Source organism: Podarcis vaucheri (assembly GCF_965113315.1).
Source record: "Podarcis vaucheri genome assembly, chromosome: 7".
NCBI classification, from domain to species: domain Eukaryota; kingdom Metazoa; phylum Chordata; class Lepidosauria; order Squamata; family Lacertidae; genus Podarcis; species Podarcis vaucheri.
Window position 1 is genome coordinate 53,007,807 of NC_138765.1, and position 144,179 is coordinate 53,151,985.

Consider the following 144,179-nt stretch of genomic DNA (forward strand, 5'->3'; position numbering starts at 1 on the left):
CCTTCTCCTAAGCCATCCCAGTATAATTGCAGACTGGGAAAGATATGTCATTGAGAGTATTGAGGGAAGAGGAAGGTCTTCAGCAGGAGTTCCCATTCCACACACCTGCACCGTGCACAGCTGGTAATAGGTCCAGACCAGATGGGAGATGTAGACCCCATTGTAGGCCCATGCCAATTACACCCACCCAGCCACCCCATTGTTTTGCCACACACTTACCAGTTTTCTGTTTGGAGGGTGGAAATGAGAGAACTGGCTTCCTCTCTGGTGGTCTTCCTGATTGTGGCATGCCTTCCCCGTCTGGCAAAAACCTCATCATCCTTCCTGCACCAGGCAAAGTTGTTTTGATTCTCTCTGGTATTTGGACAGTGCTAATGGTCTGACTTACGAATGTTTATATTTCAATGCTTGTGCAATTGTAGTTGAAACTTGTAAACCATTTAGAAGCCTATTTTGGCGTTAGGCAGTAAATAGTAATAATTTATTAAATCTCTATACTGCCCTTCATCTGAAGATCACAGGGCACTGTACAAATAATAATAATAATAATAATAATAATAATAATAATAATATAAATAAATAAATATCCATAAGAAAATCTTCTGGTTTTATGTATGTGCTGAATATGTTTTCCCAAATTTCTCTATAAGAAGGGGAAATGTTCATTCTAAATGGGCAGTGAGGGAACTCTGATGAGGAAGACGGAGAAGAGAAGTGAGTTAGAGAAGAGCTAGGGGGGTTTGCTTTGGTGCATTTCCATTTTGATTCAGGTTGTTCCTCCTCCCCCTTCTTTGGTCCCATCTCCCACATTCTTCTTCCCTTGGGTTAACTCAGAGTGACACAGTTTGGCAAGCTTGGATTTCTTCACCTGTCCTCATCCTGCCAGACGTCTGCTTTGAGATGTATTATTAATATTGATATTTTGCAAAAGCTGCCTGTACACTTTTGTTTCCTTAAGTCAATGAGGACTAGAAAGCTGCTATTTAAACTTCTGTGCGTTTTGTATCAACAGGCTAGATTTTAGCATGTGAAAGGGCAATCAGGAGTTCTGTGGAGTCCTAAGTGCCTTTGAGCTTGACAGAATATGACTCATTATGATGATTCTGGAATTTCTGGCAATTTTATGATGTCCTTGGGTGGGGTGGAATGGCAGATTTTATTTTGGAAGCAGGTGACTTCCTTCCTGAAATCTCCTGGGCAGTTCATCAAGGCCATGGGAACATTTGCCAGGAGGCATTGCTCCATCTGTCCCTGCTTGGCTCTCAGGGGGCAACATTTTTTGCTTGCAGTTTTTGTTTGCTGCTGTTGTAGCATTTGAAATCACATTTTGTGCTCTTTGAATTTGCCTGCACAAGGCAACTGGGTCACACCCAGCTCTGTTTATTTATAACTGCATCCAGGCCATCTTTAGGTCTCGTAACTGGACTTATTAAGAGTTTCATGACGTTCCTTGCAGAGATGGAGCAAATGAGGGGTGAGGTGAAGTCCCCAGATAGAAAACAGCTTAACAGGGAATATGATCCCCAGTGTCTCTAGGTAGGGCTGGGGAAAGATCCTGAGGCCCTAGGGAACCCCTGACAGTCAGTGTAGGCAATGCTGAGCTAGATGGACCAATGGACAGCATAATGCAGCTTCCTATGTTTATATCCATAGCACCAGTTTCTTCAACATACAGCTCAATGGTTTTTTTTAACAAAAGAGACCTTTGGAGATTGGGCAATGTTGTATTAATTCAAATCTATTTCTTACCCAACACTTGTTCCCATCTCCTATTTAGAGCTGCAACCTTTAATTCATCACTTTAATTGGGGATCAGGTAACACCTATCTAAGTAATGTTAATATGTATTCAAACCCATAGCTGGGTTGCCAGACCTCTAGGCTTCAGTCTGGCTGAAAATTATAGCATAAACACTCAGGCAGGGGGTTGTCCTCTCCCTCCACTCCCTCCCCTCTCCCAATTAACCTCCATCTCCAGGAACTTCCCCCATGACATCGCCAGGGGCCACCCCTAGGTCTGAATTTGGGCCCTGGAATATCAGGGTCTGAGATGCTCCTGACCTTGCAGCCCTCTGCACAGCAGGGTCCCATCTTCTTTCCTAGGATTAAGGGTATGTGTGGGGCTGTCAACTGAATTCACAGTTCATCAAGAGGTTCAGAACCTGTGGCTTGAATCAGGAGGGTAAAGTGTTTAAAATAAGCAATGCCACACTACAGGTGGTGACCAGTGGGGTGTATGAACTGGGAAGGGGTAGGAATAGAGGCCTCCTTTTGTCCTCTTCTTCCTTGAGAAGGGGTGTGCACAAAATTATGCCTTGTTCCATTTCCTTTAGGGAGAACAGAAAGGAGGAATGTGTTGTGAAGAGCTGCACTTCCACAATTTGTCTGCCCCATAAACTTGTTTTCAAGAGCAAGGCTCTTGATTTCACTTTTTTATTCTTTAAATGATTTTTATTTAAACATTTATTCCAGGTTAAATCCTACAAAAAACAAAATAACAGCAATAAAAGCACTTTGGCAGAGAATGGGGGTGGGAAATACGGAAAACAAAGGAATATGTAGAGGAAAGGAAGGAGGAAAAATAGTCTATTGAACATCACAAATAAAAAAATGATCACACTGTGAATTAAAACTACCATTCTCTAAGAGATTTTAGGGCAAATGTGGGGAACTTTTGGCCCTCGATGTTGCTGAATTATAATTCCAATCATCCCTAGTTTATTGGCCATGCTTGCTGGGGCTGATGGGAGTTGTAGTTCAGTAACATCTGGAGGACCAGAGGTTCCCCACAACTGTTCTACAGAGGACATTTTTACTGATAATTTTATGGGGGGGGGTTGGTAAACCATTTTGAGGTTTTATTACAATCAAGGGGTGTATTAATCTTCTGAAACAAATTTGGCTCTATGGAGTCTACATTGGAACGAACAGGTGCAGAGCTGCCTTGTGGGTACGCCTCACCTATAAATGGTTGTTGGAGCTCCAGGTAACTTCAGTGGCAAAGAGTGTTTGCCCAGCTATACTTGGCTCACCAGCTAAGGCCATTCCCAGATTGGGACAGACTGGTTTCTGTAATCAATCAATTTCAATGTATCTACTGTGGGTACAATTTTTAGTTGGATACAAGTGGGGATTATTTGTTTTTGTTGCTTGCTTCAAAACTATAGTGTATTGTTTTACTCATTTGCAAATGCATGGAATTTAATCAATGGACTAAAGCATGATTAATCATGTAATGCACAGGTGGGCAACCTGACACCTCCCTGAAGCTGCCCCTTACCTTCCATCCTATCAGCGTCCCTTCCTTCTAGCACATTTCCTCATTTCCCCTGGCTTTTAAAACATGCCCCTCCCTTTCTGTGCAGATCTCAGACACAAACACACAGTATTTATTTGAGAGTAACTTATCAAACCCAGAGAGGCAGTTCTGAGTTGACCTGCACAGGAAGGGGAATTCTCATCTCAGCTAACTGTGGAACAGCTGAAGTGGGACCCTCAGTTAAAATGCAGTGGCGTAGCGTGGGTTGTCAGCACCCGGGGCAAGGCAAGTAATTTGCGCCCCCTAACCCGTGGATTTGCGCCCCCTAACCCTTGGATTTGCGCCCCCTAACCCTAACCCCAGATGTTGCGCCCGGTGCGGCCGCCCCCCCTGCACCCCCCACGCTACACCACTGTAAAATGGAATTACTACTTGTTTGCTTTGACTGTGTACCCACAGTCAGCATGTGACGCCAGAAGGAGTGCAACCCTCCACAGAAAGAGGTTCCCCATTCTTGGACTAGGATATATATATATATTTTTAAGGGTTATAGACATTACCCAACAAGGCATTACTTGTTGGGGCGCCAGTGTGGTTTAGTGGTTAGACTGTCGGACTAGGATGCGGGTCATATCCCATCTGCCTACACAGCTCGGCCACCATTTCTTAGTTTAGCTAGCCTACCTCACAGGGCTGGTGTGAGGATAAAAGGCTTCGGGTGGGGAGAAAAACCTTGGAAGCCAATTCTAATCTCCGCGGAGGAAAGGCAAGATATAGAATGCGAGCAATGAATTAATCAGATGGGTTGAATCACCGCGGAGGCTATGCCATTCCCGTCCTCACCTCTCCCCAATCCCTAATTTACCGTACTCTCCGCGCGGCTGTAGCTCCGCCCACTCCCCCTTCTTGCATCCACCTTATCCGGTGGGCGTGGCTAGGATCCGAGCGGCTGCCCTATGAGCGGCTGCGCCTGGGCCCTGCTCGCCCCGAAACCACGCCCCCTTGGAACGTTCGGCGGTTTTGATACATTTTCAGGTTCCATTGAGAAAAAAACAGACACGCGCGCAGAAGCCCCGGTAGAAATCTTGCAGAACGGGAGCCGGGAGGAGAGAGGAGGAAGAAAGAGAGCGAGAGAGCGGCGCTGTGGGAAGGAAGCCGGAGCCCGCCGAGTGCCGGATCGTCAGCAGGGGACGCCGTCGCTGGCGGCGGCGGGAAGCACCAGAAGACGACGCGGAGGAGAGCGACGGAGGCGCCACCGCCGGGCGAGCAGCCCTTCTCCTCCTCCTCCCGGCCAGCTCGCCCTGCTTGCCCGCCGCCCAGCCCTGGGAGCGCCGGGTGGGCATGAGAGCCGCGAGCCGGCCGCCCCCCGCCAACCTGCCTCTGCAGCCGCCGCCAGAGGAAGACGAAGCCGCCGCCCCGCGATGTCCAGGAGGAAGCAGAGCAAGCCCCGGCAGATCAAACGTGAGCAGCGCCGCCTCCCCGACAACTTTGCTGTCTGTCCGCCCGCTCCCCTCCCCCGTACACCCCGTTCTTGGCCGCTTCCCTCCCGCCCGCTCGGAGTAACGCCCCCCCATCCCGCTAATTTCTTCGTTATTTGCTTTTCTGTGTCCTCTCTCCACCCCCACCCCCATGGCCAATGCATCTAAAGTTAGTGGTCGCGGTTCCCCCCGCGCCTTCCCAATTTCCAGATGTATTCAGAGTTGGTGCTTCGAGACTTCTTTCTCTCTCTCCCCCCCCCGCCAAACTCTGAAGGGTTCTCCTTCCCCGGAGGTTTTCTCCCTCCACCCTTCTTGTATATCTCTGACTGCGGCGCGCTTAGACCCCCCCCCTCGCCGCCGCCAATTATCCAGGAGTGACAAGGCGTGTGTCTGTGGGGCGGGGGGGGGGGCTTTCTGTCCCCGACCCTTTCGACGCGGGGCTAATTGCCCGGGACCGTCCTCTTTTCTGCACTTCCACGCTTCCACCACTTTGATCTTTGCCTTTTCCCGAAGGCTCCGGGTCAGTTTCACGTCCCACTTCCATGCAACTCCTGGATCGGGTCCTCCCCGCTCCATCCCCCTCCCAATAGTCTTCCTTGCTGGTTTAGGTTTTAGGTCAATCCTAAGAGTCTCAGGGCGGGAGGGGGGATTGCGCGATCCCGTTCTAGTCCCTCCCCCGCTGTTCAACCGCCTGCCTTTTACTTGACCCTCGTGGGAACGAACTTGGCAGTCTGCGGGGGGGGGGGATGAGGCGTCATTTTGACAGCTGCCCTGTAGATGGAGGCGGGGGGGCGGCGGCGGCGTTGTCGCTCCTTGTTTGTCCCCGGATAAGAGGAATTGCTACCACCCCACCCTCGCTAGCAATGCTTCTTATTTACACAATGACCATTCTTGGAAGCTCCCCCCAGTGTCTCCTCAGAAAGCGGCAGCCCGCAAGCCAGACGACCCGGTGAGGGTCTCTCTCGGGCTCCGTGGCGGCAGAAGTCCCCCCTTTTGGGGGTTGGCGGCGCGATGTCCTTTGCCCCCCGATCTTCCTGCTCCATCCCCGCCCCCTCCTCTCCTCCTTCCCTGGTGCGATCGCCAGGCCGATAGAGCCGCCCCTGATGAGAGCCGAGATAAAGGCTTTAAAATATTCCTTTCTGCAAGTCCCGTCCTGATAAGATCGCCCTGTCGGGATGGGCTGAAATTGCGATCTTATCTCGCGCTTGACTCACTCCCATCTCCTCTTGCATTGGAAGCCTCATCTTGAGGGACTTTTGCAAATGTTGGCGGTGCGTGTTTTTAAAGGGGAGGGGGCTTGGGAGAGGGTCTTCCTTAGGAAATTTCTTGGAGGGGGGAGAAAGTTGAGGGGCTCAGACCCTGGTTAGGTTTTCACTGTCTGTGGCTGGGACATTTGGTGCCTTTAAAACACCTGCCTCTGAGTGTCTGCAGAGTGCGTTCTGGTACTCATCATTTATATCCTGATGAGCTTGTTGTCCCTGGAGGAGGAATAACAGAAAAAGGAAGTGAGAAGATTATATCTTCTGAACTAGGTGGGTGTAGACTTGTGAGTTTCACAGCACTCTTCATCAAGGAAAATGCTTTCGCATGTGCATCATTGAGGCATTGAGATTTGTATTTGTGGCCTTTGGAGGTGTGGACAGTTGAAGTGCATGCTGTGGACGTGATGCTCATTGAAGGAGGACCCTCTGATTGTGTCCGATACAGAGAATTGTGTTGCTGGAAATCACTGGAAGCGAGGCCCCTGTGAGAATGTATCCACATGCAAGGTACAGGAGCAAGCTCACTGCTGATAACGGCTTCCCAACCAGGTGAAGAGTTATGTGAAAGTTGGAAGCTTGCATAGGCCATGCTTGGACCAATCAAGGACGTTTTCCCTATTTTACATCTCCTACTTGGTCATTTATTGGTAACTATTCCTGCATCTGGAGAAAAGGAAACAGTTTTGGTTTCACTTCACTATTTTTTTAAAAAAGTAAAGGTTTTTTTTAAGGTACATGTTACAAAATCCCAACTCTCCCCCACTTTTGTTTTCTCTTTCTTGCAGTTGTTATATATTGGAAATTAATAAAACTTTTTTAAAAGGTACATTTTAATACTCTGCTAGGTTGTGGGAAGGGTCATCAAACCATAGAAATGTAGAGAACTAGAAGGGACCCCTCAAAGGTCATCTGGTCCAAACCGTCTCAACACACACTGTCCCCCATTCAGTTTGAAACCATACCGGACCCTGCTTAGTTTTGCAAATGTGCCAGCAGTTTTTATTGCTGAACCACCAGGGGGTGCTTGCAAGGTTCCAGGTCCAATCCCTGACACCCCCTGCCTGAAACCCTGGTGAGCTGCTGCCAGTCAGAGTAGACAGTACTGAGTGAATTGGACCAATGTTCTGCTTTTGGATGAAGCGCCTTCCTATGCCCCATTCCCACAAGTTCTCTTTATGATTCTTTCTCCTCCTTGCTCTTGTACTGCTGGTTATCTTGTCCTCCCTGATGCCTCCGATCTGCATATCCATAACCCAATTAAGTTTTGGTAATCCTTGATGATTTCCATATCCGGGAACATCAATGTTAGGCACCACCCTCTCTGCAAGTTTAACTCTCCTGGGCATTCATATTGGTGTCTCTGGATCAAACAGTTCTCTTGAGGTTCTCAAACTGATCCGTCAAAGGTGGTCTGGATTCAGGTCAGCCATCTAACTAAGTGATTGTTTTTTTGGGGGGGGCACGGGGGATTTTAATATCAACTACTGGAACATTCCCACTGGCAGGTTTGACTGCTTTTTTTCTGCTCCCTTCCTTCCTGAACAGATCTTAGCCACTGATAAGGCAGAGAGAGAGAGAGATGTGTGTGTGGATAGGGAAGCAGGGCCCCATGTGATAATATTGCTTTATCTTCCCCTGGAAATAATTGCTATACTAAGCTGCATCTACCTGTTTGCCTGCCTGAGGTGATTCCTTTTACTGATAAGAACAAAGCAAACTTTTTTTTTTTTAGGGTGATAGTTACCCCTGCTCACACCCCTGCAATTTCCATTAAGTTTTCTGAATATCCAACTTCTTCCTTGCCTCACAACAACTTTTTTTTTCCTTTAGCCACTCCCATTGTTTGTGGGGGTGGGACTTCCATGCTATCAGCTGCTTCATTATTTTGGATGTCTTCTATTTGGGGAAAAGCCATAGCTCAGTGGGAGAGCATCTGCTTTGCACGCAGCAAGTCCCAGGTTTGCTCCCCTTCCCAGCATCTCCAGGTATGAGAGAGACTAGTGCCTGAAACCCTGGAGAGCTGCTGGCAGTCAGTGTAGACTGTATTGATGGGGCAACACGTTCCTATACAATAATAAGTTTGTAACAATCTGGGATCCTGCTGGCTTGAAAAGTGGGTACTAAACCTCTTATACAAGGGGAATTGGGTCGATTTGACAGATTTCCACCCATCACAGTGGAAAACCAATGTGAGGAATTTCCCATGTTCAATATGTGCTTAACTCGCCTCCCCTGCCCCCATTCTTTAATTTCCCCAGGTTTCAGTCCAGGAACATATGAAACAGTGCTTTTGGGCACATGCAGAGTGCATCTTTCCCTTGAAATATTTGGGATTAGGCATATGAGCTCCTAGTTAGAAGGAATGGGTTGCAGGTGGGATTATATCTGGAATGCTTGAAGAGAATGGGAGGGAGGCTAAGCCCCAGGGGTTTCTGCGATGATGTTTTTGGCATTCAGCTGTGCTGTGCGAAATGCTCCCAGATTCCCTCAAATGATCCCGTGACGTGCGTAATGTGTACACCAAGAGTGAAGTTCACGAGGGGGTTGAGGGGCTGGTCACGTTCGCCCATTTCTTTTTGTGTAACTGGAGGATTTGTGGGTCTGTGTGAATTATCCGGTGTTGGGTGCGAACCTTTAAAACAAGAAGAAGGGAAACTTCTTAATGACAAGCAGGCTGGGGGACTGCAAGGAAGGCCAAGTGCTGCTTCAGTTGTGGGCTTAGGAAAGGCGCAAAGTGATCTGCCTGCTTCTTTTCTTTGGCCGAGGAAAGTGGCGCCATCCAGGACTGCAGGCCTCTTAGCCGCCCCCTGGCACATGCCTAGCAGAGATCCTGTGGCTTCCATCTTCCGGAAGATGCCGATTGTTTGGGTGGTGTGTCTTCCTCTCTCCCCCCCCCCCCTTTCTCCTTTCAACTTTCCACCCTGTTTTGTCTTGCCGGGAGTTGTTAGGTCTTTCTGAGCTGCTGTTGTGCATTAATTTCCAGCTCCTTTCTTGTCACCCCCGTGCGCTGTTCTCCGTTTAATAAGGAGCCAAAGGTGATCCGAAGATGGATTGGGATGTTTGCAGGGATGGGCAGCTCTGTGAATACATTAAGCTGACTTGCACTTGAAAGCTCCAGGCTGCCGCTGCGGCTCCTCCTTCAGTTTCTTCAGAGATGCGAAGGGATGATAAAGTGGAGGATGTTGATGGGAGGCCAGATAGAGATGGCCAGAACTGATGAAGGGGTTGGAGATGGCAGATAAGCACCCTTTATTGTCCCCACCCCACCCTCCATTGGCATGAAAATGGCAGTCAGCAAGTACACAGGGCAGTGAAATACGTGGGTGTTTAGAAAAATTGTTCTTTTTGTTACTTTGCTTTCTCTCAAGGGGGAGAAAAGTATGCATGAGTTAAGGCTCTTGTAACTGAGCTGCAGACCTTTTTTTTCCTTTTTCTTTAAGTAGATGTCAGATCATCTCTGCCTTCCTGATTCATATCTGCTGACTTGAGTTTGCTTCACTGCTTCTTGGCTCCATTTCTATTCTCAATCTCCCCCCCTCCCCCCAATGCCTGATGTGAAATGCAGATAAATTTGAAAGAAGGGGGGATCTACGAGGGGGAGGAAGCCTGGGAGATTGACAGAAAGTGATTAGATGAAGATGAGACGTTGGATTATATTTAACCAGCTAGTTGGTGTAAGTTATTATTACTATGATAATGAATTGCTTCTCAGGCCACAGATATGCTGCCATTTGTTTGCATTCTTTAAATAGGAGAAATACTATACTAGTGGTTCCCAAACATTTTGGGTCCTCTACTCTACTAAAAACATTATTCAAAACAGCAATTTGCCCAGCCCACTAAGGAAAATGATAACGCACTAAAATTCATTAATTGCACATTTATTCAAAATTCAGTTATAAAACTATTTGGTTTAATTAATTCAACCAAATTGATGAACTTGGTCCAGTGATGCCAGATTTCAAATTCTGATAGTCGTTTACACCTCCAGCACCCCCTCTTAGTGCCCCCTAGGTAATTTCAATGCCACCGGGGGGCTGGTACCACTCACTTTGGGCTTTGCCACAGGCGACACTTTGCCTGCAGGTCATCTCCAGTAGGACTGGGAGCGAACCCTGCCTGAAGCCCTGGGGAGCCACTCCTAGTCAACGTGCCATGGGGAAGTCAAACATTTAAAGCACACAATTTCATTCCAAAGACACTTGGGAATTGTAGTTTACAGAGCTACAGTTCCCACATCTTAACAAACTGAAGTTCCTGGGATTCTTGGGGCGGGGGATGCATAAGTCATGTGCGGAGGATGTGCTTTCAGTGTATGGTGTGAATCTGCCCCTGTAGACGGCCCAGTGGTCCAACTCATTCTAAGGCACCTTCCTAGGAAGATGTCAGTTAATCGACCTGGTGGGCTTGTATGTGCAAAGAGTCTGTCCCGTCCTGTGGAGGATGTGCGTGCCTTCCGAAGCGCCACAGCAGTTACTAGCCGTGACTGTTCGCTACAGAGATGACTAAGAAAGTCATCCCTTACCACTGGTGGTGTGGAGGTCACTCCGATTTCAACTGGAGTTTAACCACATCTGTCATTTATGGTTTGTTTATTTTGGGGCCACCCCTCAGCTGAAGTGCTTGTGAAGGGAGGACAGTGCACAATAAAAATGATAATACAATAAGAAGTAAAAGGGCAACCTGAGAAGGGCCCAGCCTTGGAACCAGAGCATTTTCTTTCTTATAGAAGAGGAGCCTTCCTGGACCAGACCAAAGGCTTGTGTAGTGTAGCCTCCCATTTCCCAGGAGTAGCCAAGGTGATGCTCCCCAACAGGTCCCGAGAAGCCCTGTTCCTCCTCAGCAAGAGGCATTGAAAAGCGTACTGGCTCTGATCTTGGAAGTAGAGTATAGCCTTCATGACTGCAAGCCATCAGTAGCCTTACTCTTCACAAATCTGTCCCAACCCTGTCTTAAATTGTTGGCCATTGCTGCATTTCATGGTTGTGAATTACAAAGACATGCTGTCTAAAGGAACACTTCCCTTTGTCTGCTCCACATGCCCACCTCCCAGCATCTAATCCAAACAGTGGTAAAAGGTCGGCAGAGCAGTTTGAAAGCCAGCTTATGTTATGTGCTGTCCAACGAAGAACTACTTTGGAAAGAAAATTGTATCACGGCTGACACCAGGCAGACCCTCTACCCTTATACTGCTCCTCTAGCTCACTGTGGCCTAGTAAGGTTGGGGAAGATTTGACCCTCCAGTGTCAGCGGGATTCCATCTTCCTTCAGTACCAGGCAGCATGGACAGTGGTCAGGGATGATGGGAGTTGTAGTCCAGCGACATCTGGAAGGCTGCAGGTTACTCAGCCCATGCTGCACTGGCTGGCAGAAGACCCATGGCTGTCAGAGGGATTATGCCCCTGAATACCAGTTTTCTGGGAGTCACAGGTGGGCAGGGTGCTGCTCAGGTCCAACTTGCAGGCTTCCCACAGGCATGTGATTGACCCCTCTGAGAACAGGATGCTGGACGGGTCACTGGCCTGATCCAGCAAGCTCATTTTCTGTTCTTAATGAACTTCTAACTAGTATTTGCTGAATGTCAAGAGGTACTATTCCGCCCCTTATTTTTCCTCTGAAAAATATTTCATAAGCTATTGTTCCGTTATTGAAATGTTGCAGTCCGATGAGCAGAATCATTTTGGGAGAGATGTCATGGCTTTTGAGAGACAAGTCCCTCCAGCTGAGGGCTGGGAGGCTTGACTGCTGCAATAATTAGGACTTGGTAGATCCCATTTCCTGGACCCTTTTTATTTTCTAATGCCATTTTTCTGCCACAAAGGCCTTTTGAATAGTTCACTGTCTAAAGTTTAAATGTTTGTGAAGGGTTTGTTTAGAGCTCTTGCTTTGTATGCAGGAAGGCTCAGTCTCCAACGCCAGGAATCTCTGGTGAAAGAGGATTCTTGTGGCAGACTCCCTACTAAAAAGGCCCAGACTGTGGCAAAGGATAATGTCACTGTGGCAGCAGCTTCTTTTCAGACATGCTTTTGTACGTCATGTGTACATATGTGTACACACTTCCTGAATTATCCTGGGTTCATAGCATTTAGGACAGCCTCCCTCAGCTTAGTGCCCTCCAGACCTTTTGGAGAGTTTGGGCTTTCAGCTGGCATTTGGTTGGCCACTGTGAGAACAGGGTGATTGATGGATTAGGTGGGTCTTGGGTCTGATCCAGCAGGGCTCCTGCTATGTTCTTACGACCACAACTTCCATCATCCCTGACCATTGGCTATGCAGGCTGGGGTGGATTTAAGCTGTTAAAGGTGAAGATGCAGGGCCTTCCACTTGGCTCAGAAGCAAACTAGAGAAGATCAAAAGGAATTGGTGTGATGTGAGCACCTGGGGGAAGTTAACAGCCTCATTCCAGACCAGCTTCTCACCTGTTTTCAGTGACAAGCCTTGTGTGCGTGGCGCATGGCAATGCTCAGGTTGAGAGGCACCCAAAGCATGGTGCCTTTGTCAGAAAGGAAGTCCTCCATCGTACAGTGCATAATTAATTTGATAGGTTAGATACATCAAGATGGCATTAAAAGGGATTGGACAAATTCATGGAGGAGTAAAGTGGCTGTTGATGGCTACTAGTCATGGCAGTATGGAACCTCCAGGTGCAAAGGTAGTCTATCTCTAAATACCAGCTGTGACCAGACATTTGTAGCTCAGTAGCAGAGCATCTCCATTGCATCAGATGGTCCCTGGTTCATTCCCTAGCATGTTCAGGAGGGAGTGTAGTGCCCTCCAAATGACGTCCTGGAGAGCTTCCACCACTGTAGGTGATACTGTGCTTGATGGACCAATAGCCTGATTTGGTAGAAGGCAGCTCTCTTGTGGTCTTAGCTGCTGGAAGGCTGTTCCTGTCATGCCCTGCTTCTCTGATTCCTGGAGGCTTCTGGTTGGCTCCTGTAGAAGCAGGTTGCTGGATTCGATGCACTGTCAGATGGATCTAGCAGGGCTCTTCCTTATTTTCTTCTTCTTCAGAATACGGCTGAGTCTCTAAAAGCTAGAGTATGATGTGAAGGCGCATGAGGCCCCCACCTTGCTTAAACCTAGCACATCTGGATCAGTGTTAGGGTGGGTGACTGCTAAAGAACCAGATGTATGCCACCACAATGGGAGGAAGTGAAAAGCCAGGCTGCATCCTGGAGCACTCTTTTCACATGGCAACGTGGTTCTTTGAGAGTGTGCATCCCGGTTGCACATCCCTGCCCCATATCTAGGTCAACCAACCTGTATAGCATTTGCATCACTCTCCTGTCTGTCTGGATGTTGGGTTCATCTGTCCTCATCTTATGCTGACTTTGGGCGGTCCATTTCCAGAGCCAAACCTGATGATGAGAGTAAAGGAGAAAATAGAGCTAAGTGTCAGGTGTCATCAGCATAGTAGCCCCCTGAATGACCTTGTGCAGCAGCAGCATGTGGCTGTTGAAAAGCATGGGAGACAGAATGTGACTCTTCAAAACTCTGTAGGACAGTTTGCACCAGGAACAGGGAAAGTCTCCCAGTATTGCTGCCTTCCAGGGTAGGAGCAGAACCCTGGCCAAGCTTAGGCTCCCATCCTGTCCCAAACTGCAGAAGGATACTATGGCTGTTGGTTATTAAAAAGCCACCAAAAGACCCAGGACCCACAGTGTGGCACTCCTGGTTGAGGTCATCTACCAAAGCAAGAAAGACAGTTAGTGCCCCATAGTAAAGGTAAAGGTACCCCTGCCCGTACGGGCCAGTCTTGACAGACTCTAGGGTTGTGCGCTCATCTTACTCTAGAGGCCGGGAGCCAGCGCTGTCCGCAGACACTTCCGGCTCACGTGGCCAGTGTGACAAAGCTGCTCTGGCGACCCGGCACCAGAGCAGCACACGGAAACACCGTTTACCTTCCCGCTATAAAGCGGTACCTATTTATCTACTTGCACTTAAGGGTGCTTTCGAACTGCTAGGTGGGCAGGAGCTGGGACCAAATGACGGGAGCTCACCCCGCCGCGGGGATTCGAACTGCCAACCATGCGATCGGCAAGTCCTAGGCACTGAGGTTTTACCCACAGCGCCACCCGCGTCCCTTTAGTGCCCCATAGCCTGATGGAAATAGACCCAGTTCCCAAAGTGCTTGAAGAAGATGATATCCTAAGAACTGGTCTGCTGGGGGCCCATCTAGTCCAGCCAACTTGATGCTGAAATGGGAAGTCTAATTGTGATTCCCTGCAAACTGGTATTCAGAGGCATTTCGAATCCTCTTTTAAGGCTTTCTAAGTTGGTGGCCACCACTATGTCCCATGGCAGCCAATTCCATATTTTAACAAAGTGATGGGTGAAGTCCTCTTTGTCTGTCCTTTATTGGCTCTGGTATTATTATGAGAGAGGGAGGAAAACTTGTCTCTGTTGGATCCACTTCTTAAAAAACACAAAGCACGTAATTCTACAGAACTCTGTTTGCCTTCTCCCCTTTTACTTGCCCAAACAACAAAGTTGTGGTGCCTTTCCAACCGCTTTGGCCACGAATCAAGCCGGTAAAACACAAGGCAACTTTGACCCCAGCTAGCTGCTGGATGCTCTTCCCCCCTGCCCCGGTTCAGCCAGCGGTGGCAAGCGCCCTGTGGAGGTTTGGCACGTAATTGCTTTCACTATTAAGGGTTTTCAGAGAGCAGCCTTAAGCGCAGCGTCTCTCTCTCTCTTTCATTCCTCTTCCTTTTTGGCTGGAGCGTAGATGCTGCGTTGAGTTAAGGCAGTAAAAGCTTGATTGTAACTGGGAGCTGATGGTGACTCCGATAAGGGGATCAGAACATCCAGCTATCAGGCCATGCCGGGGCTTTAATTTTTAAACCCACTTTTCTGTGTTCTCCTGGGCTTTTGCCCTGGCAATCGGCTAGCTAGCTGTTGTTTTTTTAGTCGCCCCCCCCCCGCCAAGGTTGCTGCAAGTCAATCAGATAACTGCAACCGTAACTATAAAGACTATTTTAATACCTTCGTCCACCCTTCATCCTTCATTTTTGTTTTCTGCTCCTCCCATCAGGTTTTTCTTTTCTTTTATGACAAACCTACATAGCAACCTCAAGGTGCACCCTGGCACCAGTTGTTTTGTTTCTCTCTCTCTCCTTCTCTTTTGTTCTGCTGTTTGATAGTTGTGGACAGCTGATAATAAAATAAAAAAGAGAGAAGAAGTCAGGGAGCTGATCCCTAGCCGAGATAGCTGGTTACATTTATTAACTTCAAACACGGGAGTGTGGGCACACACAGAAAATGATCAAACCTCTTGGCAGCTGTTTATATGCGTTTCTGCAAGCAGTTACAGTCCTGGGCTCTTTAGATTGAGGGGAATGATAAAAGCCTGCAGATTGATCTGGTTGCGATTGGGTGGTTGTGCACATTTAATGTTTTTTAAACAAAAACAAAAACACGCGCGCGCGCACACACACACCTCTCCAAACAAAGCAAAACTCTCTTCTGAGAGCACGGAGGCAGAAATTGTCTGTAAAGTTTTGTAGGAGCATTTCTCGCCTCCCCACCCCGTTCCCCGAAACCCTCCCCCCTTTCCGTTTTTTGCTTTCTGCTGAAGCAGATCTGAGCTGCTGATAAGCAAGGGACTCGATCTCTCCCCTGATAAAGATTGCCAAGTAAGATAAAGGTTTCCTTATCTCTACCAAACAGACGGCAGCAGGATTCGCCTACTACAATAACAGACCCTGGAAAGGGGAGGCAGGAGGGCTCCAACGATTTGTTCCATTGCAAATGTGATTAATGCAGGCATTTTAATTATCTGATTGAGATGGGGAGGGGGGAGAGGTTGGGCCCTTCCCCACACTCTTGCTGTAGCGCGCGCGCGCATATATATATATATATATATGCAGGTTTTGGTGTCTTCGGGTGTCTTCCCGTGTAAGAAGACACCCGAAGACACCAAAACCTGCATTCCTGTACCCGTGAAAATCTACAAAAGCATATATATATATATATATATATATGTAATATAATGTGTCCTTTTTCTTTTCTTTTTAGACTTGATTTCTCTTCTGGGTCTGTTTATCAGCCCCAGATGTTGCTTCGTTCCAAGTAAGCTTTTAGATCCTTATCTTCCATTCTGCTAAGTGTAGCAAATATGTCTTTTTAATAAACTCGAAAGGCGAGTCTTAAATGCTTGTGGATAGTCCCTGAGCTGTGGTACGGTGGTGTCGCTTAGCTGGCAGTTAGGTGACTCCTGTCCTGGGTCTGACCTCTCTGCTGCAATGCTTTAGACTGAGTGGCTCTTGCACCCTTACTTGGCTGCCTTGCTGGTAAAGGGAAGTTGGGCAAGTCAGCTTCAAGGAACCTTGGGCAGTTTAGGAGATGGAATATCCCAGATTCTACTACCTCCCAAACATAAACACACCACATGGTATAGGAAGCTATTTGCATAGTTCCCCCCCCCCCAATTAACAGACTCTTAAAGCAAACATACTTTTTGGAGGGTACTGCTCTTGCTGAGCGCGGAGCATTTAAGGACATGGGAAGCTGCGACATTTTATTTATTTATATGTTATTTATTAAATTTCTGCTTCAAGGATCACGGGGTGCTTTACAACACAAAAATACATAACATAGTAACAAACAAAAACAATACCCCCACCCCCCGCAGTGTAAAAGGCCACAGATAGTTTAATTAGCCATAGGCCTAGGAAAAGAGGAATGTTTTTGCCTGCTGCCTAAAGATATGCAATGAAGGCACCTAGCAAGCTTCCCTGGGGAGAGCATTCCACAAGCTGGGAGCCACAGCAGAAAAGGCCCGTTCTTGTGTTGCTGCCCTGCACCTCTTGCCAAATTCTGCACCTGCTGAAGTTTCCAAAACTGTCTTCAGAGGCAGCCCCACATATAACACATTGCAGTCATCTAACCTTGAGGCTGATGGAGCATAGACAACAGAAGTTAGGCTGACCCTGTCCAGATAGGGGCACAGCTGGGCGACTGGCACTGCACTATGGAGCCCTTCCCACATGCATCTTACATGTACCCCTATGCAGCTGCCTTTTACTGGATCCGCCCCTTGGTCTTCCTAGTGGCTGGCAGAGGCTCTCCAGTCTTTCCTGATCCTTTTTACTTGGAGATATCCGAGACTGAAATTGGGACTACCTGCCTGCAGAGCATGTACACAGTCCCTGAGCTGAGCCTCATATGGGCCCTGCCAGCTCCTGAATGTCTTGTTGCTATGAATGTAACTACTTATTTATTTGATTCCTATTTGATTTATTCTGTCCTGTATATATATGTCTACTCCAACATTAAGCCCTATTTGACTTCAGTGGAGCTATTGGGCAGCAGTCTTATTGATTAGAACACTGTTCATTGATTGAAAAAAATCCTGCCAAGGAGTGTGTGTTTGAGCACATGTGTAATTTTTAATGAAAATAGTTTTTTTCACTCTGCAGGCAGGAAGCACCTTCATTCCAATAGGCATTCCAAATTTCCCTTCTGCTTTCAAGATGGCGCTTGCTATGAAGCATTAGTGCATGGTATAAAAACAAAGGGTGGTTTGTGTGTTAGAAGAATTGTTTTATGCTGGTGCACATTTGATGAACCATTTGACTAAATACCAGCTAACATTCCTTTATTAAGGTGACAGCACTAATTAAGAGGGAGGTCCTGAGATTTTGGGGTAGGGGAGTGAGCCTTGCTGTAGTTGAGGAAACATCCCACTTCTGGCAAATATTGGGGGAGGAATTTGGTTCAGTTTGTATTTAAAGGCGAACCAACATAATTCACACTTTCCGAAACAACCTGTGAATAGAGATGCGACCCTCCCTTGAAATTCATACTCCTACAAATTTTGTAACAGATCTCCAGCCAAGAAATACATACGGAAATGCATACACTGTGATAAAGTGTGCATTAAAAATGCACATATCACACACAAAAATGCAATCCGTTTGGAGAAATTAGGAACATTTGCATATAAAAAGTGCATGTTAGGAGAAATTCACACCAAAATGCAAATGAAATACCATGAGGGCTTACTGGTAAACAAATCTAAAATTGATGTAGAATTATGGAGAAGACTGAAAAAATGAGAAACCGAAAGAAGCCAAAATTGAAATTCTGGCCCAACTCTACCAGTGGGGCCATCCAGAAGTTGTTGGACTGTGATTCCCAGCTTCCCTGATCACAGAACATGCTGGTTCTGGGGGCTGCTGGGAGGTGCAGTTCAACAGCACCCAAGGGGCAACGGATTCTCAAAGTGTCAGGTGGCACAGTGGGTCAGTGTTTCTGGCTGCCCACCCAGGGAGATTCCTGCATTGCACTAGCAGCCCCTCAGGGTCCCTTCCAGCTGTATAATTCTATCTATGACTTCTATGACAGATTTCAGCCAAAGAAAACGGGAAAAGGGCTGGTTACTGCAGCAATTTTTGCTTAGCTTTGTGGTGCACCGGGGGGGGGGGCGGCAATATGTTGTGTTTTCAGTTCTTACAGTTTCTAGAGCTTTCCTTCTCTCCCCATCCAGCCTCACTGCCATGTGCTCACCAGTTCCAGATTGGCATTTGTTGTGTTGATGCAAATCTGATGTGAGTCTTTGCTTTTGGTATAAGTGTCAGCTCCTGCCACAGACAGACCTCACGGTCCTGTTTGCTCAGAGGGAGTTTGTGCATTTGTTTGAGGCTGGAGTGACCAGGAATGGGAAGTTTGGAGGAATAAATTAGGAATCAGTTTGTGAGCATGCTGGTTTCCCCAGACGCTTCGTCCTTCAAGGCCTGACCCTTAATTTTAGAAGTATGAGAGTGGCTTTAGCTGGCCTCATGGTCAAGATGGGACACTTGGTTAGCCCACATGCCCCTGAAGTTTAGCCGACTCTGACCAGGGATCAAGAATTTAGTGTGGCCGGCCCTGTCCTGTGGAACTCCTTGCTAGTAGAAGTTCAGCAGGAGTCATCCCTGTTGTCTGTCCGATGTCTTCTAAGCACCGTATCATTCAGACGGGCCATTCAAACCTGAGATTATCTGCCAACTAGCTTTACGGATGTCTTTGACCCTTTAAATGGTTTTAACTGTAGGGTGGTTGTTGTTGTTTCAGATTGTATACATCCTTGAAATATTTTATGTGAAAGTGTGGCTTATAAATCTGTAAATAAATAAATGCACACTGTGCATGCATGGAACACCCTTCTTTAATACTACTGCATGATTTCTGAATTCACCTCTCCTGTTACTCTCACACTCAGTTTGGGGCTACCTTTTGAATCCTCCATGTGGTCCTAAAGACCAGTTTACCTTCAAAATGGCTTTGCCTGTGATTTACCGTATTTTTCGCTCTATAGGACGCACCTTGTTTTAGAGGGGAAAACAAGAAAAAAAATTCTCCCCCTCTCTGTGCAGCACCCCTTCAGCGAAGCGGCAGGAGAAACGGAGCCCCTTCCATATCTCCTCCCACTTAGCTGAAGGGGCGCTGCGCCTTAGCTGAAGGGGCACCTACCCTTCAGCAAAAGGAACCCGAAGCCTCCGGAGCGAAGCGGGAGCTCCAGCTGCACTCCGGAGGCTTCAGGTGGCTATCTTTGAAGCCTGGAGAGTGAGAGGGGTCGGTGCGCACCAACCCCTCTTGCTCTCCGGGCTTGAGCGAAAGCAACGCGAAGCTTCCGGAGCACGGCAGGAGCGCTTCCTCTGCGCTTCGGAGGCTTCGTGTTGCTATCGCTGAAGCCAAGGAGCCTGCCTTCACTCCATAAGACGCACACACATTTCCCCTTAATTTTTGGAGGGGGAAATGTGCGTCTTATAGAGCGAAAAATACGGTATCCTGGCAATGTTTCTGAGTTCCTTGGTCATGAATGCCATAGCTCTAGAGGAAGTAAGCAGGGTGGTGTTTTTCTTCACTTACTCTTTAAAGGCTGCAGTAGTCAGTCTGGCATCTATTTTTAGCTTTAAATTCCCCCTTTGCTCCTTGCTTGCTGCCTGTCACAGGCAGTTTGAGCATTTTCATAGTGTGCTCATGCATGTCCCCCCAGTGGCCTATGGCTTGGAACCTTTTATTTGCTTAGGTTAGTTATCTTTCACAACAATGTGAACTTTTAGACTTTCAAGTCGCTGCATGATACTAGTCCTCAAAAAAGAAAAAAAGGAAGGAGGGAGGGAGGGAAGAAAGGAAGCTACTTTTTCTCAACTAGGGGAGAGAAGGGCCGTAACTCAGAGGTTAGAGTTCTGTGCTCAGATGGACCCAACGGCCTGAGTTGGTACAAGGCAGCTTCTGATGCTTCCATCTCTTCTTTTTATTTGTGAGCATGGAGTCAAAGGGAGGCTGTGGGCATCCTCTGTTGCTGCATAACTTGGCTTTGGCAATGCCTGCCTGGTAGCAGAACCCGTTCTGCAGAATTCCAAGCACATGCCCACTGGCAGCTTCTCGGCGCATAAGAGCATTGCAGGAATGGCTCCAAAGTTAATGCTGCTGGTTCCTGATTTGGCTACAACAATACAGATAGGTACAGTTTCCTGGATATCTTTCCTGGGGGCCAGAAAGATGCACGCTTGAGCTTCCATTTTTAAACATGTGGGAGGGTCTATTTTATATTTTTAAAAGTGACTTTAAAAATTGGCTGTGCCCTCAATTTTTTTGCATTGTCAGCAGGAGGAGACCCCTGCCTGGCATCTTTTTTTTTGCCCATTCCTAATTTTCCTACACTGCCATCCCTCAAGATCTTGGCAGGATTATTTCTCTTCCATCTCCTGTTAGCACACATTGCACACATTTCCAAGCAGTAGGGATAGGAGAATGGCTTGGGGATGGGTGGAGGGTAACCTGCTGTTTTAAGTAGGAAAAAAGATTCTCTTTCCTAAACTTGGGGATGGTGGTTTAGTGTAATCTGCCTTGGATAATTTGGTATGAGCCCTCCCCTCCCTTCTCAAAATGTATGAATTCTGTAGGTCATTAAGCAGCTACTCTTCCATTCATTTGCTCCTAATAAGCAAGGATGCTATTATGGTGTGGCCCAGGAGGACCCTCCCTCTTTTCTTTTTCTTTTTTTTTTAATCTCATTTTACTTTTCTTAGCGGGCAACTTTCCTTCTGCCAGTCAGCCGAAACTTGAATCAGCACATATAAATTAACGTGCTAATTTTGTGGCTACGTACAAGGTCTTCCAAGGCTCTAGCAAGGCCCTTGCTAATAAATCAAGTGTGAGTGATTTACTAGCCACAGCTGTCCAGCTGTTCACTCAGAAACAGTCATTGGTCCTTTTAAAAACACATTTTTATTTTTATTTTTTAAAAGCAAGCCAGATTCTACACCCTGCCTATTGGGAATCCTGCTCAAATCTGCCTCCCTCTTTCCTCCACCTTCTAAATTTTTGCTTGATAGCATCAAAATGCTTTCAAGTTTACATACTGCTATAGGGCCCAGTAAATTGCTTTTAAATATGAAATTGGGGGTATTGGGGCAGTGTAGCCTCTGCCAGGTGATAATTTATGCCCTTACTAGTGTGTCCAGAGACTACAATCCACAGTACAAAATCTTTTTGCCCCAGAAACTGTACAAAGAAGCGTTGACTCTCTCGTTTGGTAAGAGAGCAGCCTTCCTTTCTCTGAGTCAGCGGCCACCTAGGGAGTAATAGATTCCTCCAAGGCATATTGCAAGCTGTCCAGGTGAGATGCAAAGGACTTGGGAAACAGCAAGGAGGGAGAAGTTCTGATGGTGCAGAGATGGCAATTAGATTCTTAACTTGCCTTTTCCAGAGGGGAGGTTTAGGGTGTTGATAGTTTGATCCTCCTCAGTGCATTGGTGATAAAGAGGGCCAGTTATTTATACTGGTGGGGTTTCTGGGGAAGTCACCCTGGTTTTTGGGAGCCCCCAAAAGCTGTGTGGTACTGTGTTTGTCTGCTTGGCACTGTAACTTGACCAGATTCTAAGAATTGCATGGATGGGTCCAGCAGGCCAATGTTGCAACAAGAGCCTTGCGTAATGTACCGCGACCTCCAACTTGGTTTGTTGATATTTGGGTTCATGAATGGACCTTTTGTATCAGTTTCCTTTTCCAGAGCATGAGCATGAGCTTCTGTTGGAAGCTATGCGCTCAGAAGGTTCCAGTTAATCATGCTCGACAGCCGTTTTGCAATTTTAAAACCAGACATTGTATCCACAAGTGTTTCTTAATTGGGGCTGATTTTGACAATCAGAAGTAGCAGGTAAAATCCTGTTGTGTTCTACTCATGATAGACCCCAACAGCATGAATGGGCTGGGCTAAGTGGGCCTAAGTTAGTCCTGCCTATTAATGCCAGTGGGTCTACACTGAGTAAAACTTAGCTGGATGCCACCCAATTACATGTGCATCAAAGCAGACGTCAGCATTCCAAGGGAACCCTGCCAGGGAAATTTCACATTGTAGATTAACCTGCAGATTTTGTAATGGAGATTGATCACATCTCTGATCTGTGGGAGTCAATTTTAGGATTACAGCATTATGCTACAAGCAAAGTGTTCCAGGTAGTTCACACGGCGTGCTGCAAAGTTCAGGACAGCACCACATTTAACTTAATCCCAGACTGTTGCAGGGTTGCATGCTAGTTTCTCAAAACTGGCATCTGATCACTCAAGCCAAAAACTATATTCCAGTAACATTATCAGGGCAGGTATTAAGCTACATCTTAGCAGCATCTGATCATCCTACTGTATATGTGTGATTTTTGACATTAATTCTGTATAATCTTAAGTCCTGTCTTTAAGGATAACATTAACTTTTTCCTTCCTGGGTGGAAATGAGAAACTGAAGCTAAGGTGTGGGGGAGAATAAATCTCTGTATTGGAATGAAGTGGAGAACTTGTGAAGGGTGAAACTGGATATAAAATAGGAGGGATTTCTCTCTCTCTCTCTCTCTCTCTCTCTCTCTCTCTCTGTGTGTGTGTGTGTGTGTGTGTACAGTTCCAAAGCTCCCAGTCTTTTATTATGTGATCCGTTGCTTTTAAAAATGCATCCATTTGTTTTTAACAACTGGTTTTCTTGGCTAGTTCACCTAGGCCAGGGGTCACCAACTCTTTTGGAGAAGTGGACAGATTTTGAAATTTGAGAGAGTGCTGGAGGTGCCGGTCATGGAAAAGCTGCTGGGAGGGGCGGGGGCATAACAGCACCAGAAGGGCCAGCCCAAAGCATTTAGGCACAGAAGGCAAACCACAAAATGGCACACACACCCCAGACACACCTGCCTGCCTGCCAGGGAAGAAGGGGTGAGTGACAATCTACATCAGGAATAGGAGGGAATAAAGACCTGCATTGGAAATGGGTGGGTGGGTAATCAAATCAACCTTAACCGATGGTTGAAGTGGGAATCAAAGGCTGTCGAAGGGTGGGGGAAAGGGCCCCCCCTCTGAATCACAGTTGGGGGGTGTGCAGAGCCCAGGAGACCCCAGAGGGCAGCCCCTGCCATTTCCTCTCTGGAGGTGGCAGCAGTGTTCAGAATTAGCCAAGCACATTTTGCACCAAGTGACGATGCCTGGGCACCTGGATGGCGCCTGACATCTCCACCCTCTGTAGGTGCATGCCTGCAGTTCATTGGATCTGGACTGTTTTCACACACTAATACCGCCCCATCCTGTAGAATTCCATCAGTTATATTTTATCTGCACAATTGAAATGAATTTCCAGAACCCAAGTGCTTTTTTCTGTGCAGGAGTGGTGAATTAACATTATAGTTAATTGTTGTAGCTTGTCTTCACTTACCCCCACTGCTGCCCACTACTGCTCACAGTTGTGAAGAACATTCGTGCGTTATGAATGGTCCGTGTCACCATGGGCAATAGGGCAATATATACATAGACTGTCCCTGAATCAAGTGATTTTTCTTCTTCAAGTTCTCAAGGTTGTCATCTGAAATAGCCAGTTATTTAACCGATAGTCAATCACAGTCATTTGAAAAACAATATTTTAGAGCCGTCTTGCCCACAAATGGCTACTAGACATTTTGGCAACTGTAACCTTGGTTTAAGGAGCCATTTGGTGCCTGGCTTCTACACCTGAGTTTCTAATACTGGGTGGGGGGAGACCAGCAGCACCTTCTATTCACCAAGAGGCTGCCGTAGAACTGGCATGAGGGGCTGCCAAGGAGGTGGCAGATCTGGCCCCCAAGGAGCCCACCACAGTTGTCGCTGCCAAAGCTTCAATGGAAGATGGCCATCCAACCTCTGCTTAAAAACCACCAAGGAAGGAGAGCCCACCACCTCTAGTGGGAGTCTGTTCCACTGCTGAACAGCTCCTACCGTCAGGAAGTTTTCCCGACTGTTTGTCGGAATCTCCTTTCTTGCAACTTGAAGCCCTTGGCTTGAGTCCTACCCTCCAGAGCAGGAGAAAACAAGCATGCCCCCTCCTCCATGTAACAGCCCTGAAGATATTTGAAGATGGCTATCATATCTCCTCCTCTCAGTCTCCTCTTCTCCAGACTAAACATCCCCAGCTCCTTCAAGTGCTCCTCATAAGGTTTAGTTTCCAGACCCATGATCATCTTGGTTGCCCTCCTCTGCACACATTCCAGCTTGTCAATATCCTTCTTAAATTGTGGTGCCCAGAACTGGACACAATATTCCAGGTGCAGTCTGACCAAGGCAGAATAGAGTGATGCTATTGCTTCCCTTGATCTGGACACTATACTTCTGTTGATGCAGCCTAGAATAGCATTAGCTTTTTTTGCTGCTGCATCACACTGTTGACTCATGTTAAGCTTGTGGTCCACCAAGACCCCTAGATCCTTTTCACAGGTACTGCTAGTAAACCCGGTGTCCCCTATCCAATATTTGTGCGTGTGGTTCTTCCTGCCTAAGTGCAGAACCTTACATTTGTCCCTATTGAAATTCATTTTGTTAGCTTGCGCTCAGTTCTTCAGTTTGTCATTTTGAATTCTGATTCTGTCTTCTGTGGCATTAGCTTCCCCTCCCAGTTTGGTGTCCTCTGCAAATTTGATGAGCATCCCTTCAATTCCTTCATCCAAGTAATTTATAAAGACATTAAACAACAACAGGCCCAGGACAGATCCCTGTGGCACCCCACTTAACACTTTTTTCCAGGATAACGAGGAACCATTAATGAGTACTCTTTGGATTTGGTCAGTCAGTCAAGTGCAAATCCACCTAACAGTTGCCTCTTTCAACCCACATTTTACCAGCTTCCTTGCAAGAATATCCCTGATCCACCAAGTTTGTAATTCCATCAAAAAAAGAGAAAAGAAATCAGATTGGTCTGGCATGACTTATTTTTGAGAAACCTATGCTGGGTCTTAGTAATCACAGCATCCTTTTCTAAATGCTCACAGACCGACTGTTGAATGATCTGTTCTGGGACCTTCCCTGGTATCGATGTCAAGCTCACCTGTCAGTAGTTACCTGGGTCTTCCCCGTCTGCTTCTTCTTTACTAAAGCCCTTCAGCCTTGGAAAGCCTTCCAGGTTTCCTTGGAAAACATCCTTGGAAAGCCTTCCCTCTGCACACTTGAGGGTGTGGGAGATGTGGGAATGCCAACTTTTGCCTTTTATCAGGGGATAGTTTTTCTGGGCAGAACAGAACGAATTCTGCTTGAGTACCGCTATCCTCAACTCTGGCTGTGCTGCCTTTCTAAGGAAGGAGTAACTGCCTTTGGCTTGCTTCGGCCAAAGAAGATTCCTCATTGTTCTATAGCAATGTTTTGTTGTTGTTTTTTGAAAGGATGAAACACTGACAGGAATGTAACTGTTGACCTTGGGCTGGAATAGGGTTAAGGAATGAGTGCTTCTGAGTCATTTCAGATAAGGGCCTTCCACTGCCTCCCCCCCCCCCTCTCCTCCAAAATATCTGTTATCTCTTCTCTTCTCACATCAACATGCTTTGGTGACATCTCTCATTTGCCAGCAGAGAAAGGAAATGCTTTTTTCTCTAATTCGTTAATCTCCTGTTTTTATAATCTCTCTGAATATTGCCCTGTCTCTCGGTTGTTATGAATGCAAACACATTTACTCTCCCCACACAACTCGCCAAGTCTGAAAATTAGCTCTTAATTCACACAAGCATCTACAGCTGTCACTTGATGACTGGCGGCTAAATGTGTGAACAGGCTCTGCTGAGAAGCCCTGTGGTTTGTGAAAGTTCTGTCTGTCCAGAGCAGGAGTTGTTATTCTGTGGCCCTCCGGAAGCTTCCGGACTCCTCTGACCATTGGCCTTGCTGGCTGAGGTTGATTGCTGGAGTCCAACAATGTCTGTAGTGCCACAGGTTAGTTAACCCTGGAGTAGAGCCTAGAATGGCAATAGCCTTGAGCTAAAGTGGAAGTATACAACATTCCAACTGGGCAACCGATTTTGTGTTCTGTCAGTGGTAGCCCATTTGTATGGTGCAGTCGTCTGTTGATGTTGTAGTCAACACACGGTTGGCATATGTGTAATCACAAAAGTGATTCCAAGCTTCATGAGAAACGGTTTCAAGTACTTAGGAACTAGCCCTTCAGGAACTGAGCTAAGTATTTAAATTTGTGCATGTTGATGTCAGACTTTTATGAAATGCCCACCACCAGCAAAACACACACAAAAGAACTGCAGCTTTTAACTCCTTAGATGGACTGCTTAAAAAAAACACACAACTTCTTTATTGCTGAAAAATACATCCCTGGTTAACACTTTTTAAAGAACTATTTTTAACCTTGGACTTGCTGCCCAGTGACTTTTTTCTTGGTATCTTGGAAGAGGCATTCTACTCTCTCTCACCAGGTGGGAAGCCTCTCCTGAAATGGCACCTGTTGAAACATTTACCATCTGCATGTAGGAAGAAATGAAGTGTGTTTTTCTCTCTTGGTTTAGTTACATGCAGACTTCTGCAGAATCAATTGATTAATTAACCAATTAAACTAATTTGATAATGAAACAGATCTTTAATCCGGAGATTACAAACGAAGAAGAGGAGGAGGAAGAGTAAATCTTGTGGTGCCTCAAAGGCTTATAACGTGTTGTGGCATAAGCTTTTGTGGACTGGAGCCCAGATCGCTCTGCATGATGGCAGCCATTGGACTTGTATGGAAATAGAATATACTAACTTGGCTAAAGGGTGCCGTTGTGTTTCTTAGCCTGGCATTGCTGCAAACTGGCAAATACCGAAAGAGCAATTTGAAGGGTGACAGATGTACATCCAGTTGGCATCCCAGTTGTTGCTGGGGTCCAGTTTCATTCAGCCCAGGAGCATGTCAGGGATGATCTAAGTGCACCTGTCGTGTGAGAGCCAGGGTGGTGAGAATGTTGGACTGGGTCCTGGGAGACTAGGATTCAAATCCCTGCTTGGCCATGGAGCTCACTGGGTGACCTTGGGCCAGTCACTGCCTCTCAACCTAACCTACCACACAGGGCTGTTGTGGGGATTCATTGAGGAGCAGAACCATGTATGCTGCCTTCAGCTCCTTGGATGAAAGGGTGGGATATAAATGCAATAAATAATAGTCTCTCCCTGCACTAGACCCCACTCCTGTGTGTCATGCAATAGCCAATGAACTCCAAGTCACAGTAATAGCTCAGTGGTACAACTCCCATTTTATGAGTGGAAGGTCCTAGATTCAACCTCTGACATCTCTTGGGTCATAGGGCTGAGGAAAAACGGGAGACACGGAAAGCCATTTGCGTAAATCAAGCATAGGGAACCTGTGGCCCTCCGGTTGTCGTTGGACTACAGCTCCCATCATCCCTGGCCTTGGTGTCTGGGGCTGACTGGAGTTTGAGTCCCATGATATCTAGAAGGCCACTGGTGGACCAATGGTGTAGTCCATTATAATGTAGCTTCCTGTAGAAGCTGCAGCTCACATGTAGACTAGCCAGAGGAAGGTCTGCTTAGCCAGACTAGCCAAGGGGGAAATGGCTGGTTCTCTTCTTCCTCCCCCAGCCCCTCAATATTTCCCTGATTTGGCCAACAAGGAGACCGGTTACAGCCTGACTTCCCAACAAGAGCCTGGTGTTCCAAATCACAGTTCTCAGCTTAGGGGCTGGAGTGAGTTTGGGGGGAAATGCAGTCTTCGCAGGTAGTTCCAGTTGTACATCCCTTGTGATCGGGGGATAGTATTTGTCTGTCTTTCCCTCCAATTTCATTGGCTTCTTTTCCGCTCACCCCAAGTTCATGTCCTTTCCCGTGGTGCCAAAAGGAACACTTTCTTAGTGGCCAAAAGGGCGTGTTGAGTCTGCATGTGTGTGTTAAATTGGCAGCAACCCTTCCAACTGACAATCTTTGGTAACAGGCAAGGTAAATAAGTTTCTTAAAACTGATATCGCTGGCTGTTGTGCCACGTATTAGCTTTTCCTGTGATCGTTAAATTTATCCGCTGATTTGCATGATGTTTGCTGCCTTTTTCCCTTCCCCCCATGTTCTTCATTATGGGCAAAACGGCTTCTCTGACTTCAGTGGCAATAATTTTATTCCATGTCCTCATCTGATCACATTTTTAGTGACTTGACTGGTGGCTTTTTTGACACACACATTTCTTTGCAAGAGTGGAAGATTCAAATGGGATTGTCCAGATGCCCTGGTCACTATATAGGAGGGGTACAGAATCTCAGGTCTGGCTTGGGTGGGGAGCAAATGCGGCCCTCCAGGCCTTTCTATCTGGCCCTAGAACTTAATTCATAGTAGCAATGAATGGATGCCAGTTGAATGCACTGAAACTGCCATGCCTGCCCAAATTCAATTTTTTAAGCTTTTTTAGTGGAATCATAGAATTGTAGGTTTGGGACAGACCAATGCAGGAATCACAGCTAAATGCAATACTAAATACAAGTATAATAAGGATGCTAAATTAGATAACTTTCTAGAGCATCAAAAAAGTTTCTGATGGAAATTACTCTAATTTTCCAATTCAAGGAAAATCTTCCGATTCAAAATATCCCTGAAATCCCACATCACTGATCGTAACAACTGTGTTAGTTTTCAAGGAGACACAAGACTCTGTAATTGTGTGCGGGTGTTTGTATGTTTTGCTATTTGCTTGTCTTTTTATTTGAACTCTCTGATGTTATTTTTAGAAACTGTTTAAATTGTCATTGCAATCCGCCTTGAGAACTCACCTGGTTAAAAGGCACCCGGGTGGTGTCAGGCGCTGTACATCACGATGACTTGATAACAGCACCAGTTTGAAGAACTTTGCAGCTGATGCTCTGTTGGGATTGTGGGAACACACAGAGAGAAGGGCTGCAGCTCAGGGGCAGAGCATATGCTTTGCATGCAGAATGTCCCAGGTTCAATCCCTGCCATCTTCAGGTAGGACTGGGAATGTCCCTTGTTTGAAATCCCAGAGTGCTGCTGCCAGTCAGTGTAGACAGTATTGAGATAGATGGACTCAGTGGTTTGACTTGATACAAAGTAGCTTCCCAGCTTGGTATAAAGTTGCTCCACCCACTTTTGCATCTGGCCACGCCCATTTTTGCATCTGGAAGGTTGTCCACAAGAGAATGTGGCCCTTGGATTGCAAGGTTCCCCAACTTTCACCTTTCAGGAACGTGGGACATATAAGCAGACATGCATACGTTTTCTCTGCCAACAAGTGGGGTGTTTGAACAGAAGAGACCAAAGGTGCTGGGGTCTTCAGCATCGGGTGTGTGTGTGTGTGTGTGTGTGTGTAGTGACTGACAATCCCCAGATGGCTCTCTGCTTCCACAGGAGTCAGTGTGGGTTGCTGTTTCCCCCCCCTGTTGAGGGGCTCCTGTCGCAACTCTGCCATGGATGATGGCTCCTTTTGTCAATGCTGTCAACAGAGGACAAAATGAGTGGGCCCCAGAGACAGTATATTCCCCCCACCCCCCATCTCTTATCCTGGAAGTCTGCAAAGGCTGAGATGTGTCATTTTGGCCTGGAGGGGAAGGGAGGGTCTTTTGCAGGGAGCAAAAAAGAATAATTCTCCAGGTGTCTCTGCAGAGTTGCTGCAAGAAATTCTTACAGTCTTCAAATTTGCATTTGTTGCACTGTTTGGTAAGATTCTTCTCCTCCTCCTCATGGTGATGATAAAGTTCATTAATGACCTTTTGTGGTTCGTTGCTTTCACATCCAATATTTTTTTAAAGAACTATAACTGTGTTGCACAGCTGCTCCTGTGTTTGGCACAGCCACCAAATGTGTTGAGCAGGATCTATTCAAGGTTGGAGATGGGTTTTTTTAAAATTATTTTTATGGAAGTTGTAGTCCAAAATAGCAGGAGGGCACTAGGTTGGTCAAGACTAATCTAGATAGAGATATCTGGGTTTGGGGCAAGCTCTTGCAAAACAGTGACTTGCCACATGCACACAACTAAGCAAGTGATTGTTTGACAACTCTGCTGTACTCCAGCTCCTTCTGTAAGTTTTGGGTTAATATGCTAGGAAATCTGCTTCTTACTGGAGCATTTCCTTTTTTCTTTCTTTTCTTTCTTCTTAAATTAAATTTGCACCTTGCCCATCCTCTCACAATGGCACCTGCAATTAATGGGGAAAATCCAACCTAGGAAGAATGATGGACTTAATGGAGAGTTTCCTACAATCCAGGTTTCTTAGCTCAACCACCTGGGATGCATAGGCCAGGGACTCCCCACATGATGCTAGACTCTAGCTCCCATCATCCCCAGCTATGGTTGCCAGAGAATCCCAGACCCTGAGTTTTCAGAGTCTGGACCTGAGACCTGGGAGAGGCTCCTGATGGTGTCATGGAGCGGCCCCCAGTGACATCACAGGGACAGGCCTCGGAGACAGGTTAATTAGGAGAGGGTAGCAGAGGAAGGCAGACCTCCCCACACCCGAGTGTCTGTGCTATAATTTGCAGCCAGCTCCTGCCTAGCTGAAGCTTGTAAGCTTGTAAGCTACATGTACAGTCTTAATATTATTATTTTAAGCAACAGTTGCATGCCCTCCACCTGCTACTTGGAGGGGACTAGGCAAACCTGGAAACTTAAAGTCAGATCTGACTGGGGGGGGGACGGGGGCTGATGGGAGTTGGTGTCCAGGAGCAACTGGAAAGCCCCACTTTGGCTATCCCTAGGGGTAGGACCTTTCTGGAAATTAAGCTTCAAACAGGCCTCTTGAGATCTGGGATGCTGTGCTGGCTGTGTGAGATGTTTGAAAGTATGGCTTTGGGTGGGTAATGGAAGCAGCCATGTGTGCTCTGGGGTTCCTTAGATTTCGGTTCCTTTTAGGAGCCCACAGTGTCAGTTTTGCTAGCGCTGGGTAGCATCATCCTTACTGTTCTCTAGGAACCCCTGAATTGGCAAAACCAGCAGACTTTAGGGCAGCACAGGTCTCTGGTGCGCACCACTCTCCAGAGAAAGGCTCTGGGTTTTGCACCATTCAGGAAAGGGCAACAAAACAGCCAGCCGCTCTGCAGGCATCACCGCCTCCTCTGGCTTCCGCGAATCTGGATTGATTCATCTGGCATTTTTCTTATACCACCTCCCCCAAATAGCCCCCATTCCAGTCCTCTCCTCCCTCCCTCCGTCTTTCTTCCTTCCTTTCTTTTTCTTTTTTTTCAAACGTGGAGTTCAGTCGCTCGCTCACTCCTCTGTCTCCCAGCTGAGGCCTCTCATGCAGGTTTCAGGCGGATATGATAATGCGGGAAGTTGAACTGGCCCCATTACTGCGCCACTGATGGTTGGATTGATAAGGGCTTGATAATGGTGGAGATAGCCAAAGCTCAGTAGCCAATCGCTCAGCCTCTTCTCCCATTAACATTCCCCACCACGGGCTGGCTCTGGAGCTGCCTATCTCCTCTCCATTTCCACTCCTCCACTAGATAAGAATGGAAATACTGACTTCATAGCTCACTGATTAAAGTGTCTGGATTTCTTGATAATACACAGATAAATTATGTTTTTCAAAAAAGAAGGTAGGGATGGGAGTGTGAGGGCAGAGGAGGGGGGGAAGGAAAGAGCGGTGGGGGGGGGAAGAGAGCCTGAGTTGTCGTGCCCCCTCCCCACAATATTTCTTGTGTTCTGCCCCATGTTTCAACTACATAAAGGCCTGGCTCTTCCGGAGCGCTCTAAAAAATTCATTGTGGCCGAGACAATTAAAAAAATGCAAGCATGCGTTGAGTGAGCCTGATGCCTTTTTAAGCGACGGTGCTGCAAATGAGACGATTGGAATTTGCTCCCCCCCCCCCCTTAGCTGTTGGAGGATTTTGTCCTTTTTTCTTTTTCTTTTTGCTGGGGATGGAGCAACCTTGAAGCACCAATTTTGTGTCTGTGTGTGTGTCTCAGAGGAAAGGGAGGGCCAGTGGGGGTTTGGGGATCATGCCAAGGAAGACATTTCTCCCCCACAGTGCCCAGTGAAAGAGTTTTATTATGGGTTTGTGTGGCTTTTGTGGCCCCTGGGCAAAGGAAGTACCGGTAATTTAAACGGCAGACAATTTTCTCTGGGCTTTTGATCCCAACTGCTCTGGCAAGGAAATGGGTGCACTTCATAAAGGGACACCCTATATTGTTGTTTTCCTTTGTAAAGAAAAGATCTGGGTAGCCCAGTGGCTAAGGGAGTGGGCAGAAAGCCTCAGGTTCAAATCTTTCTTCTTCCGCACTGGCCTTGCCAGGTGAACTTAGAGGGACTCACCAGTCTCGGCTTTCACCTCCTGGCTGTCAGCTGCGGATAATAAATAGCCCTGGCCTTACAGGCTTCTTTAGTGATTACAAGTGAGCACAAAGTTCTTTGACCACTCTAAGGCATTCATAAAGGCCACATCTGCACCAGCAGATAACAGCACTGCTATACCCTTTCTAACAGCCATGCCTTCATTCAGGAAAGAACCCCAAAGACATTCCCAAAGAATCCTGGGAAGTGTAGTTTGTTGAGAGTGCTGAGAGTTGTTAGACCTTCAGTCCCCTCACAAAGCTACAATTCCCAGAGTTCCTTGGGAAGAGGGATTTGAGGGTTAAGCCACTTTGGGAATTGTAGTTCTGTTAGAGGAATAGATGTCTTCTAATAACTCTCAGCACCCTTAACAAACTACACTTCCCAGAATTCTTTGGGGAAAGCAATGACTGTCTAAAGTGGCCATAGACTACTGCTACTATTACAGAGTTAGTGATCTCGAGCTCTTTTTGCATGTGCAACAGAAATTCCTCGAACCAAGATTCCTTGGTTACAGTACCCAAGTTCGGTCTCATCACAAAATCTCCACCCACATCCCAGGGGAACTCTGCGTGCCATTGCTAACACTTTCTACACTGGTCTATGGGAGGCTGTAACCATTTTACATCTCCATCTACACATGATGTTAGTTGTATGTTTAAACGAGCATCCTTGTTTAACCTAGCTGCTTTTAGTGTATGTTGGGGGGGGGGTGCCACTTGGATTGTAGCTTTGTGAACTCTTGGGTACTTGGAGTTTAGGGACTGCCACAGACAGAGCCAGGGGGTCTGATTGTGATGTGGGCTTTGTGCCAGGAGATATTTTACTCTCCTTTTCAGCTCGGGAGATGCGTTTTGTCCTTGTGCCAAGAAGGGTGATGCTAAGGGGTTTGCCCCTAAATCAGGTTGACACAAAGGTCACTTTCCCCACTCCTACAATGGGTGGTTTAAAGCAGGGCATGGGTAGATGTCTGTTTCCCCCTTTTTGAATGCCCTGGCATGGGAGTATTCAGGATTTGATTTGAAGACAAGTTCTTCTGGATAAAACTGCAGAGCATCGATATGAACACTTGTGGCACACGTAGTCCTTGTAAAAATGAGGATGTGTCTGAACATGTGCAGAGAGTCATTTTTAGCTGTGAGTATCCACAACCAAGTCTGGGATTAGGGGCAAGACTTTCATTTACAACTCTATGTTAATGCATAATTAAAACAAACTTCCCAAAATACTTTGTGGAATTGCCCTTTTAATTGCTGTTTGGCAGAATGGGAATAATTTTGCCCTTTTCACTACTCTTTTAAAAGCATCCTGGTTTTTTACATGAATGACTGCAAAGCAGGATTGCAAGTTAGCCTCTTGCCCATTCTGCTGGGATAACTTTTATTTATTTGCTTGTTTTTACACGTCTATCCTATCTTTCCTTCAAAGGGCTCAAGGCTGCATACCCAGTTCTTCTCCCTCCCCATTTTATCCTCAAAACAACCCTGTGAAGTTGGTTAGGCTGAGAGACAGGGACTGGTCCAATTTAACCAACTGAGCTTCCTGAGTCAGGATTTGAATCCTGGTCTCCAAGGTCCGAGTCCGACACTCTAACCACTACACCACACTGGCTCTCCAGTTCCTTCTAGAGGAATAAGTTTCCAGATCCCCTGGGGAACATCTACCCTAGCAAGACGATACATGTACAGTGGTACCTCAGTTTAAGAACAGCCCTGTTTACAAACGACTCGGTTTACGAACTCCGCAGAACCGGAAGTAGTGTCCTGGTTTGAGAACTTTACTTCTGTCTAAGAACGGAATCCGAACGGTGGAAGGGCACCGGCGGCGGGAGGCCTCATTAGAAAAAGCACGCCTCGGTTTAAAAACGGTTTCGGTTTAAGGAGTGACTTCCGGAATGGATTAAGTTCGTAAACTGAAGTACCACTGTATATGGATTGCTGTTAGGATCTGGCAAATGTTCAATTCTTATTTGCACCGCAGGACTTTAGCAGCAACTCTCTTCATTTCCAGTTCAACACCTAAACATTTTTTGCAGGTGTTCGTTCAGTACATTGAAAATAACCCATCAAGGAAGGGGGTAAATTCCAAAATCCATAAATAATCACCTTTTAAGGGGCTATATATATATATATATATATATATATATATATGCAGGTTTTGGTGTCTTCGGGTGTCTTCCCGTGTCCCGAAGACACCAAAACCTGCATTCCTGTACCCGTGAAAATCTACGAAAGCATATATATATATATATATATATATATATATATATACACATATATACACACACACACACACACATACACACCCTGTGCAAAATAAATGTCAGTCCTTAATTGTTCAGGGTTTACTGACCTTTGAAGTTATCTCTCTTTCAAATCTCAAGTTTTCTTCCCTCTAAATTTTCTAACTAAAGACCAAGCAGTATAAAGTTCATTTTCAATGAGCTTGCCCCATTCCAGTTGGGCTGTTCTCTTCTCTTTATTTTATTTTTTTAAAGGAACTGTGATAAAAAGCAGAGATAAGTCCAGGGCTGTTTTGTGTAGGAGTTGATATCTGCGTTATCTATCTCCCTTTTTCACTCTCTGAGCAACTCTGTTGTTTTTTACTCTTATCTCGCTCTACCAAAATGCCAAGAACAGAAAACACACAAACCCTGGTGCCTTGATAATTCATGGAACTGGTGATAAAATGTTACCATTAAATTAAAATTGCACATTATTTTTTTATTTTTTATTTTTGCAAATGAAGTCAAAACACAACCCCAGGAACAAAAAGAAAAAAGAAAACCCACAAAAAACGCAGAAGCAGGAGAGAAAGAATCCTGCTCATGAGAATAGAATGGCTGACTCTTTCTCTCCCCTCCCCCCACTTTTTTTACTCTTTGGTCACGTAATAAGATCTGGAATAGGACTTACTCACATGTCTACATGTTTCAGGGTGGGGTTGGCGGGATGGGAGACTCCTTTCATTCCAGGCCCACTGTGCAAGATAGCAAGGAATCATTATTTTGAGCAAATTGGCGTAGGGCCTAATAGATTGGGAATAAGGGTCTGATCCACCACAACTTTCTCCAGTGCAAGCCATGCTGAAAATGAAAACCTGAAATGTGTTTGAGTTGAAAAGGAGGCAGAAGGTTCCTGCAAGATCCTTTTATTGAGCAAGATTTGCGCTTATGATGGTACATGGAACAGTTTTACGTGACCCTACTTTCTCTCCTGTTTGTGCCTTGCAAATGTTTTGGGGACTGCTTTGTTTCCAATCAGTCATGTTCCCTAGTTTTCCTGCTAAAATTGAGTCACTTTTCACACCACAGACTGTTGTTTGTTTGCCCTTCTTTTGTTGCAAAAGAGTGCTCTTCCATACTACTGCTACAACAACAACAATTTATTAAATTTATAAATAATGAAAAAAATCTAGCAGACAATCCTGGAAAAAAAATATATATTGAAATATCCCACCCAGTGACAAACTGCAGCTGCATTCTGGAGGCGCCTAGGTAGGATACTGTTTTTAGTGTTTGTGTGATTTGAGGGTAGGGGATTACTTTCTTCAGTGATGTACTCTGCTGTAGCTCAGTGGCAGACTACCTGTTGGAATGCAGAAAGTCCCAGATTCAATTCCTAGCGTCTCCAGTTAGGGCTGGGAGAGACCCCAGTCTAGAATTAGGAAGACAGAAAAGCCTTCTTAAAACAAAAGGTAAAGGGGGTGAAGATGATAATTCAGACCAAAACAAACAAACAAGCTCCTGCACCGTCAAGGGTACTCCATTCACTTTGGTAGCAGGATGTGATCTGAGATTTGCACCTTTCCATGCATGGAGATGCCTCTTCCATTGAAGTTCATGGGGAAGCCTGTGTGCAGAAGAGCTGTATTGCAATGCAAGAAGGGGCCTGCATTGGGACAATGAGCGAAACTAAGGTAGGCAAGTGGAGAACGTGGATAGAGAAGTTCCCCCCAATACTACTGGAACTGAGGGAGCTGAATGTGGAAGATTCAGGACAAACCAGAGGAAGGGAAGGGCCAGCACCTGCTTTTCACTCGGAAGGTACCAGTTCAATCCCCGACATCTCCTGGTAGGACTGGACGAGAACCCTGCCTGAAACCCTGGAGAGCCACTACTGAGCTAGATGGCTCAATGGTCTGACTCAGTATAGGGCAGCTTCCTATGTTCCTAAGGACTTACTCCATTCGGTAAACTATGGAATTTGCTACCACAGGTTGCTTAGAGGCAGTATGCCTCTGACTACAAGTTGCTGGGGAGCTCAAGTGGGGAGTGTGATGTTGCACCTGTGTCCTTCCAGTCTTCTGAGAGGCATCCGATTGTCCACTGTCAAGAAACGAGATAATGGACTAGATGGGCCTTGGGACTGATCCAGCAGCCAGTCTCTTCTCCCATCTTCTCAGGGAGATGCTAAAGCTGTGAAAAGTTTTCAGTTTGCTGAAATTGCTATGTTTGAGGGAAGTTAAATTAAGTTACCCTGGCTCTGATCTTGCTGTCCAGCCTCTTAGGAGATTTCTTACTGCTTATGTGTTGTCATGCACAGCTCTCCTCACTGTCTCCCCCTGCCTCTTCCAAGGGGTAGCACACTCCATGTGACTTCGACGTTGCCTAGAATTCTCTCCCCCCACCCCACCCCTGTGCATATTGAAGCTACTCCATTTATATTTTAACCTTGATCATTCACCGTTGCCCTAAGATGGTATAGTTCTGCTTTGACGTATCTCAGCTACAGGATTTGGTCTGCTTTGGAATCCTGCTTAATACCTTATTCCCTTTGGAGACGGCGTCTGTTATCTGGAAAATGTTACCTTATGAAATTGAAGTGATATAGAAAACCAACGTTGAAGGAATCACTTTTTTCAGGGATTGGAAGTTTATATTCTCTGCCCCATAAGGAATGTGAGAAGACCCGTCATAATTCCCCGTATGTCTCTCACGTAAGTGTTTATAGTTACAAGTCTTCAGGTACAAGTAGTGGAGCATTGTTACGGAGAAACAATCGTGTTTTTAGCAGACAGACCCACTGTATCCTGAGGCTTTGTCTGCTCTTTCCTGCCAAGGGCATGGGTTGGGTTAAATGTCAGTACACTTCACTCCAGCTAAACAAACAGTAAGGCAACATTTCTCTTAACGTTTGAAAGCTGAAATGAAAATCTCCCACCATCTTTAAAATGGCGTGCTTCGCGTGGTTTTATTTTTTTGGTATGAAAGTGAAATAATGGCCTCACTTCAGAGGCATCTGTTTCTATTCATCTATACCTAAGTGTGTCCCTGTTCTGAGTGTGCCTCCAGACTGGAAGAAGAAAAGGCCAGAACACTTAATTATATAGAGGTGCAGTGGGGGACCTCTTCTGTGTTGGAATCACTGGAGCCTTTGACTTAACTGATTTCTTTCTTTCTTTCTTTCTTTCTTTCTTTCTTTCTTTCTTTCTTTCTTTCTTTCGTGTTTTTAATTACTTATTCATTGAAGCAATTTGTTGGCTGTTTGGGAAATATTGCCTGAAATCAAGGGTGGCAAACCTCAGGGCTGTATATGGCCCTCTAGGTCTCTCTGTCTGGCCCTTGGGACTAGCCTCAGACCACACCTCTCCTTGGCCTGGGTTTTCTGGCCAGACTAGAATGTGCCCCAGATCTCTGATAATGCCTGGATGGAGGAGAGGAACTAGCCTAGCTGCACAAAATTCAAATTCACATTCATTGTTCCACCCACTTTTGCTTCTGGCATCATCCGCCATTGGTATTGCCCCTCGGGAGGTTTCCCAGAAGGAAATGCAGCCCGTAGGCTGATACAGTGGTACTAGTTGATGCCTTTCTGGGGAAACATTGAGCAGGGAATTCTTCATAAAATTCTCTTCAAGAGCAAGGAAGACTTTGAAACCCACACTCACACCCCACTGCCATGTGGCTTGTGTAACATCCCCGTTCTGTGGGCTGCATCTGATTTTATTTTTTTTAACCACCAGCTGAGGAAACCACAAAGGAATAGAGCTCATTCTTTTTTATTTTTTTATTTTGCGTCTCTCAGAGAACTGTTTCCTCCAACCTCAAAACCACCTTTGCAGCAGAAATGTTTCCCTTCCTTCCACCTCTTGGATTGAGTGCAGAGTAAATTGGGGCCTCTCTTATTATATTATGTTTGAATGGCACCAGCAGGTTTGTCCCCTCCCCCCCCCGTCACATAATAACATGAGGCATTTTATCTATAGACTTGATAATGTAGTAATGTGCAAGTAACATGTAGTAATTTTAACTATAGACTTGATAATGTGCAAGTGCAGTAACATGTAGAATTTGCAAACACACTGGGTTTTGCAGATGCACTCATGTTGTGTGCCTTCCCAGTAGCAAGCATAAGTTTTGCTTCTGCGTGGTGTGTGAAATGTCCTTTTGCATATGTAACAATAATGCAGTGAACTCACACTGGCTGCTGTTGAGGGTGGTAATGAAAGAGATGCTCTGCACAGGTGGTTCATTTCAGTCCTGAGTTTGTATTTCCTCCTGATGCTTCTAGCAGGCAGGTGGGGAAACCTTTGCCAATCTGGTGCCAGCTGTGTTGACCAGGGTTGATGGGAGATAAAGTCCAAAAGGTCTCTGAAGTACCAGGTTGGTAAAGGCCAACACAGAGGCAGTAGGTTCCCATCTGCTCTGCTCTCTCCATATCCCTGTTCTTCACAGAGAGCTATAGAATCATGCAGTCTCCCGTAACCCAAATTAGGGTATCCTTGCTGAACGTTGGGGCCAGTGCATTTCACGCTTAACCTAGAAGTGTTGTTGCCCTTACTGCAAATGATTCAAGATGATGTTATTACAACAACAACCCCTCCCCCACCTGCTACCCTCCAGATGTTTTGGGCTACAACTCCCACCCAGCTGCATCTAGCATGGCCAATGGCAAGGGACTATGGGAACTGCAGTTCAAACTGGACGCCACCAGTACAAATTTCAGATCATTCTAACACAAATGGAAATGGGAGCAGAAATCACTGATCCATTCCATGTCTGGGACAAAACCAATCCAGCAAAGACAATCAGCATTCACTGTTGTTGTTTTCAGTCTGCTAATGATACATAATTGTTTGTGCCCCCGCCCCTTTAATCCTTTGCATTGAAATGAATGGAGTAGAATAATGGCAACGTAACTTATACAGTTTATGTAACCGATTATGTAATTTTGCCACAATGAGTTGCAAAACCAATAGCACAGGTAGTTTCTGCCAGAAGATGAACCACAGCAGTACAGAACCGGGCTGCGTGAGACAAATACAAGGCACAGCAACAGAGATGGTTCCCAGGTGGGTGAGTCAGTGGGCCTGAGAAGGGTGTAGACTCATCGTTCTGTACCAATAGGAAATGTCTCATGTTCAGATTATTTAGAGAGATCCCTGCTCTTCCTCGGCTGGAGGTCAGGAGGCTGACTGCCTACAGATCCTAATCTTCCCCATTCCAGCGCTGCACCTCTGTCCTCTTGCCCACACCTCCAGTGCTTCACTTGTGGACAAGGTTTTCTTTATGAGAGTCTGAAGATCAAACACTTTTTGTGCCATTTTGATCCATTTGTTGCTTTCTTTTCCCTTTCTCTCCATGTTTTGGTCTTGCTCACCTGTCTTTATGTGTAGCTTATTGGTAGCTCAAATGGGAATAACAGGGAAGAAGATGAGCCAGGATGATTTCCCAAGGCCCCTTTGGTTGCCTGCATGTCCTTCCCATTTATACCAGCCTTCCCCAAGCTGGTCTCCTCCTGCTGGTTTGGACGGTGACTCTCATTGGCTTCAGCCAACAGAGACAGTGGGCATTATGATGGAAGCTGAAGTCCAAAATAACTGAAGGGCACCAGGTCAGAGAAGGCTGTATTAGATACCATTCCCTGAGCAATTTCAGTTCTGCATAATATATGGAGCAAGATATCACACCTAATTACTAGTAAACTGCCTTCCTTCTTACTCTCTCCTTGGCATTGGATGGCTGCTTCACCCTCCCATCACACAGAATTGATTGAGGTTTTTATTTTATATTTCGACAGTCAGTCTAGGAAACCGGGTTGTTGTGAAGAGACACATTTTGTGTTGAAAGTATTCCTGACACTATTCTTGGTTCCTGTTAGGGAGATGTGAAACCATTTTGAACGGCAATGCAAATGCTAAGCACAAATTTATTTAGTAATTATTACATACGTTGAAATGCAGTCTTCCCCCCTCCATGGAGCTTTTAAAATGTTAATTTTATTTTTTGCAATATTGAGCGATGGAGAGAATTAGAGTCTGTAGCTATCTCCTCTCCTCACCACCCGCCTATGAACACACCCCAGCCCTCTGTTCCTTCCCTGTTCCAGACTCCCCTTTTCCCTACCCCTATCAGATGAAAGGCTCAGCATTGCATTAGAAGTCGCCGCCTCCTTTTTGCAAAGCAATCTTTTCCTATCCATCTGATGTGTCTGAGGAGTGGGGATAGCTCTATTAGAATCTTTCCCCTCTCTTAAAATCTATCAGTGCGTTATCGGTCCCCATCTGAAACGTAAAGTCACTTCATTGCTATTGCCCTCGTATTTTCTTTCTCATTATTTCTCTTCTTTCCTTCTCTCTCTCTCGCTTCCCTTCTTAGCTTGATATGATGTGAGAGAGCGAGAGAGCGCGTACACACACACACACACACACACACACACACACACACACGCTATTAGTATTAGTAATCGTGTCCCCTGAAGTGAAACAATCTTTTGTAATCTATCAGTGGTTTATCGGGCCTATCTGAGAGCCGAGAATGGCCGGCCCCTGAGATGGCGCCATACTCAAGAACTGATAAAGTTACAGAGTTCAGTCCGTGATGAATGTTAAGTAACTGCACCCGCCTCAGATAGGATATGGACTTGGCAGAGAGAGGAGCTCTGTCTGAAACCAATCTCCCTGATAGCGGCAGCAGAGCTGTTTTTTCTCAGGCTGTGACTCTCCTCCTCCTCCTCGCTTACCCCCCTCTTCTCTTTCCTTTCCCAAGAGATTTGGGGAACAGGGAAGGGTTTTTCTTTTTTGCTGAAGTAAAGCCAAAAAGTTCAGATGCTCTCTTGACCTTTGAGCAGCCATCTTGTTGTGAAGGGTGTCTTCAAAAACGCCTTTTGAGCATTCCACTGGCTTTCTCGCCTTCCTTCTTGGATATGTTCAGCTGAGAATAAATGTCATTAATTAGTGCTAGCGCCTAAAGGTCCTTCTGCCCCACTTTATTTTGTGGGGGTGGGTTCCTGTATGCTGCATCAGCACAGGCTTACCAGGATACAATGTTGTGGATGTGACCAGGTATAGGCGAAAAAATGAGTTTTTAAATTGTCCCGTTTACATCTTGTCAGCTGTTATGAATTTTGGCTCATATCACTCTTTTTTTGAAAAAAATACTTTTCTTTTTTTTAAAGACACAGTTATGACTTTAAAAGGCAAAATCCCCTGGCCCATGACCAATTGGGCATTTGAGCCTGATCTCCCAGGCCCTTGTCAGAAACTCGTAACACTAGTGTAGTGGTTCTTTAGCGTAGTGGTTTTATTTAGTGAAAACTATATACAAAATGCATTCTATTAGGAGATATTGCTTGCAAGGATACATGCTTTAGTCAAAAGTACATTAAAAAAAACTGTACTTATTTGGAGAAATTTGCACAAAAATGCTGATGAATTTTTGTGAGGATTTCCTGTTTGGTTTTGTTTCTTAAATGCAGATTGCTGCAGAAATGTGGAGGACAAAATTTAACATTGGGACAATGAGAATCTGCATGAGTCGAAATTGACCGATCCTTCTATCTATATAGTCTCAGTATTGTGCCATGGAGAATTAGCTTTTTTGTGGCACTGTTTGTGTGAACAAAGTGAGCCATGGAGCGTTTTCCTGATGCTTCTTAAGAACAGCTCTGCTGGATCAGACCAATGTCCTATCTAGTTCAGCATCCTGTTTCCTGCACTGGCCAGTCGCATGCCTCTGGGAAGCTCACAAGCAGGGCCTGAAAGCTATAACCCTCTTTTGCTGTTCCTCCTTGTCAACTGGTATTCAGAGGCAGGCAGCACTGCTGTCGTGACTTAGTAGTCAGGGGTAGCCTTCTCTATTATTATTATTATTATTATTATTATTATTATTAGTCACTTTTCAAAAAGTAACTCAAAGCAACATGCAATAAAAGACACACATACATTAAAATTAGCATAAAGCAAAACAGAGAAAAATCTAAAGCTCATTTATATTTTTTTAAAGGGCTGGCAGAAAATAAATGTTTTTGCCTGGCACCTAATGATATGTAATAATGGTGCCAGGTGAACCTCCCTGGGGAAAGCATTCCACAAACTGGGAGCCACTGCTAAAAAGGCCGGTTCTTGTTTTGCCACCCATCATATTGGGGGCACATGGAGAAGGGCCTCTCTGATGATTGCAGGGTCTAGGTTGGTTCATATGGGGAGGAGTGATCCTTGAGGTTCTGGGGACCTGAGTCCATTACTTTGTCTAATATCCCTTTTAAAGCCATCCAGGTTGGTGGCCATCTTGTGGTAACGAATGGTCACATTTTAACTATGTGTTGTGTGACAAATTCATCATTTCTACCTCCTCCCTGAAACTTGCATCATTCATCTTCATTTGTTCTCATGTTACGAGAGGGAGAAAAAGTCCACTTTGAATGATTGTAGAGGATATTTATTGGCTGTTGCTTTCAAAGCAGTGCAAGCTGTTCAGAATGTGGACTTATGTACACTGCAAACTCTTAGTTGTCATGGCTTTTCCCCAAAGGACCCTGGCAATTATCAGATGCTTCCTTCTCCCCACCCCACAAATAAGCCCAGTTTCCCAGGGAGTGACTGCTACAATTTGCTGTGCAGTTTAGCAATACCTCTTACCAGAAACTCTGGGAATTGTAGCTGTGGGAGTGGATTAGAGGTCTCCTAACAACTCTTGGCAACCTTAACAAACTACAGTTCTCTTATAATTATTTGGAGGCAGCCATGACTGTTTAAAGTGCCATAGAGCTTTCAATGTATGACATGAATGTGGCCTTTGTGCAGTCTGGACCTTATATGTCTCGAGGAGGTAGAAAGAATCTGAGAGACCTCTATCAACCACAATTCCTGGCTGAATCGTGGTGTTTTTAAATTAGGCAAAGAGCTCTGAAGCAGAGCAGGGTGAGAAATAGTAAAATTATTGGACTTCCGCCTCTTCCCTCCCCAGTTCTTAGCATTTTTAATCACTGGGAGCGTGTGGAGGGCAGAACGTGCAGAGGGGGCACCTGTGTTACTATGGAGACTGAAGTGGAAGGTCAGGCTCAGTTTATCATCTTGGAGCAAAATGGAGAAGGACTCCTCATTTAGAGAAAGAGAGAGGTTCCTCTTTGCTGCTGGGCGTTGCCTGCACACTTATCAGCTGCTCACACCAGACTGATATTAAACTTATCTTTGGACAAGTTTTTAAGTTGTCAGGGGAGGGCTGGAGAAAGAGAGTAGTAGAAACCAGCCCAGACTGAGGCTTTTGAGTCTGGTGCTGGGCTGATTGCGATATGATATGGGGTCTCTCTGGTGGCATACACACCATATATTTAAAGCACATTTCACCCACCTAAAACAAATCCCAAGAACTGTAGTTTGTTTGGGGTTATTTGCGCTCGTGATTGTATTGGAGCGGACATACCGCTTTGTTTGCAATCAGTGGGTGTCTCATCAATTCCTGCTGAAATCCTGTAACTTTTCATACCCCAAATGTTCCAGGGTTGTTATTTTTTGGCCCTGCTTTTCTTGCGCTCTCTAGTCTAGCTGGCAATAATAGAATAACATTAGGGAAGCATCACAGAACAGCTAATAAAGCAGAATGATATGTGTACAGTCCAGCAAAATCTTCCCCACCATTAATGCATTATGATTGCACCAATGGCATGTTGTAGAATACATACAGTACATAAATCCGCATCACCAACTTTACCTAGTTTTTATGTGCCAGCTGAAACCATGCAGTATGTATGTATGTATGTAGTCAGGCCTTTGATGGATAATATGCTTGGACCACAGAATATAGTTAATGGTGGACTTTGGGAATTGTTTTTAATTGGTTGTTCCATTTCTTATTTTGATCTGCACTGGGCAGTCTGCAGATGAGGGATGGGATATAAACAATGAACAATACATTAATAAACGACTGGCAATATTTAGCACTGATACAATGTGCTTGGTGAATACTCAAGGTGCTTCATGTATCCTAGAAATACTTAAGAACAACCTTGTAAGATAAACTGGCATTGCCATCTTTATGTTAGGAAGTTGGGGGGGGGAGGGAAGGTGAGTTTCATAAATGAATTACCTAGGGAAGAACTTACTACACACTTACGGTTCTGAGTTTAAAACCAGCCAATGTCATTGAGTGACCCCATCATTCCTAGTCATAGAGGGGGAAATATTTTGTTCTCCCTGTACATACCAACTTCTTAGGCTCCAGAGGGAAAGGAAACCCACTATGGGCAGTAGGTTTCTGATTAACAATTTTGGCATCTTTGTGGGCCTTCTATCTGTGGCTTGCGTCTGGCTGAGGGCTCTTCTTTTGCTTTTATCTGCCCAACATCCTCTTTGGTGGTATCCACCGCTATCTGCTCGCTCACCCATCTTCCCCTTATGCAGATAGGAGCTTGTCTGTATAGCTTTCCTTGGGCACATGTCTCCTCTGTGTGGAGAGGCCTCGTCCAAATGAACACATGGAGCATGAGGTAGCTTTGAGGTGAGATCCTTGGTGCCCGCCTGATATCTTCTCAGACAACAACTCCCATCAGCCTCGGTCAGCCTGGGAGCATGGTTATGCTGGCTGGGGCTGAGAGGAGTTGCTATCCAAAACATTGAGATAGCCTCAGGTTGGGGAAGCCTTCTGTACCTCCCCTTTGGTCTGAATGGGATTTAGCCTGACAATGGGGCTTCGGTTGGTTGACAGCTCAGCGTGTTTTTCTGGAACTTTCAGTCAAGCGTGGAGCAAGATGCTGTGTCCGTGGCAATATGTGTTCCTCATTAAGGGACTTTTTATCAACCTAGCTCTGAGTCCAGATGTTGATGAGGTTGCAGATTTTTTCGAAAGGTACACTCGAACCCACCTTTTCAATACCCCAGAAGCTTAGAGCAGAGCTGTCCATTGAGCAAAATCCACATAACATGAGACCTTTCTGGACCATAATATGGTGGGGGTGGGGTGCTAATTTGATTGTGTTTGTGTATAAAACCATTCAATTGGGTGGGGTGAGGAAATGTTTTAGAGCAATATTTCTTGTTTCTATATTTCAGAAATTATTGCATGGAAGAGCATTCAGATGTAGTATCTGCCACCTGTAGGAGACATTGGTATAGGTCAGGAAGAGCTCTAGTGAATGTTTTTATCAGTGCTTTTCCTCACTTTAACCTGTCCCTGTCATGTTCATGCAACCAAACACTTGGTCTAGAACCAGATTTAAAAGCCCTATACCCCCCACCCCATGCCTTAAATGGGTACAGACTGAAGAGAGAACTTGTCCCCAACTTCCAGACTGCATTGCTATTCCTCTCCTCCATGAATTTGTCCAGTCGTCTTTGAAAGTCATCCAAGTTGGTGACCACCACTTCTTCCTGCAGGAGTGAGTTCCATAGTTTAACTGTGTTCTGCATGAAGAAGTACTTTCTTCTGTCTGTCCTGAATCTTCCAACATTCAGCTTCACTGGATGCCTACAAGTTCTAGTGCTACGAGAGGGGGAGAAAACCCTTCCTCTACCCACTTTCTCCAGGTCCTGCATAGTTATGTAAACACCTCTCATTCTCCCCCACTTACTCACCTTTTCTCTAAACAGCCCCAAATGCTGCAACCTTTCCTCATAGGGCAGTTGCTGCATCTCCTTGATCTCCAGTTTCGCTTTCCTCTGGTCAAACAAACCTGGCCCAATCTGCCTCAGGAATTGCACAGTGAACTCATGCGCCCCACAGGGGATGACTAGCATCCATAGGGGAAGAGCATCCATCTTCCCATGCCATCTCCAATTAGGGCTGGGGAAAGCACCAACCTGAAACCCTGGAGGGCCACTGCCAGTAACTGTAGACAACAGTCAGCTAGATGGAGCAGTGGTTTGACTCTGTATGAGGCAGCTTCCTATGTTCTCTGCAGCTGAAACCAGATTAAAAGCTGCTGGCAGAAATAGCAGTGACTGTGGAAAAGTTATAATGAGAAAACGTTAAAGCAATAGGTGCTGGGATTTTTTTCCACCCCACCCCCTTATTATAGATCACGTCTAAGGGCTTTATTATTTACACAGATATGCAATTCATCCTCACAAAAGCCCTGAGAATTTAGGTATTAATATTCACATTTCACAGATGAAGAACTGAATTGGGTGTGTTGAAATCGCATTTGTATCCCGCTAGTATTCTAAGGAGCCAACACTAGTATTCTAAGGGCAGCCAACTATATCTGTCTATCTATCTCTATCTATCTTATCTATCTATCTATCTATCTATCTATCTATCTATCATCTATCTACACATTTTATCCTCCTAACAACCCTGTGAGGTATGACAGGCTGAGGTGGTGCCGTGTGCCCAAGGCAGCCCAGGGAGCTGCTTGGCTGAGCATGTTTTGGAACCTGTGTTTCTTTCTTTAATACCTGGTAGTCTTCTACCGGCTTGCCAGACAGAGGGAGAAAAAGACTAGCCCAAGGCCACGCATTGTAAATCACTTGGCCGAGCAGAGATTTGGACCCAGATTGTAGACCACACTGAGGTCTCTTGTCTGCCTTGTGTTCTCCTCCTGGGTTTCAAAGTGTGCCTCTCCCTCTCTGTGTGTAAAGCATCCTGCCTGTTGAGAACCCTTTTCTATTGTCTGATGGGAATGACCTCAGTTGACTGCAGGGGGAACAAGCCTCCTCCCCAGAGATTTTTGTATTATCTCCTATGGGTGGGTGTATCTATCCTATCCTGCTATCTTTGCTGCTGCAGAGCTGTTTGTCCTCGCTATGTTCCCCTGCCAGAGAGCTGCAGGTTCTCTTGGAGGAAGACATCATTACAAAAGCAGGAATAGTTGCAGGAGTGAATGCCCCGGCAATGTACCTTTAAGGGAAATTTTGCAAACTACCCCACCTCACTTCCTTCCTTTCTTGCAAGTCCCTCTCTCACACACAAACTGATCCACAGGACCAGGTGTATCCCACTTCTCCAGATAGGGAGCCTGTTCCTCTTCTCTGTCTCTCTGGCTCCCCTCCCTCCCTCTGTGGGTTTGGTGGGTATGTGGAAGGGAGGGAGATGGAACAGAGAAACTGTCAGTTGTGCTGCCGAATCCCTGCCTCCCCTGATCTCCAGGCTGGTGGGAAAGTTTGAATCTGTTGCTATTTTCTAGCTGTTATCGCAGCTTCTTATCGCTAAGCTCTTGTCTACATGCCTACTTTCGGATAGTCCAGGGTCTCTCTCTTGGAAGGCTTGTGGGGGGGGGGACGGACTTCTCTATATATAGATATAGTTGGTTTTTTTAATTTACTGGATAAATGAGAAGGATCAAGAAAAGGTTTATTGTTCAGACGCTGAAAGAAGTTTAATTTGAGTGCAATGATCAAATAATTACTCATCTAATGGTGATTTCTGCTGACCCATGTCTCTCTGCTTCCTGAAGCAAATGTTTCACATGCCGTTCCTCTAGCAGCGTTTTATCCATGTGGTGCCATTGTTCATTGGATGGTACTTTATTTTATTGAATATATTGGGGTGTGTGGAGTAGAGTACAGTAACACCTAGGAGCATAATTTGGCATGGGGGGGGGGGAGAGAAGGCGAAGGCAGACTTGGTGCATTCACTGTCACATGTTGAGTTAAAATATCAGCTGAATATCCTTGCCAGATGGTCAGTTTATAGCACAACAAGGGGTTGTTGCTGTTTATTTATTGCATGGGGTCCAGATGTGTATCTCAAAGGAGTACTTCTGTTGCAGGAGTATCACATTTCCCTAGCATCTGACATGGTAATGCTGGTCCTTACCACAGCTATGCTGTGCTTTCCTCAGAAAGCAGGGCTGTTGTAATATGGAAGCACTATTTGGGATTTGGTCACACATGTGGTGGGCACCTGTTGATGGTGTCTGCACTGTCATGAAAGATGAGCCCCGCAGCTTTCTCTTGCCCGCCCCCCACCATGTGGCTGCCCCTGCTCAGACCGCAAAGCTGTGACCCACACAGGTGCTGTAAACTAAGCAGTCCCTCTCTCCCTTTCACATTGCACGTCTGTCTCTGACTTTGACACTTTGGGTGCTTCCAGGGTTCTGAATACTGTATCAGTGGCTGGAAACTGCAGAAGGGAAAGGTGCTCTTCTGCTTGGGTCCTGCTTGCAAGTTTCCCACAGGCATCATATTTGCCACTGAGAACAGGATGCTGCGCTAGGTGTGCCATTCGCCTGACCCAGCAGATCTCTTCATATGTTCTTATTTCCCCTATTGAATCCCTATGGGAGGGATTCAAGTGCATACTGGAAATTTAGCTTTGTGCAATTAAAGAGGAGCAATGTGCTCTTTCACACTAGCACAACAAATCAACTTTAAAAACAGGACAAAAGCACTGACTTTTTGCAGTTGAGAAAGTGATGAAGTGCATGGAAAAGTATCGGATGAACAAATAATGAACAGGGAGACTTGTATATGCCCCACAAGCAAATCAGAATGTATACTGATTATAACAGAACCACCCTGGAAACAAATCAGAAATAATGCTTAATAAAGATCATACATAGTCTAACTACCATAAAAGCTTTCTGCAAGCAATTCCCCAAGAAAGTTTACATTCCTTTGTTTGTTATCTGTCTCCCCCACACAAAACACACCTCCCCTGGCACCTTGCAACACCACCTTGAGGTAGAAGGTGCTTCACCCAGCCTTTTAAAGTGGAAAGGGGTGATGCTCTCTTCTCTTTTCCCTGCCCTCCAGGATCAATGAACTGGACCTTGCACTGTTGCCTTTGAATTGGGACTTGCACGGCTATAATACAGCAATGCAATGCTATACATGTCAAAAGTAAGCTCCATTAATGCTAGAGCAATCTCAGTGCAGGAAAGGGATGCTTTTAACAGATCATCTGGATAAACCCAGAGAGAGACAGAGGCCAGACTTGATGGAGCAATAGCTGGAGTGCTTAATCCCTATTAATACTTTATTGTTGCATTGACCTTGCAACAAGACTGTGAGGGAAATGAGCAGGAAAACACCCTGGAGAGGTTGCAGTGAACTCATTGGGATCTGAACCACTGGTCTTTCAACCCCAGTGCCTCTAATCCTTCTGCTTTGTTGGCCTTCATGTGTCTGGAGATCCCAGCCCTCTTCCCATGACTGGTAACTGAAGATCTTTCCATGAGGCAGTGGGAGACCTGCTCACCCAAGATCATTCTGGCACTATGACTACTGAGGATAGAGGGGGGTGGGAATCACCTTGTAGTCACCTGGCTTGCTGGGGAACAGCTGTGGGAGCAAGCTATTGCCCTAAAGCTCTGATCATCCAGGGGCATCAGGACACTGTGGGAAACAGGATGGTAGACTAGGTGGACCTTTAATCTGATCCAGAATGGGTCTTCTCATGGTCTTATGACTCCAAAATGAAACACATTTTGTGAAGCTGACAGGTTACATCCCTTTCCTGAATGGGCATTGTTGTAGCTTAGGGACTAAGAACAGGAATGGTAAAGCCAGGATGCCTGCAGTTCAGCCAGGAGCTCAGTTGAGTAGAATTGGGCAAGCCCATCTTTTTTTGACTTGATTGAGCTTCTGCTCCCAAAATCACAATGAGGTAATCTGCTGAAGGCTATCTCTGCGAACCCCTACCAGAGGCAATGAGAGCAGTGATGGGAAGGGAGTGCATTTTCTCCTTGTGCAGCACCTTCCCAAGGGAGGGTCTCCTGGGGCCTGTGATCACTTTTCTTCAGTACCAGGCAAAAGCCTTTTAAAAAAAATTCTCCCAGAACTTTGAAACATCTAAAGCTTTAAAATTCTTCAAATCTGCTGCTGTTCATTAACTGCTGTCATCAGTTTAGTGTGTGTGTGTGTGTGTGTGTGTGTGTGTGTGTGATTTCTTTTTTAACACAATATTTCAAACATTCAAACCTTCATTCCACAATTTTGACCAAGATTCATACTGGATATTGTACCCAAAGTCTATAGCCCATTTTGTCATCACTTCTTTAATTTCTTCATCTTTTGTGTGCCATTCTAACAACTAGTTATACATCTTTGACAACAATTCGGTTTGAAATCTGGATTTTTTGTATTCAAAACCAAGATTTCTTTTGTCTATACTAAATATATTGTTTACTTGATGATATTGCAACCAACCAGTAAATACTTCCCCTATTTGATCATATGGTTTAAGTCAGGCTTCCTCAACCTCAGCTCTCCAGATGTTTTTGGCCTACAACCCCCATGACCCCTAGCTAGCAGGACCAGTGGTCAGGGATGATGGGAATTGTAGTCTCAAAACATCTGGAGGGCTGAGGTTGGGGAAGTCTGCATTAAGTTCATCATTTGGTTTTTTTAATGTCACTGCTTATATATTTTTATATTGCATGCTCCCCTGAAATCTTATAGCAAAGGGCGGTTATGTATAAATCCAAGGTGGAGGAACATGTGGTCCTCCTGAAGTTACTGGACTACAGCTCCCATCATCCCTGACCACTGAACCATGGCTAAATAGCCCGGGATGATGGGATCAGTGAGTGTAACTGAGGAGTTCGTGAGCATTAAGTGGCACTACATCCATGCTAAACAACACTGAAGATGCCTTCTAAGGGTCCGTCCACACTCCTGCTTCTCCCGTTCCTAGAAAGCATGGCTGTGGAAGACGTGATTGTCTGTTGTTATGGTTCAGTGCTAAACTGCAGGTTTTCCTGGGGGAAAGTGGTGGTGCAAACTGAAGTGTGGATGATGGAACTCTTCCTTGAGCGCAGGGAACCTCCAGCCAGCGCAGAGATGCAACAAGTTCTTTGTGAGTTATCTCCCATCCCTGCCTGCTAGCCCTGTAAAGCATCCAACATGGACCCAGCTGCCTCTCAGAGGTGGTAATTAGACACACGGGGTAACTGATGAGCTAAATATGAACCTGACATCCTCCTCAAAATGGCTATTTCAAGGATTTGTCAGGGAATTATCTCAGCTGCCTTGAGCCTGAACAAATTGATGGACAGCCCACACATTTTAGTATGTTCATGGCGCGTTTTGGAGAAAGAAAAGAGAGTTGGCGATCCAAAGTTCCTTTGTGTGAGTTTACAAAGAGACTGGCAAAGTCAAAAACTTGACACTGGCGTTCACAAAGCTGGAAACATTCTTACTGTTTATTGTGGAACTGCTGTATGTAACCTCTAATGCAAAATTTGAGCTTTAGCTTTAAAAACAAAACATGCTTTTAGGGTAAAAATGTGTTTCCTTTGCATTGAAAGCATGAAAGCACGTGAGTAATTTCTGTTAAATTTTGAAATGAGAAAGGGAGTTTCTGGTTAGCACACGTTGTACTTCCTAAATTGGTGTAGTTCCTTTCCTGTTTCTGTTATCCCTAAAAAACCTCATTTGTTCTCTACTATCCCACTGACCTTTATTCTGTGAATTCTATGAATTTTTCATTTCATGTTACAGGGAACCGTAATTCACAATTGCTTCAGTTATTTGGGGGAAGGGGAAAAAAGCAAACCAAATTGGTCAGCAAATTTAAACCAAGCAAGCCTATGCAGATCCGAATATCATGCAGTCTTGCAGAATTCTTGTTTTTCAGAATTCCTGTATTTCAGAAAACCTGGGATGGGGGATAATTTTTCATACAGCATTTCAGATCTAACACTTTCATACAGCATATCTGATCTGCTGAGCAGAGTCTCTCTTGGCCGATAGCAGCAGGAGATCTCATACAAAAGACCCAAGATTGTCAGGGCTTGTGGAGAGAGGGGAGGAAGACCCCCAAACTAGGATTTGGGATCCATAGGAGATCTTCTGGTGTGTGTGGCTATATGTGTATGTAGTGGTCTATTGAGTGAAGTGCCTCATTGATTTGGCCCAGTTCAATCCCAGACTAATCCTAGTATTATCTACTCTGGCAGGAAGCAGCTCTCCAGGAGTTCAAATGGAGAGAGGTCTCTCCCACTAACCTGACTACATGCTTCTTAGCTGGAGATACCAGGAACTGGCCAGGGTCTTCCTGCCTGCCTGCACCAAATGTGTGCCTTTACCCCCATGAGCAATGGTCCCTTTCTTGAGATATAAAGAGTGCATTTTGCTGGAGCTTTTGCAGGGCATGATCTGAGCTACATGTGTGCCTCTTGCATGCTTAACTACACACACACACACACACCTGTGCACACCTGGTATTTTATTTTTATCTGTTAATGGGAATGAGGTGGCGAGAACCAGTTAGTATCTGCACAGTGAAACTTTGTCGCATCATCTCAGATTTGCGCAAGTTCTTCCTTACAGTAGTTTTCAAAAAGAGAGAGAAATCCTTCCTTGTTATCAAAAAAGGCGGGGGGGAGGGAGGGAAAGGAGGGAGGGAGCCCCAGTTAATCGTCTAAGCGGAGTATCTGGGAAGTGAGTGGGTTTCTGGGCTCATCCTCTCTCTGTAAAGCCAGCCTTCAGTAATTCAGTTTTAAAGCATGAAAAAAGGGAGTTGATGAAATTCCACTATCAGCACTGAACCAATATGCAAAATATCTCGCCGAAAATCAAATAGCTATTATGTTTTCATTTCCATTTCAGCGTATTTGCTTAATGAAGAATAGACAGATCAGGCCGACTGAGGGAGCCTGCGTGAGGTGATAACTCCGCTAGGCTTCCAGCAATCCCGCAGAAATGAGGCTCTGTTTGCTGCCTTGGCTTCTCTCTCTTCTCTTCCATCACCCCCCCCTCAGTTTTCTTTCTTTTTTCCTCCCCCCCCTTCTGCCTTTTTTTTTTAAAAAAAAGATCTACTAGCTCAGTTAACCCACACTGCTTGGCATGGGAAAGCTGATGGCATGTTTCTGGCTATCAGTGTTCTGCAAGAGCAAAGTATATGTTCAAAAACTATAAAAAGGTAAAGGTACCTCTGACCGTTAGGTCCAGTCATGGACAACTCTGGGGTTGCAGCGCTCATCTCGCTTTACTGGCCGAGGGAGCCGGCATTTGTCTGCAGACAGCTTCAGGGTCATGTGGCCAGCATGACTAAGCTGCTTCTGGTGAACCAGAGCAGCACACAGAAACGCCGTTTACCTTCCCGCCAGAGCGGTACCTATTAATCTACTTGCACTTTGACGTGCTTTTGAACTGCTAGGTGGGCAGGAGCTGAGACTGAACAATGGGAGCTCACCCCGTCGCAGGGATTCGAACCTATGACCTTCTGATCGGCAAGCCCTAGGCTCTGTGGTTTAGACCACAGTGCCACCTGCGTCCCACAAAAAATATAGTATGCTTTTATTTCCCTTTTTTGAGAAAAAGAGGGAGGGGGGATGTGTGCAATAGCTAATACAGTGGTACCTCAGGTTACATATGCTTCAGGTTACAGACTCCGCTAACCCAGAAATAGTGCTTCAGGTTAAGAACTTTGCTTCAGGATGAGAACAGAAATCGTGCTCCGGCGGCACGGCAGCAGCAGGAGGTCCCATTAGCTAAAGTGGTGCTTTAGGTTAAGAACAGTTTCAGGTTAAGAACGGACCTCTGGAATGAAGTACTTAACCTGAGGTACCACTGTATTTACTTTGTGGGTTGGGGTTCAGCTCTCCCTGGGGTACCATCCCTACTGCCCGAGAAGCTCTGTCTGCAAGCCCTGCAAAGAGAGTCACTAAAATAGCTCATTTATGTGGAGTCGTCTCCTGTCTGCATTACAGTCGAGCCATCACCATTCCCCACGGGCGACTGGATTAGATCAAAGGTGCAGGGCTCTGTTTCCCACAGCAGCCATCAAGATGCCTCCTGGAAGCCCACAAGCAGGCGTGGCAGTGATTTCCCTCCTGTAGTTGCTCCTGAACGCAGAGTCCTCAGATGATTGTAGTGGCTGGTGAGATTGCAGTATGGCACAGGGATTAGAGTGCTGGACTCGGATTGGAGAGATCCAGGATCAAAACACCAGTTTGCCGTGAAGCTTGCTGGGTATCCTTGAGCCACTTGCTCCCCTCATCCTGCCCCACCATCTGCCTAAACTACCCTGCAGGGTTGTGGTGTAGATAAAACTGTCTTGGTGGCAATTGTGATGTGACTTCCTTATGTCTATATTGAACCTCCTTCCGGTCAGTTACTTTAGGCAGTAGCCCTAAATTCTCATATTATGTGAGGTGGAGAATCCTTTGCTCAGTCTGTTTTACCACACCACAGAGCACCCCTCCCCTTTGCTCAATGTATAAAAAGCTCCCAGCCTTTCTTCATAGGCAAGCAGCTCCAGTTCCTGGAAACCACAGGAGGGGAGCATGCTCTTGAACCCGGGTCCTGCTTGTGGGTTTCCCATGGGCATGTGGGTGGCTACTGTGTGAGAACAGAATGCTGAATCAGCAGGCTCCTTTTATGCTCTCTAGACCCTTGATCATTTTAGTCGCCCTTTTCCAGCTCCACAGTGTCCTTTTTAAGAATTAAGGGTTGGGGGGCACAGGAATTGAGATAAAAGGGTTCTCTTGGAAGGAGCCCCCATAACCGTTGCTCATTTTACAGGCTTAAGACCACTAGGATTTGGATGCCCACAGTGAAGTTATGTAAAGTCCAAGTAAATGTGTTCCAAAAAACGTAAGCTTTTCATATTTAGTACGGATTACACTATTGAATTGTTTTTTAAAAATGTGTAGCCCGCCCTGCATCTTGAAATCCCCTGGTGGGAAACAATAAAAGCAATACTCCGTCTGTTCAACAGCTTCTTCCTCCTCTTTCTGTCCCTCTTCTTCTCTTCCCTGACCCCCAAAATGTCTGGAGGTTTTAGCCAACCCTTCTGGATCCCAAGATTTCCACAAGCATTGCGCACATTTTTTGAACGTTGCCTCCTTGGCCAGAAGGACTAGAAGCTTGTTTTTCTTATTAATATTACCCTATTAATCATAATACCTTAGTTTAAGAACAGCTTAGTTTATGAACAACTTGGATTAAGAACACTGCAAACCCGGAAGTAGGTGTTTTGGTTTGTGAACTTTGTCTTGGAAGCAGAACATGTTGAGGGTGTTCCATTTGTAAATTGAATCCCTCGCTGCTATGGGAAAGCATGCCTCTGTTTAAGAACGGACTTCCGGAACGGATCAAGTTCGTAAACCAAAGTACCCCTGTAAATACAGTGGTACCTTGGGTTCCATACGCTTCAGGTTCCATACGCTTCAGGTTACAGACTCGGCTAACCCAGAAATAGTGCCCTAGGTTAAGAACTTTGCTTCAGGATGAGAACAGAAACCATGCTGCTGTGGCAGCAGGAGGCCCCATTAGTTAAGTGGTGCTTCAGGTTAAGTACAGTTTCAGAACGGACCTCCGGAACGAATTAAGTACTTAACCCGAGGTACCACTGTAATAATAATGGAATCTTAGGTTTCTCAGGTGGTTGTGCTGTGCCGCACATCGGGCTCGTTCAGGGCGCATACATACAGCCTCGCTAATGCAATGGACACCTGCCCCAGTGTTGATTGTTTTCTGGGGGCCTCTAAAAAAGAAAAGAGGTCTTACACCATTGCAGGGGTCAGTCTGCCCTTCCTGGGAGCTGGCAAGTGCTGCTGCTGGGGGTACAGCACCCGCCTTCACCCTGAAAAGGCAAACATTTCAACGACAAAGGAGAAGTGGGCTGGCACCGGGGGGGGGGGCGTTGCATGCGGTGCATTTCCCCAGACCTCAGCCACTCTCTATGACTCTAGGCATGTATATTTACGCTGGGAGAACAAAGGGCCCATAATCTATACAAAGCAGACAACAATGAGCGTGAATAAAGAGGCTGCCGGAGAAGGGAAGGCAATTTATTCTAATTCTACTAATTTCAGTTCCAGCACAATTAAAAAGGCTCTGATAATATTCAGAAACAATCGCCGGCTAACAAATCGTTTCTCTCGCTGTAAATGAAACATCGTTAGGCTAATTTTTTCTTTCACGCCTTCACGGCTCTCGGGTTCTGATAAAGTTAACCCCCTCCTCTTCCATCTCCTCTCCCCCCCCCCCACGCACACACAGAAACTTATTTCACCCAGATGAATAAGGCCGGAGCGAGAGAGAGAAAGGCCAGAGAATGGCAGACTTTGCACCACACAGAAAACCCTCTGGCTTCTCTCGCTCGTTATTGTATTGCCCTCTTGGCAAATAGGGCTGGCCTAGATGCTTGGGCGGTGTCAGCAATGGCCATGGGGAGCACAATTAATAAGGGGCTTCATCATGCCAGCTGCTGGTGTGAAGCAGCCGTACACCCAAAAATTCTCAGATGTGTCCAGATGTACTTTTGGTGGGGAGTGGGAGTGGGGGGAGAGGCTTCCCACCATCCTTCATACTATCAAGAACAGGTGGGCATGGACAAATCTCTCAAGGTCAGTTTCTAATTTCCCCAGTCTTTAGTTCAGCTGCCCACATTTTCTGCATTGCATTTTTTTAAAAAAAGAAGAATCCTCCTGAAAATTCATGAATAATTTGGATCACATTTCTCTTAATCTACACATTTATTTAGGCAATTTCCTCTAACAGAATGCACTGGCGTACGTTATTTTTGTTACTAACTGCATCTTGGATTTGTTTCCCCCCCAATATTTGGAGAAGTGCAAATTTAGGAGAGTAGTTCACATATTTTGGTGGGGAAGAACACAACTCCCCCACCCCCACCCCAGTCTCTTAAAAAAACCCTTAAGGCAGCTGTGCGAAGGAGAGCCTAGGGGAGGGTCTCTGCCCTGTTCTTCCAATCCATTGCCCCAGATATGCACACAGCAGGCACCAGTCCCCAATAGCATCTCCCAAGTAGAGCTGGGGGAAGGATTCCCTGCCTGAAACTCTGGAAAGCTGCTGCCAGTCCGTGTAGACAGTACTGAACTGGATAGACTACTGGTTTTATTTGGTATAATGCAGCCCCTTAAAGTCACACCTTTGGGTTTTGGGGAGGCATACTGAGCATTTGAATTCCTATTTGTAATTAAAGTCTGTAATTTGTTTTATGCATGTTTGATTTTGGTTTACATTGCCCATGGTTCCACTCTGGGACCTTTTGAGTGGAGGCAGCTTAAAAAGACTTCAGATGAATGAATATGAGGACGATGCTACATCTGAGCCCTGACAGATCTTGGGAATTCTAGCACAAAGCTTTTCTGTGTCCTTAATCTCCCAGTACTCCATCTCATTTTCCATCCCCGAGTTCTAGTATTATGAGCGCTGGAAAGAAAAATTCCTGTTTTCCTGGTGAGCAACATGGAGCCTAAGCAATTAGCACAAGGGCAGTCACGGCCGAGAGATTTACTTGCTGCTGTTAAATTATTGCGACTCAATGCACTATAAATCACCCAGGGAACACATTCTGCCTTCTGCCCACCACATCCCTAGACAATTTTATGCTTGTGCCCTGGTATACCTCTAGAGATAACTTTTTCTCCTCCTTTTCCAAATGAACACGCAACCAGAATCCACCCATATGTGACAGAAGAGGCTGCTGTTTATTGCCAATATCCTCTCAATGCGCTATTGATTTGCCAGGAGACCTCAAACTCTGTGGATTGTTATTTGCACGGTTCTTGGTGCATTAAAAAAGCAAATGTAGCATGTTATTTGAGCGTCTCTTTTCAGTTGGGCTGGTGGAATGCCTGCATAATTTCTGACCTAGTTTTGCTCTTGCAGGCACCTTTGGTGAGATGGAAGAAGGGGACGAAGTTCCTTTGGAGGACCACAGCCATTCGGAAAAGGAGGGAGGCGCTTCTGACCGCGAAGGCTCCGTGGAAGGCGATTTGTCCAGCTCCCCTTGCAGCGAAAGTAAGTTCCTATCTTGTGCTGTGCCTCAACTTGCAGGTGTTGTTGGGGTCCAGCTCCCATCAGCTACAAGCCAGCAGGGCCAGTGGTCAGGGATGAAGGGAGTTGTGGTGCAGCAACATCTGTCAGGCTGCAGGTACGCCCCCCCCTCTCTGATACATGAAAGGATTGCTGTGGTCATTCTGTAGAGAAGGAAAGGCAATCTGCCCATGCTCAGAGGTGCAGTCTTTTATTACTCCTGTTTCCCATATGGGAACAGAAAAGGATGCAGTTCAGTGGTAGTGCCATGGCTCAGCGGTAGAGCATGTGCTTTGCACACAGGAGGTCCCAGGTTCAATCCCCAGCATCTCCAGATAGAGGTGGGGATCCTGGAGAACTGCTGCCGGTCAGTGCAGGTAATATTGGGCCAGATGGACCAAGGCTATGACTCTGTGTAAGGCAGCTTCCTATGTTCTTCCACTGTCTGCAATCATACTTAGGGTTTTTAACATTTGCAAAGCAGATTGTGCACGTTAACTTGGAATCCTTACGAGAGACTTGTAAGATAGGTCAGTACTATTGTCCCCATACTGCAGATGAACAGCCTACCCTAAGGGCTGCTCACAGCTTCTTCGTGGGAGAGACAAGACTTCAACTGGGGATTTCGTAGCTCTGCTTCTTATAGCCTCTATGCTGCTGCTGTAGCAGCAGCAGCAGCTCCCTGCTCTGGCTCAAATTTCAATCAATAAATTCTGCTCTCTCTCCACAGCAATTTGTAATCTAATTAAGGGTCTGAGTTTCTTGCTACCGCGCCTTGAAAGACTGCAGACCTGGCTAGGTAAATGCTGACCTAGAAATGCAAAACACACACACACCCCGCTTCTGTCTCCCAGCTTTTTAGAAACATGAGTTGGCCCAAACACTAGTGACTGTCTTTTTTGTCCATAGAAGCAGCAGGAATATTGAGGCTGTAATACTATGTGTGCTTACATGAGAGAAAAATTCCCTAGAAAAGAGCAAGATTAACTTCTGAGTGTTAATGTCGACAAGATCTAATTGGACTACTTTTACCTCTCCACACCTCCCTCCCTCCCTCCTCTCTCATTTATTTATCTATAAAGACATTTTTATTATTTTAGACTATTTTATAAATGGTTAAATGTTAGAATTGAAAATAGAATTTAAAAACACATTTCTCAAAAAGGAAATCAGATAACTGCCCATGAGTCAACTCATTCTTCTGGGGAAGGCTAGACAAATAAGTAAAGTTTGTGGCACCCAACAAAATGTGTGTAAATGTTTGAATGTTACAAAATAGCTTAGCAGCATGCAGCAGGAAAAAATACAATTGAAAACAGAATTTAAGAACACATTTTTCAAAACAAAGAAATCCGATAACTGCCTATGAGTTAACTCATCCTTCTGGGGAAAGTTAGACAGATAAAAAACGTTTCTGGCACCCAACAAAGTGTGTACAGTGTTGGAGGTTGTTTTAAGGCCCCATCTGTGCTAAACATTTAAAGTTAAGAGACTTCTGTTGCCCTCACAGAGCTACAGTTCCCAGATTCCTGAACCCATTAAACCACTCTAGAAGTTGTAGCTCTGTGAAGGAAATAGGGGGTCTCCTCTCAGTACCAAACAGGCAAACTACAGTTCCTGGGGTTCTTTGGGGGAAGCCATGACTGTTTCAAGTGGTATGATAGTGTTTTGAAAGTACAGTGCCTGCGGTGATTACCTCCCAACGCACAATGTGTGCTCTGCCCAGGTAGGGCTGCCATGTGTCCTCTTTATCCAGGACATGTTCTCTTTTTCAGGGGTAGAATTTAAGACAATTTGCATCTATTTGCTTTGAATGACCGTCATGATGTCCTCTTTTTTGCTCTTCAATATAATGGCAACCCTACCCAGGTAATGTGCTCCTGTGCCTTTTAGGCCATAACAAGGTTCCCTTAAAAAAAAGAAAATGTCATAGAACCCAACTTGGATGATGATTATTATATTATATACTTTTTTCTTTTCATTCTCCCCGCCCCGGTTTCTTTTCTTACTTATTTGTTGCATTTATATGGCAAGGCACCCAATGGCGTTTTAAAGCACTAAAACAAATGATATAACATGTAAAGTTGGCTGCAGGGGGCAGTCCGACTGAAGTAGGCCCTGATGTTGTGTGTGCCTCCTTTGCTCGTCCTCTTCTTCCTCCTCGTAGGGCAAAAACAGGCAGAAAGGGCCTGCTTCATATTCCTGCCAACTGGTTCCCATTTAGCAGTGGGACATAACCTAGAGCCTAAGCTGTGTGTTTTGGTTTCATTTTCTGCTACTTAAATGGTGAGTGTGCTTGGCTCCTAAGCAGAGGGTCAGCAAATTTCTAAAGCTGTTTTATTTATATATAATAAAAAACAAGGGAGCATAAATAGTAATATTCATAATTTGATTATCTCCCTGATAAATGTCAGGCATTATTTGGTGACCCTTGGCCATCTAATCTTTCCTCTTTCATGCACACGTATGCACACACATTGAGCGTTGTTCCAGTGTGGTGTAGTGATTAAGAGCAGTGGACTTGTAATCTGGTGAACCGGGTTCGATTCCCTGCTCCTCCACATGCAGCTGCTGGGTGACTTGGGCCAGTAACACTTCTCTGAAGTCTCTCAGCCCCATGCACCTCACAGAGTGTTTGTTGTGGGGGAGGAAGGGAAAGGAGATTGTTAGCCCCTTTGAGACTCCTTAGGGTAGTGATAAAGCGGGATAGCAAATCCAAACTCTCCTCCTCCTCCCACCCACCCCCCCCGGCACGTTAACAGCCATTGTCCACGCACAACTGCATAGATGTCTATTAGGAAGCTGTTCATCTTTGAGGGACTTGCAGGATGTTTGGGACCTGGGGCAGGGGCAGTGAGGCAGTTTGTGGGTGGGAAGCCAAGTGTTTTGTGCAATGGCAGACTTTGACCCACCAAGCTAGTCTGTAGAAAAGGAAGCAAGAGGTTCCTTTATCTGATTTTTAAGGCTCTCTACAAGAGCCTCAGGCTGAGGGGTGGGGGGTTGCGGGGGGGGGGAGGTTAGGGAGAGCAGAGAGCTCTGAAAGCTCCAGCCTGAACAGTGCACCTGGCACTAGCGCGTCGTGATAAAAGGAGGCGATAGCGCATGATAACGCACCGGCTGCAATAACTGCTGCTCCTGTGGCGCATAGCAAAAAGCTTTCAGCGCGATGGATAACAATCAATATGCCAGCCACTTTGATTTATAGCCAAAAATAATGGGACTTTTATACCCGACGATTGATTTACTTGATGTTAATCATCCACCCCACCCCCCCCATTCCCGCCTTATCACCTGTATTAATAATCACCAATCGCCGGTGACGTCACCGCCCCCAGGCGCCCTTTATGGCGCCAATCGATTGGGCCATGGTTGTGGGGCCTTTTTTGGCGGTGGTTATTGGGGGCCTGGGTGCAAAGGCAAACATGCCCTCTGCCCGCTAATCTTTCACGCTGTCTTATGCAGATAGGCTTATCGGCAGGATCTCAAACAGCAGTTAATAGGGAAAATAATTGTCATCAAGTTGCTGTGAGTCTGCCACCGGGAGAGTTGGCCCAGGAAGTAAGTTCTCTTTCCCCACCCAATTTTATTTTCTTTCGTTTTTTCTTTTCGTCAGCCAGCTGGCGCTGGGAGAAGGCGGATGGGAGGTCTGGAAAATAAGGAAGCAACTCTGAGCCCCCCAAATCATCCAGTCACGGTTGATGTTTGTATCACACAAGCTTAAAGTGAAGCATCCTGGGAGCGTTCTGGGATTGCCGGCTCAGTGAGCTCTTCAGCAAAGGCTCTCTGTTATGTGCCCTTTCTACATGGGCTGCGTTAGGGTGGGGAATAGCCGTAGATTGGTGGAGAGCTCATGCATTGCTCGCAGAAGGCCTCAGGTACAAACCCCAGCATCTCCCTATAAGTGTGGGAGACTCTGGACAACTGGTGCCAGTCAGTGTGGGCAGTACTGAGCGATGTGGAGCAATTGGCCTGGCTTGATATTATGTACTTCGAATGACTTGAGAGAGAGCATTCCTGAGCAATTGGCATGCTCATTCTGATGGCTTGTTTTGTTTTGTTTTGTTTTGTTCTATTTTATTTTATAAAAAAGCATTCATTTTCTGGGAAGTTCTTTTTAATCTCTTCATAACAAGGTGTGATTGACCCTCCTGATATTTTAGTGCCGAAACAGCTTGATAGGTAATAGTACCGTACGACATCTTTATTTTCAGACTGCTTGATACTGATTTTATCTGCTCTTTTATTTTATATTATCTTTTTCTTCTTACCTTTTTTCAAACTGTTGTTTGGAGATTTTATGGAAAGGCAAAGTATAAATGTCGGCTGTGGCTTCTCTTTTTTTAGGCCTTACTGGCTGCAAATAAGCTTGAAAATAGATCGAGAGTGGCTAGTAAAACCTGATATGCCCAAGTGAGTCTTAGCAAGAGAGGTAGTGATTAGCACTTTGCATAGCTCCTTATTCCTGCTTGTTGCCCCGCCTTCAATTTTAATAAATTTTAATTTGCACAATTCATTTGGATTTTAGGCTTTGCCTTTTCTTCACACAGAACACACACTTCTTTAATTATTAGAACTTCATTGAGGGTTTTTGTTTTTTTTTAAAGTATCGAGCACCAGTGCAGCATAGTGGTTAGAGTGTCAGACTAGAACCTGGGAGAGCAGGGTTCAAATCCCCACTCGGTCGTGAAGCTCAGTGGGCGACCTTGGGCCAGTCCCTCTCCCTCTCAGCCTAACCTGCCTCATAGGGTTGTTGTGGGGATTGAATGAAAGAGGGGGAGAACCATGTATGCCACATTGAGCTCCTTGGAGAAAAAGGTGGGATATAAATGCCACAAATAAATAAAATATTGCAAAGTATGTCTGGTTTGTGGGCTCTGTCTTCAAACATCAGGTACAGGGAAGATATAGAGATAATACACAGGTAGGGGTGCCAACTTAAATAAAATATTGGGGGGTGGGGAGAGGTAAGCCATGCCCAACACAATCACAAGATGCAGCACACACACACCATTTGAATGGCAGTGCCCATCAACTGAGCTCAAATATTTTATTGGGGGAGTTGAAGGGGCCTCGGCCCTTAGGAGTTGGCTGTTATGAGGATGAGTGATGAGGCAAGGGCTGCAGCAGTCAGATTCATTATTATCTAGCAAGCAGCTCTGTATGTTGATTGTCACCTTGTGGGGTTTTCTGGCATCCTGTGCACGTCTTTCTATCCTTGGTTGAGAGCCAGTTCAACATATTAAATGTCATTATTATTCCTGGGCCTAGTTCTTAGACATCAGGTGAGAACCCAACCCATTCACTGAAGTCTAATTCTCCCAGACATTAGGTGAGGTGATAAACAATTCACTGGACCACTTCTGTCTTTGAAAACTGAGGGGTGGGGGAAGCACAGCTCACACGGTCAAATGCTTTACTAGAATTAAAATGTCTGCACTTAGAAAACAGTTGTCTCCAGAAGATAAGCTAAGCTTGAATCCCTTCCTGCTGACACACCCCTTTCCAGTATGCAGGGGCTGGTGTCATTTTGGATAGAAGGTGTCAGGGAATTGCTATCAGCTCAGAGGTGAGAGGTGAAAGGGCAGTTGTGCTATAGGGAACCTCCAAAAATCTTGCAAAGCAGTTCCTCCTCTGGCGAGGAGGAAAGTCCCACCTCCAGTGGAGAGGAAGTGGTGGGAGCAGGGGATGCTAGGGAGAGCCTCAACACTGAGCTTGAGCAAACCAGAGGGGAGGGAAGTACCCCTTTGTCAGCGCCCATTCTGACATAGTATTCACCCATGTGCATCCCCACGTACAGCGTGAAATGGTACAGACCAGACTCAGTTCCATGCAGTACAATTACGTTCTGATCATCCCACTTGCTGCATGGGGGAGCTAGGTCTTTTGCTTTCTATCTCCAAAGAACACCCCCTTCTTAGACATGGCGGGCGCTCTGTTCATGATGCAGCTGTGTGAATGGCTGTCTTAAAGCTGGGTCATGTGACTTGGCTCATAGAAGCCTAGTGCACCTGAATGGCTGACTCTATTTTCTTCACAGACCTCAATGATTCTGAGTGATGATTCAATGATTTCATTACTTCAATTTTCAGAGACTGAACTCAGAGAGAGCTTGGAGAGCCCAAATGAGCCAGATAAACAAGAGATTCTGGAGAAGCCCCAGGAGCCAAAGCTTTGGAACGGGCCAGGTAAGTACCCCCGCTCCTCCTCCTGCCTTCCCTGCTAAACCAACCCAAACTCCCCTAAGTAATGAAAGAGATCTCATGCGGGTAGGGGCAGGCCTGTGCTGCTTCTGCTGTCATGGAGCTGGTATCTTAACTAAGTTCCCAACTGAGCACAGATCTCTCCTACCAAAATTGGTTTTTAAATGAAGGCAATCAATCAGAGACTTTTAATTCTTTCCCCCTTAATTGATTGACACCTTTTGGGGAATCCTGAAGGGCAGTGCCTTTAAGAATGCGAAGACTTCTTTAATAATTTGAAGCAAAAATCGCCACGCATAGGGAGAAAGTCCACCGTTAATGTTTCCTTTCTATGTCAAATGTGGGGATGTCACAGACAGAGCAGAGCTAAAAGGCTTCTGAAGGCTAGTAAGCTCATGAGCCCTGAGTATTGTGGAAAGCCGTGAGTTTTAGGAAAGCTGGATGCTGCTCATAGTCGTCCCCCCCCCCCTTCTCACTGGACTTTCATCTGTAAACCAACAAGTCATGCAGAGAAACAATTGGGTGTGCCAGTCTCCATCTGTCAGTGGAAAAGTCTGTGAGTGTGTGATGACCTTGGTTATATATGATCTGGGGTGGAGGGGGATGGATGTGTATTTAGAGTGATAGGGAAGGATCCTTAGCTAAGCACCTGCTTTGCATGGTCCCAGGTTCAATCCCGGGCATCTCCAGGCAGGGCGGGGTGAGAACCTTGCCTAAAACCTTAGAAAGCTATTGCCTGTCAGTTTAACTAATTCTGAGTTAGATGGGCCCATGATTTGACTAAGTATCAGGCTGGCACCCGTAGGGATAACTCCCCTGACAGTGGAGGTAGAGCTTGGCCATTGTGGGTTGCTTTTCTGTCCATGAATTTGCCTAATCTTCTTTTATCCAGGTTGGTGGCCATTACTGCCTTCTGTAGGCATGAGTTCCATAATTTAACAATGCGCTCTGTGGAAAAAGTACTTCCTCTTGTCTGCCTTGCAGCCTCCCAACATTAAGCTTCATTGGAGGTCCATGAGTTCCAGTGTTATGAGAGGAGGAGGGACATTTCTCCATACATTTTCTCAATGCCATGCATCGTTTCATGAACTTCTACCATGTCGCCTCTTACTCACCTTCTCTCTGGCCCAAAAAGTTTCCTCAGAGGAGAGTTGATCCCACCCCCTCGATCATTTTCATTGCCCGTTTCTGAATGAAGCCAGTAAGCTTCCTCCTCCTTAGTGTTGCCCTTGCAGAACTCGTCAAGGAAGAGGATGGGGACGGATCTAGAATGAGTTGGATCCAAATGGGCACCAGGCATCACAGTGTGTCACTGAGGATGGCAGCCTCTGTGATCTAGAATGGATCAAGGATGAGAAATCTAGTTCCAGGTCTGTGAGACTGCCTCAGGTGTCTTTAAAAAAAAAAGTTCGTCATTTCTTACTTATTTGTGAAGGAGGGCCCTTTGTTGTTTTCTTATCCTTCCTCCTTTTCCAAGCACATCTCATAACTCCAGCTTTTGCTTTATGGCTTTTGCTGCTTGAATTGAGAGGATGACCAAATTCATCCAGCAAATCCACAAAGACACCCCAACTCACCCCACATATACACACAGCTTCTTGGTCACTTTGTAAAGAACTCCCAAAGTCCAGACTGCCTTGAGTCACTCCCCTGCCATGCCCTGAATGCGAATCCCATCTCCCTCTGCAGCAGCAGTTGCTTGTGAGTATTATAATATTATTAAAAGGTTTTATACACCACCTTTCATTTCAAGAAGAAATACAGTGGTACCTCGGGTTACATACGCTTCAGGTTACATACGCTTCAGGTTACAGACTCTGCTAACCCAGAAATATTACCTCGGGTTAAGAACTTTGCTTCAGGATGAGAACAGAAATCGTGCTCCGGCGGCGTGGCAGCAGCAGGAGGCCCCATTAGCTAAAGTGGTATCTCAGGTTAGGAACAGTTTCAGGTTAAGAAGAACAGACCTCCAGAACGAATTAAGTACTTAACCCGAGGTACCACTGTACTAGGGCGGTTCAAAGAAATGAATAAAAGCCTAGCCAACAGCAAAATAACAAGAACAAAACCAATTCTAAAAATGCAGCTACCCATAATTAAAAGGCACATTGAAGCAACAACATTATAACATCCATAATTAAAGTATATAATAAACAAGGCAAATTAAAGCAGTGTAACAATAAAGAGAAACCATTAAAGCAACAATGAAAGCAGAAGATTCAAGTCAGGAGATAGGAAAGTGAGAGTCGCTTCTAAAAGTGTTTGTCTGCTTTCTTCTTCTCTTTCCCCTGCCCCAATGCACACACAGAAACACACACACACACACACACCCCACTCCCTGTTCAGGAAGGGAAATGTCTGTTCACAGCCAGGCTGATATCCCCAGCCCTTCCTAGATGTATTGGCCGGAAATATATCTGCAGGACTTCCTTCGCCACTACCTCCTCTGTCTCTTCCTTGGTTATCTGCTCTTTCCCACCCCAGACCTTTTGGCCTCGATGGACGGATGTGAGGCTGCTCTGCTCATCCTTGGCTGGCCACATGGCACAGCACCCCCTCCTTCCTCCCACCCACCCTGCCTTCGCCTGCTCTGCCCACTGCTGCTCTTCATTCATCTCAGAACAGCACAAGGGAGACTCAAGATGCCCAAATCCCTTTTGCCAACATACTAAGAGCAGAGTAATGGTTTATATCCAGCTTTGCTTACGGGACCCTTAACCTTGACTTTGTCCCTGGCTCAGCCCCAAGAACTGGGGGGTTGTTGTCTTCTCAAGGGGTAGGATGCTCAGCTGATGGCACAACAACCAGATAAGACAAAGTACCCCTTCAACACTTTATATTGTTTCATTGGTAACGTAAGAGGAAAAATGACTATTACTCATACGTAATCTAAGCCAGTGTTTCCCAACCTTGGGCCTCCAGCTGCTTTTGAACTACAATTCCCATCATCCCTGACCACTGGTCTTGCTAGCTAGGGATGATGGGAGTTGTAGTTCAAAAACAGCTGGAGGCCCAAGGTTGGGAAACACTGATCTAAGCACCACCACAAGAGATCCTGATTAAGCATTTAGCTATTTGATGCTGAATGTTATCTGTTAATTATCTTCTTTCTTGTTTCCCCATTCTTTTTCATAGAATCATAGACTGCTGAAGTTGGAAGGGACCACAATGGTCATCTAGTCCAACCCCCTGCAATGCAGGAATCTTTTGCCCAATGTGGGGCTCATACACATGACCCTGAGATTAAGAGTCCCACGCTTTACTGACTGAGCTATCCATCAAAAACTTTATTTTCATTTAAACCAATTCATGAACCAAGAACCTATACACTGACCGCTAACAATACACCTGTAATATGGTAAATATTAGTGCAAATTCATTATGGTTGTTGTGATATACAAATGACATGAGAAGACTTGGTCTGCTTATTTGTATCATTTATTATTCCTATGATCCATTTTGATAAAACCCAACATAAAGTTATTTAGAAAAAATGACGACAAGCTTCTCCTTCATGCAACACATACTGTATTTTTCACCCCATAAGACGCACCTGACCATAAGACGCACCCAGCTTTTAGAGGGGGAATGCAAGAAAAATAATATTTAAAGGGAGCACGGCTCTTGGGGGATTTTCCAGGAGGTGGGGGAAGGGACTGAGGGGCTAAGCCAGAAGCTAGAACAGCAAGAGGAAGCGCTGTGCAGCGATCCCTCTCGCTGTTCTGGCTTCTGGGATAGCCGTGCAGCCTGCATTCACTCCATAAGACACACACACATTTCCCCTTATTTTTAAGGAGGGGGAAAGTGTGTCTTATAGAGCGAAAAATACGGTACTTAAACTGTGGAACTCACTCCCACAGGAGGCAGTGCTGGCCACCAACTTGGTTGACTTTAAAAGAAGATTAGATAAATTCATGGAGGATGAGGCAATTAATGGCCACTAGCTATGATAGCGATGCTCTGCCTCTCCACTGCTGGAGGCAGTACTTCTTCTGCATGCCAGTTCCTGAAAACCACAGGAGGAGAAAGTGGGTGGCCACTATGAGAACAGCTTGTTGGGCTTGATGGGCCATTGGCCTGATCCAGCAAATTCTTATCATGTCCACATATATTAGGGGTGGTGAATAAATTTGATTTAGTTTGCATTTAAAGGTGATCCCTCCCTAATTTGTGCTTTCCAGTACAATGCGCAAACCAAAACACAGCCCTTCTTCGAAATTTGCATTTCTCTGAATTTTGCAATGTAGTTCTCTAGTCAAGCAATATGTACAAAGATTTGCATACTAGCATGCATAAAAATGCATGTATTGTTGAAAATAGCACATACCAAAATGCATTATATTAGAGAGAATTGTTTTTAAAAAGTGCATATCAGGCAAAAGCCATATAAAAAGGTGAATGTTATATTATCCACATGAAGATATCAATGAACTTGCATGATGATTTTTTTTTAAATGGTAACGGATATAAAATGTGGAGAACTGAATTTAAGACTAGAAAAATGAGAAACTTGAAATTGACCCATTCATCCATCCCTTGCTCTTGGTTTATTTGTTACATTGATATTCTTCCTCTCCTCCAAGGAGCTCAATGTAGCATCAAAGCCCCCCCCCCCACTTTAAATCTGTGCAACAATTCTGTGAGATAGGTTAGGCTAAGAGAGTAGTAATTTGTCCATGATCATCCTGTGAATTTTGTCACCCAATAGGGATTTGAACTCAGACCCTCTAACCACTACAGTACTGCAGCACATTGCATGCAGCTGCACTGGTCCTCAGTCTTGTCTGCAGATGGTGGGTGATGAAAGGACCAGCACATGGGGAACTGTGTACACATGGTCAGGATTGGAGCAACTTGGACACAAGATTTCTCCCACGTCTCTTCTTTTCTTGTGTTCCCCAGGGACAGCATATCTCTGTACTAGGAATTGAGAGGAATAGAGTGTACAGCTCTGGCTACCCTGCGTGCCTTAAGACCATGTTTAGGCTGAGTTGGGGGATGTGTATCAACCATAGCTCAGTGGTGGAGTGCACCTGATTGGTGTGCAGAAGGAGCTAAGCTCCATACCTGACATGTTTATGAGATCTTGCGGCAGTGGATGGGAAGAAGAAACCTTTGAGAATTAGTGTAGACAATTCTGGGCTTGATGGACCAAAGGCCTGACTCAATGTAAGGCAGTTTCCTATGTTACTGTGCATAAAGCACCAGCCATGGTGTCATGGTTAGAGTGTCAACAGTGACACCCTGCAGACCAAGGTTCAAATCTCTACTCGGCCGTGAAGCTCACAGCATGACTTTGGGTCACTCACAGTCTCAGTAACATAGGAATCTGCCTTATACTGAGTGAAACCAATGGTCTGTGTAGCCCAAACTTATCTACACTGACTGGCAACAGTTCTGATGAGTTTCAGGCAGGGTTCTCTCCTAGCCCTACTTGAAGATGCCTGGGATTGAACCAACGACCTTCCTCAGAACAGCCGTTCTACTACTGAGCTTACGGCTCTTGGTCTCTCAGCTTGACCTACTTCACAGGATTGTTGTGAGGATAAATGAGGGGGGCGGAGAGTCAAGTTCCATCTTGAGCTCCTTGGCAGAAAGGTGGAATATATACAAATGTAACAATAAATAAATAAACTGCAGCCCACTAGTCTTCATATCAAGTACATCTTGCAAAATATACTTCTCCCATCCTGTTTTAAGTCTGGCACCAGGTTGCTGTCAAAGCTTCCTTAGAAGCCCCCCTTATATTTCACTGCAGCCTTCCTAAAAGGTCAGGAAAAACACCTTTTACTGTTTTCTATCCACTCTCTGCAGAGAGACTTTTGAGGAGGGGCTTCCTTGCGTCTGTGGAACCCATGCAAGTCTGAATCTGCGTGGTAGGATCTTCCTTGTGTAGACTTCTGCCACTTCATGTTGTGGATGTTCTGTTTCTAATTTCTGTTGACGGGATGTGAGCTGGGACTCCAAAGTTCTGGCTTCCACTTGTGTGAGGGAAGTGCACTCTGAACATGCTCGTATGCACCTTCCTACCAGAAAAGTCCCAGATGTTGCAAATGTTGCAGTCAGTGGTTTGCTCAATTAAGTTCCCTGAAGTTGAAAAATAGGTCCTGACACTGTATCCTGGATCAAATTCATAAGCAACCAGAGTAAGGGTGGCAAGTTGCTTCCTCTTCCTTTCCCCCCTTGTTCCTCCTTCCTCCCCCCGCCCGCCCCCACTGGAGTTGGTTATTTGCATTCTTTATGTAAAAGAGATTTTATTATCGCCGCTGTGCAGCCCATCTCCACTCTGGTAATTGGAGTGATATTAATTTCTGTGTGGCTGGGAGTTGATGTGAGTCCGGCGATGCTGCGGCGATAGGCTTTTCCTTTCTGCGCTAACCGCCGCGATAGGCCTTCTATCAGTCTCTGTGCAGGCACCACACTTATCAGGAATGGAATGGGTAAAAAAAAAGGGAAAGAGGAAAAAAAGGGAAACTTTGAGCAGCCTGAATTTCTTCTTTATCTGGCAGGATCCGCCGTGTGTCAGCAGTGGCAGGCTAGGAAGATGCTGTGTGGAGGCCAGGCCAGGCGGGTGGGTGGGGGGTGGAGACAGTTGTGTTTTTCAAAGCTGCTGGTTGCCATCCAGTTTTGTCCCTCCCAAATCTTCCTGCAGAACCTCTTGCATTGGAATAAGACAAGGATAGGGAATATCTAGCCCTTCAGATGTTGCTGGATTACAGCTCCCATCACCAGTTTGGGTTTCTCTCATCTTACCATTTTTCCAGTCTGAACTTCAGTTCTCCACATTTCCACGTCAGTTTCAGGTGTGTGTGTGTTTTTTAAGGCTTCTTGAAAATTCTTCATATTTTAGTGTGAATTTCTCCTAACGTGCACATTTTGCGTAAATCACACATTTTTGCAAATGCCAATATGCATTTTTGTATGTCACTTTCACTTATATTTCCATTTCTATACACACTTTACCTTAATATATGCACTTTCGTACATGATTGCTTGGCTGGAGAACTGCGTCAGTGGCGTAGCGTGGGGGGTGCCAGGGGTGCCAGCCGCACCGGGCGCAACTTCTGGGGGGGGCGCGCTCGCTGCCTCCGGAGTCGCCGAAGAGCCTCGGGCGCAGGCTGTAGCAGAGCCCCATGTCTTGTGGAACCGACGAGCTGGCAGCGGCTCTCAGCGCTCGCCGCGGTCCCCGCGCGTCAGGGCCACGGAGGGCGCGCCAGGCAGCCCCTCCTCACCGACGGGCAGCGTTCGCCTGCGGGGCTCGGCCAGCGCGCTGGGCTGGCCGCGTGGAGTCGCCGAGGAGCCGCCGCCGCCTGCCATGCCGCCCTGGCTGCTTCAACCGTGTCCGACAGCCGGCTCGAGGCTCCTTCCAGCCGGGTCTCCCGACGGGGCGCTGCGGGCGGAGGCTCCGGCACCAAGCGCCACGCCGCCCAGGCTCGGGTCGCTGTCTGGACGCGCGCAGCCCGCCAAACGCGCCATCGGCGGCGCTCTAGTGCCTGCGCGCCAAGACCGCCCACCCGCCCCGACGGGGCCCCCCCACCCGCGCCGGAGGCCGGCCGACGCACTGGCCCCAGAGCCGCCCCCTCCCCGCGCCAGAAAGAAGCCCCCTCCCCGCGCCAGAAAGAAGCCGCGTCGGGACTAGCCGGGCCGGGGAGGGAGACCGAGAAGGCTGCGTCGCGACGCCCAAAGACGCGCGTCTTGGTGTATTAATGACCATGGTTAGGTGTTAGGGGGCGCAAATTACTTGCCTTGCCCCGGGTGCTGATAACCCACGCTACGCCGCTGAACTGCGTTGCAAAATTTGGAGAAGAGCAAGTTTCAAAGTGGGGCTCCATTTCAGCTGGTGTATTGTTGTCTTTAAACGCCAACTGAATTAAATTTCTACTCCACCTCTGTTGGCTATGCAGGCTGATGGTGTCATGGGACTCATTACATTGTTTCCCCCTTCTGATTCTGATTCTGTTAAAAGTATTAATGAAAATCCAAGACAGACGTTTTCAAGGGACAGTTCTAGGAAGAACCTTGGCTACTTTAGAAGCTGGCAAAGGAAGTCCTTATATGCTCCTCCTCTGATTTCAACAAGCCAATTGCCATCTTGGATGGGCAGTACCAGGCCTGCTTTGGAAGCTTCTTCCCTGGAGACTGCAGTCACATGGCCCACCACATGGGGCAGTGATCATCACTTCCTGAAATTATGTTGATCTAGTCCAGGGTCCTGCTTCCCACCTGGAGAGCAGAAAGGCGCAGGAGCCTTGTCCCTCAGTTGCACCCCCCCTAATCTGAATATACTGCTTCTGAACCTGGAAATTTCAGTTGTGTGTACTGAAGGTCCGTTTGTGAGGAACCCTTCCTGAAGGGCAAGGATGCTCTACCACATCTCTCCAGGGATGTGCTTTGGGGCTTGGAGTACCCCAATGCTCCTGTTTCAAGTGCCCAGTATTTTTGCACCACTCTTCCTCTAGCACAGGCCTCAGCAGGGCAGGCTGCCAGGCGTGGTTGGGTGGGAGAGGATGAGCAGCCGTCCTTCACGTTTCTGATAGCCCCGCACATTTATGCGCCTCACTGAAATGAGAAAGTCAAGGGAAGGAGAAGAAAATGAGAGGGAATTTTTTTCCTCCCCTCTCTTTCTCTTTTTAATCTTTGCTATGACCTTGTTCGCTGGAGGGGTCTTGGCTGCTTTAAAATTCTGATATGCAAATAGCTGATAGCTATAATCTATAATCCTCAACTTGGGAGCGTTTGCAGATGTAGCTGCCCATTCTGTTTGACTTCCTGTTCTTGCAAGTCTGGCTCGTGGCATGTGTGTGTTTCCCCCAAATAAAAAAAATAAATTTAAAAACCTCATGAGAGCTTCTAGTTGCTCCCAATAGAGTGGGTTGCCATTTCTGAAATGTGCCCCAGAAGTAAGAGAGAGGGGAGGAAGCGGGCAAAGTCTCCCGAATTTGTTTCTTGGCAGATCCCATTCTGTAGCAAAGGTGGCCTGGACTAGTTGTTGGAGAGTAGCTGGCTGGTTGTCGCAGGAGCTTTCATTCTGCAGCAGCCAATCACAAAAGGAGTGTTGGTGGCTGAGATCCTACGGCTGTAGTGGCCTTGTGAAAATGCTATCGGTGAGAACAGGGAAGATGGTGGGTCATTATATTGTTGTCCACCACCCAAATCTCCAAGCGGTGCAAGATTCCAGGGGTCCCAGGCACTTATCCATGGTTGCTTTTGGGAATGAGACTGAGTCTTTTTGATATATTGTTTATTTACACATATATGCAAGCTGAACCTATGATGGAGGGGTCCCCAGCATTGACACCCCAAGAGGTTCTGATTTCTCCCATGGCCGCTGCCTTGGATTCAAACACAGACCAACCATCATGCTCTGACCCTCTCTCCAGCTTGCTGCCTTACCAGCCTGCAACCTTTTTCCTTCTAGGCCACATCACAGCCAACTCTCAATTCTGCTTCAAACTGTGGCTTTGTCTTCTAACCAGCTGTTTGAGCAGGAGAAGGGCCCCCACTCATTTGCCACCTGGCCCAGAGTCCCTTCTCTTTCTTCATGGCCCATCACCTTTCCCTTTGTTTGTTCTTAATGGTTCCACGGTGATTACCCTGTGAGGAAGCTAGCCTGGCCTATGTTTTAATCCTTGCTGGATCCAGGGGTTCAGGAGACTTGATTTACTTCCAACACTGACTGGGTCTAGGAACTTAGGGGTGTCTGGCACCACCAAGCTCACAACACTATTCTTCCTATGTGGAATTCCTTGCTGTAAGAAATGTCTTCCCCCAAAATTTGTACCCTCCAGTGTTTTGGGCTACAACTCCTAGTGCTGTCTGGTCTGATGGGAGTTGTAGTGCAAACTTCCTAAAAGGAGTGCCAGGTTGCATTGGGTTGGGGGCACAGCTGCCGTAAGAGCTGGAAATAACTGCAGGATTTGATGCCTTTCAGAGGGAACTGGGCAAGGTCAGTGAAGTCAGGTCTATCTGCTGCTCTCAGTGCCTAAATGGAGTCCTCATGTCCAGTAAGTTTTTTGTGTTGAAGTTGCTCCAGCCCCTCTGGCTTCGTATAACTTGAGCCCTTGTGTTCTTTGTACCTGATATGGGGCCCCTGTTCTCTTCAACCACCTGTGTGGCGTTAGGATTTAGCCCCCAAGTATTTATTTATTACGTTTCTATCCCAGCTTTCCTGCAAGGAGCTCAAGGTGGTATATGCATACTTCTCCTTCCCATTTTATCCTCGCAACAGCCCTGTGAAGGTAGGTTAGGCTGACAGCAAGAGACTGGTCACCCAGTGGTCTTCATGCCTGAGTGGGGATTTGAACCCTGGTCTCCCATGTCATAGTCCCACCTTCTAACCACTACACCACCCTGGCACATGATGGTGCAGACACACCCCTGGTTGATGTCTGCAAGGGAGAGTCTCTTCCCATTGCCCTGAGTGTTGTTGCCTGCACACAGCCACACACCGGCTTTGAAACCTGGGCTGATGCTCTGTGTTGTTCTGTGCTAATAAGACAGGCAGAGCTTATTATGGGCCCGCATCCAGATCAATATGTGCCTCAGCGTCATGGGATTAGCAGAGTGGGCCCTCCTTCCATTGCAGCTTCTCCTGTGCTGAGTGATATCAGTGCTTTGTGGATAGATCAAGCTCCGCAAGCATATTTAAAAGAAGCGGGGGAGAAATAATTGGGTTGTGACGGGGCACCTTCTCCACCTGTAACTCAGCCTTGTGTTTTACTGCCCTATTTCCTTTTTATGGGCTCCTTTATTTTCACACCCTATCGAATATTCAAATGTATCTGCGACCCCTGAGCCTCTTTATGGGGGGTCGTTTGTCACCTTTTATTTCTTTTTTGTCTCCTGGTAAAGAACTCTTGCCATTAATTACAGGGGCTAAGGACCTCCCCCCCCCCCAGCCTGCTTTCTCCTTCCTTCAGTAACTCGGAGGGAGAGAAGGCTGCTGCATTCAGATGCCTGAAGCTTTTGCTTTTTCACTCCCCCTCCACAGAAGCTGCTAACATCCCCTTGCACCCAAGCCCACGGGCCTTACCTTTACCTGCTCATGTCTGTTTCTCACCTTTCTGGGACTCTAGGTGGCAAAACTAGGGATTCCAGGGAGGTCTCCTATCCAGCCACTGGCCTGACCCAAACCTTCAGCTAGGTTGCCACACAGCATGCCTTCAGAATATTCTCCAAGACCACATTCCTGAGCTAGTCCTTTGGATCTCAAAGAAAAGGGGGGGGGGCAGGAAGACACAACTTCTTGTAAATTTTCTTTGAATGATCTATAGGTGGTTCTTAACTTGCCACAGGCAAGTGTCTCTTTGTAAGCCTGCACTCTTAATTAGTAGGCCTCTTCAGTATTTCTGGGCATAGGTCAGCTAGCATTAAGCACTCTCAGGTAGGCATGTTGCTCATTTAACTGTATGAGTTCTAGTCACTCAATTTAAATACATGAGGGGGAAAACAATATTTCTAAAGGGACAAAAGCAAACATCCTTGCATTTTAAATGGTGCTCATATACGTCACAGTGGCTATCAACATAGAGTTATCCCCTCCCCTTGTCTGTCATTTAGAGGACATGCCTGTTCTAAGATGCTTTCAACCTGCAGGGTTGTTTTTCAAAAACATATAGTTTAAAAATAATAATACTTGTTTTTGAATTTGCTGACCGACAGGTGTAAGCATCTGCTTAGCTTTCCCACCAAAATATGAAGGAGATCAAGGTGTCTAGTTTTTGGCTGGTACCCTCATACTGTCCCTGTGGTGAATGCCATTATTTTATCAGTTTTACAGAGGGAAAGGTAAGGCAGAGAAGGAGATCAGTTTGCTAAGGCCAGATGATGAACCCATGACAGAAGAGATGGACACAAACCCATATCTCCTTGTCCAGAGCCAGTGATTTATCCTTGAGTGAGTTTGCTTTCCACTCCAGGGGCCCACAGGGGCCACCTGCCCATACCTGTGATTATAGGAACATGAAGAACAGCCCACCTGGATCAGACCAAGGTGAGCTTATGTATCCCAGCATCCTGATTTCCACTCGGGCCAAGCAGATGAGTCTGGGAAAGCCCAAAGAAGGCATGGCAGAAATAATACTGTTTTCCCAGAGTTGTCCCCCAACAGGCACACTGCATTTGAGCATAGATTGCCTTCAGACATGGAGGACCTGCATGTCTTCTCCAGCAAAAGTCTTCTTCTGGGATTGAAGATGTCACTTCCAAGCAACCTTCAGTTCCAGCATTCTCAGTGTTTAGGAACCGGCTGCTACATAAGCAGTTGCCTTGCTTGGATCAGTAAAATCTACCCTGTCCACCTTTCTCTTTCCAACTGTGTCGGGCCAGGTGCCCTTGGGAGGCTTGTGAGCAGGGCATGAATACTGTTGGTTGATTGGACCAAGGTACCCTGCCACTGGACTTGGAGGCTCCATTTTCCTATTACAGCTGATGATCATGGATATTGTCTGAGCCCAGCCAAGGGGCGACTGTTGCTATCGAATTAAAACAGTACACACTAACCCCCCCCCCATTTCCCTGGCCTTTATTTTTGCTCCATCTCCCCCCCGCCCCAGCCCAGCTCTCTTTCCTTTCCTTTCTTTTTTTATCTGTGCTGCGACTCCTGTCTGAGTAATCTCTCCCCGCCTGAAGTTTTCTCTGCAAACCTCAAGGTTTATTATCAGGCAGCACAGGGCAGCGCGAGGCGGGACGGCCCGTTCTGATGGACAGGGCAGGGTTGGCCACCATCTTCCTGATTATCTTTTTTGTGCTTTGTGTGTGTGTGTGTGTGTGTGTGTGTGTGTGTGTGTGTGTGTTTCTCTTCCCCTTCACATTGGTATGTGTGGGTGGGAAAAATTATTCCAGCTATTTTTCTTTATCGCTCATAGCAGAGTTTTACACTAGATAGTCCTATTTGTTTTAGATTACCGTGCTGGAAGGGAAGGGAGGGCTGGTCTGCAGGAGCCTGTTGCATTCTGGGGCTGAGGCCAGCCTTGATCCACGAAGCACATGATGCTTTGCAAAACATCCCAGGCGCTGGTGTGTTCCTCACATTGAGAACTGGTGTGGTATTAAGAGTGTGTTGAACTGAGACCACCCTGACCTGGGTTCACTTCCGTTCTCAGCCACAAAGCTCGTCCTTAGCCTAACCTACCCTGCAGGGCTGTGGTGAGAGGAGAAGGTAGGCAGAACCCCTTAGGCTAATCAGAGTTCCTGGGAAGGGAGGGCAAGCAGGAGAAATAAATCTGCTTTCCTCTGTGCACGCTCAGGAACACCCTTCTGGTGCCACACCAGGTGTTCTAGGGTTAAATGGCTCTAAGGTGACGCCCTGTGTGTGCTGCCGGACTATTTAAGCAAAACCACTTAGGAAGGGAATTTTTGATTGGGGGGGGGGAAGCAAGGTGGGTCATGCTGGCGCTGATAAGGCAGGCCAGCGTAAAACAGAAGAAAAGGCAGTGAAGAGTCCCTCCTTTTATGAGACACAATAACCCACACCCTGGCGGGGGAGATAGGATCACGGTTCATTCCAGGCCTGAATACACCGCCCTTGCCTCCAGGATATGATCAGACCCTCCAAAGCCCATCTCCCTATTGTCCCTTCTCCTTGGAGCTGATGGTATCAGGGACCAGCCGGCCAGGACTCCGGTTTATGAGAAATTCTCTAAAGGGGTGTGTGGGGAAGCTGGAAGCAGGGTGGCGAGAGGGCAGGGTGGGTGGGATAAAGAAATAAGACCTGATATTGGGGGTGGGGAAATGGCATGATGTTGGGGCTTCGGGCTGACAAGGGCAGCCCAAAAATAGGTGCGGGGGTGCGAGTTGAACTATTAAGGCAAGGTTGCGACAGCATCAGAATAGAAGGAGCTCCCTTCTGGGTCAAACCAAGTGGCCCAGCTTGGTTCTCCTGTTCATCCTGTTCTCACGGTGGCCCACAAGCAGGACACAAGAGCAGCAGCAGCAGCAGCAGCACTCTTTCCCATTCGCAATTCCCCTGCATACATGTGAACGCTTGGCTAGCTGGCTGTTGGACCTGGAGGGCACATGTAGGTGCCTTTGCACACTGCCTTGGGTCCCCACACTGCTCTAAGAAGAGGGGTGAATGTGAAAGGGGAAAATGCCAATGTACATGTAGTGGTAGCTTTACCACTCAGAAGTGGTCCTCTGTATACTTCACCCATTGGCAAGGGAGGATCTTTTGAACTTGCATGCTGTCCTTCCCTCCCCTCACTCATGGAGGCTGGCTCCACCTCGTTCTCGTAACAGCAAGCCACAGTTTTCTTTGGGGATCCGGGGGCAGCTGTTTAGGAGGCTTCCGTTTTGCAGCAGATTCGGCATCATGGCCAAAGGTCTCTTGTTCCTTTAAGGGATACTTGCGAGGCCCGTGATTAGGGGTAGAGAAGTTGAAGAGTTCTAACAGGAGCAGAAATTGCCAGTGTTCCCTTATTTATCCGGAACGGAAATCAATCCAGTGAATATGATCGGTATTCACTGTTGTTTTTCTGTCTTCAAACAATATGGAATCAATGACCTCACCTCCTATTTACATTGCATTTCCTTTGCACTGAGACAAGCAAAGTGATAATGCAGCATTAATAAAATAGTTAATTATGTCCACAGCGGACAGCAAGATGGAAAACATAGCGTTTAACAGAAGCTAAACTGCAGCGGAAGGGAAATGGTGCTGCAATGAATGTGGGGCAGAATGCAATTCAGTGCCTTTTTGCATCTCTAATTAGGGATAAGGGCGGCGCATTGGCTACCTATGAACGTTTCCATAGGTGCTGAGGACAAAGTACGTGTCCAGAAGGGGAATGCTTGTACTTCCTCTTTTCCCATTCCCCCCCCCCCGTCTTCCTCCGCTTCCTCTGCCACCTCCCCCTGTCAGATTTTAGATTGAAAAGCTCCACAGGGCAGGGCTCCACCTTATTCCCCATTATGCTGTAAAGTGTCATGCATGTTGACGGGGCTCCATAAATAATGGTAGAAAGAGCAGCAATAATAATAATGGCGGCAGCTAATATCCCAGCGCCAAAAGTTCTGGCTACATTCTGAACTCCACAATTAAACCACTTTCAAGCTGCTTTGAAATCTTTGATTGCTTCCAAAGAATTCTGCGAATGGTAGCTTGGAGAGGAGGGTCTCTGAAAATTGTATGGGAGTTCCCCCAGCTCTTTCTGCTCCCAAAATTCCTTGGTGGAATGTTGTGACTGCTTTGAAACTGGCTTATATTTGAAGTATAGGCATGGCCTTTGCCGCTCAGAATTTGGGTGCTCCACCCCTGCCAATCGTTGCACAGGGCAGCCGCTTTAAAAATTTGATGGTAGTTTGAACTATTCCCCCACCCCGCACTGCCACCGCCCACCCTGGTATAATCCAAATCCTGGTGTGATAAAACTGTTGCCTCCGTTGCCCTGAGCCTGCAAAGAAGAAAGAGAGTGGAAGGGGGCTGTGCCTTAGTCACAAAACTGCCTCATTGGCAAAAGGGCTCCCCTCTCGTCCTGTAACTGTGACCCTTTGCCTAAAACTCCTGCCTTGGAGGTTGGGGGGAGGGTAGACAGGTCCACGTTGCTATCCAGGCTTGGTAAGAGCCTCCTCCACTAATGGGGTCAGGGTTTGCAGAGATAAAGATTTGCTGTTGTTAACTGTGTCAAAAAATCAATAAATCCCCAGTGATGCTTGGCTGCGATAGGAGAGGAGAAATCCCCAATAGCCAGCTAAGTGGCGGGGGCTGGGCATGTGCTGGCAGTGAGGTAGGGAGGGGGGGTCGGCGGTGGTCCGGATAAGCGGAGACCCTACAGAAGAAGAGAGGGGACTTGGGGGTATGTGAATCGCCAGCCCCATACTTCCTGAAATGCAGTCCTCGGTTACCAGGGTGCCATTTTGAAACGGAGAGGGACAACGGTGAGTGGATGTCAGCAACCCAGGTGAGGGGCAGAGCAGAGCTCTGAAGACTGTTGCTGCCGAGGGAGGGAAGGAGGGCCACGTATCGGATGGGCTGTACCTTGCCCCACCTTGCCTTGCTGGCAGGTCTGAGCCGCTGCGGCTTGAGCGTACAGAGGTGCGACAGGGCTCTCTCTCTCGGTGGGGAACTTGCGTTGGCAAGCTGGAGAGACCTGCTCCCTGAAGCCACCGTTGGCAAGGAGCACAAGGGCTTAAGTTTGGTGGCGCAATTTCATCACCCAAAGTGCATTTTCTGTTCACATTTAGTCCTGGGATTGTGAGCAACTGGGCTAGGAGGAGGGAGGGACATTCCTTTTTAAGAGATATCAGAGAATTATGAGGAAACCAGAAACAGCAGCAGTAATTGTCAGTGTCTGCTTATTTGTTGCATGTCCAGAACAGAAATCAACCCAGCATATATGAATGGTATTGTCTGTTGTTGTTGCTTTCAGTCCACAAACAATATGTAATTGATTCCCCCCCCACACACACCAAATTTGCACTATTTCCTTTGCACTTTAACAGAAGGAGTAGAATAAGGAAATGACAACATAACCTATGTGATGAATTATGCAATTTATGTAATTTCAGCATGGCAGACAGTGAGACAATGTAGGTATTGGCAGAAGACCAACTGCAGCAGAACAGAAACGGTTCTGCATGTGATGCATACTGAATGTAATAGAAAGCCATGCCTTCTTACAAGTTTGCTTCCCCTCTTCTGTGGGCTTCTAACTCCTTAGATTCCACTAATAGACAAGTGGGAATCTGCCACGGACATGGGGGAATGAAGGCGGGACCCCTCCAAGCCCCTCCTCTTTTTCTCTTTGTCTAATTTTAACGCCCAACAGCTCCTTTGTTATTCCCAAGGCTGCCCCTGATTACTTGAGCATCCGAGCTGCCAAAGCTGGGATAATCTCCTTAGCCCCTTTAGAGATATTTTCTTTTGTATGGGAAGGTGAAGTGTAAAGACGTTGCTTGTACGCAGCTTAAAAATGCTCCCCAATCGCCCCCTTCCATCTTATCAGGCCGGTGCTATCACGCATCATTTTGCTACTTGAGTTGTCAGTTTTAAAATATGTATAATTCCCTCTACCTCCTGTTTGAAACTTCTCAAAGGAAAAACCACCTTTTTGACAAACATCCTCTTAGTCCATTTCATCAGAGCCGGGGAGGCATCTCTCAGAAGCTCACAAGTTTGGGTATGATGGCACCGGCCAGCCCTTGTTTCTTGTTCCCAGCTTATGGTACACTGTCCCCGAATGTGGAGGTGGGCAAAAAGCAAGTCCATCTTTGCACAGTGCCTAATTAACTGATGGAATTTCCTGACACATGATGTGGCGGCCTCCACAACCTTAGATAACTTTAAAAGAGAACAGCACAAGAGTAGGAAGAGGAACAGGCAGTCAACCGTTATTAGATATGATGGCTAAACTTATTTATTTATAATAATTTACATCAGTCTTCCAGGTCCCATCAATTCCAGCCAACTGAGTTTTTTGTTGGAAGATTTGGGACAAGACAAAAAAAAGTACTTCTTCGCACAATGCATAGTTAAACTATGGAACTCGCTCCCACAAGAGTCAGTGACGGCCATCAACTTGGATAGCTTCTTAAGAGGATTGGGCAAATTCATGGAGGCAAAAGCTATCAATGGCTACCAGCCATGGTGGTTATGCTCTGCCTCCATGGTCAGAGGCAGTAATGGTTCTGAATAGCAGATGCTGGAAACCACAGATGGGGAGAGTGCTCTTGTGTTTAGTTCTGCTTGAGGGTTTCCCATGGGCATCGGGTTGGTCACTGTGAGAACAGAATGCTGCTGTCTTGTGCACATTGACCCCTTATATGTCAACTAAGAGACTTACCTGTTCCCTTGAATATCTTCACTGAGAGTCACCAAATGGTGAAGTCAGTTGCCATCATGCCTCACTGGTTGGGTTCCCTAGCTGGCCACTTTGGAAAGCAGGAAGCTAGGCTACATGAGTCCATCTACACAGCTTAGGTTTAAGCCAGTGATGGCTAAACTTGGCCCTCCAGCTGTTTTGGGACTACAACTTCCATCATCCCTAGCTAACAGGACCAGTGGCCAGGGATTATGGGAATTGTAGTCCCAAAAGCTGGAGGGCCAGGTTTGGCCATCACTGGTTTAAGCTATCTGAAAGACCGTTTTCCCTCATAAGAACCTGCCCCGAGTTTTGAGATATTCGGGGAGACCCTTCTCTCGGTCTGGGGACCTTTACAGGCATGCTTGCTGGGGTCATGGGAGAGAGTATTCTCAGTGGCTTCTCCAGATTTTTGATACTTCCTCCCTAGAAAAGCTAGACTGGCTCCCTCCTTGCTGACCTACCTTTGGCAAGTGAAGGCTTTCTTGTTCCAACAGGCCTTTGAGAATTGACTGCTTTTAGTTAAAGGGATGGTGCCATGCTGTTTTCATTGTAATAAATTTATTTTATTGTAATAATTTATTAGTAGTAGTAGTATGTTTTAAACAGATTTTATTTATGTACAGTCAAACCTTGGGAGTTGAATGGAATCTGTTCCGGAAGTCCATTTGACTTCCAAAACGTTCGGAAACAGAAGCGCGGCTTCTGATTGGCTGCAGGAAGCTCTTGCAGCCAATTGGAAGCCGTAGAAGCCCCATCGGACATTCAGCTTCCAAAAGAACATTCGGAAACTGGAACACTCACTTCCGGATTTCAATTGTTCGGGAGCTGATTTGTTCAGCAGCTTTCAAGATCCAAGGTACGATTGTATATAGTTTTGATTCTGTCAATGATATACCGTATTTGTCCGTCTATAAGACGCTCCCATGTATAAGATGCTCCTTAATTTTTGACATTATTTTTTAGGGTAAAAATCTAATCTTATACACGGAAAAATATGGTAGTTTTAATTCCATCAATGCTTAATTTTGTTATTTTCTGGTTCTTGTTTTTAGCTGTAAGCTGCTTTTAGTCCCATCAGGTAAAAAGGTGGGGTATAGAGAAATAAAATAAATAAATATTCTTAATCTGACCCAGCAGGGCACACTGTCTTTCTGCAGCCTTTGAAATGTTGATTGCCTATGAATTTTACAAGAATGCAAGTCCTTCCAGTGTGGGTCAGTTAGGTACCAGGCTGGAGTTGGATCTGGGTTGAAAATCCCATCTTTGCCTTGTGCTGGGGTGGCCTACCACACAGGACAGTTGTGCAAGTGAATACAATGACATTTTGATGTCCTGATGAATCACAATGTGGATAATCCTGGACCCTTCTTTCAGGTTAGAGAGATACCAGCACAGTCAGGAGAAAGCAAAAATTAGAATTGTTGCTTTTGCTTGCATGGGTGAGGAGGTGACATTAGCTGAGAATTTCTTACAGTGGTGCCCCGCAAGACAAATGCCTCGCAAGACGGAAAACCCGCTAGACGAAAGGGTTTTCCGTTTTTGAGCTGCTTCGCAAGACGAATTTCCCTATGGGCTTGCTTCGCAAGATACTAATAGTTAATATCCTCAGTATAAATAGTGCTTTGTAGAATAACACAAGGTTGGGGTGTCTTCTGTGTTCATGTTGCTCACAATCTAACTTTAAGCAACGAATAAGTCGATCAAGGGAGAAGAAGGAAGGAGCAATGAGACTCTTGTCATTGCAACTTGACGATGTTCCATGTGGCAGTTCTAATCACGTGATAGGTTGGTTCTGTGTTGCTTCCAGGTTGAACACGGAACTCAGCACTGCCATATTACTTCTCTTTATCCTTTCCTGTGGGATGCAGTCTACGTGGTGCTACTCTTGTGAACCAAGCAGGCATAAAACTCCCAGAAGGAGGCAGTCATGTTCGCGCACGCAAAAGGGAGCCCTTTTCCTCACCTTACCAGAAGTGGTCCTTTTCAGGTTTAGAAAATAAAGATAGTAGATGGCCAATGCTGGATATATGCAAGATCAAAGGTAGTGCAGAGGGAATGAGTAGAGGAAAGTTTAGTAAGTCAGCTGTCCCCCAAAAGCTGGTTGGCAGTGAGGTGAAGGCAAGTACAGAGGAAGGACCTGTGGAACGCTTGGCCGCAGGATGTTGTAACAGGCTAAATTAGATGACATACATACTTAAGCAGTGGATATTGGCCATACTAAGCCAGAAAAATGCACAAGGACACACACACACACACACGCAAATTTATTGAAATGTGTAAGGAGAATTTATTTCAGGCTGCTAAAAGGCTTGTGCATGGGCTGTACCATGCTGCCCTTGCACTTCTGACTGGCATCAGTTGGCCCACTGTCGAAAGACACAATTGCTGAGCTATCTGGGCCCGGAGTGGCAGGTTTGAGTTGCTTCTCATCTCCCCCAACCCCACCATTGTGGCTGAGATCCTTCTTACTCTGCCTGAGAGGCACCCCCAGGGAACGGAAGCGTTTTTCAGACGGCGTCCCTCGCCTTATTTTCTTTTCCCCTCCATTCCTTTTGTAACTTTATTATCACAAGCGCGCAGGCCGATACCAGCCCAATTTGGTTAATGATCCCGGAGATAAGAATTATTCCGATAACTTCCAGGCCAGCTGGCTTGCGGGAGCCAATCGGATGCCGGCTTTGCCAGGAAACTGATGGGGAGATAAGATAAGGGAGGAATTGTATTAACCTGCAGGGTGGTGAAACTGAGCGCCAGCACCACCGATCCCAAGATTAGGGGCAGTGAGACGCACGCACACAAGCAGAGCAGGAGGGAGGGAGGGGGAAAATGGACTTTGTTCCTTGCGATAATCTGCAAGATTGTTCTGACCATTAGCTAGGCTGGGCTGGGCTCTTATTAATAGACACGTCATGGCTTCCTTTTCGTCCCGGATGGGGCTCAGAGAGCTGGCGTGTGTGAACAAGTGTGTTTGAGGGTCTCAAGTGACTCTCAAGACTGTGGAATCTCCAGCCTTTCCTGCCCCATTGTAGTATTTCATGTTCCCCATGCTCAAATCTCTCTCTCCCTCTCTTGTGCAGTCTGCATAGGGCTTTATGGGTAGACCCAGATATGCTCACTTAAGCATAAGGATGGAGGAGAGGTTTGGCACAGTTCACCCTTTAATTCAATCCTACCTAACCCTAGCCTTTCCCGAAACAATACATCAGGTATCCCCAAACTCGGCCCTCCAACTGTTTTGGGACTACAACGCCCAACATCCCTAGCTAACAGGACCAGTGGTCAGGGCTGATGGGAATTGTAGTCCCAAAACAGCTAGAGGGCCGAGTTTGGGGATGCCTGCAATACATGAACAGAACCACAGCTGCCTTTCCTTCTCTGAAGGTTGCAATGTAGTTCTCCAACCCCAAAATGTCTAAATTGGGATGTGTGCATAAAAATGATTATTAGTAATAATAATAATAATAATAATAATAATAATAATAATAATAATAATAATAATAGCATCAGCGGGTGTATTTTATTAGCAGAAAATGTTTACCAAAAAAAAATTCTTAGTCAAAATTACATAGAGAAAAGCCTCTTTGGGGGAAATGCACACAAAATATTGTAGAATTTTCATGGGGACTTCGTTTTTTTAAGGTAAATATGTTGCAGAATGGTGTGGAAATGTGGTGAATGGAGATTAAGACTGGAAAAATGAGCAACCAAGAGAAACCAAAGCTGACAACCAATTTGCTGTCCTTCCTTCTGTCAGCTTCTATGAGTCCCTGGAAGCCTCAACAACAATTCAGCAAAACCCATTGCAAAGATGGCAGCAGCAATGTTGTTTGAGATGATGATGGCAGTCAGGAAGAGTTTCTTATAAGTGAGAAGACCTTCATTTGGTGGGTGAAGGAGTGCAGAACAAGGGGTTCTATAGGGCTTAAGATCTTAAGAGCCTGGTTTTTGGATCAGACCAAAGGGAGCCCATCTCCTCCAGCATCCAGTTCCCACAGGTGCCAACTAGATGCCTCTGGCAAGCCAGCAAGCGGAAACTGAGCAGCGCAGCAGCACTCTTCCCACTTGCAATTCCCAACAACTGGAATTCAGAGGCCTACTGACACTGAGCCTTGGGTTTTTTTAGAGCCATATACAGACAGCCAACCATCGTCCATTCTCTGAAAAGGTACAAGTTGCTCTCTGGCAGACACAAACATGAGTTGGGCACACTTTACTTTGCTCATATGTTGTGTGAGCCCTCCAGCTTTGAGGTACTGTTAACTATTGACATCTCTCTACAAACGGGCCCCAGTTAATCGGATTACCGGCGGTTTCTGCATTGCCCCCTAGCAGCTGGAGGTTGGCTGGGCTATTCCTGGCCAGGTGGCCCAGTGCTTCTGGGCAGGGAGGCGGGAGAGCAGCTGGAGAGCCTCCTGGCCTCAGTGCTGCGGTTGGGTTTCTGCTCTGCTGTGCCTCGGTTTCCACCTTGCTTTCCTGGAGCTGCCCTTCGGCATCCGCCTTGGCTTTTGACGAGGGGAGTAGTTCCTGTTACGTCCTTTTTAGCAAAATCCGGCAGGGACGGAGGGAGGGAAGCGGCTCGGCTTGCCCTATTTTCGTCCCCTTGTGTCTGGAACGGTTGCTTTCTTTATCAGTGGCTGTGTGTTTTCTCTGGTGGGGATTGATACACAGAAGATGGAGTGCTCTGACATGGAAAGTGTCAGGCAAAGGCTCTTATCTTGGAGACATGGTCGCCTGACCCAAACGCAACTGATTAGCCAGCAAGAAGCTGGAAGAGGAGGAAAGGGGGCAGGAGGAAGGGTGGCAGTTGGGCACAAAACAGGTTTGTTTGCTAAGCTGGACAGAACTTGCTCATTACTGCTCACTTGGCTGCGGCTCGAGATTCCCTAAAGGGAGGAACCTTTTTGCAGAGGGCTGACTGATCAGAAACTGGATTTCACTCCCTCGCTTCTTCCCAGACGGGAGTGATGCATTTCAGTAGGGGCTGTCCTGCTTTAAGGGAGGGGCCATAGCTCAGCGACAGAACATCTGCTTTGCATGCAGAAGGTCCCTGTTTCAGTCCCTGGCTTCTCCAGCTGTGGCTGGGAATGGTCTCCTACCCAACACCCTGGAGAAAACAGCCATGGCTGTTGTGAGTGGATAGGTGAAGGCTCCATTATTACCATATCAGCAGAACTTGACTGGACCAGCGGAGGCACACCTTTAAAAAAATGCTGGGAATTGCACGGTTTGTGAGAAGCCTCCAGAATGGAGGCAAGATCAAGGGCAGGGTTTCCTATTAGTGTGCTCTTTCTTGGGACAGAAATGTAAATGAGGTGTAACCTCAGTAAGATGTTGCCAAGTGCACAGAAAAGAATTTAAAGGAGCACTCCACAGACGGCAGCTCCCCAGTGACCTGCCACTGTGCACAGGATGTCTCTGCTCTTGCACATGTTGTCTTCCCATGCGCAAGGCTGTTGGGTCTGGGGATCAGTTGCCATGGCTAAAGAACAGGAGTGAGGAGTTGGCTTCACCCCTTTCTTCTGGGTCTCCTGGAGGCATCTGATGGCCATAATGGCTATCTATGTATGTCACCTTCAGGATCAAAGGCTGTATGCCATGGAATACCAGCTGATGGAGAGCAAGAGAAAGCGCTGTTGCTTTCATGCCCTACTTGTGGGCTTTCCGGAGGCATCTGATTGGCCGTTGGGCCACATTCTCACCATGCAGTTTATCTCTATGATACCACTTTAAACGGTCATTGATTCCCCCAAATAATTATGCGTGCTGTAGTTTGTTAAAGGTGCTAGGCGTTGTTAGGGGACCCCCATTCTCCTCACATTGCTTCAAGTCCCAGAGTGGTTTAACAGTCAATCCCTCTTCACAGGAACTCTGGTAATTGTAGGGAATAGTGGCCTTTTGACAACTCTCAGCACCCATGAAAAACTACAGCTCTCAAAATTCTGTGGCTGTTTAAAGTGGTGTAATAGCACATTAAATGTATGTTGTGAATGGGGCCTTTGATCTGAGCCAGCAGGGCTCTTGTACAGGTTGAATCCTCCCACTCCTCGTGTGCACAAGGCCACCTTGGGAATTTTGCTGAAGCTGCTCTGAGCCCAGAAACTCTCCAGCCATGGTCTCCCCTCCCTTCACCTCACCTCTGCCCTGATAAGCTTTAGCACATGGGGACCTTTGCCTCCCTGTCCACCCCAGTGCCTTTGATGTGTTTTGGTGGAACGAGCAGTCTGATTCCAAGGCCTTGTTTCCCACGCAAGGAGTTGGATCTGGACCCTCGCCAAGCCTCCCTCCTGCGCCTCTGTCCGTCGCTCCCTCGGAACACCTCGACTGCAGGGCTTTGGGGAGGGAGGGAAAGAGGGCGAAATGCAATGCCGACCCCTTTCTCCACTTTCAGATGTACAAAGGGGGACTGCTGGGAGTCTCTGTTTAACATCCATCTGAGTATTGCTTAGCTGCCATCTTATCTGTCCACTGAAAGATGAAGGTGCAGCTAAAACATTTTAGGCTGGTCTTCCCAGCCGATTTACATGTTATCTAACCCATTAAACCGAGAGCCTTATCGGACCATCAAGGCCATTACAGCTCAAAGCCGTCTCAACCAAGGGTCCTAATGAAGCAAAATAAGAGGCTCCCTTTTTGATGGAGGGATGCCAGCAAGCTTTGATCCGTCCCCTGCGTTGCCGCTCCTTGCAAAGTAACCAGAGAGGGGCCACAGTGGGCTGAGGTGATGCCAGGAAGGGTTGGATCTGTCCATTTTGGTTTCTTTCAGTTCCCTGTTTCTTCCCATCTTAAGTTCAGTCTTCCACATTTCTGCAGCACTTTGCAGTTTCTAAAGGTCCTCATAAAAATTCATCAGTATTTTAGTGTAATTTCTTCTTTGCATTTTTGCCTAACATGCACACATTTTTGCAAAGCAATTCTCCCTAATATAATGCATTTTGGAATATTATATATACTGATACAGGCAGTTTTATAATGTTCTACTCTAGCAAATGCATTTTTCTACACGTTACTTGACTGCAATATTCGGAGAAGAGCAAATTTTGAAAGATGGCTGTGCTTTGGTTCTTGTATTGTTTTGGAAATTACAAACCTGGTAGTTTCACCTTTTAATGCAAACTGAACTGAATTCCCCCCCGCCCATCCCTACATGATGCCCAGACAGGGAAAATCCAGTGCTTTCTGAGTCATCTTACAAAGGTTGCTGCAAACACGATCTCTTACCTTTAACCATTGTTGTTGTTGTTAAAAGCACATTGATGGATTTTGTGTAACTCAAAAGCTCATCAGGCAGTGTAGAGTGCCATAATGTTGACATTCTAGAAAAGTTAAGTAGGATTGCCTGCACGAAGGAAGGATCTGTGTGGTTCAACTGAAGAGTATTTGCTTTCAATTTAGAAGGTCCCAAGTGAAATCACTGGATCAGGTAAGAGCTGGGACAGACTCCTTGCCTGAAACCCTGGAGAGTTGTTGCTGCTAGTCAGTGTAGATAAAGTAGAGGGACCCTATGGTCTGACATTGTCTGGCTTACTGGGCCGCACACCCTGGACACCCAAGCGGACAGAGATGCCACTCACAAAACAGGCAGGTCCTTGGGGAGGTAAAAGGTGATTTGCCAAGTACCTCTGACTTTTGTGGAAAACACGCGCTAAATATTTTAGGATACACCCAAGAGATGCTTGATACTGCCAGAGCAACCTGAAAAGCTTACCTTAAGCAGATGCGGCCATCTTGGACGTGGCTGTTGAGGCGCAACTTTCACAGGGGGACCCCATATTTAGCTGAAGCACCAATTCCACCTTTGAACTGAGGCGAAAGCAAATCTGTTCATCAAAAGCTCTGGCTTCAGAATGTGGGCAGCTAATCACAGTAGAAGGCCACAGGTCGAAGCTGGGGGGGAATTCTTGGAAGCAACAGGTGAGGGACAGGTGAATATCTGGAAGAAGAGCTGCTCTGGTTCTTGTTCAGTAGGTCATTGGCAGCAGTGATGTAGCGGTCAGTGGACTTCATGGTGGCTGGCATAACCACTATAGGCAGCTCTGCCGATCCTATATGTGCTCATATTCTCCTCCAGCTTATTTGGAAAGCATAAAAGGATTCCTTACGCACAGTGGACATGCGTTTGTGGTACTGGGGAGGTGGAAGACGTGGTGCATTCTCTTTTGCACTTTCCTTCGTATAGAGATCTCAGAGCTCATTTCTGGAGGAGACCTTTGGAGAACAAGAGCTGGCTGGGCCCTGCCGGATGTTATTTGCAATCTGTTGGCAGAACATGGTAAAACCATTGCAAACCAGGTGGCCACCTCTGCAGTAGCAGCTTTAAAAAAAATTCCTTGCGTTCCTCTTTAACCAGGCCTTTGACTGATTGACATCCAATGCCCTTTTAAAATTAAAAAAAGTTGGTGGGAGGGGTTATTGGGTTGTTTTTGTTATGTATTTTGTGTTGTTATATTGTGTTTTTATGTTGTAACCACCCTGAGACCTGCGGGTATAGGGCGGTGTACAAATTTAATAAATAATAATGACAACAATAATAAAGGCTTTTGTCCTGGAATGCAAAAAGGGCTATCCACAATAGTATCGTGACTTTGTTCATCTTGGTTTGTGCTGATTAGTGTCAGTTATTATTAGTGCTGTGCTTTGTCCTTGTTTCTCTGGTGTTTGCAATTGTGCCACACATAAGTACCATATACCAATGCAAATTTTTTTAATTAAATTTTGAATTATAGCAAATAAATAAAGAACATACCAAGTAAAATATCAGATGTCAGTGAAATCATATACAGCATAAAGACCAGCATGAAGAAGATGGTTACAAAGTTTATTATGCAAACAATAAACTCACCAAAGTAAAACCTCACAAGATCCACACCTTTGCATAGGCAGGTGAGACTGCCCAGCCATGAGCTTCATCATTTGTAAATGAAGTCATGCTATATTGCAAAAAAAAAGTGTGGGGGTGTCTCTTGTACTATGTTCTTCAGCAACTTTTAATTTATGGGAAATATTTTCTAGAAGAGCATTTCCCCTTCTAGATCTTTGATCTGTAGAACTGCCACTGTTACAGGTGACACATGATACCCATTCCACATCTGTAGGAAAATGATATTTTAGTGTGGTGGCACCTACACTTTGGAATTCCCTGCCTGTTGATACAACGAAGCAGGTGCCTTCGTTGTATTCTTTTGGCCACCTACAAAAAGCGTTTTTCTTTAGACAAGTCTGCCCAGATACATAGAATCTGATGTGCTTTTAGTTTATTGCTACTTTCACTTATCTCAGTGTTTTACTTGTCTTTACTACATATGTTATTGTTTAATTATTTTTGTAAACCACTTTGATGGTTTGTTTGTTTTTACAATCAAGCAGTATATAAATTGTATGAAATAAATAAATAACATTTGCAAATAACATTTCCTGCCCCCAGTGGGCTCGGGGCTCGCTCAACTGGGGACAGGAGCCTTTCCGCCCCCCACCCCCTGGCTGAGCAGCAGGCTAGGGCCAGCTGTATTGACCACAGCCTGTGAGGCACTGGGGTGAAAGCGCCTTGGTTCCCACAATGAGAACTGTGGCAGTTACACTCGGCATCTCGTCAGCTTGGGCCAATGCAGCTTTTTCCAACATTGCGGTATATCGCCAAACCGCGTTGTTTGGCTGGCGTTGTTGAAAGCCCTAAGACATACATACCTTCACTCTGCAGAAAGCAACAGTGCATAATATAATTCCAATTTATTATGATGAGCCAACAGCAACAGGAAATATGTTTGTAGAATTAATTCAACTTATTAAGCATATTGAACTTTAAAAAAAGAGCTTCCCCCAACCTTTGTCTTTTAATCAGGAAATGTGAACAGTTTTGCAAAAGAAGTGCTTCTGCTTCAGTTGCTAATGTGAAGTAGGAACCTCATTAAAGAATAAGAAATAGTACCTAGCCTCTGCTCAGTTATTTTGCTCATTCACCGAGGTCTTCCATGCTTTCACAAGCAAATTTGAAAACCTCATTTTCACCTGCCAAAACAAGGAGGGTCCATCTGCCACCCTGGTGTGCAACCAGATGGCACCGTCTCTCCCACTCCATTGGTTGATAGATGTTATGGGAACATTGTAATCTGGCCATTTCTGTGGTTTTAAGAAAGGACGAAGCCCACACCACCTAGTAGGGAGATCTCTCCTTACTGAAGAAGCTTCCTTGGAAAGTTTATGTATGATCTCACCTCACCAATTTCTGCTTCCCTGATCTCCCTTTTTTTCCTCCTGTCCATCAGGTGAACTGGAGCTGATGACATCAGAGGGCGAGAGCAAAGTGCGTGCCAGGCAGAACGTGCCTGAGGGATTGTCCTGGGGTCCGTACCAGGGGAATATCCACAGTGAGCCTGCTTCTCCAGGGAACAGTGAGCCAGTAAGTAAAGCAGTCACTAAGTCAGCAGAAATGAAAGTGAGCACCCCTCTCCTCTTTTCCTCTCTCTACAGAAAACAGCTGCAGTGCCCTTTGGTGGGTGGCATCATTTTTATCAGGGCAGTCCATGGCACTCCAGTTTTATCCTTGTAGAAACCCTGTGAGTTAAGGGACGGGCAGTTGTAGAGCACCTGCCTTGAATGCAGGAGGTCCCAGGTTCAATCGTCTGCATCTACAGGTGCCACTGCCAGTCAGTGCAGGCAGTACTAAGTTCCATGGACTCTTAGTCTGGCCAGTACACCATCCTGGCATTGGGGCTGAGCTTGCACCAGATGGCATTCCTAGCCTGGCTGTCATTTCAGACCACCTTCCTGCACTTTTGAGGCAGTCCCTTCCACTACCTGGGACTTAAAAAATCTATATATGTTGTCCAGTACAGGTGTTATCTCAGTTGGTTAGAGTGTGGTGCTGATAATGCCAAAGTTGCAGGTTCAATCCTTGTATGTTACAGCTCTAGATTCCTGCATTGCAGGGAGTTTGACTACATGATCCTCAGGATACATTCCAACTCTACGACTCTATGATTTTATGATTCTAAGCCAATATGGTGCCCTCCAGATGCCTTGGGACTACAAATCCCATCAGCCCCAGTCAGCCTGGCCAGTCTTCGTGGATGATGGGAGGTGTAGTCCAGGGCATCTGGAGGACACCCCAGACTAGGCTAGCCCGGACCTTGCAGCATGTCTCAGGCACTTCCACAGGTAATAAGTGGTGGTCATCATAACCACACCCCAAGGCAATGCTTCTGATTCTTCCTGTTTCTCACTTACAAGCAGCATCCTTTTAGCACAGGCCAAGCTACGATGGTGTGTTTAGCACCACACACAAAGTGCCCGTCAGCAGGATGCAGCTTCTCCCATGCAGCTAATCTCATTAGTGCGGCTCATGGCAGGGCTATATCCCATCAGCATCAGGTTCTTAAAAGCTCCTTTCTGCACAGGCCTGTGGTATGTTTTTGAAATCCCGGCTGGAAGGCCTCTACCCTGCTGGGTTTAATTTCTGGTTTCCCCAGTTGTCTTGCCGTTCTGTCTCGGAACTGGTGCTGCTTTGCTTATTCATCAGCGATCTGGAGCTGGGCTGAGCAGGGAGGTGGCCAAGTCGTAGGTGACCCCAAATTGTTCAGGAGGCCAATGGACCGAGCAAGGCTGTGAAAAGCTTCAAAAGGATCTCTCTAGGCCCTGTAATGAGCAGGCAACAAAGTAGTAAATGAGTCCCAATGTCAATCAAGTAGGAGCAAGGCTCATTGCAACCAAAAATAATCCCATGTGTATCCCAGTTTCATGGATGGCAAATTGCAGAGCCTGTAATTCCCCCAGAACAATTTTTTTCCACACCAGTGCCTCAGCTTGGAACATAATACGAGCGCCTTTGAGGTTGCGCAGAGTGCTTTCCTTCTGCTGCTGAATACATACAGCCAGCTGCTGTATTGGAGGTGGCTAGCCAGATCTTGTTGGACTTCAACTCCCAGCTGCCCTAGACAACATGGCAAGTGACCCAGGGCATGGTGGGAATTGTAGTTCCGCAACATCTGGAGGGCCATAGCTTCCACACCTCTATCTCATTTGGGTCTTCATTTCCCCGAGAGCAGGGGTTTGCTGGCTGACCCCACTTCCCCCATTGTGTTCATGTGTTCAGCCCCACCACCCTCCACACAGGTGTCTGCATTGGGGAGCTTCCTGACTGGCCAGGAAAGAAGTATTGGGATTGAAAGTAAAACAGCAAGTATTACAATGAAGACAGGATATAAATCTTAAAGTGGACCTGCCTTTGGAACAACTGGGCCCCATCTGCACCGTACATTTGAAGCAGTATCATACCACTTTAAACAGTCACAGATTCCCCCAAAGAATCCTGGGAATTGTAGTTTGTTAAGGGTGCTGAGAGTTGTTAAGTGACCCCTTTTCCTCTCACAGAGCCACAGTTCCCAAAGTTCCTTGGGAAGAAGGATTGGTGGTTAAAGTACCCTGGGTGTTGCAGCTTTGTGATGGGAATGGGGGTTCTTGACAAGGCATCTTTTCTGTAAGCATCCCAGGTCATGAGCAGCTTTCCAGCCTGAAGCCCTTCTTCCTTTTCCTCTTAAACTTCTCAAGTTTTGGCAGAAGAGGGGACGGACGTCAGAATCAAGATTGTTTTGTGGGGTTGTGTGTGTGCATGAGTATCTCATTTTGTGCAACAAGTACACGTCTGATTCCAATAAAAATATTGCAAAACCTTTTAGAACAAATGATAAGAATAATATAGCAATGTGCATGCCTCCAAAAAAACAGCTATGGGCATGATTTATAACTAGGCTCAGGGAGTTCTGAAATGACTTGGAATTCAGAAAAGGGGAAGGGGGTGGGAGACCCAAATGATACACCCTTCCTCCTACAAGAGAGGAGTTGGGCACTGGAGAGGAGCAGCAGTTTGCCCCTTCCACCCCCTCTTTGCCCCCCACTGGAGGAGGCAGGAAGAGCAGAATGGGAGCAAGGCGGTGCTAACTTTCTTCGGAGGATCTTGTTCCATAGCTCTGGGTTTTTCTGTCTGAGCCCTGACTGTATTATTGCCATTCCTGTTGTTAGATTTATTACCTGCCTTCAGCAGAAGGAACCTGGGGCAGGTCATAGCAATGTAAAAATACAACAGTCAAAGCAGTTTGAAACAAACTACAATCACAACTAGAGTGGGTCCTAAAAATAGACATCTCAAGTAGAGGAGGTGGACACTGTCAATGGCTACTAGCCATGATGGCAATGCTGTACCAGCCTGGTCCAAGGCAGCTATGTTTATGTATACTAGCTGCTGGAAACCACAGGAGGGGAGAGTGCAGTAGTGCTCAGGTCCTGCGTGAGGGTTTCCCACAATCTTCTGGTTGGCCACCATGAGAGCGGGACGCTCAGCTTGGTGGGACCTTTTCAGCCTGATCCAGTGTCCTTAAGTGCCCAAAGGTCAGGGCAATGAGGTGCATCTTCAGCATATGCTGAAAGTCGCACTGCTGTGGGGGAAGGAATTTCCAACTTGGGGGGATGCCTGGCACCCCTATACCCACAATGGTTCATGCCCTGCTCTATAGGTGGTTAGGCTGCCCCCAAGTGCTACCCAAGGGACCTTGGCCTGGACAAGACCCGATCTCTGCCGGTGGGAAAAGGAGGAGGCGGCAGTGGCTCTTTCGGGATTTCTTCCAACTCGTTTTTTATGGGGCTTTGTGAATGATATGGGACAGAAAGCCCTGGCCTCTCCTCTCCCTTCTCTTTCTTTCTCTCTCTCTCTCTCTCTCCCCTTCCCCCCCCCCCCAGCTCAAGCCTCCCCGTTTATCTTTTTTTTTTTTTTTGCCAAATTAAATCCTTGATTAACCCTTATCTTGCCAGTTTGGCGGCTATCTCTCCTGTGGCGCCGTATGTCCAGACAACCGGTACGGGATGATTGATTTCTTAAAGATATGCCGCTGCTTTTTTCTGATACTTCATTTATTGTCTAAATATTTTTGCTCCCATTTCAGCAGCTTCCCTTATCAAGTCGTGTTGATGATTCCCAGCCCTGCCCTCTCTCTCTCTCTCTCCCTCCTCTCACCCCCCCCGCCCCAGTTTCTTCCTTTTCTTTATATTTTCAGTTGCCTCCCTTCTCTGTTTTGTTTTTTTTTAACCCAGAAGACAGAGGAAAGGGTTGTTGCTCTCTATGGCCGAAAGTGACTATCAGCCTCTTTTCTTGCCTGGGGAGGTTGGGGAAGCACGGAAAAATGGGTCTCCCAACTCTATCTTTTCTTCAGTAACTGGTATGAAAAAGCCCTAGTCTATGATGGCCATTAGGGAAGGGAAAGCAGGAAGCTGCCTTATATCATCAGGCTATTGGTTCATCTAAGACAGTATAGTTGTCTCTGACTGGCAACAGCTCTCCAGGGTCCCAGGCAGAGAAACATTTCCCATCTTCTTCTGGCTGACTCTCTTAACTTGAAAGTGCCAGGATTAAATAAGTTCAATATGTTGATTATTATATTTATTTTCCACCCTTCACCAGAAGGCCCCAGGTTGAATTACAGCAATATAAAATGCAGCATTCAAAACAGTTTAAAACAGCTCACAATCACAGCTGCAGTGAGTCCTAATAGAGGCAAAAAGAGAAGCGGGGTGGTGGTGCTGCCTTTGCACCCTGCTTGTGGGGGCTGCCAGGAGGCACATTACGGGAATCCGGGTTGCTGGACTAGATAGATCTTTGAGCTGATGTGGCTGCCCTCTCCTCACGCTCCCATGCCATTGATGGGCAGCAGAATTGAGTCTGCCAGGAATGCCTAGGAATGAGGGAGGAATATGCATTTTGCAACAGACCAACCTGACCTGATGGCTCCAGCCCTGCTTGTGGATCATAACACAGCTCCCACTTGGACGGAGGATTTTGCAATGCATTTGCAGTCTGCAAAAAGTGCACACCAAAATCTGCATGTTGTGTCAACAGTGCATATAAAACACGTGTTTTGAGGTGAATGCATTGAAGAGTGTGTGTTTACATTAAAAGGTGCACACACGACGCATGGGACAGGCTCACGAAACAAGGCTGAAACAAGATGGAATTAATTCCTCAGCCCATCCCTAGTCTTTGTCCATCCTAATGCAGCTTTGTAAAAAAATATGCTGTGCCCAGCTTCATGCTGCAATGCCACAGGCATATAGGAAGCTGCTGTGTCAAATCCATTGGTCCACCTGGCTCAGTACTGTCAACTCTGGCTGGCAGCAGCTCTCCAGCTTTTCAGGCAGAGGTCTCACTCCCAAGCCTGCCAGGGATTGAACCTGGGACCTTCTGCACGCAAAGCAGATGCTCTGCCTCTGGGCTATGGCCTTTCCCCAAGCCAGGCATGTGGGAAGATGCCATTAGCACACATTCGCTGCATCCTTGCCCCTCCCTGCAAGACTGGCACTCTTTGCCACAATGAAGTGTCTCTCCCCAGCCTCAAAAAGAAAAAAGGGCAAGCCAAAAAACCCAAACCTTCCTGTGGGGAGGGCCGAATCATCCTGGAGGTTAATGATTAACCAGCGTGACGGTTCTCCCTTCCCTTGTTTGGCAAGGGGTCCGGCTGCCCCAGATAAAAAAAAAGTCCCAAGCGGATGTTGCTCAGATACAGTTTCCGATGGTTATCTGGGCCGCTGCAGATTGGAGACACTGACCTCTTTGTTAAGGGGAAAACAAGGAGGGTTTCTCTGCCTTGCCTTCCTGCCCAGACCCACTTACCACAGAGGGGCTGGCATGGAGAGTGTCCGGGAAGGAAGCCACACCTTGCTTGCCAGTCTGTCTCTCTCACAGCCCCTTTATGCTCCCAATGGGGCATTGTGGGGAAAGGCATAGGGGGGCTGTTTTGGGGAGCCAGGTTGGCACAGATGCAGACCTTTGGGAGCTTGTCGCCTGGAGTTATTTGTAAGAGACAGTCTTGTTACTTGACTCCAGGACGCTCTTGAGAACCTGGGGGTGGTGACGACAGGGCAGGGCTAATGGAGCAACAGAGTGAGCCACTTCCAATGTGCAGGCATCTTTTTACACCCATGCATATAGCACCATAAGCCTGCAGGGAGCTTTGCAGAGGAGAAAGGGGGGGGAGCTCCTTGCCCCAAAGAGCTGTGAATAGAGTTACAGTGAATGACTGACTTACAGAAGGGCAGCCTTTGCCAAGCTGGTTCCCATCCTGGAGCTCTGGACTACAGCTTGTGCCCATGAGGCCTGATGGAGAATTGTAGCCCAGGTAGGCACAAATATTGCAAAAGCCGCTGTTTATAGTAAGGGGAACCTTGCACAAAGCCCTGAATCTTCAAAGGAAATGTGGGCTTTCAGGAGGGATCCGGGGAGAGGTGGCTTTGTGCTGGGTAGTGATTCCAAATATATGGGGCAGCAAAGGAGAAAAACTTTTTTTAAATGGGGAAAAAACACATTTTATTGAAAATTTGGGATTTATATGCCACTTTCCAGTCAAAAGCAAACCCCCGAACCATAATGAAAATACCAAATGTACAAACAGTTGAACTAAATTATAACAGCAAGCGATTAAGAACAAGTTAAATAAATAAAAGTATTCAAGGACATAAGAAGCCAAATGCCCATCTAGTCTAGCAACCTGTTCTCCTAGGAGCCAACCAGATACCCTAATGGGAAGCCTGCAAGCAGAAACTTAGTTCAATAGCACCGTCCCCACCCACTATTCCCTGCAACTGGTAGTACACAGACTTACTGCCTCCAACAGTGGCAGCAGAGCATAGCCATCCTGGCTAGTCATCATGGATAGCCTTACCCTCTGTTAATTTGCGTAATGCTCTTTTATAGCTGCCTGAGAGTGGGTGACCATCACTGGATCTCTCGCGAGAGAGAATTCCATACTTTATTCACTGTGTGAAGATGTCCTTCCTTTTGTCTGCCTTTCCTCCTCCAACACTCAGCTTCATTGGACGTCTTTGAGTTCTAGTACTATGAGAAAAGGAGAAAAAACATCTCTAGGTCTACTTTCTCCACACCATGGATCTTATACGCCCCTATTATGCCCCCTTTACTAGCCTCCTCCCCCAGCCAAACTTAAAAGGCCTTAATGTAGTAAACCTTCTTCATTCTAGGGTTGCTCTAACCCAGGGGTTGGCAAAGTTTTTGTGGCTTGGGCTGGTTCACTGTCCCGCAGATGCCACGGTGGGCCGGAGTGTGCGCATGCTCAAACACTATTTCCAGCACGGAGGAGGCATGCGCAGCTTCCCATTGGCTGCAGGAGCTTTCTGCAGCCAATGGGAAGCCGGCTAGTGTCATGGAAGGCAGTTCCAGCTCTGCTCCACGCCGGTTTAGTGCAGCGCACAGGAGCCGACCGAATGGGGGACAGGGGTCCATGGGTGGTTAAACGACCCCCATGGGGCACTTGTGGCCCATGGGCCTTCGGTTGCCGATCCCTGCTCTAACCAGTTGATTATTCTGGCTTCCCTTTCAAGGATGTAAATCAATGGGTGAGAGGTGCCAGTTCGCCCATGGTTTCCTATGGATGCAGCTGTTTGCAGTTCTCTTCTCCCTAGTTTTACTGAGCAGGAGCCAATTGCACCCACTTCACTCATCGCTGGTAGTGTGCAGAGGAAACAAACCACAATCCCTGGCTTAGCATCACATCCACCCCAGAGACGATGGGTTGTTTCACTTGTAGCAGAGCACGGTCAGTAAGCCCAAGAGCAAACCTTTAGCTAAAGATCTTGGCTTGTTGCAAATGTTGCAGCCAAAACAAGCCGCTCTCCCCAGTTCAGATGTGAGACTAAGCCAGGGATTGTGCTTTGTTCCTCCCTAGCAGGGAGGTGCATAGCAGGTGCCAGTGGGCCATGATGGCCAAATGTAGCCAGTGAACCCGGTGAACACTGAGAAGCCAGAGGGGGGTGGGGATGGTCTTCATTGCCCCCCTGCACAGCTCAATAGGGAAGAGAGCTAAAGCCTTGAAAATGTTGCTTGCGTTGCGCAATTGATTCATGACATCTTCAATTTAGTTGCACCAAAATGTTATACAGTATATGATATGGTAAATTACTTTTAAGTTTACATTCTAGAGGAGGGATCTAAAGGAGAGTACTGTTTGATGGGGGAGGATGGCATGGGCCCCCATCTCTATCTTTAGCAAACCATTATCAGACAGTGAAGTGTCCCATACTGAACTAAGGCTTTGGGCATCTTTCCACCCAGTGAACATGGCCATTCACGGTGGCCCCTGTGTACCTTTCATGGCTTTGTGGCCAGCCAGGAGCAGAAATGCTGAATCAGCAGATTGGAGAGAATCATCCACCCCCCTTTTTTTAAAAAAAGACCCAGGCACGTGGACGTGTCTTCAGTGACACACTTCTCTCCCACCCCCGAGATATATCTTGCTTGCGCACTCTCTCTCTCTGAAGTTAGGAATGTTTCTTTTCTTGCAGCATCAGCAAAAGTGTGTGCCCGTGTGTGTAAATGAGGGGGGGGGAGAGTTGTGTGTGTGGTGCATGTGTGTGCGTTTTATCAAGCCGTGAGCACTCTGCTCCTTGGAGTGATAAGCTCTAAACCGACCAAGACTGTCAGTCTGAGTTGGAGGGTTTAGAAATATTGGGACGAATAATTAGATTTCATATCGTTACTGCTGCAGCCATCGAAGGATCAGGCAGATTAATTTTTCTCCTCTCTCTCTCTCTCTCTCTCTCTCTCTCTCTCTCCCTCCTCTGCTCATTAATATTCATTAGCGGCACATGAAGGCAGAGAGGAGCCGAGGCAAAGTTGGGGGGGGGGGAGAGAGAATGAGGAAGGCCAGCGCTGCTGCTCATCTCAAAGAAAGTGTCTCTCTGCCCAGGGCATGGCTGTAAACCCTGTGGATCCTCCAGGTATGGTTCAGGCCCAGCTCCCATCATCTCTGACGATTGGCCGTGGGGCTGCTGGGATCTGGAGGCCAGGCACACCACAGCTTCCCAAATCCTGACCCAGAGCCGTCTCTTCCTCCATCCACACTCCCTCCAGCCTTTCCTGAGCCTTTTCTCATTGCACACTATCCTTTGTAAGGCACAGCAGTTAGAGTTAAGCACAGTATTCCAAGTATAGTCACACCATCTTTGTTTTTGCACCTTTGTTCCTGAGATGGAGCACCCATATGTACCTAATGCTGGATTTAGGGCACTGGAGATGCACATGTTCCATGAATTAGCCTGGGGAGTTTTTTTTTACTTCTTCTTTCACCAGAGGCAGTGTGGATGCTGAATTGACAGGACAGAGTGCTTTGCACTAACCTGCCACCTTTTAAAGAGGGGGACGTAGATCTGTGGGTCACCTGAAGGGGGTGTCGTCGTCAATTTGTTTTTTATTTATTTATTGCACACTGGCAAGCATAAATGTGATTGAGGCAATTTGCATTCATTAGAGCGTGTGTCTGCCCTGGAAGATCTCATGAAAAAAACCTCCCTAGGCTTCTTCCGGACACACCTTTTTTGTTGCTGTACCAGTCAGAGGTTGTACTCAGGGCAACCCTGTATAGATCTGAGGCCTTGCCATTCTTGTTTCACTGGATCTTTTGACTCTCACAAGCCTCCTTTGGGCTGGGACTAGCCCCAAGATCAGTCTCATATGCACAAAACTGAATGGTTCGTCATTTTCTTCTTGGGCTCAGGGAACACCTTTTACGTTGGGATCAGGGGAGAGAGGGCTCAGAACAGACACCTGTCAAATCTAGCCAGTGCTTACAGATGCCACTTCTTTCATGGGGTGGAAAGAAGCCTCACATGGCAGTTGTGCTTCTTGTCATGGCTTTGGGCCTTGTGGCTGGCTTGGCCTGCCCCAAAACAGGGTGCTCTTCCCATCTCTGCTGACCATCTGTGGCCGCGTCAGCAACACAAGGATTGTTCGCCCGGCCCGGGACGCCACCGAGGCCCTTCCTCTTGTCTCCCCCAAGCAGAGTGAGGCTGCTCCAGCTCCGTCCCATCCCTCTTGCTTCCCTCCCTCCCTCCCCCAATCTCTTTTCCTCTCTCTGCATGGCTGAGGTTAGGGGTGAAGTGGCTGTTTCCTCCCCAGCCGGTGATGGTCGGCCCTCAGGTTAAGAAGAAGAGGAAATAACAAGCTTGTTGTGTTCGCAGTCACGCTCCGCCAGCCGTTGGCCATGCCACGGGGTTGCCCAGGCAGCAAGCAGTGGGCTCAGTTTCCCCATGGAGGGGTGGGCTATCCAGAGGCGGAGGCCTCTCTGTAGGAGGCTTGCTGGGACCCCTTTGTTAGTGCTACCCTGTGGGGAGTTAAGCCTGGGCTTTCTTTCTGGGAGACCCAAGGATGGCAGACTGACCGGTGTGTGAGAGAGAGAGAGCGAGGGAGGAGATGGGAGCAAAGTGGTGTTCCCCAGTTGTGTACTCAACCAGGCATGCAGCTGCTACGATCTGCGCCACATTCACACCATACTTTTAAATCACTGTGATGCCACTTTAAACAACCAAAGAATTCTGGGAGCTGCAGTTTGTTAAGGGTGCTGAGAGTTGTCAAGAGGCCACTATTCCCTTCACAGAGTTCTCTGCAAAGAGGAACTGACTGTTAAACCACTCTGAGAATTGCAGCTCTGTGAGGGGAATCTCTATGATACCACTTTAAACAGTCATGGCTTCCCCCAAAGAATTCTGGGTGGTGTAGTTTGTTAAAGGTGCTGAGTGTTGTTAGGGGATTCCCAATCCCCTCACCGAGTTACAGTTCCCAGCGTGGTTTAACAATCAATCCCTCTTCACATAGGGAACTCTGACAGTTGTAGTTCTAGGAAGCCAACAGGGGCCTCATAACACCCTCAACAGACTACAGCTCCCAGAATTCTTTGGGGGAAGCCATCTCTGTTTAAAGTGGTATCACAGTGCTTTAAATGCATGGTGTGAATGTGGCCTTGGTCTTGTCATCTTTGACCCAGATTTGGCTGTGATCATCAGTTCCCTCCCTTGCTACGTGACCAAACTGATCTTGCCACTAGGCCAGTGAAAGGATGAATCAGCTGCTTGGAGGTCAGCCATCTCTGGATGGAAGCAGCCATACAGACATATACCACTCATCATCCATTTTGCCATCAATTTTGATTTTAATTAATTCTTATGATGTTTTTATAATGTTGCACTATTTTAGTGTTGTTAGCCGCCCTGAGCCCGGCTTCGGCTGGGGAGGGCGGGATATAAATAAAATTTATTATTATTATTATTATTATTATTATTATTATTATTATCCATACACATTGTGCTTCCTTTCCCTATCCTCATGACTCCTCGTGAGAGGAAAGGCTCCTTGCACAAGTGGTGGGAGGGTTCATGTGCTACATGTTGGGCTGGAGCATATGGGAAGGGTGGGACACTTCAGGGCCTGCGACCATATGCGCCACCCCCACCCCCCATCCTTCTCCAACTGGCCCTCAGAACTTTGCAGGCTACACCAGAAGCATTTTTGCCTGACTTAAATGTGCCTTTGAACCCTGGTAATACCTCTTGTTTGTCTGCATGGAGGATAAAGAGGGATGGGTGTAGGAACTAGCCTATTGTACAAAGGTCAAATTTACATTTGTTGTTCCACTCACTTTTGCCTCTGGAACCTCCCACCACTGGCATGTGGCCCCTGGAAGGTTGTCCATTCAACCTCCCCCCCCCCCCCATTTATGAAACTTATGCAAGTGTCTATTTTAGAAGAATTAGCTCGCTGAGACGTTCACACAGGGCATTTCAGTGGTTGGTGTGTGACTTCTGTTCTTGAGTTGTAGCCCAAAATATTTGGAGGGCCCCTGGTTGACAAAAGGTGCTCTGTATATACACACACTCCACACAATGTGGAACCAGGGTAACAGCTGAAGTGAAGAAACCACAATGTGCTGGTGAGGGTCCAGTTGTGTAAGTGACACATATGTTGTTGTTTTTTATATTTCTGTCTCTAGCCAAACCCACCTGTGACCCTGGTGCTGGAAGATGACAACTGCTGGCTGTTGAAGCTGCCCTTGGTTTCTGGAGAAGGCGATACCAACTCTGTGATCTACAAGAAGGGTAAGTATTTGGACAATGGCCTCTTGGCACCTGGCAGAAGTTGGAGGCATTTGATCTGTAGTGTTTTCTCAAAACAAGAACAGGGTTGCTTAACAGAGCCAGATTTTTTTTTTATTGGCACTTAAGGGCAGAGTTGGATTCCTAAGGGTTTTCTTAAGCCACAACCTAGTCTTTCTGTAATCGGTCCATTCTCTGGGCAGAGAGATGTCCCATCCCTTTTCATCTTCTCTGAACATCTTCATCTCCCCTCTCCAGTTTCCCTTTGATTAAGCCACACTTTGGCCAACCCACGGCCGCTGTCTGCAATATGAGGATAATCAAACTAGCCCACCTTAGAAGGTTGTTGTACATATTACAACACAACAGTGCAGATTACAACACAGTAGAATCATAGAATCATAGAGTTGGAAGAGACCACAAGGGCCATCGAGTCCAACCCCCTGCCAAGCAGGAAACACCATCAGAGCACTCCTGACATATGGTTGTCAAGCCTCTGCTTAAAGACCTCCAAAAAAGGAGACTCCACCACACTCCTTGGCAGCAAATTCCACTGTCGAACAGCTCTTACTGTCAGGAAGTTCTTCCTAATGTTTAGGTGGAATCTTCTTTCTTGTGGTTTGGATCCATTGCTCCGTGTCCGCTTCTCTGGAGCAGCAGTAGTGTGTGTGTGTGTGAGAGAGAGAGAGAGAGGGGTTGGGAGCACTTTGAGCTCACAAAAGCACTCTGTAAATGCTCAGGGTGATGGTGATGATTATCGCAACATATACAACACCATTAGTGTACGTAACTGCCCTTCAGATTATCATAGGCAACAAATTGGCCTCTGCCCTCTAAGATAAACACTATGGAAAATAGCAGAGGAAGGGAGAGACGAGAATAGCAAGGAATGAAGGTGGGCAATTTACAGTAGCATGTACCCAAGATATAACTACTGGTGGGCATGAGGGTTTGACGGTTAAGCCAAAGCCCACCTGGGGGGGGGGAATGGTTTGGAGACAGATTTCAAGAGAAAGACATGAAGGCAGGCAGATGTGGTACTGTGGAAACATTTAGGGAGGGTGTTCCAGCCATAGGGAAGCCCAGGATAATAGGCAAGGGACCTTCAGGTGGCTGAGAGTAAAAAGAAAAAGGGGGGAAAGATTGAGACGGCATAGGTATGGGGCAGCAGAGTGGCAAACGGGGAGGGATAAGGAAATGGTCAATGCTAGCTTTTGACAAGCCATGGGCTGATGCTGCCACCTCTGGGTGGTTTTGTGTATTGCATGCATCAGCTGCTAACAACATTATTCTTATTTATTCAGTTTATTTGGTCCCACTTATATCCTATCCTTTTGCCTCCGAGGGGACTCAGAGTAACGGTTTAGCTGCAGCCTAACCCTGCAAGGTACATTAGGCTGAGATAGTGATTTGCAAAAGGCCACTTAATGAACTGTGTATGGATTTGAACCTCAGTTTTTCTCACTTTCAGGTTTTAATTGAGAATTTATTTCTCTGGTGCTCCGATCTATGTGTACCAATAGCCATGATGCAGTATTAAGTACCCAAACAGGGTTTTTTTTCTGGAAAGAAAAAAAAAGACCCTGGAACAAACAAAACAAAAGAAGGAAACTGTTTCTTACTGTCACTCGGCTGCCTTTTCATCCTGGCCAGTGTTAACATATCCCATGGCATTTTCCAAACAATATCTAAGCTAAGCAAAGAGCCTTAAGCATGACTTTCTTTTGGGACACTTTACTCCTCTGAGGATACACTGGAATTTAGCTCAGGGTAGAAAATGTCCCCCCGCCCCAAACCAATTGTCTTATGCTTTTCATGGGGTTATTCAGAAGTAGGCATGAAGGAGAAATTTGATTCAGTTCACATTTAAAAGCCAACCTACCAAATTCACACTTTCTGAAACAATACGTGAGCCAAAACTCAGCAAACCCTTCAAAATCCACACTTCTCCGAATTCTGCATTGCAGTTCTCCAGCAAAAGGCATACATTAGAGTAAAATGCACATATTATGGTAAACTAAGAAGTTGGAAGTGGAGAAGTAGGGAGAGAGAGTGCTGCGAGTGGAGGGCTGTCCTTTTTCCATCCTTGGGACCCCCTCCCAGGAAACTCACCCAACTTTCTGCTCCCTGGAAGTGGGTGAGTGCAGTGGAGCTGATTAACTGCTGAACAGGACAGACACCTGAGGAACCCATTTTGGTGCCTGCCCATGAAAGCAAGCCTGGAGTGAGAGGCTAGGATGATGCCAACAGTTTCCAGGATGAACCCTCTTCTTTGTCAAATTATGTGGGTGATCTGTGAGCTTGTTTTGGGCCCTGAGTGTGAGTCAGAGTGGATGGGTGGAGTCCTGGGTAAGAGTGAGGAGATGGCGTGGGTGTGCCAGATGGAGACACGATTTATGTTGGTCTATATTAATTAGCCGTTTGTATTAATGTAACATTTTTGTCATGCTGGCCACATGACCCGGAAGCTGTCTGCGGACAAACGCCGGCTCCCTCGGCCTATAGAGTGAGATGAGTGCGCAGCCCCAGAGTCGTCTGCGACTGGACCTAACGGTCAGGGGTACCTTTACCTTTAACATTTTTGCATATGTAACAGTGTGTATTTTTGTAGCATTTGTTGCTTAAGTTGTCTTCGCTGTTGCTGCTTTAGTTTTCTGTACACCGCATGGAGATATTTTTATATATTAAGTGGTACAGGGATGGTGCAAAGAAAGGTAATAAAAGAAAGGATATAGCAGTTTAAAAAACAGCATGCAAATATGCATTATATCAGTGGAAACTACTTTGCGATAATTTGTATATTAAGAGAAATTAGCTCTAAAATGTCGATAATAATCTACATGAGGACTTAAAAAAAAAAGAAATAAAATAAATTGCAAGTGTGGAGACCTGAACTGAATACTTGGGAAATGAGAAACTGAAAGAAACCCAAATGTGACCAATGTGACCATTCTTACAGAGAAGTGGCTAATCTAATTTAATGGTCTTTCTCCCCACCCATTGCCATATCTGCAGATGATTCCATCTGGTGCAAAACCACCAAAGCCATCTCAGAAGGAGACGCACTGAGTGCGTTTGTCATGGCTGAGCCAATGGGGATTCCCAACCACACTGTGAAGACTGAGCCTGAGGGGCCTTCTTACCCAGCGGCACTGGCCCCTGAAATCCAGCTTCTGCCACAGCAAGCGGGCATGGCAGCCATCTTGGCCACAGCGGTTGTGAACAGTAAGTACCCAGGGTATGGCCCATACTTTTTATGCCCCCTGGATCCCAAATTTAGGGCACCTGCAGATGGTCATTATTGTGTGGAAGGGCAAAACAGACATTGAGGTTTGCTTAATTAAAGAGGATGAAAGTGCTTTGTCACCCTAGCACAAAAAATGCAGTTTTAAGCCAGCAATGTGTACATAGCCCAAGTCTTGTATACAGTAATACCTCCACGAACGTCCGCCTCATCCAGCGTCCATTCCGGCGAACATCTGCGGCAAACCCGGAAGTACTGGAACAGGTTACTTCTGGATTTGCCGCATGCGCAGAAGCACTAAATCATGCTTCGCACTTGCGCAGAAGTACAAACCACTCAATGCGCAGATGCAATGCTTTGCCCTGCATCCTTTTCGGCTAGTGGCCAGGGCTCCGGAACAGATCCCAGTCGCAAAACAAGGTGCGACTGTAAAGAGAGGTTGAAGGAGTTGCTTATATTTAGCCTATGAAAGAGGCAGCACAGAGGTGATTATATCTGAAGAGCTGTCAAACAGAGGATTGAGCAAATTTCTTTTCTGCCACTCCAGAGGGCAGGGCCCAAGTGGACAGATTCATACTAAACGATCTCAAAGACATCTGGTTGGACATTGTGGGGACAGGATGCTGGACTTGATTGGCTACTGGCCTGATCCCATAGGTCTCTTCTGATGTCCTTATTAGAGGAAATTTCTGGAGGCTACAATCTGTTCAATAGCAGGAGAGACTGTCACCTTGAGAGGTGGTGGACTCCCCTTGATTTGATGCTGGAGTTGAGGAATCCAGATAGATATAGCTGGTGCTTCCTTTATTTTATTTTCCCCCTCCCTCTCCTCGACTTTCTCCCTTCTGTCCAGAGGACGTCTTTCCCTGCAAGGACTGTGGAATTTGGTACCGGAGCGAGAGGAACTTGCAGGCCCATTTGATGTACTATTGCGCCAGCCGCCAGAACGCCACGTCTCCCACGGTGGATGAAAAGCCCAAGGAGGCCTATCCGAATGAACGCATCTGCCCTTTCCCCCAGTGCAAGAAGAGCTGCCCCAGCGCCAGTTCTTTGGAGATACACATGCGGAGCCACAGTGGTACGAGGGTGCTGCCTCTGTCCTTCTGGGATGGGGGAGGGTGGTGGCTTTGGGCTTGTTGGAGGAATGAGGAGGAGGTGTTAAAGGAGACTGAACTAATTGGATTGCGGGAGAAGGGCAGCATTTCAGAAGGTGGGGGGGGTTATTTGTGAGTGAGAGAGACGGAGACAAAGAGTGCAGGCATGCAAAAGACACAGCAAGGTTTAGAGCAAAGGTAGCTAACCTCCTGCCCTCCAGATGCTGTGGGGATCTGGGTTGGCAAAGCATTTTGGCAGGGGGTGCTTTTCAGCTGCATCCCAGAAACGTTGCAGAAGATCCTGATATGTTTCTCTGGGAACAGTCTACTAAAGTGTTGGGAATCTTAGGTGAAGTTGTAGCAGAAGTTCCAGTCACCACACAGAGGCAGCTTAAGGTCCCAATTTTTTACTGCAGCAGAAGATAAGGCTTCAGTAACACAGTTCCAGATGTTGATATGTGCAGATACATACATACAAGTACGAAGTATTTCTGTAGCTCTAGCTGTTTGAAGCATAACAGACTCTGACTCACTTCTCAAGACTGACCCTGACACACAGCACAAGGCCCACTCACTGACTGATGAGCTGACACACCTTAATCACTTACATAGACAGCACTGGGCTGTTGACATAGCAGCTGGCTTAACTGTTGGCTTATCCCATACATGAGGCTATTTGTGCATCTGAAAAAAGTAACTCCTTCCTCCATATCCAATTTCTCCAACATAAAGGGCACTGGAATGCTCTGGGCCCTTCCCTGCTGTTTGGGTGATGGAACAAGTCTTGTGGTCACCTTTCTCATGCTGTTGTCTCCTTCTGGCTTCTCTTTCAGGAGAGAGGCCATTTGTGTGCCTTATCTGCCACTCTGCCTTCACCACAAAAGCCAACTGTGAGCGTCACTTGAAGGTCCACACAGACACACTGAACGGTAATCCCCAATCAATATTGGAGTGAGAGATCCAGCTCACAAGCAGTGCTCCGTAGAGGTAGACCACTGGCAGTACTGTTTAGCTAGAGCACTGTTTGGTTTCAATGGGGACAGGCTTTTTAGAAGTGGTTAAAACAAAAAAGTAAGGTGGTCCCCATCACAGAGTGTGTTAGCCAGTGCGGTGTAGTGGTTATAGTATGTTGGACCTCGAACCTGGGAGGCTGGGGTTCACATAGACATGAAGTTCACCAGTTGACCCTGGACCAAAGTCTGCCTCTCAGCCTAACCTACCTCGCAGAATTGTTGCAGGAGCTGAGTGAGGAGAGGCGGAGAACCATGTACCTCTATTGGGATTTTTGTTTCTTTTAAAAAAATTTATACAGCCCTTCATCCAAGGATCACAGGGCGGTTTACAATATAGAAACACAAAAATGCATAACAAAAACAATACCCCTGGATCCAACCACAATTGAAAAGGCCATGGATTGTTTAATTAGCCAAAGGCCTGGGACAAGAGGAATGTTTTTGCCTGGTGCCTAAAGATAAGTATTGAAGGTGCCGGGGTGAGCCTCCCTGGGGAGAGCCTTCCACAAACAGGAAGCCATCTTGAGCTCCTTGGAGGGAAAGGTGGGATATAAATGAAATAAATAGACACAAAAGTGCTTGTCCTCCTGCCCGCTCAACAATCCAGTGGCAACTCATGGTGGCGTTATACCACCTTGAGGATCAGAGACAGTATGGGTGGTATTCAGCTCAGTTTTACTCAGAGGAGATGTATTAGAACTAATGGACCGAGCTTAGTCATTCATTTACATGGGTCTGTTTTGAGTAAGACATAGTTGAAAACCACCCAGTGACTCTGAGCACCAGCAGCTGGGAATTGCAAGTGGGAAGAGTTGCTGTTGCACTCTGGTTTTGCTTCTGAGCCTCCCAGAATGGCCACTGTGAGAACAAGATGCTAGACTAGATGGGCTAAGGGTGGTCTTAGGTGGCCTTGTTCTGCATGTAGCGTAGCAGAGCTGTCTGGAGGTCCTCCTCTGTGCAGTCAACAGTGCTTCCCTCCATCAGATGACCTCACACCCTTGCTAATGTGTGGAGCTCTTGCTCACCTCCTTCACACTCAAAGCCCGACAAAATATTAGACCATGGTTCAGTGGTATAGCACCAGCTCTGCCTTCAGAAGGTCCCTGGGTTCATCCTAAGCATCTTCCATTAGGGAAGCAGGGCTCAGAAAGGACCCCTCTCTGAGACCTGGGAGAGCTGCTGCCAGTCAGAGTGGATGGCACTAGATTTAGGTGGGCTGGTAGGCGGTCTCAGCCTGAAGGCAGCTTCATACATCTTGATTTCTTAGCACTCTCCATTGTTTCTACAGGCGTCTGCCACAGCTGCGGATTCATCTCCACCACCAGGGACATCCTCTACAGTCACCTAGTCACAAATCATATGATCTGCCAGCCAGGTTCCAAGGGGGAGGTCTACGCCCAAAGCACCACCATTTCTGCCCCGGCCACCAAGCCCCTGGCCCCAGGTAAGTCAGGCTTCACGTGACATGGTGTGGTTTGGGTCTAGAACTAGGATCAGGAAGAGATCAGGTTCAAATCCCAGCTAAGCCAGCCTCACAGGGTGTTGTGAGGATAAAATGAGAAAGAGCTATGTACACCACCTTGCGCTTCTTACAGCGGAGGTGGGATAGAATTTTATGTTGTGGTTCTTACCATCATCATATTAATAATTATTGTTTAATTAATATATAATTATTTATTTCAGTGAGTCTAACTTAGTTGTATGAAATTCATTACCATTAATTTTTACTTTATTTAATAATATTATTAAGGGGATGGCCTGCCATAAATTGTTTTAAGAAGACAGGAACTTGCAGAGATTTGAGTCAGTTTGGAGGTTGTGTCCACAGAGGGGCTTATCTGTGGGTGTCACATATACAGCCAAGCTTTGTGGAAGAAGCATGCTCGGGGAACTAATGATGAGATGAACGCCCCTTTGTCAGGCTCAGAAAGCAGAACTGCTTTCCTCTGTGACTTGGAAACATCCTCAGTTCATTCTGAGTTTGATTCCAAGCTAATTCAAACCTCATCATGGCCCTTGTTATGGGACTGTGATAAAGCAACAGAGTCTGAATCTTCCCATTCACCTGCCTGTCTACATGACTTGCTGCCTGGGCCAGAGGAGCAGTGGGAGGGAGGAAATCTCCCTCCCTGCTGCCCCCACTCTTTGGCTACCTAGGAGCTTGGAGCACTGGGCAAAGTAGTTTTTCTAGTGCTATTGGCCAGTAGTGTTGGGGAAAGTACATTTCCCCAAATCCCTTCCATTCCACTACTGGCCAAGCATTAAGGAAGAAGGTATGTGGCCAGTATTGGGGAGGAATTGGAGCAGGACTTGTTCTTTTCTAGATAGGATTTTAATCTGAGCCCGAGAAGAATCTGGGCGGAATAATTTCCATTTTGCTTCCCAGGCAAGCTTTACAAGCAGCCACAATCCGTAGATCTCTGAGCCAAAAATTACAAGATTCAGTGACAATGCTACAGCCAGCCACCTCAGGGCTGTGAGGATATGGCTGAGCCACTACCTAAGCACCTCTTCCTTCTCCCTACAGGTCTGAACACGCCAGGCCCAGCCTCCACCTTCAAGTGCAGCTTCTGTGGCTATGTGGCTGACTGCTTGCTCAGCCTCCAACAGCACGTGGTCCTGCACAGCACCGCTGCAGTTGTACTGCCAGGCCTGGAGCCCAAGGCTGCCCAGAGCCAGCTGGACACCCCTGCCAAACTGGCAACACAGGGGGTGATGGCGCCCCCTACGGAGGAAGCGGCAAATGGCTCCCCACCCCAAGAAGGTTTCTCCTCCACACTGGGGGATGGGGTGACAGTAGTGCAGATCAAGGAGGAGCCTGAAGACGAGGGGGAAGCCCTCAAGGGGACCTCCCAGACAGGGGCAACCACTGGTCCTGAGCTGGAGCCAGACACCTCCTCTCGCGCATCCTCTCCACGTAGCCTGCATTCAGTAAAGGTGAAGTCTGAAATCACCAGCCCCACGCCCGGGTCCAGCCCAGTGCCCAGCGAGCCCGGGTCAAGCACACCTGGTGGCACGATATTTCTCCCCCAGTACATGTTTGGCCACGAGGCCACGGTGGTGCCCCAAGCCTCAGAGATCCTGGCCAAGATGTCGGAGCTGGTGCACAGCCGCCTGAAGCAAGGCCACACCGTGGTGCCCCCTGTCCTCTTCCCAGGCACCCCAGTGCCCAAGGGCGCCACCTGCTTTGAGTGCGAGATCACCTTCAACAACATCAACAACTACTACGTCCACAAGCGGCTGTACTGCTCCAGCCGCCGCTTGGCAGAGGAGAGCCCCCCCGGCCCTCGCAAGCTGAAGGCTGCTCCTTCAGTGCCCCCCAAAGGCCCTCCCACACCTGGAGTCCTCCTCTCGCCCCCACTACTGGGAGACAGCAAGGCCACAATTGAGGGGGAAGCTGGGCCAGGCGCCAGCCCACCCAGTGTCCCAGAGGTCAAGCAAGAGATCAAGGTGGAGGAGGGTGGGGCAAAAACCAGCCCCTCCCCTGAGGCCGATGGGACGGGGCGCATCAGTGAGGACAGCCGGAGCCCTGGGGGCAGCTCCATGGAGGAGCCAGACGATGACCCCAGCCGGACTGTGTGCGAAGCCTGCAACATCCGCTTCAGCCGCCATGAGACGTACATGGTGCACAAGCGCTACTACTGTGCCTCCCGCCACGACCCGCCACTGCGGCGGGCTGGCGCTGCGGGCAAGGTGCCCTTCCTCCCCCAGCCGATCCGTACACGCAAGCGGCGCAAGCTGTACGAAATCCACAATGCCGCCAACCAGCTCAGCGGTGCCCCGGATGCCACCCACCCCGAGGTGCCCCCCGTGGTCCCAGCTCTCATTCCCGTGGTCAAGGCTGCCCCCTCCCCCAGCTCAAGCCCCGACACGGACGGCCCCATTGACCTGAGCAAGAAGCCCCGCCTCCACAGCGGTGCGGAAGTGCTGCCGGCCTCCCTCCTGCCGCTGGCCGACTACCACGAGTGCACAGCCTGTCGCATCAGCTTCCACAGCCTGGACAGCTACCTGGCCCACAAGAAGTACTACTGCCCGGCCACACCCTTGCAGCCCAGCACCCTCGAGCATCTGCAGAAGATCAAAGGGGCCGTCCCAGCTGTGCCGAAACCTCGAGGCAGCCCCGAAGGGCTGAGCGAGGAACCCGAAGCGGCATTAGTCAAAGTAGAGAAGGGGGTCCCTTCTGTGAGCCCTGCAGCACCCCCGCCTGCCTTCCCTGGCCTGGACTCGCCTCCGCAGCGCTACCTGGATGCCAAAGCCCTGCACCTCCCAAGCGCCAAGGTGCCCCTGGTGGTGTGCCCCTACTGCCCGCTCAACGGAGCCATTAAGGGAGACTTGGTGGAGCATTTCCGCAATGCCCATGGCCTATTTGTTGCCAAAACGGTGGCTGGCGCCACGTTGATAGAGGCCACCCGGACGCTGGCGGAGGGCAGCCTGCTCCCGCCGCTGCCCACTGCCTCCCCACCACAGCCCCTCCCCAGACTGCGCAAGGACAGCTTCAATGGCAAGGAGCCTCCCACTCCTTCCGTCTCCAACGGGAGCCCGCGCCCTACCGTCTCCCCACAGCCCCTTCTCCCCCTCTCCCCTCCTGCCCCCTTGCCCATCTCCCCCTTGCCTGAAGCAACACCCAACGCCCCTCCTGGGTACACGGACAAAAGCATGCAGACCCCACTGGGCAAAGGACCCCCCACCCCTGTGGCCAACGGCAACCACAGGTACTGCCGCCTCTGCAACATCAAGTTCAGCAGCCTGTCGACCTTCATTGCCCACAAGAAGTACTACTGCTCCTCACACGCTGCCGAGCACGTCAAGTAAAGCCTTGTCCAGGCCTGGGTGTTGTTTGGCATCCCGGAATCACAGCCTCTGGTCACTCATGGCTATGTGGGGGCAGGGACGTAGGGCTTGGGAGCAGCCAGTCGTGATGGACTCTCCTGCCGTCGAGAGCGTCCCATGCCCCCTGCTCTGGACCTGGGGAAGGGTTGTTTTTGCACTAGGGCTGTGAAAAGGGGGCAGGTTCTTCCTTAAGGTGCCAGTGGAGCCCTGGAGAGGGGGGCAGCCAAGTTGCACGCAGGGGCTCGGAGGAGCTGAAGGAAGCCATGGGGATGCCTTCCTTACAAAGTGGGCGCCCCAGCTCACAGACTCGGTGTAAACCCTTCCTCTCAATCCCAGCGCTAATAAGAGATCAGGGATCACTCTACCCCACCCACCCCCTCCTTTTTACATCTGGGGGAGTTTGAGGCCAGTTTGCGGGGGAGGTGCACTGCTCTGCCCCTTCTCCAGCCCTGATTGTCTAGAATGAATTGACCTGAAAACAATAACAGTGGCGGCATTTCAGAAAGGGCAGCAGCTGCACAGGTGAAATCTTGGGGCAAAGGGCCAGGTTGCCAGCTTCTGAATGGGAGCCTCTCTGCTTTTCTAGTGCATCCCCCAACTCAGCCAACCCCTCTGGAGGCCCAAGTTGCTTCCTATCTCTGCTTTCTATTTCCCCAATGCCTTTCTCCTAAGTTTTGGGGACTTTTCTCCACCAGGGGTGTTGGGGAAAGACCTCTCATACCCAGAGAGACCCCCAAGATATATCTGTCTCCTTTTTATTTTTTCAGGGCCTCACTTTAAGCCAGGGTTCCTGGACAGCAGCTCCCCCACCCCCACATCTCCTTTTTCTGCCCCACCTTTTTTTTGCTTTTGGAATATGAAGTCAGAATGATGAAGCAACTCCTTGAGCATGTACAGAGTGCATACCTATGTGCAGAGTGCATCCCACCATTGGGCACACACATCTTTCTCTGTTGGGAACTGGCTCCCCATCATCCCAAAGGCTTATGAGAGGTGGGAGAGAGCAACTGTCTTCACTTGGCAGTGAAGGAGCTATTCTCTGTATATGCTCAAGGGAGACCCTGATTTCTTGACATGCCTTGGTGTCTGAAAAAGTTATGGGGTTAAACCGTGGATCAGTGGAAAGCATCAGGCTTTCCATTGCAGAGGCATAGCTGGGGGAGTGCAGGGCACTGGGTGCCACACTGCGGGGGCGGCACTAGCCATGTGTCTCTCCTGGGAGTGGCGCGGGAGCTCATGTGCCTCCAAGGGCCTAACAAGGGTGGAATGACATACAGGTGACCTTGGGAACAGCTGGCTGTGCTTCTAGAGCAGTCAATCAAGAGTGAGGCACAGCTCTGCCAACTAGAACGGCCCAGGCCCAAATAACACAACTGGGTTTATTTCTACTTCAGTGGGCACTGTGCGAAGAATGAGGCTGAGCTGCAGTGCACTGACCAGGCAAAAAGCACCTTATGGTCCATCCACACTTGCCCCAGAACTCTTTCCTACTCCTTTTGCCCATTGACATCTTAGGATAGTGGCCGGAAGGCTCCAGGTGTTGGATCCCTAGGCATTCCTCAGCCAGGTAACTTGCACCAGATGGGTGGATGTCCATCCTCTTAAAGCAAAGCAAAGGAGCTCCCTCACATTGTCTGGTGGTCCCTTTCTGCAGAGGCAATGGGGGTGTAGGAGGGAGGGTTCCCCCGCCTCTGGGTGTGCATTTCTCCCTTTCCCTTCCCAAATTGTCGTCCGGTGGGTTTATGTAGAATCGATGTGGACTGGAACTGAATTGCAAACAAGAGAGCACTGAAGAGGGAAGGCAAGGCCTCTCCGCTTGGGAACTGTGTGTATAAGTGTGTACATAAATAAATGTCTACTAAATCTGTGCCTCCGGTTTCCATTGGTGTGGATGCCCCTGGATACATGTGAAAAGCTAGGGGCCCTTTTGCCAGAGGATTTGAAGTCCTGGCTGCTGATGAATGGAATCAGATAGTCGGGGGGGGGGGATGATCACAGAGCCATTTTTTTGCAATTGCGATGTTTCATTTGCTTCCATTTATTGCTTAAACTCCACTTTTCCTTCCTAAGGGAAGCCCAGAAACCAGCTCAATTGGTACAAAAACTCAGTGTAATAAATATAGCAAATCTCAAATTATAAAACAAGTCAACAAAGCCACCTTCATGTCAACACAATATGAAATCCGTAAGAATTACCGGTAATTCAGTAACAGCAAAGCCTTTCTTCTGGCCTTGATGTCCACACCCCATGTCCCCATTTGTATAACGATGGTAGATGTTTGTCTGTGGCACAGTCCCATGCCGCTGCATCTGAATATTCTCCCAGCCTTCTGATCCACACATTATGGACAAGGCAGGTGGCGCCTGATTGGGCCTCTCCCCAGGACACCCTAGAGTGGAGGTATCTAACCTGTTGCCCTGCAGATGTAGAACTCCAACTCCCCATCAGCTTCAGGCATCATGTCCAACAGCTCAAGGGTATGGGAATTGCAATTCAGCAACATGTGGAGGGCAACAGGTTCAAGGCCCCCCCCCCCCGGTGCTTCTATATCTGCCCCTAGCCCCTCTAACCTTCCTGCTGCTGTCATAGCTACTATTTGTATGTTGCCTGTTTATGGGCTTTGCACAAAGATTGGCTGGCCAAAGGACACAAGCCTCAGGCAAGCCAAGAAGCTTGTGTGCCTGTAGAAGAGGAGGAAACTCAACACAGTCTCAGATTCTGGCAGTTCCCCAGATCTGCAAACCCTTGTAAAAGTTTTATTAATTTTAACAGATTTACGTATTGCTTAATCATTATCTGAATATAGATAAAATCAACAGATTTTTAAAACACACCTAATAAAATTGCATGTCTGGCCTAAACAAAAAAGGTTTGAGTAGGCATCAAAAACAACAATGCAGGGGCCTGCCTAAAGCTAGTCAGCATAGCATTGATGCCAAAGACTTGAGTTCTCACGAATGCAGAGCAAACATTTTGTGATGACTGCAAGAGTGCCACCCTGGCAAAGCGAAGCCTTCAAGGAGCTGCATTCAGGTTTAGGCTAGGGGTGGGGAACCTTTGGACCTCCCAGAAGTTGCTGAACTTCAACTCCCATCACCCCTGTCATGCATGCTGCGGCTGGTGGGAGATGTACTTAAGCAACATTGGGAGAGCACAAGGTTCCCTGTGTCTGGTTTTAGACAGTCCTTCAGGTAAACTGGTCACAAACTGTTGGTAGCTTTACAAAGAGCAACACATTGAATTTGGCATGGCAACAAATTGGTAGCCAGTGCAGATCTTTGAACAGGGGGTGCCATACGCTGCCAGGGTCTTGTTTCTGTCAGCAATCCTGCCACAACAGCATTCTGCACAAAACACAGTTTCTGGACCACTGAGCACAAAGGAAGTCCCACAGAGTTAGCAGCTTCAGGAAGCATCATTCCAAGATATGGGACAGAATCAGCCCCAGTCTGCAATGCTATACAATTCTGGTTTAATAGGGCCTTGGGACACTGGGACAGATGGTATGGCCAGAGGAACTCTGGTGCCTTACTGCCCCACCTGTCTGGTTTGAAAAATACAATGCATGGGCCCTATTGCACCTGCCTGATGGTGCTTCCTAAGATGTTATGGCAACCACTGTTGTGGTGCTTTGCTGGAGAGAGTACAGTTCTTTCCTTGCTCACGGTGGGTAGTTTGAAAGGAGTACAATACAGTGGTACCTCGGGTTAAGTACTTAATTTGTTCCGGAGGTCCGTTCTTAACCTGAAACAGTTCTTAACCTGAAGCACCACTTTAGCTAATGGGGCCTCCCGCTGCGCCACCGCTGCACAATTTCTGTTCTCATCCTGAAGCAAAGTTCTTAACCTGAAGTACTATTTCTGGGTTAGCGGAGTCTGTAACCTGAAGCGTATGTAACCAAAGGTACCACTGTACTTGAAAAGGCGGTGGAGCAGTGTGAGGCTATGTGGCCAACAAGTGGAAACACTTCTGTTGTTGGGTATAGGCAATATGTCCACCCTGGATATATCCACACATTCAGTTATAATATATAATATACACATTCAGTAATAATATAATATAATATAATATAATATAATATAATATAATATAATAACCTGCTGCCTTCTGTTCAGTGTGAACAAAGACAAGCAATGGAGCAAGTTTGCCTGTTAAACCGGATTTCCCCCCAATGAGTGATTCTGGCCACAGGGTGTCGCTAAAACACTGCTAGTAGCCACAACAAGTTGTTTCCCTACCTGCATTTCATACTTGCATCACTGACACCAGAGTAATGCCACTGCGGGGACTCATAGGGCCTTTAATAATCCGTTGTATGTTAGGAAGGTAGGAAACTGCCTTATACCAGGTCAAACCATTGGCCCATCAAGCTCAGTATTGTCTGCACTGACTTGCAGTTGCTCTCCAGGGTTTCAGGCAGGGAGCATTCCCTGCCCTACTTGAAGATGCTGGGAACTGGACGTGGTTCCTTCTGCATGCAAAGCAAATGCTCTACAGCTGAGCTATGAAAAACAGGAAGAATCTTGGGAAGTTTTATACTGCATCATACGATTGGTCCATCTATCTCATTATTGTCTACAATGAGCAACAGCCACATATAGCTTGATATGAACAGGAATTCAGCCCATGAGCTTATGTTTTAGTGCCATGGGTCAACCCCTGGAACATGTGGAGTTAGAAAAGGATATACTGCTCCTGAGCTTGTGCAGAATGCATTTCTCTCCCAGTGAGCACCCTTATTTATAGAGTTTGGGATAAGGCTTTCAAAATTGGAATGCATAATTTCCAAACAGGACTGGGTGTTGGCATCTCTGCCTGAAGGATTTATGCCCAAGGCCTCTGGCACTGGAAACTAGGTCTGAGACCAAGATCTCTTCCAGGTGGCCTGTTTATTGAGCATTCATCCTGATTTGTTTGTGGGGAGTTTAGATGATGTTGCAGCAAAGCAAGCATCCATACTTTTCAGGACATTTCTGTCACTTCCCTTATTACATAAAGTCCACTCCTTTGGGGAAGCAAGCTTGTTTCACAAGCCCTCCCAACTAACTGCACTACCTGCATGTGATGGAATCCTACCCCAAAACAGCAAATGTCTGGAAGTGCCCGAAACTAGTCTGTTGGCTGGGGCTGATCAGAGATGTGGTTCAAAATATCTGGAAGGCAGCAGACTGGCACCAGCTGGATAAAACTCTAGATAAGGTCTGGATGAAACTCAGGGGGAACTCCAGCTCGGCATTGCCACAAAGCCCCGTCTGCTGCGCCCTCATATTTAAGATTCAAAGGTCAGTAGAGTAGGTGGAAACCACCCTCTTCCTTCGTTGCAGCCAGACACTGTTCCCCTAGAGCTGTAGTCAACCTTTCCAGATCCGGCTCCCACTTTTAGGCACCACTTCCCCTTCCTCCTCCTCCTGCTGCTGTGTGTCATCTATGGATGTGGCACTTTATAAAGACTATGAAAACAGATCCCTGCCTGAAGGAGCTTGCAATCCAAAGTTAACATGAGAGAGGAAGGGGTTTGCTTTTTAAATAAGAGCCATTCATCATCATCATTACTCTCATAGGGGCTGCTGCCGCTACTCTCATTGATCACAAATTCTACCTACCCCTGACAAACCCTCCATTTCCTCCTTTTACATTTCACTTAAACACCTCAAATCCCCTCACAATGCCTTCAGGGGGGCCCCCATATCTCCCCACAGCTCCTCTGTGTTTCTCCATCCCTATTTTAATCAAACCTTGGTTGTTGGTTCAGGCAAACATTTTAAAACCCGCTTTCTTTCTTGCTCCTCTCCACTGCTCCTCTCCTTGACCATGCAAATCCATACAAACCCAACGGGAGGCTGTGTGATGACAGCCTTACATTTTTATGTATATAGGAAGGTGTTATTTCTTACATAAAACCAATAAGCATGAAAAATGTCAGCAGCTCACAGCCATGACCATAGATATCGCCAGCCATGTAGTTAATCCATTTCCAAAAAGGAGATGTACCTCAGTGGCAGAACACTTGCCTTGCATGCAGAAGGTCCCAGGTTCAATCCCTGGCATCTCCAGGTAGAGCTGGGAGAGACCGACCAAGAGATCTCGACTGAAACTTTGGAGAACTGTTGCCAGTCAATGTCAACAGTACTGAGTTAGATGGACCAATTCAGTAGAAGTGCAGCAATGAAACTGCTAGCACATTTGCAAAGCTAAGCAGGATATGGTATGGTTTCCAATTGTATGGGGGACTGGGTGGAGTTGGGTCCCTTCCAGCTCTATGGTTCTGAGATTCTATAATTCCTATGTTCCTAAAAGCTGGAAGGAAAACAGTCATCTTCACATGACATCTAAAAGCACCAGTTGCTGGTGTGCATTGGGCTTGGTGGGGTGGAAGGCAAGGTGGCCAACAGTAGGTGGAGCCACAGCCAATGGTAGGTGGAGTCAACTCATTCTGACAGCCAGGGCCACCCCATTGGACTGGTTTGAAGTAACAAGGCAGGCAGGTGGAGGTGGGCTGAGGTTGGAGGGGCAGCAGGGTTGGATTAAGACCTTTAGAGAGGACTGAAAAGATGATGGTGCCCCCAATATGTAATTCAAAATAAAAAACTTTAAAAAATAAAATAAAATTGCACTATGTAAAGTATTTTTACACACACAGATTCATGTACAGTGGTACCTTGGGTTACAGACGCTTCAAGTTACAGACTCCGCTAACCCAGAAATAGTACCTTGGGTTAAGAACTTTGCTTCAGGATGAGAACAGAAATCGAACAGTGCTGCCACAACGGCAGTAGCAGGAGGTCCCATTAGCTAAAGTGGTGCCTCAGGTTAAGAACAGTTTCAGGTTAAAGACAGACTTCCAGAACGAATTAAGTTCTTAACCAGAGGTATCACTGTATATATATAGCTCAGAAGCACATACCAATAATAAAAAACCTTAGATTCATTGCAACACATGACGGGATCTGTTTTTCTCACATTATTTCCATCTATGACAGTGAGACGCCCCTCTGGTTTAGATGGGGATAAGTGAATAAAAAGAGAAACAGAATGCAAGTTCTATTTTTCCATGGTGACTACCTTGATGCTTAAAAAAAAAAAATCAAATGTCAAGCTGTGGTCCTGAGATATGTAAGAGTCCCAAGAAGCTTAAGGGCAACTTGGAAGACATGAATATTGTCCTGGAGTGAGAGAAGGATGAGGAAAGGCCTTCTAAAAGCTGCCCAGGCATGTTGGTGCAAGCAGAGCCTTTGGATCAGGGCATTGCTACATGAAAGAAGTAATTACTTTTCCTGCCATAACCATCTCTGCCAACTTCTGGAAACCCTTCCCTCCTGTGAAATCCTCCGCGGTAGCAGCAAAGCAAGGGAATCTTTAAATAGTCTGGCTTTTAATAACAATGCTTATTCAAATCCTATTCCTAAATATATGCCCAAAAAAAGCAACCATGAGAGGTTTAAAGATGTGTCAAAACCTGACAGCCATCCTTTTAAAGGGAAGGGCGGTGGGTGGGAGTGGAGGGTAAATTTATCACCATTTTCTGCAAGGCTGTAAATTCCAGGCGTAATTGATTTGCAATTGACCTTTTCGTGAAGCGGCTCCTGTGTAGCTTGATGGCCAAAGAGCTGCCAACATCGCAGGGGGAACTCCAGCAGAAAGCACCCAAAGCGCCAGTCACATATGACCTTCCCAGCCCGTGATGGTGACCCACCACACAAAAAGCAGCGTGAGCTAAATCCGCCCACTGGCAAGTCCAGAACCAGGACTAAGGCAAAGGGTAAATTCACTGCCTCACTGAATTTATATTTATTTAATTGATTTATTGTGGGAATTAAACTCTAGTTCCCATTTACAGAGTTATGCGGAAGACAGCATGAATCATTTGACCCTTTTAGTTCCCTTTTCCCTCCTATAAAAACTATGCAATACGCTCTCTAAAATTTAAATAACATAACTTTTACTTAGTGTCATAGGAGGCATCTCCTAGAGGCTGGGGGGGTCTTCACCCCCTATAATATTTGAGGGGACCGGGAGCCCCCAAAGTTGATGGGCACTGCCACTCAAATGGTGTGTGTGCATCATGTCATGTGATCGATTATGTGGGGTGGGGCTTACCTTAGTGTACTTGCGCTTGCAGATTAAAATATACATTGCATATAGGTGTTACTTATGTTACTAATACATTTTACATAGATTTTTATCTAAGATAAATACTGTTATGGAATGACTAACTCCGAGGCAGATAGCAACAGAACAGATCTGCTACCTAGCTGGCGACTTACTGCCAGAAACTTGGAAATCATTGAGAATTGTACTATTTCCTAAACCACACAAAGGTCGTTCTCTGGTGGAATCTTATCACCCAATTTCTCTACTTAATCTTGACTATAAAATCTTTACAACAAAAATGGTTAATAAAATGAAAGCATTTATTGGGAAATACATCCACCTGGACCAACCAGGGTTTGTTCCAGGATGCAAAATTGCAGACCCAATTAGAAAATTACTGAACTTAATATACCACAGCAAGCAGACAACTTCAACACTAGCCTGTCTATCATTGCATATATTTAAAGTATTTGAATGTGTAGAACCCAGGTGTTTAATTGAAGTGATAAAGAAAGTTTGTATTTGGCCCAAAATCCACTAGATTATTAGAGAACATTTATGGCACCACATTTGCCAGAATTAGGATAAATAATATAGACTCACAAAAATGTCAAATTGACTGTGGCAAAGCAATGATGCCCACTGTTGCCTTTATTATATGCCATAATCTTGGAACACTTGGCAATTAAATGTAAAGGTAAAGGGACCCCTGACTATTAGGTCCAGTCGTGGCCAACTCTGGGGTTGCAGCGCTCATCTCGCTTTACTGGCCGAGGGAGCCGGCATACAGTCATGTGGCCAGCATGACTAAGCCGTTTCTGGTGAACCAGAGCAGCGCACAGAAACACCATTTACCTTCCTGCCAGAGCGGTACCTATCTACTTGCACTTTGACATGTTTTCGAACTGCTAGGTGGGCAGGAGCTGGGACCGAGCAACAGGAGCTCACCCCATCGCGGGGATTCAAACCGCCAACCTTCTGATCGGCAAGTCTTAGGCTCTGTGGTTTAACCCACAGCACCACCCGCGTCCCTACTTGGCAATTAGACTGTGCCAAATTCTGGCAGGAAAAGGCCTAATCATCAATGGAAATGAATATATTCTGGGACTGTATGCAGATGACTTTGTTTTATGCACATCAGAGCCAATCAACCCCAGAAAACTATTGAGTCTCGAATTGGAGAAATTCTCCAATATTTCTGGACTTACGAGTAAATTTTCAAAAATCAGATGTAATGTTCTTTCATACCCCCCCCCCAGCTTCAAAAAACCTTCTCTAAATCCCAATAGCTAAAAAAAGTTTTGGATACTTAGGTGTTCCGATTACTCACAATTTAAATAAGTTATATCAGACAAACTATGGCAAAGTATGGAAAAAATATGCAGCGCTGGGGGGGAAATGAAATTTTCTATCATGGACCAACTGGCCACAACCAAAATGATGATTGTTCCAAAGTTATTACAGTCATACCTTGGTTCTCGAAAGCCTTGTGACTCGAACATTTTGGCTCCTGAATGCCGCAAACCCAGAAGTGAGTGTTCCGGTTTGCAAATGTTCTTTGGAACCCGAATGTCCGACATGGCTTCCACACCTTCTGATTGGCTGCAGGAAGCTCCTGCAGCTAATTGGAAGCTGCACCTTGGTTTTCAAATGTTTTCAGAAATTGAATGGACTTCCGGAACGGATTCCATCCAAGAACCAAGATATGACTATATTTTTATTCCAAACCCTATCAGTGTGGATCCCACCAGCCCACATGTCCAAGTGGCAAAGAAAAATTAATAAATTCATATTTCAATCAGATAGAACACACATTAAAAAATCCCTGTTGTATCCGCACCCAACTGTTGGAGGATGGGGACTTCCAATCTTAAATAGCTATTATAGTGTGTGTCAGCTGAGCAATATGATAGACCTAATGTCTGGTATTTGCGGTACCAAATTTGAAATTGTACTATGAGGCCACATGCCTCTGTTGGATTAAAGAATGGATTGTCATAAAAAATACCAACTTGTTAGATCTAGAAGGCTTCAACACCAGATTTGGATGGCATGCATATTTGTGGCACAACAAAGCAAAAGTACATAAAGGATTTTCCAATCATATAATCAGAAGATCACTATTAGAGGTATGGCAAAGAAACAAAAATCTGCTTGAAAGAAACATTCCCTGGTGGTTGTCTCCAATAGATATTTTAACAACCAAAAAAATAAATATGGAAGGTGAAAGATGGACATATGAAGATTTATTAGAAAGAACAGAAAAAGGTTGGAAACTCAAAACATATGAAGAATTAGGAAATAAATTAACGAGTTGGCTACAATTCCATCAAATTAACGCTCTGTGGACAGAAGATAAAAAGATTGGGATGAACGGGAAAAAATCCAGATTTCAGATAGAAATATTGGAAGGAAATTCAAAACTCTTATCAAAAATGTATAACCAGTTGGATAAAGCTCTGGAATAAAGATATGAAGTTCACAGCCTGTGTTGCACTAAGAGAAAATATGGAAAAAATGATGTACAGATGGTACATCACTCCTGTAAAATTAGAAAAAAATTATAAGACTGGAGACAAAATGTGCTGGAAGTGCAAAAATAAGGAAGGAAGTTTCTACCACGTGGTGGACTTGCGAAAAAATTAAAAAGTTCTGGGAACTTGTTTATAACGAATTTAAAAAAATGTTTAAATATACCTTTGTTAAAAAACCTGAAAATTTCCTTCTGGGGATGATTGGCAATGAAATTAAGAAAGAGGACCAGACTTTATTCCAGTATGCAACAACAGCTGCTAGAATATTAATAGCACAAAACTGGAAATCAATTAATATCCCAACGGTAAGAGATTGGCAAAGTAAATTATTCAAATACTTAGAATTGGCAAAAATAACACAAAAAATCAGAGATCAGAAAGAAACAAAGTTTATTAAGGAATGGAACAAATTTATTACATATATTGAAGCAAACTTAAAAAAATTAAAGATCACAGTAGGCTCAATATAACCCTACGACATGCAGATGTTTTAAAGATAAACTGCGGAAAAAATCCTTTGTTATATAACCCAAAACCGAGGTGGAGGGAAGTCAATTAGTTGTATAATGTCTTTGTCTTTTCTTTTTTCTGTTGTTTGTTTGTTGTTGTTTTTTGTGAGGATTTTGTTTTGTGTTAATTTGTGTTTGATTGTTTAACGGAAATTAATAAAGAGAATTCAAAAATAAAAAAATAAAACACCTGTAACTCTGGTAACTGCTTTAATCGCTTGCAAAATGCTCTATTGGTGCGAATTACATATTAATTAGCTGTTCTGGAGAGCTAAAGTGTTTTGACACAGTGCTCTTTGTGATTTATCACTGGCAGTTGGTTTTTCCTTTTCTTACCCCTTCCAGCTGGCTGACTAGCTGGCCCAGTGACTCAGAATGGGCACACAGGCAGCTGGCAATGGAATGAAAGAGGGAGCGCACTGCAGCCGGCAGCAAAGGGAGATTGTGGCAGCAGTGCCAAGCAGCTCCGAATCGAATCACTGTGCTCCTTGATGAGGGAAACCATACTGTTACGGCAGTGCAGGTAAAGCCCCTGCAAGGCTGGAAGCAGAGCAACTGTGAGGAGGGAGGGGGCGGGGTTGGATTCTCTGCCACCTAAGGCAAATGGCTTCATCACCCCTCATGAGTAGTCTGCCCCTTTCTAACAACCTTCATCTACCCTGTTCTACTGACCAGGTGCAACCTGTACCTGAGGCAAAATGGAAAGGCGCCGCCTCTCACAGCTGACGCCTCTCTTGCCAGGGTCATGTGGTGGCGGCGGCATCCAGTGAGATCTTACAAGATCTCGCTGGAAGCTGCCACAGCTTCTCCTCATTTGTGTGGCAGGGGTGGGCAGAGTGCCCACAGGGGCGCCACCACATGGGACTCCAGCACCCAAGGCAGCTGCGCGTCCCCTTCGCCATGCTCAGAGCACACTTATAGATGGGGTTTTCTAATCTCGTTCTGAGTGCAGAGCCAGTGGGCAGGTCAACCTAAAGTAAAAAGCTTTGAGTCATATAGTGAAAAGTGGAGGGTATTCCAGGCTTATGGGCATGGTGATATCACCATAAGAACATAAGAGGAGCCCTGCTGGATCAGGCCAATGGTCCGTCTGGTCCAGCATCCTGTTCCCACTGTAGCCAACCAGATGCCTGTGGGAAGCCAGCAAGCAGGACTCAAGCACAACAGCACCCTCCCCTCCTATAAGGTAAAGGTAAAGGTACCCCTGTCCGTACGGGCCAGTCTTGACAGACTCTAGGGTTGTGCGCTCATCTCACTCTAGAGGCCGGGAGCCAGCGCTGTCCGGAGACACTTCCGGGTCACGTGGCCAGCGTGACAAAGCTGCTCCGGCAAACCGGCACCAGAGCAGCACATGGAAACGCCGTTTACCTTCCCGCTATAAAGCGGTTCCTATTTATCTACTTGCACTTAAGGGTGCTTTCGAACTGCTAGGTGGGCAGGAGCTGGGACCGAACGACGGGAGCTCACCCCGCCGCGGGGATTCGAACCGCCGACCATGCGATTGACAAGTCCTAGGCGCTGAGGTTTTACCCACAGCGCCACCCGCGTCCCCTTCCTATAGTTTCCAGCAATTGGGATTCAGAAGCTTTGCTGCCTCCGACTGCGGAGACATCCTGGCTAATAGTCACAATAGCCGTATCCTCCATGAATTTGGTAAATCCTCTTTAAAAGCCAACCAAATTGGTGGTCATCACTGCCTCCTGCGGGAGTGAGTTCTATAGCTTAAACAGAAAGACTTTCTGTTATCTGTCCTGAATCTTCCAACTTCATAGGATGTCTCCAAGTTCTAGTGTTATGAGAAAGGGATTAAAAAAAAAAAAATTCCCTATCCACTTTCTCCACACCATGTATAATTTTATAACCTTCTGCCCTGTCACCTCTTCTCTATATTCAGGTAGGTAGCTGTGTTGGTCTGGTACAGTTGAAATAAATTTTAAAAAATTAAAAAAATTGTCCAGTAGCACCTTAGAGACCAACTAAGTTTGTCCTGGGTATAAGCTTTCGTGTGCATGCAAGAAAAGGTATCGGAAGAAGTGTGCATGGACACAAAAGCTTATACCCAGGACAAACTTAGTTGGTATCTAAGATGCTACTGGACAATTTTTTTATTTACCTCTTCTCTATATTCACTCACAGCTGAAGAAGGCCTACAGGCATAGCTGTCAACTTTCCCCTTTTTTAAAGGGAAATTCCCTTATTCCGAATAGGATTCCTCGCAAGAAAAGGGAAAAGTTGACAGCTATGCCTGTAGGGATTGTGACTCCTGCTCGCCTTTAGAGAGGACTAGACTCAATGTGCATAGTGTGTGTGTGTGTGTGTGTGTATAAGAGAGAGATTTTACTTTACATGCCCCCATTCCATGCCTAGCAAACTTCCAAATGCATCACAATTTTACTCCCTGAATAAATGTTACAGATGACACAGTTTTGCAAATACCTTTATACCCTGCCTGCTGAATCACCATCTCTCAGCCTATATTTGTAGCCTGAAAAGGACTAGGCTAGAAACTTCCATTAGCGGGGGGAAAGCTCATAATCATATAAAACCGAATTCCCTGCATATGCAGGTGTGCCTGCGGAAAAGCAAGGTCCAAACAGAAACCAACCCAGATGAGTTTTTCAGTGATGAATAATTCACTCTGTTTGGATTTGTTGGTCTCTGCAGGCAGACTGAGATGGATATTCTGTGAGTGATTTTTTTTTTACAAAAATAAATCATAGAATTAGCTTTTGAGAGCTGTGGCTTGCCCTCAGAAAAATCTGGAGTGCCCTTTGGCTGAGAGAAAAACAGCAGAAGCACACAGGGAGGCTGGCTGGCTCAGTCTGTTGTAAGATTGTGATAACGGAAGGGCTCCCCCTGCTGTAAATTACCGGTAACTTTTAGGAAATAACATTCAATAAATTCAGATTAGAACGGGGGGTTGTTGTTGTTGTTGTTGTTTTTAAAAAGGACTCACAACAACAACAGCAAGGATAACAGAGATGTCAGCCATCAGGCACCTGGCTGAAAGAAAAGGGGTGTCTTTGCCTGGCACAAAAAACCCCAAACATATTAATGGAGGTGACAGTATGCTCCCTTTGGGGAGCACATTCCTCAAAGGACAGGAGCACGAGGAAGCAACACTGAAAAGGATCAGGTAGCAGATGAAAAACTCTCTCTCGCCCCCCTGAGACATTGGAGAGCTAATTGGAATAAAGGCAGTTCTGGGCTAGATGGCCAAAAGTGTCTGACCTGATATACGACAGCTTCCAATGTTCCACAACTGCTCTTTCTTGGGGTAAAGGTTTCTGTTCCAATTAGCACCCAGAAGTTTTTGCTCCATGTAAAAACTTTCCATTCCCCCTTTGCCTTTTCCCCACAGTCTGGGTCTCCTCTTTCTCACTGTTCTCAATTAGGCTGCATTACTTTTCTGGTGCCCCCAGTGCTGTGCTGGAGCTTCACTGCTGCAGCCAGCTTGCTTTGAAATGCCCCCTTCCTGCATTATTCTGATTTGTGGCTGTTAATTCTGATGCCTTCTTGCAGGTGGTCGTGTGTGTGTGTGTGTGTGTGTGTGTGTGTGTGCGCGCGCACACACACACACACACACACACTTGTCAAAGAATAACTGGAAAGGTAGATGCTTTAATGCATCCCCTTGCTGGCTGTGTCCCTGTAAGCAACTGAATCCCACACCAAAGTCAGTTTGAAAAATCTTCCTACTCTCCACCTCTGGCTCCATCACTACAGGTTTGACAAGAGTTATTTCATTTCCACTAGTTTCACAGGAGGGATTGCATTGATTATGTATACAGGGCAAGCAAAGGTCTCCAGCACCCCATGCAGAGCCTTTCAAAGAGGATGTTGAGCGAGGCTGCCGGGGTCACTTAATGGTTGGGCAGGGGCACAGTCTGCGGACTGTGGCCTCTGCTCTCAGTTTTCTCTCTCCATTTCTGCAACCATTTCTAAAGGAGAACGCAAGAGAGCTATAGAATTCACAGCCAGGTGTTTAGCGTGGAACCATCTCACTGAAACACAATTATCCCTTCTTCTTCTTTTTTAACTTTTATGGGCTTCACCTCCATTGCCCATCTTTCATACTACACAGCCAGCAGGTGGAAGCTGGGTAAGTGCTGGGGTCTCCCAAGCAGGGGCATCAGAGAATTCCAGCAAAAATGGAAAAAGGAAGCAGAAATTGCTGCAGTTTGTGGGTTCATCTGTGGTCAGGGACAGAAATCAGCCAATATAACGTATTTGTTCACCTACAGTGGTACCTCGGGTTAAGTATTTAATTCGTTCTGGAGGTCCGTACTTAACCTGAAACTGTTCTTAACCTGAAGCACCACTTTAACTTATGGGGCCTCCTGCTGCTGCCGTGCCGCCGGAGCACGATTTCTGTTCTCATCCTGAAGCAAAGTTCTTAACCTGAAGCACTATTTCTGGGTTAGCAGAGTCTGTAACCTGAAGTGTCTGTAACCTGAAGCGTATATAATCTGAAGTACCACTGTAATTGTTGTTGTCATTTTAAGTCCACAAATGATACATAATGAAGTTTTTTTAAAAAAAAAACAATAAAAAACACTGTTACACAAGTTACATAAAAAGTTATGAAAGTTAACATTAAAAAGCAGGTGGCAAGGTTATGAAGTAATACTTGGCAGAAGCAGAGTGGAGCAGAAATGGCACTGACCATGACAAATACAGAATGAATTATAGAAATGGAAGGGACCCCAAGAGTCATCTAGTCCACCCCCTGCAATGCCAGAACCACAACTAAAGAATCCCTGACAAATGACCATTCAACCTCCATTGAAAACTTCCAATGGAATGCAACAGACACCGCCTGCCATCTTACACCCCTGGCCCAAGCTGCTCCTTTGCAGGCGCATTTAGCCCCAAAGTAAAAGGATAACCACAGCAAACAGCCCACGGACAAAATATGCATTTCGAAGGACATTGCCCTACAGTCGCAACACTTCACGGCCTAGGACCCTCGTACCTACGGGACCGCCTCTCCCGGTATGCCCCACAGAGAGCCTCAAGGTCCATAAATAGCAACACCCTAGTGGTCCCGGGCCCTAAGGAAGTTAGATTAGCATCAACCAGAGCCAGGGCCTTTTCAACACTGGCTCCGGCCTGATGGAACGCTCTGCCTCATGAGACCAGGGCCCTGCAGGATCTGATTTCTTTCCGCAGGGCCTGTAAGACAGAGTTGTTCCGCCTGGCCTTTGGCAAATGCTGCCAGATGCACAAGCAACTATTTCCCACCCTTTTGCTAATTAATCATCCACATCCATATATTCAGTTGACTTTATCCAAATTATCAGTTGCTAAGGGTTATAAAATATTATTCTGCTTCCCAACAGAATTCGTTTCAGTCATGAACCAACAGGATAGCGGGGAGGAGTAAGAGGATCCCAGCAAGGGGCGTAGCCATGACTGGGACACACTGGGGCAAGCTGGGGATGGGGAAGGAGAGGTTGGTGTAGAAAGTACTCACAAGGCAACAGAGGATGGTGAGGAGATGGGTGTCAGTTCACAGGAACCAGAGCAGCAGGACCCATAACAAGAGCCAGAGGGGCCCCTGTCTCCTCAAACACGGCAAGCTCTGAGGTGCAAGGAGCAGAAGGTAAACTCTAGGATACTGAAGCAGACAAAGGCTCACTAGCTGGCCAGGTGGGGCTTATTAGCTCTGGGAGGAAGTGAGTGATTCCTGAGCTGGAGTAGGCTTGGAACAGGTGAGGGTCATGTGCCTCGTTAAGCCCAGATGCTGCAATCAGCAGGCAAAGTATAAAGGGAAACAGAGCTGAGGGGCTGGGTCTGCTCATTGGATATTCCAAGACTCTCTTTGACATTGTGCTTGTGTGGGACTGACCTCCAGGTGCTCTGACCCCTGGATCAGCTGCAGAGGCAGGAACCTGGCCTGACTGGACTTTGGACCTGCTGGACTACACACCAGCATCTGCCATGGGATTGGGGACACCAGTGGGACTTGCTGCCAGGTACCCTGTGGTTCAGGACACCGATACCTGGGGATGATGATGATGATTTAATTTGTATACATCCCTTTATCTGCAGGTTTCAGGGCGGTTACAACATAAATTCACAATATAAAAACACAAAATGCATAATAAAAATAAACACAAAAAGGACCCAATAAACCTGCAATGACAGCCCAATAAACTGACCCATTCGTGGGAGTTCCGTTAAAGCCATAAAGGAGGCTGAGGCAATCCATGACAGCTGTGTTCTATCTCCACTGTCGGAGGCAGTAATGCCTCGGGATACCACTTGCTGGGAATTGCAGGTGGGGCAAGTGCTGCTGCACTCAGGCCCTGCTTGTGGGCACCTGGTTGGCCACTGTGGAAACAGGGATGCTGAGCTAGATAGGCCACTGACCTGGTCCAACAGGCTCATATTACATGCTTGTGTTGTTCTGCTTTTGTAAATGTTGGTCTGCTTGATTTCTCTCTCCCCTGCTACTCCTGTTTTAACTATTGAGCATATATCCCTGAACTATATATTCTCTAGTTTTGCTTTATGATATCGTAAACTGAGTGGAGTGAGTATTTTCTTTAGTGAGGCAGGATATGAATATGAACTTAAATAACTCAAACAGGACTGTTGACCTGTTGCCTTTTATGATGAAGGCATGAAAAATACCGTTATTTATTTTATTTATACAGTACTAAGAGTTCTATCCCACTTCCCCTCCCCTACCTTCCAATGGCGATGCTCAAAACAGCTAACAACGTAAAGCAGACAATATCAAAAGTTTAAAAAAGCAATAATGCCTCTTTTGGTTAATGGAATAAATAGCCACAGACCAGCAGGAGAGAAAAAACACACCACACAGATGAGAAGAGGAAGAGGAAGAGGAAGGAGAAAGAGCCAAAGTAACAGATAACTTACTTAGTAGTACTAGCAGAATTAACAGAAGGGGAATGTCTCTCCAAGTCTGTTATAATATTTGCATCTTCCCTGAAGGGCTGTCACATGGAAGATGGAGCAAGCTTGGTTTTTTGCTGCTCCAGAGGGGAAGACCCAAAGCAATGTATTCAAAGTACCGGAAAGAGATTCCAACTAAACATTAGGAAGAATTTTGAGCAGCAAGAGATATTTGACAGTGGAATGGTGGTAAACTCTTCTTCTTGTAAAGTTTGCTTTATTTATAAATATACACATTAGAGCATAAGGGGAGGCAAAAATCAGATCCTCAGGAGTAGTGCCGGAATTACATATAAGCTAAACAAGCTATAGCTTAGGGCCCCACTCTATTGGGCCCCCCAAAAAAAATTTAAAGGAAAAAAAACCTGGATGTACATTTCCAAAATATAAGATTAAAAAACTAATAAAATAAAACCTACATACAGCAACAGTGTTTTGTATTGTGTAAGCTCCTATGATGTAAGTAATGGGCCCCACCTGCTATATAAAGGGCCCCATTACCTTCAGTACCTTAGGGCCTCATCAAACCTAAATCTGGCCCTGCATGCAAGTGTTGGAAGTGTGGGTGCAACTGAGCTTGCAGAAGAGGGGTTTGTGGGGGTTAAGACAGGGACTGCAGATTCCCAGACTACTCCTGTACAGTGGACGCCCGGGTTGCGAACGTGATCCGTGCGGGAGGCACATTCGCAGTGTTCGCAACCTGCTGACCATGTGTGCACATGCGCGGGTCACGATTCAGCACTTCTGTGCACGTGCAAAGCATGATTTAGTGCTTCGCACTAGTGCTTCGTAACCTGTTCCGGTACTTCCGGGTTCAGCGCGGTGCGCAACCCGAAAACACGCAACCTGAAGTGTCTGTAACCCGAGGTATGACTGTATCTTTAACCTCTTGATCTGAACTCCCCATCCCTGCATTGTTTAAACTGATATTCTCAGGGTGCAACCTGTTTTACAACTTCCTCCTCCCATTTCTCTCTTGGACCTCAAGATGAGAGGTCATCTTTAACTATCCTATGTGAGAAAAAAGGTGCAGGCATTGCTGCCTTGTTCTTCTCTAGGCTAGAACTAGAAACATTTCTATCCAAGTTATGTATTTCCTACAATAAACACATTTATTATTTTCTTACCTCCAAGTATTTGTGTGTGATTGCAACAGGTAAAGTCTAACCAACTTTCACTATCTGAAATGCTGCTCATTCTGCATACAGTGGTACCTCGGGTTACATATGCTTCAGGTTACATACACTTCAGGTTACAGACTCTGCTAACCCAGAAATAGCACCTTGGGTTAAGAACTTTGCTTCAGGATGAGAACAGGAATCATGCTCTGGCGGCGCGGCAGCAGCAGGAGGCCCCATTAGCTAAAGTGGTACTTCAGGTTAAGAACAGTTTCAGGTTAAGAACGGATCTCCAGAACGAATTAAGTACTTAACCCGAGGTACCACTGTACTCAAAAGGGGTTCAGTGGGTAATTGACCCGATTATCCTATTAGCAAGACTACTTCCTCCTCTCCATGAACTCCAGCAAAAAAACTCTGAAATATATAAATCTCCCTGTTCCGAGGGAAGAAGTGCTGCTTTGAAAACACACACATTGGCCCACTTTCCTCAGCAGGAGGCGAGGACCCTTAATCAAATCACTGGTGGCTATCTCATTTAATGGGTATCTCATTTAAAATTGCAGAAAGAGTCACAGCTACCAGGAGGCCATTTCTTCACCATGAAACTGCCAGGGATGAAACTTCCACCAGACAATTCTAGGCATTTAACCAGAAATTGCAAACAGCAAGAGAGTCATCTAGTAGCTGTAACCATATGTGTCATCGAGAGTAGGGGGTTTTGTGATTGGAAGCCCCACGTTCTTCAAATCCCTGCTGGAAAGGGGGAGCAGTTCGGATAAGTCACAGGCTCTGCCTGTAGCCTTATCAGAGGCTTATTTTGAAGATAAGTACACATTGCAAGCCCTGTGCACAGAAATGTTTTCCCAAAGCATCAAGATTGCAAGGGCGTTAGTGACTCTTCTGCAGCAAGGCACTTCTCTCTAACCCCCACCCCGCTCTTCCTTTCTGCAACAAACCTCAGTTTCCTCCTGTTTTCCCCCTCCAGGCCTGAGCAGAAGAATTGATTTCTAGTACAGCCCACCCTCTCCTTACTTTCCTACACATCAGAAGAAGCGTCTGTTCTTCGTCAGATCAGCAGGGCCTCCTTCCACACAGCATGATCATCTCCATTTTTTCCTCTCCATTTATCGGTATCTTTTCTGCTGTGCAGCCTCCAATCCTCAACACCCACTGATGCTTTTTGTGTGCAGCCTCCAAGGAGGCCATTGTTATCAAAAATAATTCAGCCCATCCTTGCCAGATGTCCTCCCTCCTTCCTCCCCCCATTCCTGCTTTCTTTTTTTCTTTTCCTCCTTGCATCACTCTTCTGATGATGAATAATTGCACAGCTGAGCTTTCTTCCTGTCTTTTCAGGTGAAGTTTCCAGACTGTTCTGGGCTGCTTCTACCTCTTCCTTCTAGATTTTCCCAGAAGACTCTAGAGCAGGCCACAGACATAATCATTCTTTTTTGAAGATGGTTCACCCATGTTCAGACTTGCTCCTAAGTCATATAGATCAAGCCAGAGAGGGAAGCTTTCTTCATGCGCAATAGCTAAATAAAACCTTCACGTTTCAAGGAAGTGTGTCTCTGAATGCCAGGTGCCAGGGGGAAAATAGAGGGTTGCCTTTGCATCATCAAACATTTATATCCCATCTCTCTCTAGGGAGCTCAAGAGCATACAAGCTTATGCCGCATTTTATGCTCACAACTCTCCTGCAAGGTAGGTTAGGCTGAGAGATAGTGACTGGTCCAAGATCACACCCAGTGGCATGGGCTGGTTGGATGCAGAGGAATAGTGGGAGGAACCAGCTGGGGAACCACCAAGGGCAGAAGATGCCAAGGGATGATGATGAGTGGTCAGAGGGAGAAGCCTGGGAAGAAGAGTTGTCAGAAGCTGAAGAGGTAACGGGGCTTAGTGAGCTGGGAGAGTCTGTGGCAGAGAGAAGTTCAGAATCAGAGGCAGAAGCTGAAGCAGGAGAATGGAAGGAGGGAGGCCAAGAGGCAGGAATGAGTCAGACTGGTAAATAGGAGTGTCTCCCCTCCTGCTGCAGCAAGCTCCCCTCCCCCCTTATCTCCCAGAACCAGAAGAAGCATGAAAAGGGCGGAGGAGAGAGTGACTGCATGCAGGTGTAGTCCCCGATTGCTTGGGGAAAGTCCTGGTGAGGAGGCAGGGACGGTCACTCCTGGCAACTGATTTTCATGGAGGAAGACCACTGGGAATGAACTGCTCTGCTCATTAGGCCAGACACACAACCAAGGTGGAATCTACACACATGTTTAAAATGCTGTGAAAATGCTTTTTTGAAAATTGTTTTGAAAAATGCATTGAATTCGCCAAAGCTCACAGTCACCATCTAGTGTCATAATTGTATATTGCACTTTACAACACATTCAAAACGTTTTATTTGCAGCTGTATAGCTGAGTCCCAAGTCTGTGTTTTTGCGGATAAAGATTTCATTCCATCTTTGAACTGTGTGATTACTGACTGGCAGGCTCCTGTGACACCTAGAGAGCTTCCTGGTTGAGTAGGGATTTAAACCCTGGTCTCCCAGGCCATAGACCAATGCTACAGCAAGTGTGGCGAACATCTGGCCAGGAGCCAAATGGCCTTCCCCCCCGCCCCCGTCCCTTGAAATTCTCCATGGGTTGCACCCTTCATTGGTCCTGCTGTACACCCTCACAGACCCTCCAAGTGTCCCTATATTCCAGGGACATCCCTGATATACAGAAGCTGTCCTGGTTTGATCCCGGAATGTCCCACTTTTCCTTAGGATGTCACTATTTTCACTGAAAAAATGTTGGAGGGTATGGAGTTATCCAACCCCTGAGCCGTCTGAAGGGAATCCTGTACAGGGAATGTTTTTTTTTTAATGTTTAATGTTTTATTGTGTTTTTATATATGTTGGAAACTGCCCAGAGTGGCTGCCCGGTAAGATGTGTGGGGTATAAATAGTATAATTACCATTATGGAATGGGACGTTCCTATTTTCATCAGAGAAATATGGAGTGTTTTTCTCTTGAACTCTAATAATTTCAATTAAGAGTCTGCATGGTCCTTGCCACAAGTTATGCTTTGCTTCCTGTCCCTACTGGGTTGCTGAAGGGCAAGTCTGAAGCCAGATTAGATCACCAGAGCAACACTCTGCATCTGCTCTCTCTCCCAGACATTTTATTTCCAGGTAAAATGTAATTAATCCCACCTGCTGGGACAGCTCAAAAGCATCTACACTTAATCAACTTCAATTGTCCCAGTTTCGTCAGTGAAATTGGGACAATTGATGCTGATTAAGTAGGGCAGCTTTACAGCGGGAGCTTCAGACCTGCCTTTCCTTGTCCTGGTTGGAAGTGCTGTTTTTGTTTCACATATTTGCAGGTCACAAACCCCCCCTTTATTGTCATTATTTTGACAACTACAGTTGTCCTTAGATTTCGACAGATGGCTGCATGTGTTGGATTTTGGTGCCCATCCAGAAACTAAATGCTGGAATATTGACAACTCCTCTTTTGAAAAGTTGGTCTGCCTTTATTCTTGCTACGTCCTGCTGAGGAAGTGTCAGAATGAGTGGTGAATCTTGCTGATAGAAATATTCCTCCTCATAGAAAGATGATAAAGGGAGTAAAACTCAAATCTAGACAGCTTTCATAATTTGCAGGGTTCTCTCCCAAACCTTTCTATGAGCCTTCAAGTCCCTCTTTAAGAAGCCAACTCTGCTTGGCAGCAGCTGCTGCAATAGATTATTTTGATTCCTGGGCTTGATGTGACAGCAGCAGAAACTTCCAGTGGAATTTAGGAGTTACCTTTTGACTCTGGGAGCAGTGAATGTGCCTAGTGCAATCTCACAAGAACATAAGTAGAACCTTGCTGCATCAAGCCAATAGCCCATCTTGTCCAGCATCCACTTGCAGATGCCGGTGGAACAGTTCTGTGGCTCACACCTGCCCAGAAGCTGTATCACCTGAGCTGGATTCTCTGCTCTTCATCCTAGGTATATGAGATGGGGTCCGCTGTGTTTACTTGCTAGGAAAGGAAAAGTACAGCCAGCAGCTCAGAACAGCTTAGAGATATTATTCAAAACACACACACACACACACACACACACACACACACACACACACACCATAGACATGAAATGCACAGGGTGGGGAGGAGCTTTTCCCCTCTCCCTTTCTTGCAATCCTAGCACTCTGGTGAAATTGATTGGCAGTAGATTTAGGACAGACAGAAGGAAATCCTTTTCCCCGCAGTCCATAAGTGGACTACGGAAATTGCCACAAGCTGTGGGGCGGTAGCGGCTACTCCCATGGCATCAGTGTCTTCAAAAGGCAATTAGACAAATCCATGGACAAGGAGAGTTCTATCAATGGCTTTTAAGTGTGATGGAACATTCACATTCAGGGGCAGTCTACCCCTGAATCCTGAAACTCTGTGTTTCTCATATATTAGGCTGTGGTTTCATTCCTGCACAATGTTAGCGGAAGATGGACATTTGGATTGATCGAGCTCCTCTTATGCTTTTGAGCCTGTCCTTTTGAATAGTGTCATTTTGGCCTTTCAAGGGTATGCACTCACCCCCATGGTTCAAGGCTTTGAAACTCTTCTCTGTTCAAAACATGCCTGGCAGTGACGTTTGCTCTAACATGGTGCTTGGCTTTGATTTGGAAATGAGGCTTGTTGTTCACATGATTAATTAGGGCTAATTAACAAGAGTTTGTTCAGACCGTTGGAGAGCCTCTCTGAAGAGGCTCTCTGTGCATGGGAGATTCCGGGAAATATTTATATAACCCCATCCAGCCTTGGAAGCTTCCAGACCTCAGAGAGAAAGAAGCTAGACCCATTGAGGGAGATGCCTCTAAGTAAGGACTCACAGGACCTATTTTTCCATCCTGCTTTGCTTGCCCAGAGCTTATGCGGAGATTAGATAGATTCCGGTTTCTTGAACATTCCTCCTGATTTGCTTGTGGGCTGTTGATACAGCTGCCCATTAATCATCTGCCCATTCTACACTCTTCAATGATTTCCCCTCACTTTCTAAACCACAGAAAATTCTGTTCTGTTGTTTGTTTGTTTTTGTGGATTTGTTGCTCTAGGCCAGGGTGACAGAGCCATTTCATCCACTTTAATTGCGAAAACCTAATTTTCTTCTTCCACAAATCCCTTCTACAAAAGGCTGAAAGTCTGGGGGTGCCTGCCATAAGCCACCTAGTGGAAAAATAATGGAATCATAGAATTGTAGCGGTGGAAGGTACCCAAAGCATCATCTAGTCTAACCCCTGGCAAGGCAGCAAGCACAGCTGAAGAAGCCATGACATGGCCATCCAACCTCTGCTTAAAAGCTGCCAGTGAAGGAGAGTCCACTGCCTTCTGAGGTAGCCCATTCCTAATATTCGTTCTTGTAATTTGAATTCATTGGTTTAGGTCCTACCCTCTGGAGTAGCGGAAAGCAAGCTTGCTTCATCTTCCATGTGACAGCCCTTCCAATATTTGAAGATGGCCTCTCTGTCTTTTCTTCTCCAGGCTAAAAATACCCAACTCCCTCAACTGTTCCTCGTGAGGCTTGGTTTCCAGACCCTTGATCATCTTGGTCGCCCTTCTCGGCACACGTTCCAGCTTGTCAACATCCTTCTTAAATTGTGATGCCCAGAAGTGGACACAGTACTGCAGGCATGGTCTGACCAAGGCAAAAATAGAATGGTACTATGACTTCCCTGTATTGGGACACTAGACTTCTGCAGCCTAGAATTGCATTAGCTTTTTTCCCCTTTCCCTGCTATTTTTGAGGGGAGGTTATACAACAAGCATTCATTCCCAATTTGCTTGTGAGATGTTTCCACATCTCCCCACTAATCTTTTGTTCATTCCACACTTGATGTATCTCCCCATACTTTCTTAACTGCAAAAGAACGTAAGAAGCGCCTGCTCAATCAGACCAGTGGCCCATCTGTGACACAGTGACCAGCCAGGTGCCTGTAGGAAGCCTGCAGCCAGGATTGGAGCACCAGAGCACACTTCACTCCTGTGGTTTCCAGCAATCTGTATTCAAAAGCATTACTGCCTCCAAATCGCACAGCTGAAAGGTAAGGGAACAACTGCTTGATATGGCGGAGATGGAAAAATGCCACCTTTGCTGTGGCTGCAACCTGCACCTCCATGGAAAGCTTACACCCAAACTCCTGACAGAAGATGCTGGCACTAATTGAGCCCCCGCAAGAGATGGGAGTTGGCCCCCCAACCCCATGTCATCCCAACCCAGCCACAGGACCTCTGTCTTTGAAGGATTTAACTTCAACCAGCTCCCACACAGCCATCCAGCCACAGCTTCCAAGCACCTGGTCAGTGTGTCCGGGGCCAAGTCAGGGCGGCCATCCATCAACAGATAAAGCTGGGTGTTATCAGCATATTGATGACAACCCAGCCCAAAACTCCAGATAATCTGGGCAAGGAGGCATAAAGATATTGAAAAGCATTGGGGAAAGGATTGTGCCCTGCAGGACTCCACACACCAAGGAGTGACGCGGTGACAACTCCCTCCCTAGTGCCACCCTCTGTCCCCGACCTGAGATAAAGGAGCGCAGCCATTGATGGACTGTGCCCTGAATCCCCATGTCGGCAAGGCGGTGGTCCAAAGGTTCGTGATCGGCCATATCAAAGGCTGCAGACAAATCTAAAAGAATCAGCAGTCCTGACCCGCCTTGATCCAGCTGTCTACGGAGATCATCTTTTAGGGCGACCAAAGCCATCTCGGTCCCATAACCAGGGCGAAACCCAGACTGAAATGGATCCAGAGCCGATGTTTCATCCAGAAACCTACCCAGTTGTTCAGCAATCGCTTTCTCAATTACCTTACCCAGATATGGAAGATTCGAAACCGGGCAGTGACTGGATAGATCTAAAGGATCAATAAAATCAATAAAAAGCATTTTTAATAGAAAATTCAATTAAAAAATGGGGTGGGGTGGTGGGGACACTTCCCTCTTGATTGGCTTTCCTCCCCTCTGCTCAGCTTTGATCCTTGCCACACCCTTCCCCTCCCTCTCCTCTCTCCCCCACCTCCCATTTTATTGCCATTCCAGTCCTGTTGCAACAAGCAAACTGCAGCACAGCAGCAGCAGCTGCTCTTGCTGCTGTCCCAGCAGGGCTCTGCTGTCTCACTAATTTGAGCCTTGATTAGGCCACTGAAGCATTGCCATTTTTTTGCTGCTCCCAGTTGCTTCGGCTGTGCACACCATACAACTTTACACGGATGGCAGGAGCAAGACGGGCAGATTAGCCAAAGCTCTCCTGCCAAATTGATTACTCTCATTAGACCATCACCTGGAGAGCAGGGGAGGGGAGGGGGGTTGAAGGCTTGCTATGTCTCTCCCCCGTCTTCCTTTAAAAAGAAGATCGAATAGAATCAGGCCATAGCAAAGTGGTGGAGCACATGCTTTGAGTGCAGAAGGTCCCGGGTTCAGTCCCTAGCAAGGCTGGGAAAGAGGGGCCTTTTGTCTGCCCCCGGACCCTGGAGAGGCCCTGCCAATCAGAAGAGACGATGTTTGCCTAGATGGGCCAATGGCCCAACTTACTGTAAGGCAATTTCATGTGTAAAATATCTACTTGCATATTGCAAAAGGAGGGGACAGGAGAGGATGCAGATTTGAATAAAATTTGTATGTACAATTTAATAGGTATAGGTGCAAACTGAGAAATTTAGAAATTGAGAACATCTCACCATCATGGAAAAGACTGTGCCCAGGGCCACATTTACATCATACGTTTAAGGTACTATGATTCCACTTTAAGCAGTCATGGCTTCCTGCAAAGAATTCTGGGAACTGCACTTTGTTAAGGGTGCTGGAGAGATGTTAGGAGACCCCAAACCTTGAATGAAGGGGAATGATGGCCGAATGGTCCAGTATAAGCCCACCAGTAATGCACTATGATTGCATCCATAATATGTTGCAGAAGACACCTGCAAAGATTGTGCAGGGGGCTAGAAATGAGCCTTTGGTCTGATCCAGCAGCCAGGGGCTTCTTATGCTTTGCAACAGATGAGGCGGGCCATTGATTAGAGCAGGATTTCTGCTGCCACTCTTCCTCTTCCACCTAACAAGAGCTTACTCATGCTGCTTCCTGTTGCCAGCATGGCTCCAGATGGGCACAGGCTGCATCCTGCCTCATGCGAAGCCTTTGTTGCCAGCTCATCTCGGGGTCTGGATGCTCCGAAGCACCCAACAGCACCGACTCAACACATGTGACTCATGACTGCGGGAGGGGTTCTCAGAGGACTTAGCAACCAGATTTAGCAGCGGAAAGAACAAATACATATCCGTGGGCAGACTGGCTCATATTCTGGCAATCGAGAACGAGACGTCTGGATCACCCACTTCTTCTCTGGGATTAGCTGACACTAACAACAGAGAGGTTGCCAAAGTTCGAGACTGCCTTTGCGTCATCTCATCTAGAAATGTAGTCCTTTAATTCCATCGATGCAACATCAAGGTGCGGCTGTGTGTTGCTGATAGAGGGGCACCTCTCTCTATTCTCCTCCTGTGATGTTCTAGGTCAGAGCACAGGTATTCAAAGAGTCCCAGGCCTGAAAGTCAGCCATTGCTCCTTCCAAAAGCAACACTGTCGGGTGCTTGCTTAAGCTTCTGTTTGGAAGGAGAGCCCTGATCCGTCTGAGCAGCTCACAGGTCAAAGCTGTTCTCAGGAGTGTACCACTTCAGATTGCAGGTGGGATAAGCACATAAGAGCCCCTGCCCTTAAGAGACAAAAGAGCACAAGAAGAGCCCTGCTGGAGCAGGCCAATGGCTCATCTAGAACAGCATCCTAGTCTCACAGTGCCCAATCAGATGCCTTTAGGAAGCCTACAGGCAGGACCTGGATGCAACAGCATCCCTGTGGTTTCCAGCAACTGGTATTCCAAGGCATACTGCTTCTCCCAGTGGAGGTAAACACACAGCCTTCACCTAGTAGCCCTTGATAGCCTTATCCTCCATGAATTTGTCTAACCCCCCCCCCCCTTTTCAACTTAACTAAGTTGGTGGGCAGCATTATACCTTCTGGGAACAAATTCCACAGTTGAACCATGTACTGTGTCTCTATCCAGTTTCTCAAGGCTATGCATAGTTTTGTACACTTCTTTTATGTCACCACATCCTTGCTCGCATGGGTAGGTTTAGTCCATGGAGAGCTTTACCATTGAGTTGCTGCCCATCTTGGCATGGGGCTTCTCCCAGGGGACCTGCTTACTGAGCGTTCATCCAGATTTTCTTTCACGAAGCTTACGCAGAGGCTAGGTTGTTTCTGCTCTTCGTGGAGCATTCCTTCTGCTTTGTTTAAAGGGGCACTTGTAGGGCAATGAGCATTCCTGCTGTTTTCATCCTGATTTGCTTGTGAAGTATTTATCCATCTTCCCACTGATCATTAGGGCACCAAGTGGTTGAAGACTTTTTAAGGGGTTGAGCAAGGTTTTCCTGCTGACCGTCCCCCTTTGACCACCTCTCTGTTGCCCTTTGCTAGCTTGGCATAGAGCAATGTTTTTTCCTGAGAAGGAACCTTGGCTGAGTGGCAGAGTGTCTGCTCTGCATTCAGAAGATCCTGTGTTCAGTTCCCTGGTGCAAAAGATCATTGGGTAGCAAATAACACAGAAGACATCTGCCTGAAACACCAGAAATCTGCTGCTGGTCAGAAGAGACTTTTCTTGTAGAAAGTGTCTTTTTCTGTTGATTCACTTCCTCCAGACACTGGCAGCTATTTGCTCTGTCAGCTTCTTTCTCCCACTCAACAGTTCTTTGCTTGCACCACAGCAATGTCTGGTTTGCTTGAGCTGATCCGGCAGGTGGGTGCATAATTCTGCCTTTGGGATGACAGCAGGTTGACCAGATAAGCCTGAGTCCTGCATTGTTCTATGCTCTTAAGTGCACAGATCTGTCTAGACAAATTAATTTCTTCTGTTCACTGTTGGTGGAGTCTCTGCTCGCACAAGAAGTAAAAATAAAATAAGAGATTCCTTGTTCCCTCTACTTTTCCTTCCCGGATTTCCCCTGCTTTTCTTGGTGGGGGGAATGTAATCCTGACTTTTTCATGCTGCCCTCCCCATTTTCCAACTGTGCTTAAGTAATTAATGTAGACAAAGGACCTGTGTACCAGAACAACAAAAGGGAAGCTGCCTGTTGTTTACTGACATGCTTGTTCAAAGATTGAACACACACACACACACACACTGCTGCAGCAGCATTGGTACACAACTCAAGAGCTGCAGAATTTCAATGCTTTTCATGGCACAGTCCAAATAAAGGTCTCTTCAGAACATTAACTCTATTGGGGAAGATGAGATGGGGTGATGAAAAGCATTTTCCCTGTTCTTGAAAAGTGCAAGAAGCCATCAGATGCACTTTCAACTCTTGTGCTTTCAGAGCTACATTGCCATTTCCATGCAAAGCTTAGCAGGGGGCCCCAAGATTCTGGGTGGGTGGAGGGGAGATAATAGGACAAAAGGCAGAGGAGAGGAAATAGCCAGCTAGC

At 46.7% G+C, this 144,179-nt stretch overlaps 1 protein-coding gene across 5 annotated transcripts; it reads left to right on the forward strand.

Annotated features, from left to right (window-relative positions):
* The first annotated feature begins 4,297 nt into the window (after positions 1–4,297).
* On the forward strand, positions 4,298–116,373 carry ZFPM1 (zinc finger protein, FOG family member 1). Of its 5 annotated transcripts, none has more exons than XM_082229186.1 (10): positions 4,298–4,719; positions 58,267–58,398; positions 64,503–64,598; positions 92,674–92,807; positions 104,227–104,332; positions 107,345–107,554; positions 108,427–108,651; positions 109,552–109,596; positions 110,969–111,124; positions 112,208–116,373. In XM_082229186.1, exons 1-10 carry the CDS (start codon positions 4,680–4,682, stop codon positions 114,490–114,492), a joined length of 3,429 nt encoding a protein of 1,142 aa, XP_082085312.1. In that variant the 5' UTR covers positions 4,298–4,679; the 3' UTR covers positions 114,493–116,373. The 5 variants fall into 5 exon arrangements, with proteins under 5 accessions (XP_082085312.1, XP_082085315.1, XP_082085311.1 ...); XM_082229185.1 differs by having other exon boundaries at positions 4,302–4,719; positions 109,501–109,596; XM_082229188.1 differs by lacking the exon at positions 4,298–4,719 and adding an exon at positions 7,401–7,419 and having other exon boundaries at positions 109,501–109,596.
* The last annotated feature ends 27,806 nt before the right edge of the window (positions 116,374–144,179 follow it).

Bases quoted from the DNA above. Each gene is read 5' to 3' on its own strand.
- ZFPM1 (XM_082229185.1), top strand. From the start codon at position 4,680: ATGTCCAGGAGGAAGCAGAGCAAGCCCCGGCAGATCAAAC. The intron at 64,599-92,673 runs GTAAGTACCCCC...CCTGTCCATCAG, and splicing joins AAAGCTTTGGAACGGGCCAG to GTGAACTGGAGCTGATGACA. The intron at 107,555-108,426 runs GTAAGTACCCAG...CCTTCTGTCCAG, and splicing joins GGCCACAGCGGTTGTGAACA to AGGACGTCTTTCCCTGCAAG.